We start from the raw sequence: 123,430 nt of genomic DNA, 5'->3' as shown, positions 1-123,430 counted from the left end.
AGGTTAGATTAATGTTTCACTTCCAGACTGAACCATGTTTGATACTTTGGAACCTCTAAAACATAATTAAATTTTAAACATATGTACATTATTTGAAATAACTAGGTTTGAAGTACACTTGGTTTGTTACAGTTGTACATCATAAATATGTGTAATATTTATAACCTTACTACTGTAAACAAAGATTTTTTTATTTTTTATTTTAACAGTTAGTTCAAATTATGTCAATTTATATGTAACTTAAACTAACTGTTTTCCAATGAATATGCCATTTTTCCTTCTCAGTATTTTTGGGGGCAGTTTCCTGTTTAGTGCTGGCCACACCCACATATATGATGTCACATCAATTACGTCATGTTATTTCTTTGAATTAGTTCCACTGCAAAGGCTTAGTAACATAAACTGATACTTTTATTAATAAGGCTAGGAAATAAATTCTGCTAATATTAAACTGTCCAAATTTACATGAATTCAGCCTGACATTCTACATATGTAGCAGTTACAATAGTTTATATAAAACAAATCTTATATATTTTTTAAGCACAGCACATTTTTATCATCTTTCCAGACTTCCATCAGTGTCAGTTTCTGATCAGTTTGAATCCCCAACAACGCTGCTGCACCTGATGCACTCATACCATCATTCACCTTTGATATTGCTTGTTCCTTGTTATATATATATATTTATAACACCAGCGTTACCATATGTTCCTTACATATGTTTTGAATGAGGAGTTGAACAGGTTTTCAAAACTTTTTTATTAGGTAAAACCTGTTAGTGACACCTAGTGGAAAATCAGTTAAACATTTCACCTTGAAATTTCTCCTGTTTATTTCACAATAACAGTTATTAAATAAAATTAATTTCCAAAGGAAAATATTCACAAAAATGTTTACAATAATGTAGCCAAATATAAATACTGAGATGAGCTAACTGATGTAATGGACCTAACAATTTAAGTATTTGTAATGCATATGCAGCAAAATACATACATTTTACATTCATATGTTGAAGTAAATATGATAATTTACACTGGAACAAAGTAACAGTCATCTGTGATGTTACAAGGTAGTGTGGTAAGCAATACTGTAACAACATGTTACAGCCTAATAATGGAACAGTGGATCAATAAGGACAAAATTGGATCATTTATCTGGTCTTTTTTTTTTTTTTTTTTTTTAACGGATCACAATAAATTTTGCCAGATAATTGTTAATATTCTTCAAGATTTTTTTTGTATTTGAACTTTTCCAGACATTGACATTTATTTATGTAACTGAGGCTGCTTAAATTACATATGTCTAATTTGAATACTTAATAAAAGAAAAATCAGGCCTGTTGTTAGAATTAAAATGTGCATTTCACTGTCAAGACAATCATGAAAAAGAGGTTTGAAGAACAATCATAAATCCAACAGTTATTATCATTTCAAGGTTGGTATGAGCATGTGAAATTTTAAGAATGCAGAAAGTTGACAGAGACTGACATGTGAAAGTTGTGCAGTGTCTCTTGCATGATGTTTCCCAGGTAGATGTTAAACAGAACTGGAGACAGGAGACAGCCTTAATGAACTGTTGAAGAATTGAAGTCAGTTGTTTAGGAGAACTGCACTGCATTCCTCATCACTGTCCCACTGTTTAAAGTCGATGAAGTTATGTGAGGGGTCATGTTAGTGTTGCAGATGTTTGTGCATCTTACCCTGAAGCTTACCATGATACAACTTAGTTCAATTTCTTACCTTGTAGTTTACAATGTTACACCTTGGTTTACCTTCTTACCCTGTAGTCTACCATGTTACACCTTAGTTTACCTTCTAACCCTGTAGTCTACCATGTTACACCATAGTTTACCATCTTACCTTGAAGCTTACCATGTTACAACTTAGTTTACATTCTTACCCTGTAGTTTACAATGTTACACCGTAGTTTACCTTCTTATCTTGTAGTTTACCATGTTACATCTCAGTTTACTTTCTTACCCTGTAGTCTACCATGTTACACCTTAGTTTACCTTCTAACCCTGTAGTCTACCATGTTACACCATAGTTTACCATCTTACCTTGAAGCTTACCATGTTACAACTTAATTTACATTCTTACCCTGTAGTTTACAATGTTACACCGTAGTTTACCTTCTTATCTTGTAGTTTACCATGTTACATCTCAGTTTACTTTCTTACCCTGTAGTCTACCATGTTACACCTTAGTTTACCTTCATACCCTGTAGTTTACAATATTAAACCTTAGTTTAACTTCTTACCTTGTAGTTTACCATGTTACACCTTAGCTCGACTTCTTACCTTGTAGTTTACCATGTTACAGCTTAGTTTACCATGTTACACCTTAGCTTAACTTCTTACCCTGTAGTTACCATATTACACCTTAGTTTACCATATTACACCTTAGTTTACCATGTTACACCTTAGTTTACCTTCTTACCCTGTAGTTTACTATATTACACCTTAGTTTACATTCATACCTTGTAGTTACCCGTGTTACATGTTAGTTTACCACCTTACCTTGTACTGTAATTTACCATGTTACACCTTAATTTACTCTTGCACTGTAGATTACCATGTTACACCTTAGTTTAACCTCTTGCACTGTAGATTACCATGTTACACCTTAGTGTATATACTTACCTTGTAGTTCACCATGTTACACCTTAGTGTAACCTCTTACCCTGTAGTTTACCATGTTACCCCATAGTTTATCATGTAAACTATAGTTGCCTTTGTCATCATTCTTATAATTTTTATCATGTTATCCTGTAATTTACCACGTTACAATTTTGTTTCTATTCTTACACTGTAGTTAGCCATGTTAAGCCTTGAATTTACCTTCTTACCCTGTCGTTTACCATGTTACATCTTAGTTTAGCATTTTACACTGTAGCTTCTACCACACCAGTTTATCTTTCTACCCTGTAGTTTATCTTCTTACTGTTTAGTTTACTTGAGTTTCTTTTAGGGATTTTTTTTCTACTTTTCATTGTGCAGTGTCTAGGTCTGACCTCTGAATGAATCCCTGAGAATAAATCCACCTACATTATTGTTAACACTATCTGTATTTTCGCTTCCCCCTGCAAGTATAGACTATAAGTATGAGTCTGGTACAAGCCTGAATAAAAACGATTTGCTTTTATATTCTATCACCTTGGTTCCACATTCAGACAAGCTCAGGTGAAGGTCCAAAATATAGAAGAAACAATGCTCTGTTCATCTCAGTCACGACTTCAAGAGATGCATCCTGAACAATATTCTCAGTTTATCACTGTCTCAGCTTGAATGATAATATAGCACTCTCCTACATACATTTTACATTTAAATAAAAGGAGAACGAGAATTTATGATCAATTATGACTCACCTTGCCTTTATCTTCTAACAGTGTCTTGCAGGTATTAGATTCAACATGAAGATCATACCATTCACATACTATATCCAAGGAGTTAAGATGATTTTATTTATTTTAATACATAAACATGAAAAAAGAGTTTAACTGAGAAACTGTTTTCTTGTTTGTAGGTCATTATTTTTATAAAGTATATAATGATTATCTTTATACAAGTGTGTTGTTGAAGTCTCTATTCTGATTGGTCAGAGGTGACGATTGATTTTCTATAACAGCAGCTCTGACAGTGGTGCAGATGCAAATCACTGGTTTATTTATCATTAATGCGCATTCTAATACATTTGTCATTTCTATAGTAAGAGCTTGTCCACAGGGAATTGTACATCAAAAGCTCCACATAAATAGATTTTTTTAAGTTGTTGATATGGTGAAGCTTATGGTGAAGCTGTCTAGAGGAGGATTCCTCTAGATATAGTTCTAGATTTGATTTAATGTCTGAATCTATTTAACAAGTCCATGAATCTAGTAAGATTTTCCCTCAAATTACAATGCTCTAGAAATGTCCTGAAACCCTTTTCACAAGGGGAAGAAAACTCATTTTATTTTGCCATGCATCAAAAACCTTGTTGGGCTCTGACTCAACTCTGACTTATTGGCATTTATACTTGCACTTGTTTCAGTCTTGCGCATTGGTGTCACTAAATAAGGACTTGGTCTCAGCCAAGAGTTTGGAACAATAATGCTTGTGTTGTCTTTTCTTTTCACATGGACAAAGTTGGAGAAGCAGTAATTCCTTCTTTTTAAAACAACCTAATAGTTGGTGCAATGCATTAATGCATCTAGTTGAATTGAAGGCTTGGCCTCTAAAATGATTTGATGGGTTTATGTCTCGATCTTAACTTGGTCTCACTTTTATATGGACTGGATCTTGATTCGGCCCCAACCCCCTTAAGACTTGGTATTGACTGCATGTTGGCTAGTCCTGGTTTTGACAGTTGAGTTCTTGACTCCACCCCTATTTAAAAATCTGCCAAAATATATAAAAAATATGAATGCGAATAGCTCACAGCTATATGTAAATCTACATGTCCTTCACCTCAGTAGATGCTTGTTAATGCATTTAAAGCTCTATAGCCAGTTTTCCTTACCTTTGGAGTGAGCAGCTAGAAGTCCTTCTTATATTTTACATATCACATTTCAAGATAATTAATGATCTGTCATGTTTTTTTTTAGCCGTATTGAGTATTGACAGTAAGAGTGAAGGTAAGTTTGGTTATTAATAGTTACAAAACTACTCTGCAATTTGACATCTGCAACTCTCAGCATATACAGTATGGCAAGGTGTCTATCCATAATAAAGTGTGCCAAAATATATATAGAATATTCCAGGCACTGTGTGTGGCAGTGAGTGGGAGCGTGTTAGTGCCACATAAGCCGTTATGGCGGGGCTGATAGCACGGCCTCATGTTCACACTAACCAGTTTACCAATTCCATTATGCTAAGCCCGTACACACTCGCTGCTGATGAATGATTAGGAAATGCGTAATCTCCCGTGGCACCATCGCTGCGCTACGACAGGGAAATTTCATTCATCCTGTCCAATTTTTCTCCTTATTTAAGAAAATAAATTACTCTCCCTCAGTAATCAGATCCATAGCAGGGCTGGTTCATGAGTTAAGCCAACTTCCATTAGGCTTTCATCTCCTGCTGTACTGCAAAAAAATAAACCCACATGTACACACCAAGATACTCCAGTGCTCATTTGCCAAAGCGCTCCATATTATCTTTACCCCAAAAGCCATAAGGATTTCTACAGTATTGCCGGGAGAAGATTTTACAGCTTCGTTTACACTCGAACTGTAGAAATATCATTATTAAATTATGAAACCACAGAACTGCAAATTAAAACGTAATTACCTGACATGAAGTTTGCGTCAATTGCCCATGAAATTTGCACATAATTTATCTGACTGTTAAAAAAATAATGTAATAAGCAAATGTTTGAGACTCGAAGCAGATCATACATTTTTTAAATGAATTTTGAACACTATGAGGAAAATATTAAAGTGATTACACAATTGAAGAATATTAGCAGCCTTTTTCTCTGTTGTGTCGTCATTATAGAAGTCCATAATCTTGGACGATATATCGGTATGATGATGTGCCACGATTAGAATGTCCATAAAACATATATTGTTATATTTGACCAGTAAAGAGGAGCATTCCTTAAAATATAAATCAACATTTACGTTTATATTTGAAGGCCATGAGTCAGGTTTTTATGAAATGTAAATGTAATTGTAATGTAATTGTCTTGAAATGATCTGAAACCTTTCTGAGGGTCAGATTAACAAACTATCTAGAAAAGAATTTAAGATGATCCCAAATAAAGAACTTATGCCAACATACAGTAAAAATCTAACTATACAAACAAAAAACAACAACAAAAAAATTATGGATCGTTAGCTAGTTACAAATAAAAGTCATGAACCATTTATAAAATTGATCTTTTCAAATGCAGGAAAAGCTTTTTTTTATCCTCTTCCACCTATAGCATACTTCATAATTACATAGCATAAATAAATGACACAGCAAGTGTAGTTATGCATTTTTAATTCAGGATAAAGCCTAGTTAGCTAGCTAGCAAGGTTTTTCTGAAATGTCATTACATCATTCTGAAAAATATCCTGGAACCAATTCCTTAAAGAAACAAAGCATCAAATTAATCTTATATTGGCACAAATCTTTTCACAGTTTTTTTATGTAGACAAAAAACATGAACCTCTTCAGAGTTAATAAGCTAGGTAGACCTAGCAAAATTAAATTTTAAGATGATTCCCAAGAAACATCTTATCACAGCAGTCATAAGATAATTACATAACAAATAAATTGCAAAAATCTTTCATAAATGTGGACTCTTTTTTAAGTCGACTCTTTTTATATAATTAGATTTTACTATCTTTCTTTAATTTGACAATTTTTATTCAAAATGGACTCTTTCTTTAGGTTGAGTCTTTATTTAAAATTGTCTCTTTACATTTAAAGTTGACCTGCTTTTTTTAAGGCATTTTTTTTGTTTCGTAACTTTGCCCTTCAGTGTCACTGTAGGTTTGCCTAAACATACTGTAAATACAAATTTTTTTAATATTGTCTCTTACCTTCTATATCTCATAATATAAAAAAAGACAATAAAAAGAAATCATTTAAGAAGCTAAGTATAATGTGATCAACTTTGAAGACACATTTTATATTCACTCTGTATATTTTTTAAGACACAATCAGCATAACTTGTAGCGTTTACTGGGTCAATTCTACATTTTTATTACATAAACTGTAGAATATAATAGATAAAATACTAGAATGTAAAATGTTTTAATCATATTTTAACCCCCATCCTTAAACTGATTTTAAGAATTCACAGGTTTTATCACAAGTTATTTTCACAGTAAATATTAATGTGCATTAAATATCCAACACAGATGGAGGCCTTCAGAGTGATCGGGTGATCTAAAAATGGATCTCACGTCCTTTAAATGGCAAATGAGTTTGTTTTGTGTTGAGAGAGAAAAAGAGAGAGAGAGAGAGAGAGAGAGAGCCAAGCTGGAGCTGCAGATCTATTAGTTTGCTCTCCATGCGTATCCAATTCCTCTTCAATCTGACGATGCATTTATAGGTATAATTGAAAATTAGCTGTACATGTTTTTTTTTTTTTTTTTGGTAGGCAGGCTAATTTATCACAGCCCATTGTTCCTCTGTGACACTTTCGCCCTGCATCTAACAAGGCTGTGGGAGCTTCAGGTCGAGCCAAAGCGCCTCGATTCTGTTCCTCTCATGCATTTTCTAAGCTTTGTTGCTAATTGTGGCCTCCAGTCTATTGAGCGATGAGTGGACTAAAAGAGCGCGCTGGCTCCACACCGGCCCGCTCGGCCTATTATCAAAGATACTCTTGATCTTTTCAAAAGCAGGAAATAGATTTTTTTTTATCCTCTTCTTACTACACGAGAGATGAGGGGGGAAAAACGTAATTTGCAATGCGTCCATTAGTTCTTCATTAAAGCAAGATTAAATTGCACCGCAAAATCACATCTGCCTTGCCATGATTAAAGGGTGGCATTTTTTAGAGGCCAAAACTAATTACTAGTCAAAATGAATGAGAGGTTAAAAAAAACAGACGTGTTTTTACATGAGATAGTATGGCTTGTAATTAGATTCGACCTAATTCCACTATTTCGTTTCCATTAATGAAACAAGACAGGTCTCAGCTTTCTCTTTCTTTCTCACTCTTGACTCACAGCTCCAAATATATCATTCTTATATAAAGTTTATATTAGTCATTTTTAGTTAACAAGAACTAAATTTAAAAAAAGTGATGATTAAGAGGATAAAATTAGCAGTTGTGTATCCATGTGCAGTCTTATATATTCTTATATAAAGTTTATATTAGTCATTTTTAGTTAACAAGAACTAAATTTAAAAAAAGTGATGATTAAGAGGATAAAATTAGCAGTTGTGTATCCATGTGCAGTCTTTTATGAACGTCAAAATTATTTCTGAAATTTCTCAAGTTTGTACGTCACATACTGTACATCTGTATTAAAGCATCTACCTTCTCACGCTAGATATCAGATATTAAAACTGTAATAAATTGCAATGTCTCAAATAAATTAATGTTTTCTCTGGCAACTAAAGGGGATATAAGGAATAAAATATGAAAGAGTGCTGTGATGCCATGCATCCATCCATCCATTTTCTGGACCACTTATCCTTCACAGGGTCACAGGGAGCCTGGAGCCTATCCCAGGGGACTCGGGGTACAAGGCAGGGGAACACCCTGGACGGGGTGCCAACCCATCTAAGGGCACAATCGCACACACACTCACACACACCTTCACACAACACAGACAATTTGGAGATACCAATCAGCCTACAATGCATGTCTTTGGACTGGGGGAGGAAACCAGAGTACCCGGAGGAAACCCCTGAAGCACAGAGAGAACTTGCAAACTCATTGCACACAGGGCAGAGGCGGGAAATGAACCCGTACAATCTTTTAATTTACTAAATACAAAACATCTTATGTTTTATCAGTTTAAAGTGTAATGTCTTGGAACATCAATATAACAAGTTCTTGTTCTCACTTATATTATAGCAGCTATAAACAGTCCTTCCTTCATCAGTCTCTCTCTTTTATCCCTCTTTAGTTTAATAAAATGTTTTGAAAAATTCAGCTTGTCATGTTACATTGAAATCACAGCTGTACCTCTGTACCTCTAAGGCACTGGAGACTCGTTCAGTAAATGTTAAATAAACCTCTCCTTACAGAAAACTTCACCATATCAATGATGATATATTTTTATTTGTTAAATAAGAGAGAAAAAAGTAGCTGGTGACTTGGAATGTAAGTGCGAACAGGTACAAACTTGTTTCACAGACATTCCACAACATTAAATGTAACTTTAAACGGATACAAAAAAAACGATTATTTGTTCTTTAATTCTTCATCACACCTCCTTGTTGTTGATTATTTTACTCTAACAGTAGCACACACAGTGGTTTATTCTTTATTTCCTTATATCCTTGTTTCTTACTATTTCAGCTTTCAGATAAAAAAAAAAATCTTTAAAAACATCCTGACTACAGGAAATCGTTGACTCTCAGGAAATATACATGCATGAAATTTTTTCACTTTTTTTCACTCTACCTTCTTTAGCAAAAATCCACACACTCACTAATTTTTAGCGCTGGAATCGTCCTGTTTGTGCTGAGCCGAGGTTTTTCACTTCACACACACACAGACACACACACACTCACACATACTTACACACACTCCCAGCTCATAAACGTCGCAGCCCGAGCTTATCCTAAGCATGTTAGTGTTTGTGATGGTGTGTGTGTGATAGCGCCGCAGCAGCCGCAGCCCAAATCAGCAGAATGAACCGTGATCGTGGAGTGAGTGTGTGTGTGTGTGTGTGTGTGTGTGTGTGTGTGTGTGTGTGTGTGTGTGTGTGTGTGAGTGTAAATGTGGACAACACATGCAGCAAATATGCAGCATGGAATTTATTATGATAACAAACCATTATAAATGCTCCTAATCTGCTTATGGCCAGGGTTCAAATTCATTTTGTATTTGTGCTTCATCGGGCAAATATTTTCTCTACAACATACTGTATGCTTAAAGCGGCAAAATGTAGACACTTCCTGTAAAGTTCATGTGCTTAGAATTTATTTAATTCTGCTAAATCTATCTCATTTATCTAATCTCAGACTGTATCTAATTCCATAACAAAGATTTCATCTAATTTAGAAAGAGAATGTCAGATAATGTCACAGCTCTGATTTGATCAGACATGAGCCAAAAACAAGTCATCATCATCACTGTCAAAGACCTCACGTTATAACACAATCTCAAGTGTTCTAGTACTTTTATACAATAGTTTACAATGTACGCAAAATGTTAAAGCAAATAAACATCATCAAATATCTACTTCTTAACATCAAACACTTCTTCCATTATGTTGTACTACCAACACTAAGTGTCTTGTTTGTCTTGTTGCTATGCAACAGATGAACAATGTTATTGTAGATGGGTGAAAAAAAAATTGTCAAGGCGGCTAATTGGGAAGCTTCATTAACAAGGTTAATATACAGTCCCCACCGAAACTATTGGCACGGCAAGGACAGTTAATTTGTTTTTGCTGTTGACTGAAGACAGTTGGGTTTGAGATGAAAAGATGAATATGAGAATAGAGTTTAGAATTTCAGCTTTTATATCCTGGTGTTTATATATAGATGTGCTAAATGACATAGAATATAGCAGTTTTATTTGTATAGAGCTTTTAACAATGTACATTGTCACAAAGCAGCTTTACAGAAATATATAAATAGGTGTTTCTTGTTTCCCAGGCTTGTCTTGTAAGATTGACCGTTTAAACAACAAATAGCTCTGAAAATCTACTCTTGGTTTTAGCCTTCAGTTTCACCTGTGAAGAATGCATTTGTTGTTAAAAAGGATAAGCCAGCATGAAGATCAGAGAGCTGTCTATGGGAGAAAGGCAAGTTGTTTTGAACCTGAGAAAAGAGGAAAACTCAATCAGAGGCATTGTGGAAACATTGGGCATAGCCAATACAACAATTTGGCATGTCCCAAAAAGGAAAGAAATTACTGGTGTACTGAGAAACAGACACTGAATGGGTCAGTCAAGGAAAACAACAGCAGCTGATAAACCCAAATACAACAGTCAGTGACATCACCAACGACTTCCACAGAGCAGGGGTGGGGGTGTCACCATATGAAGAAGACTTTGAAAACAGCAATATAAAGGCCATACCACAAGATGCAAACCACTTATCAGCAGTAAGAATCAGAAAGCCATAACAAACAACTACTGAAAGAGGCTGTGGGAAAAAGCCTGTAAAAGCATCACAAAAAAATATGCTAACAATTTGTTGATGTCACTGAGTTGCAGACTTGATGCAGTTATTGCAAGCAAGGGATGTGCAACCAAATATTAATTAAGTGTTAATCACTTTAATTTACTTGTTTCTATATTTTCGCTCACCTAAAAATTGGGTGGTCTATGTTTTATGTTGTTTAACACATCTAGATGTAAATACCAGGAAATAAAAGCTGAAATTCTGATCTATCATCTCATGTTCATCTTTTGAGCTCCAAATCCAAATGTTTTTGGTGTACAGCACAAACAAATGAATTGGCCTTGATGTTCCAATAGTTTCAGAGGGGACTGTAGGTATCACGTTTAGTACAGAAAGGATGACTGTGGAAAAAGTATTTAACTTTGTGCTTGGCTTTCAGGGTAACCTTCACACAGGATCCCTCATAGTCTAAGAGCAAAGTTTCACATTTATTTTTCTCACTGATTTACTGACAGTAACGAATGGAAAATGAAATGTATAAATAAATGTAAGAATAATTAAATATATGAAAGTAGTATTTATTATAACTTATTTTTGAGGGGACAGTTAAAACTTCTGCAGTCCAGAATTTGTCCCTTGATCCAGATGTTCGCTACAAACCAAAGATTTATAACATTCTTCAATATAACCATTTACTGCATTAGCTGGCTATCTCACTCACACTGATTTGTACATTCTTGTTAAAATATGGCATCCCTTCTTCCTTTCATCTTCATCTGATGAGCTTTCATGTTTTAAGCAAAACGTTATATTCCGGAAAAGTATAGTTTGCCATGTCCACTGACGGTGTTGCTAACTCTTCAGTAGTTTCGAACCAAGAAGTGGAATTTTACATGGCGAACACGGACGAGTGGAGTGATACACACAGTGAAACATCCTACTGTTTTTACTGGAAATACTGGCACTCTTGGAAAGCTGCTCAACCAATCAAATGAGTGGACTGGAACTAACTGTTGTATGAAACTACTATAACACTAACACTGTTCAACCAAGCAGAGTTTACTCTGTTCTATGAAGTAGTTTTTACCACAGTGCTATTGAATTCTGCATTCTGATTAATCTTATTGGTGCAGCAGCAAATCACAGGTTTATATTAATGTGCTCATTCTAATATACAGTGCCCTCCACTAATATTGGCACCCTTGGTAAATATGAACAAAGAAGGCTGTGAAAAATTGTCTTTATCGTTTAACCTTTTGATCTTTAAAAAAAAAAAATTATTCACAAAAACACTCTCATGGATATCAAACAACTGCAAACAAAACACAGGTCTATCAAATATATATATTTGTTAAATATATGTGTGCAACAATTATTGGCACTCTTTTAGTCAATACTTTGTGCTACCTCCCTTTGCCAAGATAACAGCTCTGTGTCTTCTCCTATAATGACTGATGAGGTTGAAGAATACATGGGAAGGGATCTGAGATCATTCCTCCATACAGAATCTCTTCAGATCCTTAAAATTTTGAGTCCATGCTGGTGAACTCTCCTCTTTAGGTCACCCCACAGGTTTTCTATGGGTTTCAAGTCAGGGGACTGGGATGGGCATGGCAGGACCTTGATGTTGTGGTCAGTAAACCATTTTTGTGTTGAGTTTGATATATGTATTGGATCATTGTCCTACTAGAAGATCCAACCACGGCCCATTTTAAGCTTTCTGGCAGAGGCAGACAGGTTTTCATTTAATATCTGTTAAGTCCATGATGCCATGTATCCTAACAAAATGTCCAGGTCCTCTGGCAGAAAAACAGCTCCAAAACATTAAAGAGCTTCCACCATTTTTACCCGTGGCCATGAGGTACTTTTCCATATGGCTACCTCTCTCTTTGCCAAAACCACCTCTGGTGTTCATTGCCAAAAAGCTCTATTTTGGTTTCAACTGACCATAGAACCTGAACCCATTTAAAGTTCCAGTAGTGTCTGGCAAACTGAAGACACTTGAGTTTGTTTTTGGATGAGAGTAGAGGCTTTTTTCTTGAAACTCTTCCAAACAACTTGTGGTGATGTAGGTGAATTCAGATTGTAGTTTTGGAGACTTTCTGACCCAAAAACAAAACTAACTTCTGCAATTCTCCAGCTGTGATCCTTGGAGATTTTTTGGCCACTCAAACCATCCTCTTCTCAGTGCGTTGAGACAATATAGACACACGTCCAATTCCAGGTTGATTCATAACATTCCCACTTCTTAATTATTGCCCTGATGGTGGAAATGGGCATTTTCAATGCTTGTGCTATTTTCTTATAGTCCATTTTGTGAAGCTCGACAACCTTTGCCACACAGCTATATTCCTTGGTCTTACCAACTGTTATGAATGATTATGGGAATTTGGCATATGTGTTACCTCATATTTATACCCCTGTGAAACAGGAAGTCATGGTTGAACAATTTCCTGTTCCTAGTCACCCAGGTGTACTAAAAAATGTGGAATATCAATGGAAATATACTTCAAATATATTTTTCTCATATGAATTCATAGGGGTGCCAATAATTGTTGCACACCTATATTTTTATAGTAACAATTCAATTACTTGTACAAAAGATGCTCCACATGAATGGATTTTTAAAAACCTATATATATATATATATATATATATATATATATATATATATATATATATATATATATATATATATATATATATATATATATATATATATATATATATATATATATATATATATGTGTGTGTGTGTGTGTGTGTGTGTAAAAGAAATAAAATGTATATATATGTATAGTGAGGGAGAGAGAGTTAATAACATTATTATTAATAGTAATATAAAAATAATAATTCATTTGAAGTAATTTTTAAAATAGTTTTCTTTATCATTTTATTCTATTGTATATGTTTCATTTTATTCTATATTTGTCTACATAGTATTTCTTTATGTTTATATTCGTACTTACAGTCTGATTACATCCTTTATTTTATCTTCTGCATTCTATTATATTACATTTTAGCAATTAAGTTTTACTACTTATACTGTAGTAGAATATTTATCTGTTTGTTTGTTTTTTGTGTAGATTTATCAGCATTGTTACTACAAGGAGTCTTGGCACAGTTATAAAGCTTTATGAATAAGGACAAGCTTTTTTGGAAATGATTTCAACATTATGTAAATTCTCCCCTCTCTATCAGGAATACTCATTCCTGTAAACACGAGTCATATCCTTGTACTAATATATAAAAGACACATTTTGCCTCTTGACTATTTTTTTCGGGGGGGGGGGGGGGGGGGGGGGTCAAAAAAAAGATGCCATTGCGAATGAGGAACTAATGAGTTAACTGAATTCATCTCATCAGATCTGGGAGAAATCCTAATGTCACTTATGTCAGCCTTTAATTCAAAGCAAATGAGTCTGGACTGTAATAAGGAGCTTCTCCGAATTAGGTTCCGTTTGCAGAAAATTGCAAAGGCCTGGTACTTTTATCTGCGAATTTCACTCCTGCATAAGCAAAAAAAAAGCCTTCATACATTATTTGGTTACATTCCATCACTATGAGGAATAACGCCGGGTAAATTCTATGCATGCTAATGATAAATAGAAATCCACCTACCAGCCTACAGATAAAATGAGTTTAATTTTCCTTGCGCCCGGCGCTGGGTTGGCCTTTCACAAATTACTTATGCACAGCTATTATTAAAATAGGAGGGAAAGCAAATTAGAAAGTCGTCATATCTCCAGACTGGATTTAGCCAAGGCAGGCCCGAGCCCACAGAGTCAGCATTTTCCCCTCCTCTCTCTCTCTCTCTCTCTCTCTCTCTCTTTCTCTCTCGTTCAGAATTTCTCCTCATTTCCACATCTCTTCGTAGTTCTATAACCGTGTTGTGTTTACTAAATTAACCTGAATCCTTTCTCCACTACAAGTGTAATGCAATTTACGGCCATGCATTCAGCACATGTTCAGATGCATTTGTTGCTGAATCGTGGTGACCTTTTGCTCCACGTTGCTTCGTCCTCCTGCCGCCGAGAGAACACAATGAGAAAATATGACATTGTGTATTTGTGATTACTGCTGTGAGAATGCCAAGCGATTGCAAAGTTCAGCCCTACTTTCTGAACATGTGAGGTGACGAAACGTTAATTGATGAAGAAATGGAAATATAAAATAAATATTATTAAACCTAAATAATAGATTGGATTAAATCGAACAAATCTCATTGCATTTGCTGGCTTGCGATCACAAAATCAGTAATAAACTCAGCAGAACTGTTCATAACAGTCGTAACTCCATTTTGAATCACCTTCTTTTTCAGCACACAGTTTTTGGTAGCACTCAGGAAGGGGGCGTGGTTTAAAGCCTGAAGCTTGAAATTGTACGTTAGAAGTGATTCAGTTAATGACAAAGTTTCAGTTTTATTTTCATATCACAGCACTGTTGAATTTTCAATTCTGATGATTGTTCAGAAGATGCTGATTAATTTTCTATTAGAGCAGCTTTGACAGTAGTGCAGCTGCAAATCACAGGTTTTATATATATATATATATATATATATATATATATATATATATATATATATATATATATATATATATATGTATATATATATATATATATTAATGTTCTCTTTCTAATACACCATCCTTACTATTGTAACAGCTCATTCACAGGGATTTGTACAGCAGACACTCCACATAACTGATTAAAAAATGTGTGTAAACATTGATATGGTAAAGTTTTTTTAATAAGGAGACATTTGTTTCACATTATAATGGAAGGAGTCTCCAGTGTCAGAGGTAGACATGTAACTTTTCATTTTCCAAACAGAGGAGTTTACGCTTATATAATAATACAGAATTATACAGAATTATTCTGCTATTTTATGAAATTATCCATGTTGTATCAATGGTGTAACAGAGAGAACCAATATTGCTCAAATGGAGGCCATTAGTTACATTGCCTGTTAGCTACATTAGCCCGCAGTACAAAATTTAAAAAAGGAAACTTCACACACTGAACATGTCTTGAGTATATTTGGGGTAAAGAGGACATTGTGGGGATGTTTTGTGCTTTTAATATTTCTGTACAATTATATTCTATGTACATTATATAATTATTCTCTATGACACAAAGGATTTAAAATTTATAAATTGTCTCCTAAAGATGGACTGTTTGTAGAGCAAAACTTTTCTGATTTATTATTTATGATCTTTAAACCAAGGATTTTAGGAACTTGTGTCTCACCGTGTGATTTTAAAGCTGCTGGCCCAATTTTCTTTTTCTTCAACATGAAGTTCTGCTCAGGAAATCCTTCAGTTTAATAACTCAGCTCCTTTTTTCCCCCTTCTTTGAATCATGAGCATCTCACCTCAGTCAGCGAGTTCGTCTGAGAATGAATTAATTCAAACTGAATTTCTTTTCTGAAAGGAGCTCAGCTTGGTTTTCCATCATAAAGTACTCAGAGAAATAATTTCTGCAGTAATAATAACTCAAGAGCTCCTGAAGGACATTCGAGGTCCTTCAGAGTGAAAACAGAAACAAAGAGGGATCGATGTTGAGATCGTGATGAAAGGATTCATAAAAAACATAACCCACCCCCCTCACCCCCAACCCACACACAAAGCCGAAAATACAACTACCTTTTTAATATATACACATTAGTAATATTACAAATTAGTAAGAATAATTCCTCCATCAGAGCAACATGTCTGTCTGCCATGTTATTGCTAGCTTTAATCAAACAGAATTATGTGAGGGATTTTTATTGCAGGAGCTGCACAGATATTCCAGGGTTCTCCAAATGAAATGCACTGCATGCGATGACCTGATAAAACTCTTCACATGGTCATACCTTGACATTTTCTACTATAGAGAATATATTGCTGATAACTGAAATATGTTTCCCTTTTAATTTTTTGTATCTCAATCAGAAGTAATGTTGTAGCATTTGAAAGTCTGGTTAAATTGAGAAAGGAAATAATAACATTTAAAAATTCCACTGAAAAGACGCCACAACTCTCTACAATTCTTTACATTTAGAAACAAATCTACTGATAAATCTACCACTCACGGCATCTAAACACGAGCCTCATCGTCATCTCTTCACGCCAATGATCTCTTTTCATGCTAACATCATGGTGAAATAATCACAGATTCATTCGCTCACTTCTGTCCTGTTGGATCAATTTAAACATCTGTACAAAGTGAGTGAGTGCTCCTCTCTGTTTTTATGATGTGATGGCACAGGAGCACGGCACACATTTTTGACTTATATTGGTTTGCTATGACTCCAAAAATCTGAGAAAATTGTCAGAAAATTACACAACGTTTTAAGCAACTTTAGTCAAACTGTCTGTTTTTGACTTTTTACTGTCTTTGTTAAACTGACTTCTTACACAGCATGAGCTTTACAGGCAAATGCCAGGGCAAGATCAGAAAATAAAAATAACTTAAATAAAAACATTTCAATGTCAATTAGCTAAAATATATTTGTAGGGATGTCAAAGTGTATAATTGGCAGAAAACCTAAATTTTGGTCAAAACCTGATGTTTTTGTGTCAATTTTAGTTGTTTTCCTGAATTTAGCTACAGGTTTTCACACACACACACACACACACACACACGCGCGCGCGCGCGCACACACACACTTCCGATTCTGCAATTCTGAAGTGGTCCTGGAGAGTGATGCTTTTACCTCATGACCTTGGAGGCCTGAACAATGAAACACTGAGCTGAAATAATATTTTAATTTGTGCAGCTCCACTGTCTGGACCAATGCCCACTCCTAAACACAATCACACTCACAGCTGGAACACTCTCTCTCTCTCTCTCTCTCTCTCTCTCTCTCTCTCTCTCGCTCCCTCTCTCCCTCTTTATGAGTCAATAGTTTTTAAACACGCTCTTATATTTATTGTTTGCTATAAATATAGTTTATGTATTAGTGTTTACTATAACACTAGTTTTTGGATTATTGTCCACTTTAATACTAGTTTGTGAATTATTGTTTACTACTATGCTAGTTTGTGGATTATTGTTTACTTTAATGTTAGTTTGTGGATTAATGTTTACTACAACACTAATTTGTGGATTATTGTTTACTTTAATGCTAGTTTGTGGATTAATGTTTACTACAACACTAGTTTGTGGATTACTGTTTACTTTAATGTTAGTTTGTGGATTATTGTTTACTCTAATACTAGTTTACAGTTTACTTTAATGCTAGTTTGTGGATTAGTGTTTACTACAAGGCTAGTTTGTGGATTACTGTTTACTTTAATGCTAGTTTGTGGATTTTTGTTTACTTTAATGCTAGTTTGTGGATTAGAGTTTACTATAACACTAGTTTCTGGATTATGCTTGTCATAATGCTAGTTTGTGGATATGTGTTTATTGTAGTGCTAATGTGTGGATTAGTGTCTATTATAATTCTCATTTGTGGATTACTGTTGACCATAACCCTAGTTTCTGGATTAGTCCTTGTCATAATGCTAGTTTATGGATTAGTGTTGGCTGTAGTGCTAGTTTGTGGATTTGTGTTTATTTTAATGCTAAATTTGTGAATTAGTATTCACTAGAACACCGTGCTGGTTAAAAAACAATAGAAACTGTCATAGAATTTTTAATGATTATAATGGGAATTGTAATGGTCCCTGTGGGTCCATATTGCTCGCATGTTATGTCTAGTAGATACCATTAAGGACCAATGATGGTAATGGTTTTAATGGTATTTGTATAGGCGGTTTGTAATGGTATTTGTGGTGGAAACCATTAGAATTCCTCCGATTTGTTTTGTTTTCCGCAGGGTACTAACTGTGGAGTAGTGTTTACTGTAATGTCTCTAATCTAATCTAATCTAATCTAATCTAATCTAAATAATATAATTTCACTAATTGTCTTCAAACCTAACACAGTTGTTTCTGTATGTGTCGCTATGTTGCACTGCCATCTATTGGGTAATGAAATAATTTCATTTCTTTTCAAGCCTTTTCACTCAGTGTTTGACTCATGGAAACAATAATAATAATAATAATAATAATAATTATTATTATTATTATTATTATTATTATTATTATTATTATTGTATAGACAAACTCTGTAGGTGAACTGTAAAAAAGCGAACAAAAAAACAACTAAATAAATAAACGATGAAAAAGGTTTTTACTGCTACTAAACAAAATAGCTGGTTAAGCATACATATTATTGCAGTTACATTTCGGTGACCAGAAGTTAGTGATGGGAATTTTCAGTGAGTCGCATTATTTGGCTCAAATCACCAGAAAGAGCCGATTCTTTAACCTCATACATGGCGCAAATATCGGCTAAGGTGTCTCTCTCAAATGAGAAGTTAAAAATCCTGTGACTGACTTCACATTCAGGTTCATATTTCGCTGGTCAGGAGATAATGATTGTTAATTCCATCTGGCCTTTTAACGGTAGATTCACACACTCCTCGTCGTCTGTTTGCTATTATTTTTCCGCGTGTTTCATTTTCATGGCCGGTAGATGGCGCACGAATACCAATTTATTCCAAATCTGTGCTGGATCTGCGTCGTTTATTTATACTATCATCTAAAATGTTTTTTTTTTTTTTTTTTTTTTTTATCATTCAGCCATCAGAGACACACAGTTCAGTTGCATACAGTTCAGAGCAGATTCATAATCTAAAGATTTTTAGAGGTTAAAGGCAAATTAGATCATATTTATCATATTTAACCAGAAATGGACATTTAATCTGATATCAGTTTGATTGTTCTTCCATAAATATCTTAACATTCATTATTTGACCATTTTTGCTATTTGTGATCATGAAGGATCATCTATGACACCCATTAGATTACATTTCTTGTTGGTTTAAATTGCATTTAATTTATCTAATGTTTTTAATTTTGTCCTAAGCGTGTACAAACTATTGTACTCTACTGTATATATGATTAACATCAGCAAGTAGTTATTTGATGGTGATAGAAATCACACATTTTTGGTGATAACCTTATGTGTGATGCAAATGTGAGAAATTTTGTTTAGTGCACAGAAGGCTGAACAAAATGTGCATGTTTACTGCAGGTTATCTAAATTTTATGCTGATGCTCCCAGGAAGAAAAAAGACTACTACATTTGGGGTAAAAGAGACACTTTGCATATTTAATATTTGGCTGAAATTTAGCTTTTATGTTGTGAAGTTAATAAATAACATGATATAGTGCAGCTCTTTGCTTTCTCAGCAATTATATTTATGTAAGATTGATCTAATTTATATTCAGAAAGAATCAGCAAGTCTGTGTTTAACCCCTGTGACCAGTAATACTGGATATTTTATTGTACTTTTTGATGTCATGTGTGCAGTTTCAGGGCATAACATTAAATACACCTTCGCATGTTGTTGTTTTTGTTGTTGTTATATACATGTTTTTTGATCGCATGTGACATGTATGTGATTTTTCTGTAAGGATTCTTCTTGCATAATATAATACACACTAAAATTTAGAGCAGAATTACACAATAGTGCACAATTATTGTAATATTATACTCTATAACGTAATGTTACTAGTAAGCTTTGAAGCTTTTTATAAAGATATGAAAATGTGTGATAGTATTTTGTTTGTTTGGGAATTAAAAATTCTGGTTCTAGAACCCCCCCCACACACGCACACACTCTGATTACATCACTTCCTCGATGTTGCTAAATTGTGTGTTGCCAGATTGATTGTGAATAAGTCCTATTTGTACTGGATCTTGGACAGAAAGAAACAGAATTTCCAATTTTATAGCTAGATCATATGTCTGTTGATCAGTTCAGTTCAAGTTGCTTTGTATAGCACTTTTAACAATGGACACAAAGCAGCTTTAGAGATTTATATAAAAATCTGGATATACATTTTTTATAATGTATAAAAAAATTTTCCCTCTCACTTCTGATCACTTAATCAGAATGCTGATTAATTTTCTATAATAGCAACTCTGCTGTTGCAAATCACAGGTGTATATTAATGTCCTTTTTCTAATACGTTATACTTTCTATAGTGACAGGGTCGTGTACTGCAGACGGTTTGCGTAAAATGATTTTAAAAAATTGTTGATGAACACAACATTAAATGTTATTATAATGGGATAAAACATATATACAGGCATGTTGTTCTTTAATAAATAATAATAATAATAATAAAACTCTCCTTGTTGGAATGTTGCTTTGGTACGAGGAATAAAACACTGTTATAAGAAACTAATCAACTTTGTAATGGTAACAGTAACTTCGCTTCATCAAACCAGTATGTTATAGTAAATAAAGCGCATATTGTCAAAGATTTCAATATATCAATCTGGCAACTATGAAAATTAACTTATTGGTGTGTTTTAAACAATCTGGCAACCAGTGTGTGTGTGTGTGTGTCTGAGCGGTTTGTTGTTTCAACATCATTCAGTCAGTGGGAGGAATAGCAGCTCCACTTTACCTCAGACATGAAGGAGTAATATAATTTATTTTAATTTTCATTTTTATTTTTAACGTTACACCATTTCTGTGTCCGCGCATGCCGTAATGTACAGAAGGAGAATCTTGTGCGGAAGGAAAACATACATGTTGCGGGAGTATTTCGGCGGAGAAAGGAAAGCCAAGCTGGCTAACTTTTGCTAGCTAGCAAGCTAATCCGTTAGCAGCGCATCTTATTGAGCTAGCTGAACTAAGCTAAGCTAAAATCCTGAGGATGCTGCGGTGGATACGGCAACAGCTGGTGAGTTACACTTTCTGGGTGTTTTTCTTTCTTTTTGGCAAAACAGTGGATTTATTTTATTTGATAGAGAATGCAACCTTTTTTATAAGAGTGAATCATTTCTGTTGGTCAGGTTTTAATTAGCATTAGCTGTCGAACTTAGCTTTCAGAAGAAAAGTGTATGGTTTTATGAGTGACAGAGCAGCTAGCTATATACCTTATTGAGTTTCTTTTTTGTATTTTAAAATATTACCGTGTTTATATATTTCTTTCTACAATGTTTTATTCATATAACTATGTAACTAACTGCATAGTCAAATAAATTCTAAATGTGTGTTTAGCCTTTCCTGTAGAGTTTCTCTCAGCAACAGTAAACAAACTTACCCAATGACGTCACACTTGATTAGTTAACACTGTATAGTCAAATAATGTTATCTTTTATATAAAGAATATATATATTTTTTCATATAAAGTCTAATACAACAGAGAAAGCATAAGTGTGAATAATAAAATTAAGTGTTTAGGCTCTGTTATACTGAGTATAGTTACAGAAACTTATTTAATAACGTCACACTGATATAATGTTGTTATTTTATATCAATAAATGAAAAGAAGAATAATTTCCTCTAATTTCATGAGAGATGTTATTTGTGCTTCAGGATTTTTAAAAAAAATAATACTGACAAGTTACTGGTCTCAGACACGGATTCACAGATCATCTGCACGATTAATCTAAATGATAATTATCTTTATTCACTAAGTTTTGTGCTGGTGTCTGTGTATAATTACACTCAGGTGTGTCAGGTGTGAGGACAGAACCTGGCAAAAACTCTGGGGGGGGGACGACCCTAAACATTATACACAACTCAGCTGTCAGACATCATCAAAAAAAGACTTTAATAAAATAAAAAATCTCAAGTTTCTCATTTGTGTTAGCGCACAGGTCTGTTCGAGAGAAACAGAAAGGGAAGCAGACAAACTGACTGCGAGCAGAGGATGTGAAGTAACATTTGTGTAGACCTACTTAATCTCTCATTGTACAGCGTTCAAAATGATTATATTTGTGTCGTATCACCCGGCACTGATCTGTAGTATTATAACAATTACAAATTTTGATCAGAGGCAGTTGGTTAGATGTAATTTTTTTGGATAATTAATGTTTTGATATTAATGTATTTTTGCAGACACGAAGTAAGGGAAAATAAAATCTTTGTGCAAAAGGAAATATTTATCAGGAACTCTTTGTGCGAAAGGAAATATTTATCAAGAACTCTTTGTGCGAAAGGAAATATTTATCAAGAACTCTTTGCGTGAAAGGAAACTTTTAGCAGGAGATCTTTGCGCGAAAGGAAACTTTTAGCAGGAGATCTTTGCGCGAAAGGAAACATTTAGCAGGAGATCTTTGCGTGAAAGGAAACATTTAGCAGGAGATCTGAAACATTTAACTGGAAATGCAAAGGAGACGGGGCTTACCACAACTTCAGTTTAGTCAGATCTAATCCTGTTCTTAGATTAGGTGTCACGCATTCATTTGTATTTATAACTAATTCGTCTGTAAACTAATTTGTCCTAATCATTAATTCTCTAAAAATTGCAATAGTTATTTTCACGTTGTTTATCTTTGAATATAAATGTTGGTTAAGAGTAAGAGCTGGGCAGTATGACATAAAGTATGTCACCATAAACTTCTGAAACCTGGAGATCGTGGACGTTATCTTTTTTGTAATTAAAAATGTTCAAACTGACAGCTGATTTGATGTTAAAAGATTTAAATTGTAAAATGTTAACCTTTTTTAAAAAAAAAAATTTCTCGTTGTGATTTTTAGAAAAAAAAACATGTTTTATGTTTACACACACACAGTCAAAATCTGTCAAAAGTTTAATCCAGTTTTTATTAAAATTTAAGCAGGTCAAGTGAATAGCCTGAAATGGTACAGAAATAAGCAGTAAACTACCAAAGGTAAAAAAAATAAAAAAAATTAGGATAACAAAACCTGAAAAAGAATTTAAATTTCACTTATACAAAAAGGCCTTTTTTAGGGAACAAGTGATGGTTTACAACTTGTTGGTTTACAGCTGTTCTGTTGCAATTTAAACTTATTTAAACTTTCAACAAGTTGTCACAGAGTTTGAAACCTTTATTGTGATCTCCATCATGCCTTAACCGGCCAAGCTAACAGCAATGAATTTACCTCAGCCTCTTAAAACTGCCCTAGTTTTAACTGTGGATGCACCGAAATTTCGGCTACCGATATATGTGTGGCGGCATACATTTTTGGCTCATGTTTTCGACCTTTTTCTTTTTTGGCCAAAAGAGAAAAAAGGCTGAAAATATATGTCGCCACGGCCAGCAGTGCTCGGCACTCAGATTTCACTTTCAATCTAGTAGGTGGTTATCATTGCATTGCAACATTACCAGATCTGCGATTTAAAGAACATTACTTTGACATGGAGAAAAAGCAGCGTGAATGGGAAATGATTCAGGTAGAGCTGGGGGTGATGAATGCATCTGCTGAAGGATTGACGCGCAGCACAGAGCAAAGTGTTCCAGAGAAACGGGTGATGATGTGCAAAGTCCCTCAGTTTCTGACATGTTTGATGAGATTCTACAGGAAAGTGCCTGATCCACAGCAGCGAGTGTGTTTAGCTGTTATATCTACAAAAGGTGGCTACTTTTGATGTCAAAAATTTATATAAAATTTTGTTAGACAAAATGATTCCATGATTTCTTTTTTTTCCAATTGTTGAGTACATTGAGACCTTAAACTGTGTAAATTTAAATAATGGAGATGTGTTTTTATATATATATATATATATATATATATATATATATATATATATATATATATATATATATATATATATATATATATATATATATATATATATATATTATTGATACCAAATAAATATACTAAATATATTGATACCAAAAATCTAGTAGTCGGTACCGATACCACCAAAAGTAAACGATACTCGATGCCAAAGTTGATACCACAGTGTGGTTAAAAAAAAACTAATCTTTTTTTTTTTTTTTTTTTTAAATAAAATTAAAAACTCCCGGAGGACATTCTCCTCTGGCTGATAATGGCAAAAAGAGAGAGAGAGGGATATTTTAGTTATCAAACACACTGTCTGACAATGACTAATAACAAGTGCTACGGTGCACTCCTAAACGCACACTCACACACCTTATACTCTGAATGCAAGCATTAGTTTAAATTCACTGATATGGTGGCAGACCAAAAAGATTTATTAAAAGCATGAACATTTGAATAATTATTAGTGACATTAGGCTACATTTAACTGACAGGACACGGGCTGAATGGCGATGCATGGTGGCCCATTAGGAAGTAGTTTATAACATTGCAATCCATTAGCGTTTTTAACAAATGACTGGCTATCGCAAACATTACATGGAGCATAACGTTAGCTGGTTTCACGGCCACAATGCCAGCTGCCTCAAACAAACATAATATAGGATAATATAAGTCTTTCAGGTGCTTCACCAAATTCCAGGTGTTTCCTCGCTTTGTTTGAAATGAACGATAGCATTGGTTGAACACCGGCAACCACTAAAATTGTTAAGCTAAGCTAATCTTCTGTAGTTTTTCCGGTGTGCTTGTAGGCGTTCTTCTTCTTCACCACTTGTGGACGACTAAAACACTTCCGCATATTTGCTTCCGCCTTCAGTTCCGGAACAATTGCAACCTTGGTACATTCATTAGAAACGGTACCAGCGGTACTGCAGAAAAACAAATAGTCATGTTTTAACAGTCTTGGTACCGACTTGGTACCAAAGTATTGGTTCTCGTGAAATCCGTAAAAAATATATATATACACGCACATAGTACTGTGCAAAATTCTTAAGCACATGCAAAGAAATGCTGTAGAGCAAAGATGCTTTCAAAATAATGATATTAAATGTTTCTACATTTAAAAAAATACCACAAAGAGCAGTACACAGTAGTAAATTAAACAAAGTCAGTATTTGGTGTGACAAAAAAGAATCTTGCAGAAGCAGACACGGATCTTCTGGAGACTTTGCAGTCGCACTCGCTTCTTATTTTTGCAGCAAAACCCAGCAGCCTTCATTGTGTTTTTTTGTCTGAAAAGTGGTTTCTTACATAATATGCTGCTTTCTTTACTGACATACAAACATTTTTCTGTAACATTTCATTTTGTTCTGGAAAACTAATGTTTGGGAATCTAAAATGTTTTTTGTACTGACTGGATAATGTAGAAGTCATAAACGAAAAATCTATAACAAAGTTTGTACTAAAAAAAATAGGGTGCCTAAGACTTTTGCACAGTACCCTCTGTGTGTGTGTGTGTGTGTAATAACTTGGAAAATGTATGTATAAAATAAATAAAATACATTTATCTAGCACAGTTTTTTTAATGAATCAGTACCATATTTCTGCAAGTGTGTGAGCGAACCTATATCATGAAGTATATTAGGAATTAGATAATGATTGGTGCAGATTTGACTAAAACTGGTCTGAAGTTGTACAGGTGTGCTGTGTAGCTCTTCTACAGATGTGCTGTGTAGACATGTTTATATCAAGATAATGACCTACATTATGAATAAATGCTATGTTCGCAGTGTTAGTGAAATAATATCCTACCAGATTAATCTTTAGATGATAATGTTGGTGATTCATTTCTTTCCGTCTGTGCCTTTTCACAGCAACAACACATGTTTTTATGCCCTGTTATTTTGGGGTTTATTTAAACCTCAAGCGTTTGATTTCTCATGTCTCCCTAAATGTTTCTTTCCTCCATAATTAACATCTCATCCTTTCCGTCTTTTCTGTCACAAGTCAGGCGTGAAACTGAGCTTCCTGTGGAGAATCTTGAACGTGAGCATGAACAGAAACAGATAGCGTTTTTGTGAGACTGTGGAGTGTTGGTGTTGATTACTTTTCTGTATCAGCAGCTCTGGCAGTAGTGTAGCTGCGAATCCCAGGCTTATATTAATGCACTCGTTCTCTGAGTGCTCATTCACTCGTTCAACATGGTGAAGTTTTATGTAAGGAGAAATGTGTTTGTTTAAAGGGAACCCCGACTATGAAGACTTGTATGGTTTATTAGATTAATGCTGACATCTGCTATGCAAATCTGCGATACAAAAACACTCTAGATGTTATCCACAGTGACGTCACAGACCCGACTAATCCACAGTCAAATTCGTTATCGATTATTATCGATTTTATTGGTTAGTTGTTGCAGCCCTAGTTAAATTTAAGTATGAATGGGTAAAAAAAAAAGTATGACGTTTCATTATTTAATAAAATAAGTATTTTAGTCACTACTCATTATTGTACAATCTCTATTCTATGATCTGGGAAATTTTTTTCACTCAAATGTATAGCATGTATATCACAGTAACTAAGTAGAATGATTTGTACAGTGTCTTTTGCCTCTTTAGTGTTGTATAGTGTGCACATAGCCAAGGTTAGCTTGTTTTCCCTCATGGTTTGAAGCAGATTTATTGCCGTTGGCAGGTAGTTAGTTAAGTGCTCATTGAGCCTGTAGGTAGAGACAATCTCACCTGACAGGTTTTCTGGTGTCAGCGTGTTGATGCACCAGGTGTGTTTGTGTGTAACCTGCATCAGGTGCTCAGGTTATGCCGGATGTCACCATTACACAGGAAGCACCAAATTCAGGGGGAAAATATGTCCGTCCCAGTGAAGTAGGCATGGCCTGTGTGCCTGTCAGTATGAATGTAGGCATGGCCTGTGTGCCTGTCAGCCCCAGTGCAGGAGGCGTGGCCTCTGGGCGTGCCTGTCAGCCCCAGTGCAGGAGGTGTGGCCTCTGGGCGTGCCTGTCAGCTCCAGTGTAGGAGGCGTGGCCACTGGGCGTGCCTGTCAGCCCCAGTGCAGGAGGTGTGGCCTCTGTCAGTGTCAGTAAAGGATCATGTATAAGGGATTTTCCTGCCCTGAGAAGGAGTGTGTGTGTGTGTGTGTGTGTGTGTGTGTGTGTGTGTGTGTGTGTGTGTTACATTGCCAGTAGCATGAATTATTACTAATGCTTAACAACATGCAGTGGTACTGTATTTCAATCCTCATTCATTCTCATTAAAATATGCTATTGGTTAAAAAAAGGTTCAAATAGTGTCTGATTTAATTGCTATCAATTTAGAAACATATAGATGTGTTTTAGGATCTATTTTTTAAAATTTAAACTTGATTTAGTGCAAAAGAAAATCTGATGTACCATTCTGCCTCTTCACTCAGTTTCATAGTAATGCTGGTATTGCAGTATTAAACAATACATTGCTCTTTACTCTTTGTGAGTGCAGCAGTTGTTTGCCACTTTAACACCAAAAGATTTTACTTCTCTTCAGAGAAAAATGCATCTTGAAAGGAGTCTACTTATCCATACATTACAGTACATTTGCTTATAAGGAAATGGAAGACTGTGTTTCTTTAGAAAATCTGTTTGTTTTTGTCAGTTTTTCATGCCTGGAGTGTTCTTCTCAGAGACATGAGCTCAGTGGGAAAAGAAGTTCTGTTCATGTGATAGATTTAATTAAGCACGCTTGTCTCATTAATGTATTGATTTATTACAGCTTGTGTTTCATTATCTCTTTAATGTCTCACTCCAGTGCTTTGTTTAAAAGCTGGTTATTGAAGCTGAAATTATTTTTACACACCATTTCAGGTTTGCAGGAGCGCTGTAGTGGTATAGATTTACAGTACTGCTCAGAGGTTTGGACCGTTCTACTTATAGAAAGGTTTTCTTAAAATTTTTTTTCACTGCAGATACAAAGTTCCTGGAATAGCAGAATAACAAACATGCAATAATGATTCAGTGTTTCACACAGGATTTTGTGAGACTATGATGGGTGGACCTTTGATGCTCTAATGGGGTCCAGGGGGCATACTTCCCCAATAAGAAAAGTTTGTACATTTTAAAGTTAAATGCATGGTACATTTTGAGAGCAAAATGAAAAGGCTATAGATCTATGAAGTACTTTGTGCACTTGTGAACAATTTTGTGGTCTAGTAGTAATTTATTTATCATTAACACATTGTTATAAAAGTCACACCCACAAAGCATGGTAAACGAGATGGAGTTTAACGTGGTTCACAAATGGTCAAAACACATCAATTATACATTTTAGCCAAAGAAATGAAGCAAAAGGGTTACCGGTGTTGAACTGGTTTACTGGTGTTGAACTGTTTTTTTACACATGGTGTTGATCAACTCTCCCTACATCCCTATTTGCAAACTTTGCACTCTGAATTTGGACATTTAATTGTCCTGGGCTTTGAGTAGAAAAGTTCTAATGCCCTTTTGCAGTTGATTTCTTCTGGGCAGGCAGCCAGGTACTGAAAATGAAGGTAACTGCAATTAGCCAAATGAATGAATGAAAATGAAAGGTGCATATTGAGCACACTGTTTGTACTTTTCTATTAGTTTAGGATACTGTGCAGTTTATCATATAAGTTAACATTACATGATGAGCCAACTTGCTTCTCAGATCCTGAAAAGTTACATTGTCAGAGCCACTGATTATAACGTTAACGTTAGATAATTAGCTAAGATTAGCTAGCTAGATATAACGCTGCATACGTTATATATTGTTTTTCAAAAGGTGCCGGATAGGTCAATCGACATAAGCGAGGAGTTCGACCGTTAACGTCGTTAGCTAACATTAATGTTCCCTAACTTAGCTAACGTTAGATTAACGTTAATTATTAATGATAACTTCTGCGGTCAGCTTATCTGTTATTAGTAGTGGTCTGACTGACTTGACTGGTCTGACTGGAGTGGGGGACGCTTTGCCGAAGCAACGGCGCAAAACAGATCTTTTATATTATTGTGAGAAATTTAAACATTTCAGTTCATTATGAAACTGTAGCATGCCGCCAGAGTCTAGGTAATTAATGGGAAACACTGATGTTTAGTACAACTGTATTAAAAGTGTTAAACTGTAGACTGCAGGACCAGTTTCTGCTATGTTGTTTTGTCTACATACAGCGTCATGGCTTAAGTCATGCGGTCAAATGGTCATATGATTATGCTGATTTATTTGCCAACTGGGGAGGAAGGAAAACACAGAGGAGCCTTTAAATGATTGAATAACTCGAGATTTACATGCAAATCTTGCAAATTTCATCCCATTCAAAAAGAGCTGAAGTATGAAATTGTCCTTGTTATGCGTATAATCTTGTACACTGTTGCAAGTTACCATTTAAAAATCTCAGAGCTTGCAATTTTCAAAATTACTGCAGATTTTTCGTAGATTTGGGCCAAGATGCATCATGTGACATCACAACAAGCCATGTGATGGCACCAAAATGTGCATTCAGCCAAATCCCCCTTCGATTCATGTGCATCAAACATGAGTACAGCTAAAAGATCTCATATAACAAACATCACTGTGAAAGATAATGTAAAACAATTTCATGCAATTGCAATTTTTCCAATTCAAGCAGTTTTCTGCAAAAAAAGCACAAAAAACTCTGCACATTGTATCACAAATGTTGAAAAAAGCAACAGCAAAATCAAGCATTTTTGGCTGCAACAATCACAAAAAAAACCTCATAAAAATCATGTGTGGGCTGTTTGTTGTTTTACAAGATAGCAACCGTTCCTGCAGTGTGGTGGGAGCACAGAACAGTTCTCATCATGTGTTTTCTTCAGGAGAGGTCTGACACTTAGTTCCCTAAATGGTTATGTAACCTGGGGGAATTTGCTTTATCACAGTTAAGACATCAAAGTTATGAAATAACAAGTGACCTAATATTGTAGGTGAACCTGATAAAATGGTCAAAGAGGGTAGATAAAGTAGTAGAACGCAGTACTAGAAAACTATAAACATTACAAGAAGGCTGCAGGACTATAATTATTAAAACATATGTTAGATTTCTTTGGCACAGGCACAAATATGCATTTCATAAATCTTGTATGTGTGCTTGAGAAAGAGAGACATTTAGTTAAAGACATCAGTAACTGCCTTTGGCATGTGTTCTAAGCATACTTTAAAACACACACGCACGCACACACGCACGGTGGAATGTGATCCGGTCCGGTGGCTTTGTAAAAATTCACTTGCTTGAGTGTGCAGTGAAATGAAGAGGTTCAGTAGATCTCTTGAGAGATGCTAAAGTTTCCTTTTCTAATAGTAGTGCAATCACGTTACGTTGTGTCAGTAGAAACGAATTTCCCTCCAGTTCAATCTGAAATCACACTTGACCCTTGTCGAAATCATTGTGATATAATGACCTCTTTTTTTCACTAGCGATGGTAACAATACTGATTTTTCTTTCCTGATAACAAAACTTTGAGCCTCAGCTGATGTCTATACCATTCGAGATTGTTTCCTATTAAAAATGACTGAGATTAATACATTTAAAATTTTTATTTTTTTTTACCCAAATCACTTCACAGTTCAACTCTTTCACATCACGTAGGGTAATAAATATAATAAATTTAATAATGTATAAATATAATGAAAGCAATCCTAACAAACAAAAAGTCAAGCCTCTTTATATGTAAACATTTCCAGTTCCAAAAATTTAATTTATTTTCCAAACTCAATTCCAGTTTCTTTGCCATGTGTTACAGGGTCCAAAATGTGATTTGTTTTATCTAATATCTGATCTACCTTTGGGGGGGCGAGGAAGTATCAGCCCAATACTGATACTGGGTACTAGCAACTCACATACAGCGTACAGATACATACTAGGGGTGTAACGATACACTCGGCTCACAATTCGATACCGGTTTCATGATATTTTGAACTAAATTTTAAAAATGAAACTGAAATTCAAATTAACCGATTTATTTCCAAAACAATTAACAAATTTCAATAACTTTTTGTAGATATAACTTACAGAATTCACAATATTTCAAGATTTAATTAAACCTTCTGTATGTAAACAATTGACTAGGTGTGTCACGGAACAATAAAGCTGAATTTTAACATGAAATTAGGATAGCTGTAACCTAAGAGAGAACTTCTTAAAGCAGTAAGAATGCAAAAATAAAAACAAAACATTAAAATAGTGTTCTGTTCAAGCAAGTTCAACTCAACACAAACAGCTTTTGGGTTTGTTTAGGTTACTTACAAGTAAAAAAAAAAAAGGCCCAGCATATCAACATTTTCAGGCAGAAGCAGGGATCTTTGTGCGAAATGCAGATGGAGGGCAGGAAGTGATTATTTTTATTTATTTATTTATTTTTAACCTTGGAAGCACTATCACAAACTCAAAATGCTTATGTTTTTGCATCGTTTATGGTTGCTCAAATCGGTCAAACCAAGAAACCACAATGAGCTTATATCGAGTACAAATGTTGTTCATAAGGGGAGGGAATGCAAGAAATCGACTGAAAAATGCAGGAAAAAATGTCCCGTAAACCGGCGTCTGCGGCTCCTGTGTACAGTGACCACATTGTCAAAGGGAAGTTAATGCAACTTACATATGCTGTGTTTATGTTTATGTAACATATGTAGCTGTTTCCGTACTTTTGTAAAGTTAAAGTAATTGTTTGGTGATGATCCATGCCTTTAGTGGTGTTTCAGCGGACCTTTGAGAGTGTTTAACCTAATAACGTAAAGTAAGCAACCGTAACATCAAGAGGCGCAGCAGCGTTGAATGTCTGTTGCTAGGTTAATCTACAGGACAAAAAGAAATGTCACTCACCCAGGTGAAAACCGAACAATAATCAGTGTGGCGCACCTCGGTACCGAGGTCATTGACCCAACCACTAACAAAAAAGTTGCATGCCTCCATACTTTTGCATACTTTCATTTGTTTTCTGGAGTTGAAGGATGTCTGGGGAACAAGGTAGTTGCTTATATCTACAACTTGAAGGCAGGCAAGTACTTCAGTTCAGTAGAAAAATCGCTCCTCTTCGTACTGTAAGGATCACATCCAACATATGCTATGATTTTCTGTTTATATCTTTCTCTTGTAATAGTGTCTAAACCGGTACAGTACGGATTTTCCTCCATCTCGTCCATTCTGCTTTTCACTTCTTGCCCTCCATCTGAATTTCACGCATCGTCAGAATCACATGACTACAAACAACTTATAGGATAAAACAGACATCATATCGTAAAAAAGGCTCTACGATACATAACGTACCATTTTTATATTGCGATATATCGTACCACGATATATTGTTACACCACTAATACATACAGTGATTGCGTGTGTGTGTGTGTGTGTGTGTGTGTGTGTGTGTTCGCACTGCTTAAAACCATTCTTGTATCACTTTAAATATCTGCTGGAGACCTGCATTGTTCATTTGTTATTCATTATTTATCATATATACTTATTTTATTCAGAGTTCACTGTACATAAAGTGAATGTTTACATTCCTTTTGGCTGTGTGTGTGTGTGTGTGTGTGTGTGTTATTTGGAATTGGTCACATAACACATTAGACCCAGACCAGCTTCAGTAACTAATGACTTGCGGATTTGCAAAGAAATGAATCAATAAATAAGCTCTGTAGTTTTTTTCTAATGTCATTATAACAGTGATCTATACAATTTTCAGAATTAAGTACTGAAGAAGCGGAGTTACTGTTACCTCCCCAAAGTTGGTTATTTTCCTATAACAGCACAGAGTTTTATTCATCTTATGCCACAGTAATTTGCAAACTATTGGATTTTTTTATTTGTTAAAAAATGTCATAACCCATGTTTTATTCATGTATTGCGTGTAATGTTTGGAACATCCTCAAAACAAGTTAGTTCCTGTTCTCACATGTTACAGCAGCTATAAACAGTCGTTCCTTCATCAGCCTCTCTACTCTCTCATGAACATAAGACAAAAAAAAAAAACAACACCGCTTACAATGTTCTCAAGAAACCACAAAGCACTGACGCTGGAGACTCCTTCCATACAGGATAAGTAAATTTCTTCTTACAGATAAATGATTGAACACATTTTTAACCCGTTTATGTGGAGCGTCCAAGTTCCTGTACAAGTTCCTGTGAATGAGCTGTTACTATGGAAACCATAACTTATTAGAACCAGCACATTAATTACAGAATGTTTTTATAATAACAATAATAATATACTTTCTGAACAGCTTTAAACACTCGAACAGGCTGGGAATTTTCTCTTTGCTGTTTTTTTTTTTTTTTTCTAAATGGAAATGAAGGGCATGGCATGCAAAATGAATGTAAAGTGTGCTTACACACACCAAGATTTACTTTAAAGTGAAATGTACTGGTTTTTCTGTTCATTTTTATAATAAGTGGCATTACACAATAACTTGGACATGCACACACTATCCCATTCCACCATTACGGAAACCTTTCTTTGGAGAACAGTCTGTAATTAATGGTGGGAGGAATGTGCTGTGTCAGTGATGCCTAACTCTTTCTGTACAGATGATAAATTTCTAACGCATTTGTTGCATTAAATTTCTTTAAAAATGAAACTCATTTTGCATTCATGGATTAATCTCGTAAGTTATTTCCTGTGTGCATTGTTTTTTTAAAAAGGCAGCAAGACTTCTGACTGACTCACATACTGGCTGCCCTTGGAGAGTGTATACAAGGGTGTGCGTGTGCGTGTGTGTGTGTGTGTGTGTGTGTGCGCGTGCATGCGCAAACACAAAGGCTCCGCAAGGGCAGCTGTTGAAAGCATGTGTTGTCACACAGGTTGGATGACGTGGCTTCCTCACTCACTAATTTCCATGGAACAGAAACAGCAGTAGTAATTCTGTGCTTTCACGTGCGGTCTTTTCACTGCCACCTCAGCCCTGAATATTTGAAAGTGGAAGTCTTTCTTGAACAAGAATTAGAAACATCACAGAGAACGAAAGCAAAAAGGAGCCAAATATTTCACTGTTATTGAAAGCAAACAAAATCCCTTCAAATTGTTCCAAAGTGAAAATGATATTTTAAACAGTGCTTAACCAGTTCGATTATCTTTTTATGCCTAAACCTAAGCATTTTCCCAACAGGCCTAACTTCCAGCCCAGACTTTGTCCTTTCCTGTCTGCCTACAGGATGATATTATATTGGATAGCTGCTATAGCCAGGGTTTTGAAGATCTTTTGATAGAAAAACATTTTCTAGATTCTGCAAGCAAAGTAGTGGGACACTATGAAAACATATTTAAAATAAATACACATTTTGGTTTCTATTTATACACTAGGCTTCCTATAAGTAGAGCTGGCTATCATACTTAAAAAATGTAATTAACAGCTCTTTCATTTTGTTCTGACCGGTTTCCAACGAGCAGAGTGGGGTGGGGCGTGGCATGCTAGAGCAGGAACATAAGAAATATTGGTTTTGTTCGCAACAAACCTAAATTAAAAAAAAAATTGTTTCTAATCCCTGATCTTAAATATCATGTAGTCATAAGGAAAGCTCATTGTCATGTCATAAAAGATATCAGCTGGTTGAAGGAGCTGTTCTTTCTCAGCCTGTTTTGAGCGTAAATGGCTGTTACGCTTGAGTTTATGAACTAATAAAAGGTTTACACTTGCACTAAGTTAAAGTTTTGAACATAGCCTTGAGTCAGGTTCTGTTCTTGTCAGGTTCTTGTTCTGGTTTGAAATGTTCATGGTAGGATAACCTGGTCTAAAAATAACACGATATTAATGAATCACAATACCGTTGAAAAAAGCACACGGCAGTGGTGAAAATGAAAGAAATTAATTATTATGAATTGTTCGTACAAAAGTCTCCATCTTCTCATAAAGATATTTTTGAGAACCTTTTTCCCTCAAAATGTCTTACAATGTCAGTATTAATCCCTTTGTCTTTATAAGTTGAAAGTGAAAGCATCTTCTTGTGGGTGTGGCCTATCAAAAAAAAATTAGTTCCATTGGAAAAACCATAGTAGCTATCCATACCTTCTAAAGCTAATGTGTCAAACACAAAATACCACACTATTCATTGTGAAAATCGGTTGTTTACAGATTTACAAGTTAGGTATGTAACAGTACTAGCTTCGCACACTCACCAGATCTCCGCTGCTTCTTTCCAAACTTTAGAGACTACACAGAACTAATAAGACCGACACATTTCTACAGGTCCTATTTAGTTGTGTGCAGTCTCATGTAGTCCTGTGTTGTTGTACGTACGATGTACGTGTTGTACATGGCCCTGGAGGAACGTTGTTTCATTTCACTGTGTACTGTGCCAGCTGTTAATAAGCCTATTGACTAAGTCAATGGTCAAGTGGCTTTATTGTCATTTCAACTCATTTCAGACCTGTGAAAATGTAAGCATAAAACAAGGTTGTTATGATTTCACAATTCCTTGCTACAGTATACCATTACAGCACCACTTTTGGATTTAAAATTTTCAGTCTGACCTTTTGTTCTGTGCTCATTTGTGTTCTTTTTATCTTCCTGAAAAAAATAGAGAGGCAAAAGCAAAGCAGAAACATTTCTTCCATTCTTAGCTGCTTTATGGAAATGGCTCGTGTTGTCATGGCGATAGATCGGGCCATGATTCGATTAGTGTCCCTCTTTGGATTTAATTATTCAGACAGATGTGCGGTAGTTAAGTTGGAGAGAAATCTAAACTGCACCCTAATCCAGTTACTTGTGTAGAGAGAGGTCACATCCTTACAGAAAACCTTCTTCAGGAATGTGATTTCTGCCTGCTGTGCATGGTGTCTGACATCCCTCATCCCTTCCTGAGGGACTGTAAATAAAAAGGCAGTAGTGGAATCCAGTAGTAAGTGATTTAAGTGTGCAGTGCTGCGAGCAGGACCTTTCCGTAATGAATTGTTCGGCTGCTCTGCGTCTAAATTAATAATGCACTTTTCAGGCCAGCACTCGGGCACGTTTCCTCCTCAAGGCCATTTTTATTTTACGAGTTGAAGTAATGTGCTGTCACTTCTGCTCCAGGAGGTCTGTAAGTTCTACAGGCATCAGATCTCAGAAATACATTGGCGTCTAATATTTAAATAATTTCTTTACATTCGACTTTTCCCTTTCAGTTTTCTCAGAATTCCTGTCACCATCTTTAATACTGCTTCACAAATTTATCTCAATCTAGGCACTAAAATTTGCAATGACTGATCAAATATATGGAGTATCACTTGGGCAGATGTGTTGGAGGTAGGGATGTCACGAGAACTGATACTTCAGTACCAAGTCGGTACCAACATTCTTAAAACGTGACGGTACTTGTTTTTCTGCAGTAGCATAGGTATCGATGGTAATATGGAGGTACCGAGGTTGCAGTTCTTCCGGACCTGATGGGGGCAGCAAATACATGCAAGTGTTCTAGTCGGTCCACAAGTGGTGAAGAAGAAGAAGAACGCCTACAAGCACACGGGAAACACTACAGAAGATTAGCTTAGCTTGACAAGTTTAGCTCCACCCCGACTCATTGAGAGGAAGAGAGAGGAAAGCTAGTATTGGTTTCCAGTGTGCAACAGATGCTATCGTTCATTTCAAACAAAGCGAGGAAACACCTGGAATTTGGCAAAGCACCTGAAACACAGGCCCTATCTTATGTTTGTTTGAGGCAGCTGCATTGTGGCCGTGAAACCAGCTAACGTTATGCTCCATGTAATGTTTGCGATAGCCAGTCATTTGTTAATGACGCAAATGCATTGCAATGTTATAAACTACTTCCTAATGGGCCACCATGCATCGCCATTCAGCCCGTGTCCTGTCAGCTAAATGTAGCCTAATGTCACTAATAATTATTCAAATGTTCATGCTTTTAATAAATCTTTTTGGTCTGCCACCATATCAGTGAATTTAAACTAATGCTTGCATTCAGAGTATAAGGTGTGTGTGTGCGTGTGTGCGTTTAGGAGTGCACCTTAGCACTTGTTATTAGTCATTGTCAGACAGTGTTTGACAACTAAAATATCCCTCTCTCTCTCTGTCTCGCTCGGCCAGTATCAGCCAGAGGAGTATGTCCTCCAGGAGTTTTTAATTTTATTAAAAATGTTTTTTCTTTTTCTTTCTTTTTTTAAACCACATCGTGGTATCGTCTTTGGTATCGTGTACTTTTGGTGGTATTGGTACCGACTACTAGATTTTGGTATCGTGACATACCTAGTTGGAGGAAAATGACGCACAGTGATCTGGTGTAATGTCTCCTGGTGCAAAGCAGAGTTACTGTTATCACTCAAAAGTTTCAATTATTTTCCTGTAACAAAATACTCTGAAGTGTTTTATTGCTCTTATACCACAGGGATTTGCCAACTGTAAAAAATTTTCGTGACATGTCATGCTTTTTATCCTTTTATAGTTACATTTGTTATGGGTATGTTTTTGCTTACATTATAGCAGCTATTAACAGTCATTCCCTCCATTTGTTTAAAGACTAAGCAGACTTTAAAGAGGATTTCTAATATTTTTCATTGAATTAAATTGTAGTAACTTGTTACTGGCATAATACTAGATTCATGTTACATCACCTAGTGCTATAATTTCCAGAAATTATGGCTTCAAGAAATTTAAACATTTTAATTAATTGCCTAATTGTTCTTGATTTGGTCTTCCTTCCTGTGATTGTTCAAGTCAGTCACATACATACATACATACATACATACATACATACATACATACATACCAATAGATTGATAGAAAATGAAAGTCCACTAGGAAGAAAGAAAGCTTAATTCTTGGAATGATTACCAATCATTACACAGAGACAGTGTCTGACATTCTGACATATTTGTGTTCCTCTCTTGCAGGGTTTTGACCCACCGCATCAAAGTGACACCAGAACCGTTTACATCGCAAACCGCTTCCCTCAGCACGGACATTACATTCCACAGAGGTTTGCGGATAACAGAATCATCTCCTCCAAGGTAAGTCTGGACTGAGAGAGTCTCCTAATTACATAACCACTACTCCAGCACAACAAAACCTATAGTCTACATCCTAAAATTATGGGATATGTTTCAAAAATGGTGTTGTGTACACACTGCAGTAATAACAGTTAAGCCTTATTCACAGTGTGGGTTTATTAAGGTAGCGTCTGTAATAAACCACTTTTCTCCGCGTTAATAGTTTTTCCCTGTAAAAATTATAAAATTATTACTTTTATTTATTGAAAACTGTAATTCTGATATTATAACATGCGCGCACAGTCCACTTTATTTGGAACATCTGTAGGCTTGCACATTCATGAATCTGAGGTTATCATGGGCACAGGCTCACCCTAACCCATGATAGGCTCAGATTTCCTGTTCTTGGATGACAGGAGTGGAGCCCATTATGATCTTTTGCTGTTCACCCACCTCAGGGTTGTTTTATGTATGCTGAGATGCTTTTCTGCTCATCACGGTTGTAAAGAGTGATTATATGAGTTACTATATCCCTTTTTGGGAGCACAAACAAATCTGGCCATTTTCCTCTGACCAGGAGTATCAGCCTGCAGAGCTTCTGCTCTCTGAATGTTTTTTGTTTATTGCACCATTCTGTGCAAAAAGAGACAATTGAACCATGCAAACAGGCCTGCTATCTATGAAACCACTTTAGTGGTGTTCATAAAATAATCTTAAAATTCATGATTTTGAAAATAAATTGTAAAAAAAATATTAGATAAAAATAACAACAGAAATAATGTTAATTCTGACGTTAAAAGACTTAAGTTACAATATTTTAAATATTCACCCACACACACATGTGCGCAGGTGCATCTCAAAAACAGCTTACGGCTTACAGCTCATGGAAATCAAAAATCCAATCTCAAAATATTTAAAAAAAAAAATTTTTTTAAGTATTCTTTCTTCTTTTCTCTGCCTGATGGGGCAGGAAATCACTCACACAGCTTTATTGTTTCCTCTGCAGTACACCATATGGAACTTCATTCCCAAAAATCTGTTTGAACAGTTCAGAAGGATAGCCAATTTTTATTTCCTCATCATCTTCCTTGTCCAGGTAAGACCCAGCGCTTCTCAGTATTCTGTGTGCGTGAGAGTGCGTGAGAGTGCGTGAGAGTGCGTGAGCGTGCGTGAGCGTGCGTGAGCGTGCGTGAGCGTGCGTGAGAGTGCGTGAGCGTGCGTGAGTGTGCGTGAGCGTGCGTGAGAGTGCGTGAGAGTGCGTGAGAGTGCGTGAGAGTGCGTGAGAGTGCGTGAGAGTGCGTGAGAGTGAAGTGCTTTACCATACATGAGGAAGTGAGGAATTTAGCAGGTGTCTGCAGCAGGCTTCTGAATGTCCTTTATTATCACAACCCTCTGTCATGAATCATGGATTCCTCTGCTTTCCTTTGTACTGCTCATAATAAGTTTTATTTGAACTCGATGTGACTGATTACATTTATTTATTTACCTGATGTATGTTTATCTCATTCCATTTGAAGAATATTATTTTTGTAATCTTTATTTGATCATTCCAGTGCCCTTGAGCCAGCATGGTCTTTATCAAATCTTAGAGTAAAGGTCATGAGAGCCAGATTGTCCTGGAGATACGACTGAAATCTGAGCGAAATCATAATTGCAGTAGTGGGAATAGATAGATAGATAGATCGATAGATAGATAGATAGATACTGTAAATGAATAAACAAGGCTATGGATTGTTAATATTGTGCTTATTAAACAGATAGCATTATGGAGGTTAATTACACTGTTATAATAGAAAAACTATAATAGTATTAAAAATAATATATGCAGGTATTAGTCATAAATATATGTAGGCGATATAGTTATACAGCAGTACCCAGATTACCCCTGGATTATATACAGATAATATACAGATGTATATTCGAGGAATAAAAGAGAGGCTGGTGAGGGAGCGACTGTTTATAGCTGCTGTCACATACGTGAGAACAGGAACTAACTTGTTTAAATGTAACTATAAATGGATAAAAAGTATGATGGATCCTTCATTAATAGATAAAAAAAAAAAAATTGTAATGGTTAGCAGGTTGATGTGGTATAAGAAGAATGAAACACAGGCTCATGCTGTTATAGGAAAATATTCAGCTTCACGGTGGTAACAGTAATCTTCATCTACCTCATCCCAGCCCCCATTCATTTACCATAACAGCATATACCAAAGGGTCTGTGAATTAGACATGAGACTGTCTTTATGGTACAAACATATTTTTAAGGGTTTTTGTGTCCGTTGAGAGTTGTTTACAACTGAAATTTATTGTTGTTGTATTTAGTGATCGATTTTGCTTTGCTAACTGAAACGTGTTAATGGAGATTGCAATCCAACAGCAGTTGATGTCTCTCTTATGACACTATACTTCTTTCCACAGTTAATGATAGACACACCAACTTCCCCAGTGACAAGCGGACTTCCCTTGTTTTTTGTCATTACTGTAACTGCCATTAAACAGGTGAGTTTTCTGTGTTTGGAGTTGTGAAACTGGCGTAAGGCGTGGTGGTTGTTGTCTTCGGAGTTAAACCCCTAAAGTAAGAGAGCAATAGTGGTAAATTCTGGATTTCTTTCTCCTACATTGCCCTCCAAATGTATTGGAACAGCAAAGCCAATACTTTTGTTTTTGCAATACACTGAAAACATTTAGGTTTGAGATCAAAAGATGAATGAGACAGTAGATCTGAATTTCAGCTTTCATTTCCAGATATTTAGATATAAATGTGTTAGACAACTTAGAACATGGCACCTTTTGTTTGAACCCACCCATTTTTTTCAAGGTATCAGACAAACTGGTACAACAGACCACGCAATTTCTGGGTGAGCAAAAGTATTGGTACAGATAATCTTAAAGTAAATTAAAGTCAATAAAACATAATATTTGGTTTCATATCCCTTGCTTGCAATAACTGCATCAAGCTGGTGACCCACTGACATCACCAAACTGTTGCATTCTTCTTTTGCTTGTACTGCAGCTTCTTTCAGTTTTTTTTATTTTTTTATTTTACTGGTTTCTTCCTTCATTCTCCTCTTCAGGATGTGAAATGCTGCTCATTAGGGTTAAGGTCTGGTGATTGACTTGGCCAGTCTAAAACCTTCCACTTTTTCCCCTGATGAAGTTCTTTGTTGTGTTGCCAGTGTGTTTTGGGTCATTGTCTTGCTCCCAATTAGATGGGGGTGAATTTCTCTGTAAAATCATCAAGAAAATCCGACCCTACATCACCAAACAGGCTACACAGATTCTAGTCCAGGCTCTTGTTATCTCTAACCTGGACTACTGCAACTCACTGCTTTCAGGCCTCCCAGCCAGCTCCATCAAACCCCTTGAGATGATTCAGAATGCTGCAGTGCGCCTCGTCTTCAACCAGTCCAAGAGAACCCATGTCACACCCCTCTTCATCTCCCTCCACTGGCTTCCTGTAGCTGCCTGCATCAAGTTCAAGGCCTTGATGCTCACCTACAAGACCTTGTCAGGAACAGCACCCTCCTACCTCAACTCTCTCCTGAAGGCCTACCTTCCCTCTCGCACTCTGCGATCGATTAGCGACCAACGTTTAGCAGTTCCAACTCAGCGTGGCGCAAGGTCCCTTTCCAAAACCTTCACACTAACTGTTCCTCAGTGGTGGAATGCACTTCCAATCTCAATCCGGACCGCAGAATCTCTCACCATCTTCAAAAAACAACTAAAGACCCACCTCTTCTATGAACACCTAACAAACTCATAATAAAAATAATTTTAAAAAAAAAATTGCACTTACATCTCTACTCTGCACTTTGCTTCTTCTGGAATTCAATTAATAGATCTCGTATGGTAGCACTTCTTGTATTGTTCTCTGCTTGATATCGCTTTGCTTGTATCTTTCTCATTTGTAAGTCGCTTTGGATAAAAGCGTCTGCTAAGTGAATAAATGTAATGTAATGTAAATTGGCAGACCGAATGTTTATGTAGACTTTTGAATTCATTCTGCTGCTACCATTATGAGTTACATCATCAATAAAGATTAGTGAGCCTGTTCCACACAAGCCTAAGCCATGACACTACCTCCAGTATGCTTGATGGATGAGCTTGTATGTTTGGATCATGAGCAGATCCCTTTTTTTCCTCTATGCTTTGGCCTTTCCATCACTTAGAGGTTAATCTTGGCTCCAGAAGTTTTGTGGCTCATCTCTGTATTTCTTTGCAAATTCCAATCTGGCTTTCTGATTCTTACTGCTGACGAGGGGTTTGCTTCTTGTGGTACGGCCTCTATATTTCTGCTCTCAAAGTCTTCTTTGAGCAGTGGATTGTGACAACAACACTGACTGTTGTTTTTGGGTTTTTCTTCACAGCTCTCACAATATTTCTATCATCAGCTGTTGTTTTCCATGGCCGACCTGTTCAATATCTGGTTGTTAGTACACCAGTGGTTTCTTTCTTTTTCACGACATTCCAAATTGTTGTTATTGGTAATGCTCAATGCTTGTGCAGTGGCTCTGATTGATTTTCTCAAATTCAAAATTTCAAAATGGCTTGCTTTTCTCCCATAGACAGCTCTCTTGGAAAAAAAAACCCACCTTACTCTGGCTCTTACACCTCTACTCTGTGCACTTTGCTTCTTTTAGAACTCAATTAAAGATCTTGTATAGTTGCACTACTTGTATTGATCTCTGCTTGATGTATCTCTTTGCTTGTATTTCCTCATTTGTAAGTCGCTTTGGATAAAAGCATCTGCTAAATGAATAAATGTGAATGTAAAGGCCACGCCTCCTTCACCGACACTGACGGCATAAAGGCCACGCCTCCTTCACCGACACTGATGGTCATAAAGGCCACGCCTCCTTCACCGACACTGACGGGCATAAAGGCCACGCCTCCTTCACCGACACTGACGGGCATAAAGGCCACGCCTCCTTCACCGACACTGACGGGCATAAAGGCCACGCCTCCTTCACCGACACTGACGGGCATAAAGGCCACGCCTCCTTCACCGACACTGACGGGCATAAAGGCCACGTCTCCTTTCACTGACACTGCCCGGCATAAAGGCCACGTCTCCTTCACCGACACCGACAGGCATAAAGGCCATGTCTCCTTCACCGACAGTGACAGGCATAAAGGCCATGTCTCCTTCACTGATACTGACAGGCATAAAGGCCATGTCTCCTTCACTTATGTGTCTTTGGTATCTGTCTGTATAACAGTGTTTAGACAAGCACACTGATTCACAGATTATTCTGATATTATTTAAAGAGGAATCGTGTACTTTTCCTTTTTCTCTCTCTCTCTCTCTCTCTCTCTCTCTCACACACACACACACACACACACACACACACACACACACACACACACACACACACACACTCACTCTCTCACACTCTCTCTCTTTCTCTCTGCAGGGCTACGAGGACTGGCTGAGACACAAAGCCGATAATGAAGTAAACGGTGCTCCGGTATTTGTGGTGCGCAGTGGCAGTTTGGTGCAGACTCGCTCCAAGAATATACGAGTGAGATACATTTGTAAATCCATCAAATCCACTCCCGTTCCATTTCTGTAAAATCATTACACTGTAACAAGAACAAAAGTAAGCAAGTCTTTCTGTCGCATTACCATTTTTATATAGATTATTTTTGTAGTATGTTTGGAAATCTCTCTATGTAAAGGCATAAATCATGCACAACTAGTCAGCATCCTGAAGTTGTGATTGTCCTGCCCCTGAAGTACCTTTAGGTCCTGTTAGTACTGATTTTGAGCAGACAGTACAACCATGCAATTACATACCATGCAGTCATTTTTCTGGTGTTAAAAAGTATGTTGTACCTGCAGCAGTGAATAATTTTCAGTAAAAAGGAGCTATACAGATTACTGCCATTGTTCTGGCTTCTCTGAATGTCTTTTCTCTCCATGTCCAGGTCGGAGACATAGTGCGAGTAGCGAAAGACGAGACGTTTCCGGCTGATCTGGTGCTGTTGTCTTCAGAACGAGCAGAGGGGACGTGTCACATCACAACGACTAGTTTAGATGGAGAGACAAATCTGAAGGTCTGTGGCTTAGTTAGTGTCTAACTAAGAAACTCATACCAAAATTGCTCTTTATTACTATAGGTCTGTTTTGCCTGGTTTATGGCCTGGATCAGTGTGTCACTGTACAAGAGCAGCAAATACACATACGTCCGTTTGTGCTCAAGACCTCAAAATGTTTTAGTTCAGCTGATATTGAAAATATTACATTTTTTAGAAATAGTTGTATGTTGGTATTGCTTAGTTCTAATCGAATGCTTGAATCCATGCTTGTCATTTAAATATTTCTTTAAGAGTTGAATCTACAGTTTGTAAGACAGGATGACGCCGTGTACTAAATATGATAAATTGGATTCCGCTTAAGCTTGTATGATTTTCAGCTCAATTTTGCTGTCGTACACAAAAATCACATAAGAGTCCATTCGTCCTGAGTTGAGCTTTCTGGTCTTAGAACACACAGTGTGACAACGTGCTCATGTTATTGGCATCCACTTTATTGTCATCGTGACCAAAGAAAGCCCCTACAAAGTTCTGCTAGTTTGAGAATTGTTTAATTACAATCTACAATGATTTTCATTATTTTACAAGATGATGCCAAAATCATGGGACGGCTCCATATATGGTAGTGATAATGGAGAAACATAATCAAAACATGCAAATGGACAAATAAAACTCTCCTTATTACCTCAATCTTAGAACTTTTGTGTTTATGCATGCCTGCTTTCATAAGTATAGTCATTTTCTTTAATTGCAGAATTCAGACTATATTCTAGTGAGATATGTGTGACAAGTATTAATCATTAAAAACTGCTGGAAAATCAGATATTTCTGCTTCAACACATCTGATTTTGTGATCACTCCATGATCAGGTTTAAATGGGTGCAATAAATCAGCAAATTTTATAAACCTGCCCTATATTGAGTTATCTGCATGTAGTTAAGTGTTAAACAGGAGGTAATCTGTCCTGAATGTAATCTGTGCACTGTAGGGAAGCAGTACTGTAGGAACTGTAGCTTTCCATCTGCTGTGCTCTCCTTTGCAACACGCTAATGAACCGTTAAGTCATTACTGCTGCTCAGCTCATTTCCCCTCTGTGTTCAGATTCACTATGCAGTGCCGGAGACGGCTGTGTCCCAATCCGTGTCCCAACTCGAGGCCCTGCAGGCTGTGGTGGAGTGCCAGCAGCCTGAGCCTGATTTATACAGGTGCTAGAATCAAGGCTCGCCTTTCAGTCCTGCCTTTCAGTACTCATTTTATGTTTATTCAATTGTCTGACCATGTTTATTACACAATTTGTCCCGGTTTTCACATTACAATAAACTGTTCTGTAAAATACAATCACTAGCTGCGTTTACATGGACAACAATAATCCACTCTTAACCCGATTAAGACCATAATTTGATTAAGAAACTACCATGTAAACAGCAATTTTTACTTACCTTAATCTAATTAAGGCCATACTCGAATTAAGCTCTAATCGAATTAAGACAGGTGGAGTTCTCCTGTTTTAGTCGCATTATGGATGTGTATTACAGACATGTAAGCACCTTAATCACATAATGAACGTTGTGTGAGAGTTTTCACCGCATTTTGTGACAGGACACGATCACACACGGCCGTATAAGAGAGTTCGGCTGCGTCCCAAACCGCATACTTTCCTACTGTAGGCCTGTAGTGGGGAAAAATACACGTATCTCGGCTACTATATAGACAGTAAGTACACGGTTTGAGACGCAGCCCATGGCTTCAAGCAGTTGTCTATTAGCACGTATAGCATGACAAATAATTAAGTGCACTTAAAGCGTTCGAAAATAAATAAATAAATGAAAACACCCAAAACTGTATACGGTCCCATAACGAAGACGAACTGTATGTTGATACGTGAAATTCTGGAGGGACGTCGGACAGCGTGGTGCGGTGACGTAATGACGTGGGCTGTTAATCTATTTATGTTCGAAAACATGTCAAATGGGTACATGACTGGAGTATTCTAAAAGCTACTCATGTAAACACCTTAATCACATTATTATCTTAATCAGAGTAAGGTCAATAATTAGATTACTGCTGTCCATGTAAACGTAGTCACTCTGTAATGTCAGAATGAAAACAACATTTTTGGATTATGACATGTCCCAGAATTATGAAAATAAAAGACATAAATAGTAAGCCTGTTCTAAATAATAAAATGTTGTAATAATGATTACGGTTGTAATTAAAATTATGGCTGTGCAATAATGGCTAGAATAAGAACCACTGTTGTTTGGTTCAGTATTAAAAATATTTTTATAACGCATTATTATTATTATTATTATTATTATTGCAATTTTGTAAACATAAAAATAAACAAAAGCAAGCTATTCTTTCTTTTCAAGTTATGCTTCATGGTCCTATATTCCTTTAAATGTACAAAAAATATACAGAATAAGATTACAGTTGTGTTAATTGTGCTAAAATGTATAAATACAAGTCATAAGTTGACCTTAAATAAGTATGTAAATAAATAAATAAAAACAAGATGCAGCTGTAGTAGAATAAGGACAAAGATAAATATGAATAAAAAAGTCTTTTAAAAATATACCCTAACCCTTTGCTGTAAAACATTTTTTTTTTTCAGTGTAAAGTGATAAAGAAATAAATAAAACAAACAGACAAATAGATGCAGCTATAGCAATAGAAAATAGCACGTTTTGGTTCCTGCGTCTGCTCTGTGTGTGTGGAGTTTACATGTTCTCCCAGTGCTTCGGGGGTTTCAGGGCTACTCCAAAAATTTGCTTTGTAGGCTGATTGGCATTTCCAAATTATCCGTTGTGTCTGAAGGGGTGTGTGAATGTGTTTGTAATTGTGCCCTGTTATGGACTGGGCCCCCCCATCCAGGGTGTCCCCCCGCTTTGTGCCCCGAGTTCCCTGGGATAGGCTCCCCGCGACCCTGTGTAGGATAAAATGTACAGAAAATGCATGGACATAGCTGTGATAGACAGTAGGATAGTAGGTGTAATAGGACAAATAGATAATAAAGATAAATGTAAATAAAAAATAAGAATATATTTTGAACATAACCTTTATTTTAAAGTATATATTTAAAAGTAATAAATATTTGTGAGATTTTATTGATATTATTTATTAATCCTGAAGGTCAACTTAATTAATTATTAACTTTATATGTTATTATATAAAGAAAATAAGTAATTTTGTGCAGATGTTATGAGATGGTTAGTGTTGTTTGGTGTGATTTTCTTGCCCTGGGCATTTATATTCTTTGTGTGTTACGTTACAGATTTGTTGGGAGAATCACAGTAACACAATACGGGGAAGAGATTGTCAGGTAGGTTTGTAAGTCATAAAACTTTGATTTGTTGTGCCTCAATATCATACTGAGGACAAAACCTTAAACACAACAGATAATAACTGAGTTATCTGTTGTGCTCAGACCTCTAGGACCAGAAAACCTCCTACTTCGAGGAGCACGACTGAAAAACACCAAAGAGATCTACGGTAGATTTTCTACATTTCCTTTTTCTGCACTTAAGCAATTGTGTGTGTTCTGAGTTATGAGCATGTTATGAGTTTCCTTCAAAGTATCAGTTAAGTGTGTGTATCTGTGTAATTATCATTTTATTTTCACTCAGGTGTGGCCGTGTACACAGGCATGGAGTCCAAGATGGCTCTGAATTACAAGTGCAAGTCCCAGAAACGCTCAGCAGTGGAGAAGTATGAAGCTCTTTCTCTCTCCCCCTCTCTCTCCCCCTCTCTCTGTCGCACTCCCTTTCTCTCTCTCTATCTTCCTCTATCTTCCTGTTCTATTTTTCTCTGTGTCACTTCCTCTGTTTACCCAAAATTGAAATACTTGCTCATTTCCCTCACCTTTATTTAAATTCACAATGGCGCCATATCAATTGTGTAAATCTCTCCCAGGTCGATGAACACGTTTCTCATCATCTATCTGGTTATCCTGCTTTTCGAGGCTGTCCTCAGTACCATTTTGAAATACGCCTGGCAAGCGGAGGAGAAATGGGACGAGCCGTTCTACAATCAGAAGACGGAGACGGAACGCAACAGCAGCAAGGCAAGATTGTGGGGATTTTTTTGTTTGGCGGGGGGGGGGGGGGGGGGGGGGGGGGGGGGGGTTTAACCACTCGACCAATCAATTCGAAAGGGTGCTTGTGTGAGAACAGCAAATGTAGAGGGCAAAGTGCTGGTGAATAAAGTGCTGGAAAAATTACAGCTTGTAAGCTGTAGTACAGCTGTCAGTGTTGAATTATGGAAAACTAATCATAAATGGACCTTAAAGAAAGAAAGAAGCTACAGCTGTAATAGAATTGAGGTAAATAGATAATAAGGATAAATAGAAATAACATTAAGATAAAAATATACTATTACAATAAAACATTTATTTCAAGTGATAGATTTATTTAAATAATAAATGAAATAATAAGTTGCAGATATAATAGATTTTGCATAAATATAAATAGATAAAGATCAAATAAAATATAATTTTAACATAAAGATTTCAGTAAGTAAATACATAGTGAGATAAATAAATAAATATCGTCAATAGTTAGTTAGCCGATACTAGCCAGGACTGGTAGGAGCGTTGCTATGGTTACAGTGCATACAGGTTCTTTCTTTTTTTCTATATCAGCACTTAAAATGGTCAGGTCAGCGCTTTTATTGGAGAAAAAAGTGTGTGGAAACACCCTAAGGATTTTATTTTAGCCTATTAAACCATTAATTACATTTTTAGACTTTTTTTCTCACAGATTTTGCAGTTCATCTCCGATTTCTTGGCCTTCCTGGTTCTGTACAACTTCATAATCCCCATTTCGCTGTACGTCACTGTGGAGATGCAGAAGTTTCTGGGTTCCTTCTTCATCGGCTGGGACCTCGACCTCTACCATGAGGAGAGTGACCAGAAAGCCCAGGTCAACACCTCTGACCTCAACGAGGAGCTGGGGCAGGTGTGTGGGTGTGTGTGGGTGTGCGCGCTTGTGTGTGAAATCTCGTCATGGGTTTGTTACCAGAGTGAAAATATGACATACGTTTCTATTTTCTCTATTTTTCCACTCCTGAATAGAATATTTTAAAAGTCAGGAGAGTAAAATATTTTTGCTCTTGCTTTGCCTTAGGTGGAGTACGTTTTTACTGACAAGACAGGAACGTTGACCGAAAATGAGATGCAGTTTCGTGAATGCTCCATCAACGGTGTCAAATACCAAGAGATCAACAGCAGACTGGTCCCTGAGGGAATGACGGAGGACGTCCTAGACGCAGGCTCTGTTTCTCACCTGGTGATAAAAAATATAAATGCACAGAGAACATGGTGTGAAATGATGGTGTCTGATGTTTGAGCATTTTATCACATTTCTTGTCTTTTCTCACAAACACCAGCTCAAACATTTCTTGTATAGAGCTGTGATTGGACAGTGATTTTGCATTTCAGTGTAGCATGACCACAACACACTGATGAAAGTGAAATGCAAAGGAAAAATGCATTCTGACACAAAGTAACTGTTTAATTCTTTTTTTTTAAAAAAAGCCAAACAGTTATAAACCTTGTCGATAGTGTTTCACTGAAGAGATAAAGCAAAGATTAATGCACTGATGGGTTCGTTTTCATTGTGAACTGCTTTTTCTGCATGTCACTCAAACAGATCGCCTTTCACTCTGGCGGAGTTGGGAAAGAAAGAATGAAAAAAGAAAAAGAAAATTTGGGAAAGAAAGGAAGAAATAAAAGGAAAAAGGAAGTGAATGACGAAGAAAAAAGGAGAGAAGGACCGATTGAAAGACAGAAATAAAAAAAAGAAGAAAGGAAAAGTTGGGAACAAAAGAAAGAAAAGTTGGGAAAGACAGAAAGAAAGTGAAAAAAGAAAGAAATCCTGAACTGAAACTTGAAGGAAAGAAAGAAAAAGTGGAAGAAAGAAAGGAATAAAGAAAGACAGAGTTACCAGCTAGCACAATGTGCTAAATAAATACCTGAGTTAGTGTGCTATTTTGACTATATAATTTTGGACATTTGGATGGAAATGTGTGTGTGTGTGTGTGTGTGTGTGTGTGTGTGTGTGTGTGTGTGTGTGTGTGTGTGTGTGTGTGTTTCAGAGCAGGGAAGAGGAGCTGTTCCTGAAAGCAGTCTCTCTGTGCCACACAGTTCAGATCAGTTATGATCAGGCAGACGGCGTGTCCGATCCATTCTCACACGCGAACGGATTCACGTGTCAGATGGAGTACTACGCCTCGTCTCCTGATGAGAAAGCCCTGGTGGAAGCCACCAAGAGGTAAAAATTAGCTTGCTCTCTCTGTGTGTGTGTGTGTGTGTGTGTGTGTGTGTGTGTGTGTGTGTGTGTGTGTGTGTGTGTGTGTGTCAGAGGAGCTTAAACACACGACGTTCAGAGTGTCACTGTGCTACCGTGTCTCAGGTTTGACGTGTTCTAGCCGTGAGACATCGCTTCATCACGCCAAGGAAATCTGTAAATGAAAACATGTTCATTTTGAAATAGCTGTTAGTAATGCATCACAGTGACAGGAGCATGTGTTGGATAAAGAGAGAAAGAATTAAAGCGATAGAGAGAGAGAGAGAGAGAGAGAGAGATCTGTGTGACTAAGGTCTGTTACTTGACTGTAAACAGTAACAGTTACTCAGACATTGAAATACTGTTATTCTTTTTTTCTTTACTGATGAATTCTGTTCATTGGTGTTGTTTTGATTCTGCAGGATGGGCATCGCCTTCGCAGGAAGTAATGGAGAAAACATGGAGATCAAAACATTCGGCAAATCAGAAAAGTGAGACTTAAAATTGTCTAGACGCTAGTAATGTATGGAATAAAACACTGTGTTGTGCTGTTATACAAAAATAATCCAATTACAGTTACCACCACAAAATTGGTTATTTCTCTTTAACAGCACGTCTCGAGGTTTGTCTTTCTCTTATACCACAGCAGTTTGACCACATTTAAAGAACTATAAATAATATATATAATAATTAGTTATATATATATATATATATATATATATATATATATATATATATATATATATATATATATATATATATATATATATATATATATATAATAACTTTACTTTAAATAAACTTCCATGTCAGATAAATGTGTCCTCATAGAAAAATTATCGACGATTATGTGGCGTGTCCTTTTGAATGAGCTGCTACTATAGAAAAGTTGACATATTGGAACGCGCAGATTAATATAAACCTGCTATTTACAGCTGCTCTACTGTCAGAGCTGCTTTTAGAGAAAAGTGATCAACACCTTCTGACCAATCAGAATCCAGAATTTAGCAGCTCTGTGGTATAAAATTAAACTGTGCACTTAATTGAGTGTTTTATGCTCGTAACAGTTCAGGGTTTTTTTTTCTCTCCATAGGTATAAACTTCTTCATGTGTTAGAGTTTGACCCAAACCGAAGGCGCATGAGTGTGATATTACAGACTCCATCAGGTGTGTGAGCAGAATTCTTTGAATTTACACCATATAGATGTCACATTACACAAGACAACAAAAAAAATGATTTCAGTATACAAGAATAGACGAGATATACAATATAGACATAAATATGGGTGGGTAGTGTACATACTAAGTGCAGTGTGTGCAAGGTAGAGTGCAAAAAGATGGTTGCGCACATACTTAAAGTTGTCGGTTCGTTGTAAATTAGGTATGACGTTATAAAGCGATAAATTTAAATGAATTATTCCTGAATTGGAAATGTTTATAGAGAAGTTAGGAATTAAAATAAAGCTTGGAAGGAAGTAGCTGTGATCACCTGTGCCTCTGATGAGTGTGTGTAGCTAGTATGGTTTTCTTGCACTGATAATCTGCAAGCGAAGCTGAGCACGTATCTCATAAATCAAACAAACATTTTTAACACTTATCAGTGTTATTTATTTTTGTATTTTAGAGTATGTTTTAAACAAAAGTAAATCAACAACAATAGCACTTGCTACACAACAGACAAACTGTAAGCGTCTTGTCGCTCGCTAGTGTAAACACAGGAAAGTCATTATATTACTGTAATTATTCCATGAATTATGAATTATGAAGAAGAATTATGAATGTTCTTCTGTTATTGATAAAGGTTATTACTTTACTGTTGCATGTTACGGTTGCAACAGCACATATCATGGATTAATGTCTCGCGAGCCGCATGTTACTCTTTGACAGAAATCATGGGGCTTGCCAGGTGTCTCACTCTTTACCCATATATGGTCATTAAAAACTTGGACACATCACTAGAAATCAGTTTCCTGCAGAAAATGCAAAGTCGGTTGCAATTCCTTTGGTGTACAGCCCACCGATGTTACTGAAAAGTCAGTTTACAATAATATATTTCAAGTTGTTCCAGCTAGTGCACGTATGCAGTGCTGTGTGCAAGTGTCACGACACCAGTCAACGGCAAGCCACCTGCGTTTCTATTTCTCGTGCTCAGATTCATGCAGCTACCAAGCTAGTTTGGGGAGATAGCGAAAAGAAAGAATTCAGAGGAGCATCGAAAATTTCAAAGTGACTGGACTGAAACATCTGCTTCTATTGAAAGCTCTGGTGCTCTGCTGTGTCTGATTCACACAGAATGTGTTGGCATGAAGGAACATGGGGGGGGGGGGGGGGGGGTACACGGATATATCCCAGCACGCTGGAAGAGTCTACAGACACTCACACTTACACTCTCTCACACACAAGGTTTTATGCTGCTCAGGTGGAAACTCAACTTCAAAGTGAAAGGCCTGCACAATTAATTCCATATTGTAACGTTAGCTAATGTTTGTTTGTTTTTTGAGTTGTCTAGCAACCTAAATGTAAGTTATTGTTATTGAAATTTTATCTAATAAATTTGTTGTTGTTTTAGAATAGTAAAATAATAGTTTTTGCAATGGCTCTTTCGGGAACAAAAAAAATGAGTTAACCAAAAAGGAAAAATGGCTCTTTAATGAAAAAAGGTTCCTGACCCCTGTTTTAACAGATATATATTTAAACATCATCTTAAACATGTAAATAGCTATGCATCTGAAATGCTGATCTGTAATTAACAGTATGTCTATGAAGAGTTTAGGTCTGGTGAAATAAACCCAGAGGTTAAACCCAGAGTCAGCTGACAACATGCTCTGTTTGATGTGCTAGGGGAGAAAGTGTTGTTCACTAAAGGAGCCGAGTCCTCTATTCTTCCCTACACCAAGAGTGGAGAGATCGAGAAGACCAGAGTACACGTGGACGAATTCGCTCTGGTAAGAGACTTCGAATTACAGGACAAATATGTTGTGCTGTTGTTGGGAAATAATCATTAAAGGTGTGGTGCGATGAAGCAGAGTTACTGTTCCTACCCTGAAGTTGATTGTTTTCCCATTACAGCACATTTTTAGTGTTGCCACAGCAATTTGTTTATGATTACAATTTTTAGTTTATTATTGAATGGCATATCCTACATTATATCTGTTTACAGTTACATTTTAATCTTGTAGAACATCTGCGAAACAGGTTAGTTCCTGTTCTCACTTGCATTATAGAAGCTATAAACAGTTGTTCCCACACCAACCTCTCTTCTTGAAGTTAATGAGCCAAAAAAAAACACGCAGCTTTACAAGAAACAACAATGTGTAAACTCCTGTCCTAAAGAAATCATCTTACAGAAAGCTTCACCATATAATACATTTTTAAAAATCTGTTTGTGGCGTGTTCGCCAAGCCCCTGTGTATGAACTGTTACTATAGAAATGCTAACGTATTAGAATGAGCACATTAATATAAAGCAGCTGCACTACTGTCAGAGCTACTCTTACAGCAGGTACATTAACAGAAAAGAAATATGAGATTGCAGGAATATTAAAGTTGATGGGAGAGAAACATGCCATGCTCTTTCAGATTTGCCCAAAATAAGCTTCCTTAGAACACAGTTTTTGTACGTATGTTAAAGATTGGGACACATCGTGTAACTGATTACGTGTGATCGGAGAAAAACAGCTTTCTGTGCCGCTGAAGAAATTCGTGCTAAGCTTGCAATAACATAAATAAATCTAATCATGAGATAATGTAATTTAGAGAGTGGAACAGTGCACCAAGCATTCCCTTGGGAAAAACAACACCATGTGAGGAGTCATCAGTGTCTTGGCAGTAACAGCAATGCTCGTTAGAGCCTCTCCTTACACACACATGTGACATGTAGGCTGTGGGTGATGTGGGACTTTAGCAGTTAAATTGGGTGTGGCTCTTTTACACACATGTATTGAGGATTTTACACTTATTAGTAACCAGTAGCAACACAGTAAAAAATAAAGATTTCAGTGATACTGAGACAAGTGAGTTTGATTCAACATGCTTTTAAAGAGAGAGAGAGAGAGAGAGAGAGAGAGAGAGAGAGAGAGAGAGAAATGCTGGTGAGGGACCAATTGTTTATAGCTGCTGTAACATAAGTGACATTCCACAACATTAAACTGAACGGATGTATTGGTTTTATTTTAATAAATAAAAAATTGTAATTGTTGACAAGTTGCTCTGTTATAAGAGGAATAAAACACTTTTTGAAAATAATCTTTGGGTGGTAACAGTAATTTCTGCTGTATCATCACTTTCCTCACATTTTTGTGGGTATTTTCAGTGATGGGGAATAATTAAGTCATTTTTTTTAATCCATCAGTACTGCTTTGCTTGTTTTGTTTTTTGTGGGGGGGGGGGGGGGGGTTGGGGGGGGGGGGGTGTAGCCAAACCTCAGCCGATTCAGTTCTTTGTATTGTGAAAACACCAACAATTGCCAACCCCTGTAAAGTACTACTGGATATTTGATTAATCTGAAATGTTGTGGTTATTTTCCTGTGTTGTTTACAGAAGGGTTTGAGGACACTGGTGGTGGCCTACAGGCTCTTCAGTGCGGAGGAGTATAAGGAAGTGGATAAGCGGATACAAGAGGCTCGAACGGCTCTACAGCAGAGAGAAGAAAGGCTCATTGATGCCTTTAACTTCATCGAGAAAGACCTGAAGTTGCTCGGAGCCACTGGAGTGGAAGACAAGTGAGTCACACACATTCACAAGCCCACTGGAGTGTGTTCAAGGATTAAACTATAATCACAAGACATTATAATATCCTACAGCTCACCATAGACTCATACATACAGCATAGAAGGTACAGCACAGATTTTCCACTGCTATGGTTGGTAATTAAAAAGAAAAAAGTTTTATACCTCTGAACAGAGTGTATGGTTCATCCAGGACCTGGGCTGAGAATCACTGATTATGAATCAGTTTGCTGCAGGTTGTGCCTCTCTTCAGATAATCTGTCATTTCACATTTTCTGTCAATTAGCAGACATTGTATTCTTTATTTTATTATACCAAATTTGTACTGGAGTAACTGCATCTAGCTAGCATTTTTTATATTTAAATAAATTTTAATCTGGTTACCACATTTTGTCCTCTCTCCCTGTCTTTTTTTTATTTTCCTATTTTCCTCATTGTTTCTCACTTTCTTTTCCTCGATTGATGGCTTACTATCACACTCACTTTTCCACACTTCACTTCTAACCTATTGCCCTTTCTCACTCTGTTGCTTATTCATTTTCTTTTTTATCCATCCTTCTCTTTCTTGACCCCCCACTCTCTCTCTCTCTCTCTCTCTCTCTCTCTTTCTCTCTCGCTCTGTGTGTGTGTGCTGAACATGTGACCCCTCATCCTTCTCTGCAGTGGCCCTTAAATATAGTAAACCCAAGTCACAGATTATATTCATGTGCACAGTGTGGTGTGACTGCTTCGTGTTTTCAACCTCGATCCCTTGAGACTCTGTTCAGTCATTGAGCTCTCTCTCTGTAATCGCACTGATTGGCACGTCATTTTGATTTAAACTGCATGAAGTTATGCACTGTTCTGCAACGCTTATTTATTTTTCGCTCACTGCGTACGTCCTGAAAATCACTCTTTATATTTTCACTTGTTCTTTCAAATCTTCGCATTTATGCAGGCATGTTTGTACCTTAAATTCTTCAAACTCCAAAACAAGAAAAGTTGAGGAGTTGCAGTCATCTTTTATATTTAGGAATTTGGAACAATAAAATAATTGAAAGATTACAGTAACTGGTGTTTATTTTTGTTTGTTTTTTTTATATTCTGTACAAAATACAGACCAATGTACAATATACTGGAACTAACAGACACTGAGACTTTCAATATGACTGACAAAGTGGCTATGTCTCCTTCCTTATGATTGACACACAGAGACCACGCCTCCTTCATTATGAATGACAATGCAACCACGCCTCCTTCACCATGACTGACAGTGGCCACGCCTTCTTCCCTATGTCTCACACACACAGTGGCCACACCTTCTTCACCAAGTTTCACACACACAGTGGCCACACCTTCTTCACTAAGTTTCACACACAGTGGCCACACCTTCTTCACTAAGTTTCACACACAGTGGCCACACCTTCTTCCCTATGTCTCACACACACAGTGGCCACACCTTCTTCCCTATGTCTCACACACACAGTGGCCACACCTTCTTCACTATGTCTCACACACACAGTGGCTACACCTTCTTCACTATGTCTCACACACATAGTGGCTACACCTTCTTCACTATGCCTAACAGACACTGCAGCCACGCCTCCTTTGCTTTGCCTAACAGACACAGCAGCCACACCTCCTTTGCTATGCCTAAATCTGCGGTCACACTAGGCTTTAGCACTCCATTGACTTCCATTCAAACGCATCCGAAAACGGCAGACCAGAAACGCAAGCTCACGCGTAGACTTTTCGTGTTACGCTATGTGATGAAAGTTAAAATTTGGTGAACTCTGACCTTAGTAATCGTATTATGTGAAGACATATGACCAATAGATGATTGCGACGTCACTGCTTGACCTTTTTAGTAAAAAAAAAAAAAAAAAAGACATTAAAAAATTGATTGACAGACACGAAATCCACACCAATTTCATTAGACTTAGACAAATTGACCACACTATGACTGACAGACAAGAGCGGTCACACCTCCTTTGTCATGATTTATGGTCCATGAATCTGATCGCACGAGGGGCTTTCCAGTTGTGTGTTTGCTACATAAAATTTCAATTCAAGTAATAGTTCACTACATTGAAACAATTACTACAGTAGAGTACATATTGACTGTTGAAGGTGAAAAGGAAAAAGGGAAGCCAGTTTCACCAGATCAACCTTTAACAGGAATATAGAAACCAGTGTAGGCCCAACAAGCAGAAAGCTAGCCAGCTAATTGACGGGCTGTCACTGTTGCATGGAACAACATAATGCTTTCTCCATCTGTGGTTTCTTCAAGATCTATTTCCATTAGGAGAGCAAAAATAAACAAAAGTATTTGGTCATAATGTGTCCAAAATGTCACTTATTCTACATTCATGTTCTTGTTTATAAATCTGTTGTATAAAAGCAATATCTCACACTCAATCCTGTTGATGTACAGCTGTCTTGCTCATGTATTATTGCGTAATTATACAACATGTTGAAAGACTTGTTGTAATTTATCCAGTTGTATAATAAGCAGTGTTTTATTCTTGTGTAGATGTATTTCCACAGCAACACACTCATGTCACCTCGATCATTAACTTATGAGTTGCACTGGAGCAAAGAAACACTAATTGGCCTTCAGAGATTGTAATTTGACCTTTGAGTGTGTGGTAAATTGCAGTTAAATCTACTATAATCTACACTCTAGGGCTATAAAAGAGTTTATTTCTTAATCATGTTTGCAATATTGTCCTTACTTAACTCCTGCACTGTCAATACTTATGTATTCTGTAAGGTTGAAATACATCAATGATCGCTTTGGATCATAGAAATTGAAATTTATTTATTTTAGTAGAGTTTTCGCATACAGATTTAAAATGCGCTTGGAACTTTCAGACTTATTTTTAGCACAGTGGCTTAGCCAGAAATTTATTTCATGGGGGGGATGAGGAAACATAAGAATATTAGGTATAGAATATTATAATAAAGAATATTTCTATTTTTATTACATATTGTAAGTTTATTTCTATTTATTTCTTTACCAGTTCTAATTATAGTTATTTGTATTGTCATGAGATATTGGCATAAATATTTCCTTAGAGATAAATAAAGTTTTATGTTGCCTATTATCTTATCTCAGAACAGTTAACAGATGATGTTTAAAAGGATGCAAACACTGGTACAACCTACATACTTGTTGTGGTCATGACCCACTGCAACAAGCACTTACAATAAAGGTCAAACCAATCCATTTGTATTACAATGGGGTGTGTGTAGTAGACATGGAATTTTTAGTACATTGCAAGGACACTCCCATTTATGTGAATTATACAGAGATCACTTATCTCATGTGATTCAGTCCTCTGAAAGCGTTACCGAACACACACGTCTGGAAAACTAATCCCACCATACACTGCACAATCCTGAATTGTATGATACCATTCGATTTTTGTGACACTGTGTGTGTGTTCTCGTGCAGGCTGCAGGAGAAGGTCCAGGAGACGATTGAGGCTCTGCGATTGGCTGGAATTAAAGTGTGGGTGCTAACGGGAGATAAACATGAGACAGCGGTCAGCGTGAGTCTCTCCTGTGGCCACTTTCACCGTACAATGAACATCCTGGAACTTGTGCAGCAGAAATCTGATCACGAGTGTGCAGAGCAGCTCCGCAGACTCGCACGCAGGTAAACAAACACACACACACACTTCCCCATTTCTCTTTATGCCCTTTGAATTTATTTCCTATTCATATTTTTGGTTAGTTGTACATGGTGTAGTCCTCCTGCAGAACCACAACTACAACACTCCTAATTCCAAAAAAGGCATTAAAAGTGAATTTGGGAAGGAAACTTGGGTAGATTTAGGTAGATTTAAGATTGATTCATTACTATCAAGCTACAATAATATTCTTGTGACCATTATTTCATTCAGAACTCAATTATAATCTGTATTGACATTTATCTTAAACATATTTGGTTTATATAAATAAAAAAAAAATTACATGAATCTAGACATTGGTCAAGGGACACAGAAGGAGATAATACTGTTTAATTGACAAATGAATCTTTCTGCCCCACAGATGTTTATTTAAAGTGCCTCTGAAATCAAAATTGGTGTTTCAGAGGGTTTTTTTTTTTTGTACCTGTCCCTTAGTGTTGTAGACACCAATGTAATATATCTAGGAAAAATACATTTGGAGATATTATCATTTAAAAATAAAATTTAGTTTACATTAGTTTACAAAATTGTAAACAATTACAATTTTATAATGACTCCTCCTGTACTAGTGGCTGTACTATTCTGTTGATGTACTTGTCTTCATCCAATTAAATGCTCTTTAGCATGTACATGTCCAATCCGTGCATCATTTGTTCTTTTCATATTCAATTAAGAACCAAGATGACATGCAATGGCCATGCCTTCTTTATTGGAACTGACAGATGCAAAAGCCACGCCTCCTTCACAGGACATTTATATGCAAAAGCCACGCCTCCTTTATTGGCTCAGACACACAGGCTAAACCACCTTTTACAGCTCATATTTTTTCCACTTCTCCCTTTTTTTCATAAATATGTCCCTCTGTCTCAGTCTGGATCAGCTTTACATCTAATAATCAATAATAAATTATTTGATTCCTGTACCACTGTTACAGACTCCTGTTTTAAGACTTGACTGGGTGTGTAGAATATAGAGTGGTGAATCATCCAGAGTTTGTGTTGATTAAACAGGATTGAGCTTAAACAGGATTGTGTGTGTGTGTGTGTGTGTGTGTGTGTGTGTGTGTGTGTGTGTGTGTGTAGGATCAAAGAGGACCATGTGATCCAGCACGGGTTGGTGGTGGATGGTGCAAGTCTGTCTCTGGCTCTGCGTGAACATGAGAAGCTCTTCATGGAAGTGTGTAAGAACTGCTCTGCTGTGATCTGCTGCAGGATGGCACCACTGCAGAAAGCCAAGGCAAGTCACACCCTGCTCTCTCTCTGTGTGTCTGTGTGTGTCTGTGTGTGTCTGTGTGTGTCTGTGTGTGTCTGTATGTGTCTGTGTGTGTCTGTGTGTGTCTGTGTGTCTGTGTGTGTGTGTGTGTGTGTGTGTGTGTGTCTGTGTGTCTGTGTGTGTGTGTCTCTGTGTGTGTGTGTGTGTCTGTCTGTGTGTGTGTGTGTGTCTGTCTGTTTGTGTGTGTGTGTCTGTCTGTTTGTGTGTGTGTCTGTCTGTCTGTGTGTGTGTCTGTCTGTGTGTGTGTGTGTCTGTCTGTGTGTTTGCAGCTGTCGTTATGCATGTGTTTGTGTTTGCAGCTCTGCTTGTGCATGTGTTGCAGGTGTGTGTGTGTGTGTTCAAACAAAAATGTATTTCCATACGTCACACACTAAATAGCAATGGTTTGTCTGTTCAGCCTCTCTATAAATAAAGGCTAATTTCACCAGCATTAATTTTAGGTTTTTGTTATGTTGGTGCAAATCTAACAGTAATATAGGAAATTATCGTAATTGCATGTACTAGCATGATTATCATCAATGCAGTAACAAATTAGCTAACTACTGTAATTTATGGAGTAGCGTGATTACTATGTTTAAGCGATATTGGCCGAGCAAGAGTGCACTTATACAGAATATCGCATCGGCATGGCTGTGATTTGGCCGGAGCTAGTAACAGCTGTGACGATTTTCAGTATAACTGCACAACTGCAAGTGTGATATTGCTGTTATACAACAGAGCTATAAACAAGAAGTTAATATCAAGTAATTGACATTTCAGACACAGTTTGGCAGAATCTTCTGTATATTTTGCTCCACTAGAGGATATAGATCCCAGAGAATCCACACTCACTTTATAGTACATCAGCTAGCTGATTAGCTAGCTCAAATTAATTTGTACATTCCCGTTACAGGTTGAAGTTGGCGTTCCTTCTTCCTATTCGTTTTCAACTGACGTGCTTCCACATTTTAAGTCAAAAGTTATATTCCTGAAAAGTATCATTTGCCATGTCCACTGATAATGTCGCTAACTTTACTGTAGTAATGGTTACGAACCCGGTAGTGGAATTTTACACTGCAAAAACAGACGAGTGGAGCAATACAACGTGAAATATCCCAGTGCGGTTATAAGAAATATAAGCAGTTTCTGGAGTAGCACAACTACTACCATAACTCTACTCCAAAAACACTAATAAATTACGAAAGTACCATAATTGCTGGAGTAGCATAGCACAATAGATGTCACATCTAATCAGACAGGTTTGCTTTTGTACTTTAAATTCTAATTTCTCAGTCGAGTAACTTTTTTATTTTTTCAGGTATTTTTACTTTTGTCTGTTTTGGTCTTACAGCTTTAGCAATGTCCTGTATTCAGCTTTTTTGTTCTGTTCTACTGTTGTTGCTCTTGGTACTTTGATTTATTGCACTAGTGCACTGAGTGTAATAAAAATGCAATATTAAAAAAGTCCTTTATTATTTTTATGATTATTAATAGCCCAGTGCTGCCATTCCGGGTTTTTTAAAGCTTGTTTTAATACGGTGGTGTTTGGCAGGTGGTTCGCTTGCTGAAGACGTCCCCAGAGAAACCCATAACATTAGCCATTGGAGATGGAGCCAATGATGTCAGTATGATCCAGGAGGCCCATGTAGGAATAGGTAAATGTCTATGTACATGCAGAAGGGAATTATTGAATCAGAAGGGGGCTTAAACTTGCAATAATCACATGTATTTTTTAATTTCTTACTGGTACAAATAATCTGGACAAATCTATAGAATATGTATGAAAAAAAATTAATGATGATGATAATAAGTCAGTCAGTCTGACACTCCCCACCCAGTGCTCCTTCACTCTGCCTATCTCAGTCTGTAATTGACAAGCAACCAGCACAGCCAGATAATTCTCCTGTGAGCAAAAAAAAAGTTGTGCTGTGCTTGAAAAAAAATCATAAGACACCCAGTAAAACCAGAATAAACTCTGACAATGCTTGTCCAAGATTGAGTAATGTATTACTGGTGAAGTGGATGCAGCTGAGTGCAGAATTAACGTTCCTCCTGGACAGGTATGTAAATGCAATCTGTATAACACAAATTGTTTGAATGGCCAGTTTCACATAAATAATCAGATGTGGGTTTTTTTTGTTGTTGTTTTTTTTTTTTTTGCTACAAAGAAAAAAGACTCCTGACCTTCCTTGTAAATCATTATGAGACAGATTGCTTGTCTATAGTCTTAACTTGGCTTTCATGTTAAAACTAGAATGAATTTCCTGGTTACACGATTGCACTTTTTAACTGCACAGTACACGTTATAGAAGGGAATTATGTATGAGTGCAGTATCCAATGCCACCCAGATGAGGATGGGTTCCTGTCCAGGTTTCTTCCTAATGTCATCTCCGGGAGTTTTTCCTTGCCACTATCGCCTCTGGCTTGCTAATTTGGGATAAATTTACACATTTAATATATCTGGAATTTATATATTTTTGTAAAGCTGCTTTGTGACAATGTCCAGTGCTATACAAATAAAATTTAAGCGAATTGAATTTCAGGCAGCTGAATGGCATATGTTAACTAGCTTTGCTAATGATGCTAACATGCTAACCAAAGCTTAGAGCTCATAAGAATTTATTACAAAGGAAAAAAAAAGACAGCAACTTTAGTCATGAATGTCCTCGTAAATCATTATGAGCCCAATTGCACGTTCGTAGTGTTATAACGTTCAAGCAGTACTCCTGTTTACATCTATGAACTGCTTCAGCTGAAAATGTGTGCTTAAGGAAACTCATTAAACTCATTAAATAAGAATCTTTTTGCATGGTGACTCTATCCTTTAGATTACATAATATAAAATGTTCATTTGCAAACATCTAGAATGTAGAAAAGTAGACAAATGTGCATTCATTGTTTTGGAAGGCAGCCTTAATATAGCTTTACTGCTCTAATTAAATTCAATGATCCCCAGGTATCATGGGGAAAGAGGGAAGACAAGCTGTCCGAAACAGTGACTATGCAATCGCTAGGTTTAAATTCCTCGCCAAGTTACTGCTCGTCCATGGACACTTCTACTACATTCGAATAGCAACCCTTGTGCAGTACTTTTTCTACAAGGTACGTTCACAATGTTTTGAGTGTTTACTCCTGGATTTATATTATCGTCACAGAGGAGTGTTGCTTAAATTGTGCTTTTTTTGTGTGTGTTGTTTGTGTTTTATTTTGTAGAATGTGTGCTTTATCACACCGCAGTTTTTATACCAGTTCTTCTGTCTGTTTTCACAACAAGTAAGTCTCTTTTCCATGTTTTGTTATCTATTTGTGTGTGTGTGCTAAACGTCTTTAATAGTATGGGGTTTTTTGTTTGTTTGGTTGTTTTTTGTTGTTTTTTTAATGTCTTTTGATTCTTGTCCTCTGTGCACTTTAACAAGGTGACCGGTCAGAGACAAAACAGGGGCTAATGTATAATTTATAAATGTTGCTTTCTAAAGTTACTCAGGTTGAATAAACAACAGAAAAAGTCACAGAGGCACCAATACTTGTGCTCTTATCTAAATATGTGAATTAGAAACACCCTTAACCTTTCACACACATACCGTGTATGTGTTGCATGTACAGTATGTTCATATTGTGGAAGAAATAAGTACTCATATTTGATGCTGCATTTCCATGTTTCTATGTATAGTTAATATTAAGCATTAACAATCAGACTATTGTTAAATAAATCCTATAAATACAAAGCATATTATAACTGCTTTAATTCACCAATCCCCTAGATATACTTGTTTTTTTCTGAATCAGCTAGAAAAATGTCAAACTTTTTTTTTGTTTGTTTAAGCCTGGGTCTTATGGGTGGTCAGAGCGCCTAATTAATTGCATGGTTGCATCACTGGAGTATAATAAATTTGCGTAAAATGTTAATAACAATGCCACTAATAATGCAGTATATTCTGAGCAAAATGTCACTTCTCACTAATTTAATCCCTTTTTTCAGATCCGAAAAATATATCTTTGTATATAAAGTCGTTTTACAGCTGTTTTTAATATTAAAACTTAAGTTAACATCAAAGTGCTATGCTAATTTATTATGCTAATTTAAAAATTATGACTGAAATGTTTCCTATAGGCCAGATAATGTAATATATGTTAACATTGTTTTTTTTTGGATTCTAAATGGTTCCATCAGCCTAGTAAAGACTGCATAAAAATTTCGATAGCCATATTAAGCCAAGTGTGTTGTTTTGTTTAGTTTTTTCCTTAACAGGGCACATTTCCTACTCATCTGTGTTTTTCACAGACGCTGTATGACAGTGTGTATCTCACGCTGTACAACATCTGCTTCACCTCCCTCCCCATCCTGGTGTACAGTCTCTTTGAACAGCTGGTTCATCCTCACATTCTACAGAGCAAGCCAGCACTTTACAGGTATATAACACACCTCACTCACATCCTGCTCTCATCAACGCTAAAAATACAAAAAAAAATTTGCAACTAATAAAATAATATTCTTCGTATATTTAGATTTGTTTAAATGCAAAGGCCATGCCCCTTTAATGAACCGATAAAAGCCACACCCCTTTATTGGAACTGATGGGTGTGGAGGCCATGCCCCCTTGGTTGGAACTGATAGATGCAAAGGCCACACCCCTTTTATTTGAACTGATAGACGCAAAGGCTACGCCGCCTTTATTGGAATTGATCTAATAATAATAATACTTGTGGTATTAGTAACATAAATGTATAAATATGTGCACCTTTCTTAAAAGTACACATTTATAAACTCATAACGTAATTTTGTAACCTCTGATTTGTTAACAGAGATATCAGTAAGAACTCACTGCTGTCCTTCAAAACCTTTTTGTATTGGACGATCCTGGGCTTCTGCCACGCCTTTGTCTTCTTCTTTGGCTGCTACATCCTGATGGGAGAGGACACAAGTCTAATGGGAAATGGACAGGTCTGCTTCTACACACACACACACACACACACACACTTCCTATTTTTCTTGTTCTGTTTCTTCTTTCTTTCTCTTCTATGTGTGAGACAGAGAAAGAGAGAGAGAGAGCAGTGTTTTGTAGGATTGTATTGTTAGGATTCCTGATTTGCTGGCTAATCAACTCAGCATGTTATATTCAGAATTCATTTACATATAAATTACCCAGATGTGTAGTATTACATATAAATACAGATAGAGCCTCTAGCGTTGTGTACTAAATGCTTGTCTTCTAATTGGAATTAAATGAATTGTCCTTTGAGGACCACACCAAGTGCTAGACAACATAGAATCAATACTCGCAAAGCTTCTTAAGAGTCCTTGTTTTATTTTCTAATGCTGTTTTTTAGAAACTATTGCAATTTACACATTGTGTTTTATTAGTAAAATGGCAAGCTGCTTATTTTTATCTTATTAACTTCAAGAAAGAGAGAAAAAGAGAGGTTGCTATAGCATTCATGAGAACAGGAACTAACTTTTTTTGGATGAAAAAAATTGCTGGCAAATTGCTGTGGTATAAGAGGTAAAATAAAATTCTGTAGAAGTGTTATCGGTAACCCCACTTCACACCACCACATCATTGATTATTTCACTGTAACACCACACACAGTGGTTAATTCCTTACTTATGGCTCAGAAATCCCCTCTTTCAGCATGTTTACTTATGCATATTATTTGCTAGGCTAACCATATGGCTCAGACTGGAACTGCAAATCAAGAGTTTTCTCTTCCTTATTGATTTCATGAGTATTTTGAGGAGTTTGAGAATATTTGTCAAGATTAAAGCTAGTAAAAATTTACAAAACCCCAGCTCCCCGAAGTCATTCCTTTGGTTCTAAAAATATCACATTTTCGGGTGAATTTTGGCTTGGTTCTTTTTTTTTGTTTGTTTGTTTCCTCCCTGTTTTCTTTCACACACCCCCACCCACCTCTTCATTTCTCATCTTTCTCTCTTTGTTTTCTCTCTCTTCACGCTCTGCATGTTTTCAGATTTTGCGAGCTAACAGGCAGCTGGTAAGAGTTGATTGGATTACAGTTGTTGCATGTCTCCCTGTATAATGAGCGTTTGTCACCAGCATTATGATGTCATGCCACCTTTCGATTTTACACACACACACAAAACTCAGTTTTGGAAAAATTCCCTCACCCATGCTTTGCATGACTGGAGGGAAAATTAGCTTCCGATGTTCTCTGGATTTCCTCCTCATTTCAGATTTCAGTCTAATACTCAAGCACTGTTCTTTTATTTTTAATGAAAGCCTGAAGATATTTAGCAGCCGCTTGTTTCCTCAAACATTTGGCATCTGCTAGACTAATCATCAGCTTTTGATATGCTTTTAAATGATATCTAAAACCATGTTTCATTTAAACTTTATAAGCATGCCTTCTTCTTTTGTAGATGTTTGGAAACTGGACTTTCGGTACATTGGTGTTCACCGTCATGGTCATTACAGTAACCTTAAAGGTAAGTGATGTATGTCAGTCGGGGGGGGGGGGGGGAACAGCTCTGAAGAAGACGCTGTTTTAATTGGCTTCTCTTCTGTTATGACAGTTGGCGCTGGAGACACACTTCTGGACATGGATGAACCATTTTGTCACGTGGGGCTCCATCGCTTTCTACTTCATATTCTCCTTGTTTTATGGGGGAATTATATGGTACCTCAGCACTTTATTCTCATACAACACAAAAATCCAAAAAACAGTACACAGTTTCCAGACTTGAAATGAAATGAACATTTAATCAGAACTCAAATAAAATTTGCCTGACAAGGCATCAGGAAATGCAATTAACAAGAATAAGATTAAACAACCCCTAAACCTTAATTTGCTTATATCTGTGATTGGCCATTATCACAGTCCTGCGGCAACAAAATTACATTACCTACTTAACTTTTGTTAGCTGCTTTAACAGGATTATGACTGTGTTAACTGCTGTACCCAGATTACAGTGACCTTTTTAACTGCTGTAGCAGAATTATGACCTCATGAACTGTTGTGGAGGGATTATGACCTCATAACCTGCTCAAACATGATTACCATGACCTTGTTAGACATAGCAGCTTTATGACCTGTCATAGTGGGATATCCATGACCTAGTTAACTCTAGTAGTAATATGTAAGCAGGATTATGACCTTGTTAACTGCTGGAGCTGTAGTGGCACTATGACCCCTTAAAAAGTTGTAGTGGGATTATGACCCCTTAAAAAGTTGTAGTGGGATTATGGCCTTGTTTACTCTTGTAATGGGATCACCATGACCTCTTTAATTTCTCTAGCAAGATTAGCTTGACTGCTGTAGTTTACTGCTGTAGTTGTTAGCTTGAATGAGGTCCTGTTAGCTGATGTTAATTTGCTATTGTTAGCTACTTTAACATCTCCTTTGGGAAGATGTGAGCTTGTTTTTGTACAAGGACATAATACCTTATCTCCCTTTCCCTTCAGGCCATTTCTCCACACGCAGGACATGTATTTCGTCTTTGTCCAGCTGTTGTCCAGCGGCTCAGCCTGGTTCGCCATCATCGTCATCGTCATCACCTGCCTGTTCCCCGATGTCATCAAGAAAGTGTTTTACAGACACCTACATCCCACCAGCACACAGAAGTCTCAGGTCAGAATATGTTTCCTCCATCTAAACACACTAACGGTTGTAACGATCAGCAAAAGCCGGACTGAACATGGTGTTTTGCATGAATTAATTTCAAGACGTGTGCAATGAATTTAGCTGTCTTGAACACCGCATAAGCTGATACTAATAGACCGGAAGCATGTCACTCAGCACAACTCAGCATGGCTTGTCAGCAGCAAACACTCATGACCTCATTCACTGTAACATGCTCACAGAACTGCATTGAGACTAAATGATCTTGATGTATACAAACCACATCCTGTGGAAACTTTATAGCTTTACATTCTGATATTTACCTTTAAGAAGAAAAGGTTAAAAATCAGATTGCATTGTGGTGAGTGTGTGATGTTTTTCTCTTTAACGATAATGTCACCTTCCTCCTCTTTCTGAGAAGCTGAAGAGACAAAGACCTGTGGAATAACTGGTCGACCCACACGGAGTTCCTCTTTATTGTAAAATGTAAAAGTGTTTAAAGCCTCACTCAGGATAGGTACACTGATGCACCATGACATACGGTATTTACCAGTGCTCCATGCACCAAAGACTTCCAAAAAGTGTAAATAAATAAACTGTATAAGTACTTTGGCCCCACTTGATCCTTTCCACATTTTGTAGAACTAAAAGGGACTTGTTTGGGACAATATGTCAATATGTTTGAGAATTATTTACAAATAATTCTTGTGATCAACTCCTGCTCAGAAGATCAGAAGTCGCATAATTAGTTGAATGGAGTTGACCCACGTCCAACTAAAGTGTCATGTGATCTCTATATAAATACACCTGTTCCTAGAAGAACCCAGAATTTGTCAGAGAAGCTAAAGGCTGATTTATATTTATTCGTTAACCTGTCTGGCATAGGGAGGGGGATCATGGTTAAACATGGCATGCAGAGACTTGCTAGTGCGCAATCCCTCCAGCGTACACGTTACACGCTGTACGTCTCTTCGGTGCTGTGCATTAGATGACCGCCGATTGGTTGGCCGGGAGGTATGTCTGATTGCATACACGGAAACGATTTGATGAGATGTGATATTTCTTCCATGGGTTTGATTAAATTCATTAATTAAAACACCTTGCAACAGAAATGGCTAAAAATGCTCTGTAAAAATTGTAGGTTTAAGCATATTCTATTCATATTCACTCAGTTTGTTTAGTTTCTCAGACTGGCATCTTTAATGAAACATATCAAAACTCTTGCACTCTCTTGAACTCAAGCAAGTTTTTCATGTGTTTCATGTTTGCTTCACACACGGCAACATGATCACATTATTGTACGATGGATTTATTTCTGGAATACTACAATCATGATATTGTGTTCATGTCGACTGTAGTTCATTATAATTAAGCAATATTGCAAGAGTAAGAGCGTGGTTATACTGAATATTGGCACGACTGTGATTCTCCACAAATAACTGATATTTAGCACACGATATGGCCAAATGTTCCGTTTATTTTTGTTCCGCTAGTGGAAATAGATCCAGGAGAAGCTACACTCTCTCTGTAGCACATTGATTAGCTGGCTAGCTTGCTCACATTAATTTGTACATCCCTGTTAAAGGTGCATCCTTTGAAATTGGTGTCCCTTCTTCCTTTTCACCTTAATCTGATGAGCTTTCATGTTTTAAGTCGAGTTATATTCCTGAAAAGTATAGTTTGCTATGATGTCCACAGATGATGTCGCTAACTCTACAGTACTAAGTGGAATTTAAGTGGCGAACACAGACGAGTGGCGTTATATAGACAGTGTAATGTCCCAGTGCTGTTGTAGGATATATACGCACTCTTGGAACGCTGCTCAACCAATCAAATCAGTTTACTGGAACGAACTGTTTTATAATTGTCATTTGAATCCTGCAGGATTGCACACTTTACTTTCTCTTTCTTCTAATGGACTCTCAATAAACACACAGTGGAGGTGGTGTAAACCGAGCAAATTAAAATATCAAAAATCGAAATAAAATCTAAAGCATCAGTGATTGAAAGTATTGTGATCAATTTAAACACTAGTTTAATTGAAGTGCTTTGATCTAAGATCTGCTCATGCTGCTCAATATAGACAAGTTGAAACACTTCAGAAATGCTTTCTGTGAGAATTCACTTGTTTTATGATTAATCTCACAAGGTTCCCCATCACTGCAGCATTATGTCCATCTTATCTCCTATTTATTATTCCTACAGTGAAACACAGAACTTGCATTGTTTCTCGGCCCTTCCAGACAGCAATTCAGTAAATCCAGGTGTGTTTCATGCAACAGCGCCTCCTAGAGGATACACTCTGGTTATGTGCAAGTATAAATATGTGACCCTGTGTGAGCATGCGTGCACAATGTTCTGAGAGGCGCACACACACACAGCCTTAAACAGCCTCATGAAGCTGATGTTTTTCTAATCTTCAGAATTCTCCAGTTTGGTGAGTCTGTGCCAACCCACGTCAAGGTTCATACAAATATATGATTATACAAATATATGATTTGTATTTCTGAGGCGCTTTTCTGCTCACCATGGTTATAAAGAGTGGTTATTTGAATTACTTCCATTCAGTTCAAACCAGTCTGGCCAATCTCCTCTGTCCTCTCTCATCAACAAGGCATTTCCACTCATAGATTGTTCTAGACTGTTCTTTTCAGTTCACTCATAGACTGTTCTTTTCAGTTCCTGTGCAAATTATAGAGACTGCTGTGTGTGTAAATCCAAGGAGGTTTCTGAAATATTCAAACCACTTCCAACAACCACGCCATGGTCAGAGTCACTGAGATGACATTTTCTCCATTCTGATGTTTGATGTGAACATTAACATAAGCTCTTGACCTGTATCTATATGTTTTAATTCATTGTGCTGCTGCCACATTATTGGCTGATTGGATAATCACATGAACGTACAGGGTCGTAAAGTCATATTAAACTTTTAAATATCAGTCTCCCAAAAAGGTCACATGATCACACTTGTAATCTCTCTTACTGATGCAAGTTCACTTCCATAACTCTGAAAGAGGCCATAGATCAGTGTTACAGCGAGTCCCAGTGAGAGAGAGACTGATTTATCAGTCTTTTCTGTGTGTTATGGTGAGACTGTGTGGTGTTGCCTTTGAGGTCTATAGGTTTTTTTGTTTGTTTGTTTGTTTTTTCTGGTACAGCGTGTTTCAGTCTTATTCTGTGTTCACACAGCTATGATTTGTTTTTCTCTGTATGTAGGTTGCTAGTTGGCATTTCTGATTTGAGGTCATTGTTTGTTGCCATTGTTTCTCCAGTAAGAGCTAACTACAGAAACTGTCATGCACATTTTGTGTGTGGATGTGTGTCATATGTTAATTAAGCAAAACTTAAACCAGGTTGACCCTTCTAAAGGCAAATTAAAATAATTGTGTGCTTAATTATTGTATTAAATTGTAATTCATACATGCACCCAGTAATTCGGTTTATTAGAGGCTAATCAGACCCAGGATTTTTCTCCAAAACAGATGTTTATATATATATATATATATATATATATATATATATATATATATATATATATATATATATATATATATATATATATATATATATATAAATTATTGTTTTATTTATTTTCCCTCCCAAAATATCAGAAATGGATAAAGCTCATAAGTTAAATTTTCCTTCATCTTGTGTTGGAAGGAGTATCTGATAGGAACAAAAAAAAAATACTTTTAAATTGAGCAATGTGATGTTATAATATCAATATTGTGATGAAAGGTTTCAATACACTTCTGAGATATTGTGATATCTGAATAATTTTTAAGCATTTTTATTAGAATAAATTTCATTGCAATCTGTATGGAAGCAGCTTTAAAATGTTGTGCATAATTTTTACATTTATTTCAGAAGCAAAAATGTTTATAATGTCTTTGAGAATCATTTGATATTTTTGTCATATCGCCCACTCCTGATACTTAACACTTTACATGATTGGCTAGAATTGTTCCTCACATCTCACTTGCTGCCAATTTCATTCCAGTAAAGGTTCAATTCAATTAACAATAAACTTTGCAGAAATCCAGACGTGGATTTTTATATCTATTGAACATCCCCAACATCCTCTCACGTTATCAAGACATTTCTTAGATTCTTATTTGCATAAATGTAAAGTTTGCACAGTCACTTTGCCTCCTTTCTCTATACTAATGACTGCCTGCCAGTGTGAATGCAGGGTTAAAATGTCCAACTGTGAGTGTGTGTATGTTGCTCTATGTTTGTGTCCTTGTCCTCTTATTACTGATCCTGTGTGTGTGTTTTCACCCCCTTCTCTCGCTCTGTAGATGTACTCCAACCGAGTCGCTATAGGTGATGACTTCATCGCTCTGCAGCCACTCTCCAGAGCCAAGAATCAGCTGGGCAAGATTAGGTAGAGTAGGCTGAGCCATTTAACCCTTCAGTGTCGTGCTGCATGCTGTAGTCACACCCAACTAAACAGCATTCAGAGGAGGGCGAGAGAGAGAGAGAGAGAGAGAGAGAGAGAGAGAGCGAGCGAAGCTGTGTTCCAATACTGTTTTAACACACTTTCCCTTCGGGTTGAGCGCTTCCTGCCATCTTGGAAGCTGTAGGAAACGAGTTATGACTTAAAGATATAATTATACAAATGCTAAAAATCTGTACATCATTGGTTCTCAAAATGGGGTTTGTGATATCTATTTATTTATTTGTTTGTTATTTTGCTACAGTGGATGAAATCACAACCTATCATAGATAATACGATTTATCATATTTATGTTTATAACTTGTATTTATAATTGAGTTCTGAATTGCATGGGTTTAAATCTAAATCTTTATCACTCAAGAACAAGTTGGGCCTAATGTGATCTTTGGAATTAAAAATAATAATAATAATAATAATAATAATAATAATTGTGTGTCCAATAAATAGGCAGAATATCTGGCACACACTTGAATAATAGTTAAATAGAAAAATAAACCTGTGCTGAGAGGGCCAGTGGAATCTATTAAGCGGTCGCTGGCTCTAAAAAGGTTTGAGAACCACTGTGGTACATGACAGTGTTACTTTATTCTGCCATCTGGTTTGAGTTTTAAACAGATTAAGTCTGTACATTTCCGAGGAGATTGCTTCACAGAGCAGTGCATCCCAACACACACTCATCCCGTTGTACTGCATGGTGACCACTCTTGTGATATTATTTGAAATAGCACATCAACTATGAGGACAAAGCTAACAAGGGTGTGTTAATCAGTATTGGACATCAGACAAGGAAAAAGAAAAGTGAGCGAGCTGATAACTGCAGTCACACAGTTCACCCTGCATGTCTGCCCGAGTCAACCTGCATGTCCTTATATGCACATTTCCATCCTTATTTTTAATTTAAATGAAACATTTTACCGCAAAAGCTCTCAACTTGCAACAAATGAGGACTGACCTGATGGTTAAAAATAATATTACGGTTGTAATTAGAGGTGGCACGATACCACTTTTTATATCACAAAAAAAAAAGGAAATACTGAAACATTATCAACCAATATTGATGCTTATCCTGTTATTTATTTATTTTTAATGACAAAGATTTTTTTTTTCTTTTTTAAACTAAGGCACTTAAAAATGACAGGAAAAAATACATAGCTTATGCAAAACTGCACTTTTATTTTTATTTTAAATGATTTTTTTATTAATTATATATATATATATATATATATATATATATATATATATATATATATATATATATATATATAAAAAATAAATACAGGAAATATATAGATGAGGATGATAATGATCATCAAATGAGTCCTGACAAAAAGTACAATCGAGGCTCTTTATAGTAATTATTTCCATTTCCAAAAACAATTTTTTGTTGTTGACCTTGGGCCATGTAGCCGACTTTATCCTGCGTTGCACTCTGATATTTTAGGCTAGATTTGTTACAGAATCACATCATTTTTTTCGCCAATATCTGATTTTTCCATCATATCCTTTATGCCTGTATCACATATATATCATCTCTAGTTGTTACACAGTAGGTGTGGTTTCAAGCACAATCTGATTTTAGCATAAACATCAAACTAAAGCAGCTTATTTGAATTAAATACGTCTGGATTTAATTTTATTCAGGTGATTCAGTGCATGTTACACCGCTAACCTGCTAAACTGCTATGCCATATGTGCATGTGCACAATTCTCATTTGTTTTCATTTGATGGCACTCATTTTTCCTTTACCTCAGGCTGATGTGAGCACTATAATCTAGGTCTTAAATTTTTTTTTAACCCAGCATGCATGCACCAGAAAGAGCAATGCTCAAACTTTTTATAACTAACACACCTGAAACTGGCACGGCCTCAAACTCCTTTTTATCGTAGGCTGCATGGGCCAAAAAAAAGGGAATAATCCCTTTTTTTTCTTTTTTTTTTTTTTTTTTTTTTTTTAATATAATTTATTGCTATGAGCAGAGAACATGATCTCCAGTCCAGCTGACATGAGATTTTTCTTTTTTTTTAATCATTAATCTAAATGTTTTTTGTTTTTTTTGTAGTAAATAAGTTTACTACGGAACGATAAGTCACTCTGGCCTGGAAGTTCTCACTAAATTCTATCTGCAGGCATTTTATACATATTTATCATCTTTATACAGCCTAAAGAATGTTTACAATTATAAAATGTATATTTTACGTCCGTGGGGCGCTACAGCACCATGTTAACATCTGAAAGTGCAGCTAGTATATCATCACCAGTCACAGCAATTTTCATTCATCAAGTCAGACACATGACTTCTGGACTAGCATGCCAGTAATAACCGTAATAAATGAGCATGATTATGCTTGTATAATTGCAATTATGCTAATACATTGCTAAATCACAGGCCAAAAAAGTGGCATATATTCCAGAAAATACGGTAACAGAATCTCATTTCAGCACTGTCTCTGCAGTGGACCAATGGCCATTTTCTTGCTCACTCCTCTTTTTTTTTTATAACGCTTTTTTCCCCTCCGTTCTCCTGTTTTTGTCGGTTTGGGAGCCTTAACCAGCTGTTTTGTCCTTCCAGATGGAAGAGGATAAAGTTTCAGTCGGCTCAGAATATGACTCTGCTGAAAGCAGGGACAGAGGGGAGGACAATTGGCAACTGCTAGCTGCTTCTTCTTCCTCTATCCATCACACAGTTCCCCCCTTTCCCTAGGTAGTACTGCCCAGCCTAGACCTGTGTGTGTGTGTGTGTGTGCGTGCGCAATCGATCACAGGTCATGGGGAAGGTTCATGTTTCGGTTCTGCTCCATCATTGTGTGTACTCTGTACTGTGTCATCCATCCGTCAGAGCCTGTGTGTTCTGATCCTCACACTCGTGCCTTCAAGATGTGCATGCTTTTAAATCATTCAATCATTACCTATATTTTTGCAGTATATTTTCAGAAAAAAATAGTTTACGGTACTTTTTTTTTTGTTTTTTTGTAAAATCGAGATATCATAACTGGTACTATAATGGGAAAGCATGTAATGATTTTTTTAAAAATATACTTGTTCAGGTATTTTTATATGATTATAAATGATTTATATGTGGCTGTATGAAGGTGTTTTATGTTACTGTGTCTATCTTCATTACCAATAAATGTGTACTGTCAAGCAGTGTTTAGCTTCAGTAATCAAATTCATTGTTTACAATTACATTGTGAACAACTGATTTGCTAATATCCTTTGTGTTCTGATATGAAATATGTGCATTGATAATCACCTCTCACCAACAAGCACAAGCTACACCACATTATTACACCACAGTGCTGTTGATGGTATTGATTAATTTTCTATAACTGCAGCTCTGACTGTAGTTTCAGTTTATATTCATGTGCTCGTTCTAATATGTTATCGTTTCTAGAGTAACATTTCATTCTCAGCAATATACAATGTACAGTGGATGCTCTACATAAACAGATTTTTAAAAGTTTACAGATTTCTCTGTAAGGAGAGATGTGTATATATTTAAAAATTTCTGGAAGGAGTCTCTACACTTACTGCTTTGTAACAGTCAGAGGTAAAGCTGTAACTTAGTTTATAGACATCTTCGGGACAGAGGAGGTTACACTGAGGTTTCTTGCTGACATGACAAGCTGTGGTGTTTTTTGTCTTATTATCTTCAAGAAAGTGAAAAATAGAGAGGCTGGTGAGGGAGCAACTGTTTATATCTGCTATAACATAAGTGAGAACTTGTTCCCTGACATTCGACAATATTAAATGTAACTATAAACAGATAAGTTTGAAATGTCATTAATTAATAAATTACAAATATTACAGTTGTATAAATTGACTGTTGTATAGTCGGAATAAACCACTCCAGGACATGCTACTGTAGGAAATTAATCAACATCAGAGTGGTAACAGTAACTCCACTTCATCACACCACGTTGTCGTTGGTTGTTTTACTAGAACAGCATGACATGGTGTTTTATTCCTTAGAGCTCTTGTGTGGTGAACCTAATCAAGAACAAAATGCCAAGCTCCTTTGCCCACAATGCAGATGATAATTATATTGCAACATAATATATAACCAAATATGAGCCTTTGTGTGTGTGAGATTGTAGCATTGTCTCTGCTTCATATCAAACAGGAAGCTCATTTGATTAACGACTCTGCAGGTTTAATTTCAGCTCATTAAAGATGTTGAGTGTCTCAGTACAGATGCTCCATTTGTCATTAAGCAGCTGCTGTTTCACTTTAACAAGTTTTACAGGTAGCCAAAGCAATTACATGTGAATTCTTATAATAAAATAGTAATGATAATACACACCATCAACACAAACTAACTAGTCTATACAGTCTATAGAATTGTATTATGTATAATCTACAATGGGCACATTGGCAGTGTGCTTTCTCAGGCTGTAACATACTTTAATACAGTTTCACTCAATCTACACTCACATTACAAGGTTCTCTTCACAGTTGCTTGCTCAGATCAGATCTGTCTGGCTTGATGGTTCATTTATACAACTCCAAGTGATGCATCTCTGTGAATAATGTGAACACACCTGTCCTCTGAAATGCACATAGATTTCTTAGGCAAATTTTTAAACACTTGGATTTATTATGTTCCTTTATATTTTGCTTGAATCAGTTCCCTAAATATTGTGTAAATCACCAATTTCCTCATCCTTCCACTGTTTACAATATAATAAATATAGCTGCAAGCAGCAATTATCGGGGTTCAAGCCGTTTAGGGCCCTTAAAGACGTTAAAAGTTATTACTTAATATTGTGCAATCCTATAAGCACCTAAATCAAAGAAAAACCAAAATAATTTAAAGAAATATCCTCCTTCAATAAGCTCATCTAATAGCTGCTGAACATTGATTGACAGATGGTGGCCATGTTTTTCAAGATTCACAATTGTCCTCATATACACTGGTTGGACCTTGGACAAGGACAATTACTGCAAGATTTATTTATCATGTGTCTTGGACCAATGGTTCCACATTTAGTGCCAATTTAATGTTTTTTTGTTGTTGTTGTTATAGCATGTTATAGCATTTTTCCTGTTTTTTTTTTTTTTTTTTAGATTTTTAGATCTGTCCTCAGATTGAGCCTATATATAAGTAGCCCAAGTTTGGTGAAAATATCCATTCTGTTCCATTCCGTTATAGAGTTATAGCCGTTTTAGTAAAAGAGGGAACACCCACTTCAAATGTTTTGATGTGCTCTTGCAATGGTAGATTAAGAGTTCAACTTTTTTTTCGATAATTATTTATCTGAATAGTCCAAAAAATTGTCCTGCACTAGTTTTGTTTCAGTTGAGTAAAAAATCTAGGACTACTTTGCAAAACCCTGTTTTTAAAATAATCTCAAATATTTCATGAACAATTTGATTGACAGCACTGCTCCTAGAGGCAAAATTGTTCAGAATGAGATCTATCAGATGATACAAAGAACATGTGTATATCTGAAACATTGGGTAATATACTCATTTACACACCATTTATACAACCACTGTATTATAGTTTTTTTTTTGTTGGTTTTTTTTTTTGTTTTTTTTTACTGTAATAGCGCAACCAAGTGGCCAAACTCCATAATTTTTGTGACTTGACTTTAGACTGAGCCTTTACATAAGTGTACCAAGTTTGGTGAAAAGATTTATTTCCTTTTTAAGAGTTATTATTATGTAACTATTGTGGCCATGTCCACTACCTTGACTTTTGGCATGGCATTGAAGCGTAAAATTGAAAGTCCAACTTTTCTTGATAAATATTTATAAATAGACTCCAGAGAATCATGTAGTACTTGTTTCGTTGAAACTGAGTGAAAATCATATGGCTAGTTTGCAGAAGTAGGCTTTTAATATTATCAGAAATATTTACCGAAGGGTTTGACAGACACCACTGGTTCTTGAAGAAAAGTTGTTTAAAATTAGATGTCCTATTATTTTATATATATTATTTGTGCTTTTTCAAAACACTGCGTTATATACAACCGTTAACGACAACATAAATCGTGATCGTGCCACTTAGTTGCCAGTTTTTTTTAAAAAACCTGGCACAAACCTCTTAGACCAAGAGTCAAATAAGTACACCAAGTTTCAGTCTGATCGGTCATTGTTAACCTTGTCTAATAGCTGCTAAATTCTGATTGGCCAATGGTGTCCATGTTTTTCAACATACGTGAATGTCCTCACAGACTATGATGGTACCAGAGACAAAGACACTGCAAATTTTGAAGTCAGTCAGATCAACGGTTCCATAGTTACCGCTAATTAAATTTTTTTTTTTTTTTTTTGTTATTATAGTGCCATTATATGTGACAAAACCGTGCCCTTTTTTGTGCAACCAAAGATTGACCTCATACATAAGCATGCCAGGTTCGGTGAAGATCTCATTTCATTCACGAGTTATAGCCATTTACGTAAAAAAAAAAAAAAAAAAAAAAAAGTGGCCACGCCTACTTCCTGTGTTTTCACATACCATAGCTATCTCGAGTCGAAAGTTAAAACTTTTTTTTGATAATTATTGATAGAGACTCCATAGAATCGTTTGGCACTGGTTTGGTCCCGATCGGACGAAAACCTCAGGACAAGTTCACAAAAGTAGGTTTTTCGGAAAATCCAAGACTGCAGAAACATTTTAATGATAGAAATGAAATGAACTCAAAGATGTATGTTTTGTTCGTCTGGTCCCAAGGATTCCATAGATATAAGACACTCTGTGACAAACGCTTCAAAAGTTATGGCAATTTTTCTATAAATGCTCACTATAGCACCTCTACAACACTGTAGTACTCTGGGGTACTACCGTCCCTCAAAGTTTCAGCTCTCTACGACTTACGGTTTGGTCTCCACAATCATTTTTAGGGCAGAATAATAATAATCATTTAAAAAATTCTTACAATTACAGTAGGGTTTCAGCTCTTCAGGCTTGAACCGCTAATAACAATGGTAATAGTAATATGTAGTATCAGTTTCTTCCTTTTTTTTTTTTTTTTTTTTTTTTTTTAATAAACGTTATTACAGGGTGTTTGCAGATTCTAAAAACATTTACATTTTGCAAAATTTCAAAGCATTAAACTTGAGGATATCGTAGTTCTGTTCCAGTAACATACTGAAACATTACACACTAATCTCTCTGTTATACATACATACACACACACACACACACACACACACACACACACACACACACACAAGTCATTTCACAATCTCTCAGATGCCGTAAGTTCCTCCACACATCAGTAAGGTGAAGTCATGATGTGTAGGTTAAACAGAATGGAGCACATCATCACTCACTCTCCACAGATCTCTGCACGTCTAATTTATTACTTTAAGATTTTTATTGATCTCCTTCAATCATAGTCTGCAATGGCACAAGGGGATTTTTTAGCAGTGTATAGGAATGTAAAGGCTTGTTCAGAAAGAACCACACTAGTATTTATCTTCATGGATGCATGACATATACATCTTTACTTTCATATTCAAATTTCCTGATGTGCTTTTATTAGATCTGTGGTGGAGGTTAATGATGACACGCTAAACACTATGGCTGTGTTTCAATAGCAAACTACTGTGCTATTCCAGATGATGATGAATATACATATTACATCCTTATGTTGCTCATTTATCAAACAAATAAAGGAGCGTTTGACCTTTTTTTTTTTTTTTTTTGGCGGTGCAGAACAGAAAGGGGTGGGGCATGTAGCAGAGGCAGAACAAGTTAAACTTCAGCTAGAACAGAACCACAGTCCATCACTGGTTAGTGGTTGGATAAGAGATGAATCGATACTGATACTGGTATTGAATATCGGTCCAATATGGTGCTCATTTACTCGTACTGCTCCGATACAAAGATCCATGATCATGGACGTAATCCTAGTGTACACTGTCGCCCTAATGAACAGACGACACACATGACCGCTATCTCGACGCAGTCTGTAATTAAATATGTCAATCAAGCATAGACTGCAAACTGTGCTCTGTGAAAGTATCAACAGGATTAACCACAGCATTTTTCGATCTTTTAAGAGCGCAAGGATTAGGACGGCCGTCCTGAGCGTGCAGAACAGTGTCGGCGAGCGTGCTCATTTATTTATCCTCATTTATTATTAAACACACATCATCATCATCATCACAGCTTCAATATAAAACTTAGCATGAGGAGTTCACTGCTAGCAGCACAAGACAGCAACCAACATAAATATATATATATATATATATATATATACACACATATATATTTTTATTCTAATCTATTGTTTGCAATATCTTCTTTGAGATCCTGTAGAAAACGAAAGGTATCTGTATACATGTGTATTATTATAAAACCAGGAAAACTTTACAGTGTTTAAACAAATCTTTTACACGCAGAATGAGTAGATAATCTCATACTTGGCGTCTTTAATGGATTGCAGTAGCTGACGCTGCGTTTTCAGTTTGCAGCTTTTTTTTTTTTCTTTTTTTGCAAAACTGAGATGTGGCATGTCTCTGAGGGATTTGTTTAAATGGAAGATGTGTGAGGCGTTGTTTGCTTAGTCATCAGGATGAGGCCGTGAAGATTTAGCCAAGGAGGAGATTGTAAACAGATCGACTGATCGACTTCCCTTTGCATTTGCGCAGTGCAGTTTAGTGTGATCTGTACGAGAGGAATCAGGAGTCTTTAGTAGTTTATCAGAACAATGGGGAAACTAGGGGTGTAAAACGCTTCCGCAAGATACGATACGATTTCGATTCTTACGGCAATGATTTGAGATTCGACGACACCAAATGAATGAATCTGCTACAATACGATACGTTCCGATTCAATTCAGTACCCTCAGATCGATATCGATATGTGACCAACTTTGTTAAATACTGCTACCAAATCTCTTTTTTGTTCTGATGGCAGAGTTGAGATGTTTCTGGGGCAAAATCTGTTCAGAAGCTATTAAATGATTTGCACATCAGTTTAAATATATGAATTTTTTTTTACACACCATTTGTTCTTTTTCTGTAATCAATGACAATCAATGAATTCATTTCATATTCCTTTTAACTTCCATCTTTCACCCAAATCAACCAAGACATGTTATGGAGCTGAAGCTTATAGCTACCAGTTTAGCATCCCCCCCCCCCCCCCCCCCCCAACATCACCCCATCTGTCTGAGTCAGTAAATAAATGTTGACCATATTACCCAAAATTCCTTTCTCTTTGTAATTCCAAGTTTAAGCCACACCCTTTACCTGAACCTGACACTGTGTGCTGAGATAGAAAGTGATGACGTCATCTCTTTTTTAAATAACAGTGCACCAGAAAACGCGATTCTGTCTGAGACGCTGAAGCTGACTCATAAGATGCAGGTTTTAGTGCACAATGCTAAACTGGTGGATATAAGCTTCCGCTACTTGTTAGCAACTTTGTAGCTCAAAGATTGATTGTAGTGAACGTGATCCACAGAGGATACGTGCACACAGGAATGCTGCTGATCTGTGGTTGAATTTGTCCTGGTCACATGCAGGTGAAGGATGTCCTCTTCCTCTGACCAGAGCTCCATCCATCACTCTTATAGATCAACTGTGGGCTTTATATATAATTTCTACACACACCACGTCCCTCATCCATCCTCTGTGTGTGTGTGTGTGTGTGTGTGTGTGTGTGTGTGTACACGTGTGCATTTGTGTGTTCATCACAATTCAGAACAAAAACTAACTTTGTACATTCATTAATCAGTGTGTTGTGTTTACAATGCAGTGAGATGATTATTTCTGAGATAATAATGTTTTTATCCCTCATGTTTATTTTTCTTGTCCAATTTCTCCTGTTCTGTTCTGTCTTCTCTCTTTTTTCTCTGTATTCTCTTTTTCCTTTTTTTTTCCCACATCTTTTGTCTGTTTCAATCTTTCTTTCCTGCTCTGTCCCTTTGTCCATCTGTTTCACTGCTCTCCTTTCCCCTTTGTACCTCCCCATCTATCTGTCTGTCTATCTCTCTTTTTCTATCTTATGTTTCACTTTTCTACAATCACTTTTCTCAATTCTCCTTTCAATTTCCTTTTCTCAATTCTCCTCAAAATCTCTCCTCCTTTTCTCCTCTTTTCCATCTCTTTCTCCTCAAAATCTCACCTGTTTTTCTCTACATTTTTCCATTTATCTCTCCTGAATCTGTCTTCTCTCTCTCTCTCTCTCTCTCTCTCTCTCTCTCTCTCTGCAGTGTAACGAGGCGTACCAAGGCATTGCCTGTATGGACTCGGTGTCTTGTTTCCCAGAAGGCCGTGGTATCTGTGGCTTTCTGGAGCGACTGAAGCGAGCCAACAGGTGCCAGTTCTCTCTCTCAAACACTCCTGAGGAATATTAGAGCGGAACCATTAGCATTCGCTGCTGCTGAAGCGAAAGGGTGGTCGGGGTTTTTTTTGTTGTTTTGTGGGGGGGGGGGGTTTTTGGGGGGGGGGGGGGGGGGGGGGGTTTATGAGGAGAGAGCTGAGTGGGTGGAGCCAGCTGAGCTAACATGCCTTTACCTGTAGTTTCAGAAAATCTCGGGCTATAATGCACTTATGAGTCTGTCCTTTTCTCTCTGTCTATTCTTTAACACTGGCATTTTCTTCAGTCTGTCCTTTTCTTTAAAATCCTTTTCTTAAAGACTCTGTCGTCTTAGAAACGTCACTCTGGACATTAGACCATTTAATTCATCTATTATTCTCAGTGAATGTTAGACCATATTTAACTGTTTGGAAATGTCGCCTCCTAGTTGAGTGTTTGTGTGTGTTTTGGCAGTTTTTGGACAGCGTGCTTTCATACTGCACTCTCCTTCCCAAATTTATGTCCTCATCTGTCTTTGATCCGCACTTTGGGAAGTGTCCATGTGCACAAAAGCTGAGACGAGCACTCAGTTCTGTTAAAGGGACAGGGTGGTGTGAAAAAGTGACGATTTCGATTTTTCACCAAACTGCCCCTTAACGCTCAAACACTGCCACTGGGGTGAAACTTAAAACAATGGGTCAACACAGCAACATAGCTAGGAAATTATTTTCGAGGGGAATGAGGAAATATGCTAAATTATAGTATAATTATACGTGTGATGCATGCGACGCAAGAGATATAGGAAATGAAATGCTTTTATGACAGTTCCGCTGAAAATAATTTAAATAACATACTAGTAATATGATGGAAATTGCATCTTGCCTTATGAAACAGGAAAAATTACATGATTCTGATCGCTTAATCCTGTTTCTCCAGATTAACACAATTAAACAAAATAAGTTTGTTTGACACTGGACATTATTATAGCACAGTTACAGTGTAGAACAGTGTTGTTTAACATAGGCTTGTACGATATATTACAGTATAATCTCTGCAGGATATTACACTGCCACCATGTGCAGTCATGTTTACTCCTAATATATTGTATTACCAGACTTGCTGTTTTACGCAAGCTGCGCAGGAGCTCCGCAGTTTCACATCAGAGTACGCTAGCTATCACTAAAAAACACGCCAATAAAATGGAAGACGAGCCAATTTGACATTCATCTGAAATGATCGGAACGATCCGATATGTACCGACACCACCTGGAAGCCCCGCCCCTTTTCGCATGATCTCTATTGGACTCGCATTGTGAAAATAGAGAATTATTATTATTATGAAATAAAATCCGATTAGCATGTTTGATGTTCGATGAGCTTACATTAGACATGCGTATATTTAACATCAGTTAACTATATTTAGTAGGTATGCCGTTGAATCAGCTCGTCAAAAATGGCACAAAATTTTTTATGTTAAAAGATGAAATTCATCTTACAATATTGTGCCAAATCTAACACTACAAAAAATATTATCAGTGATTTATAATTAACGAGCCTGTGGCAGGCTCGGACGCACTGTGCCACCGACGCATTCAGACACTTTGAGCAGCAGATCAAGAGTGAAAATGTGGAGGTTAGATAACTGATTTGTAAAAGGATTACATTTACAATGTGACTGTTAGGTCTCTCTTTTTCTTTTCTTTCATTTTTTTTTTTTTTTTTTTACTGTTTGCTGCATGTTACTACAGAAACACCTAAAAATCCACCATCCTGCTGATATTAACCTGTCGGTTTTGAATGATTAAATCATTCATCTTTTCAGTTTTTTTTAAATGATAATTTGCAAGTAGGGAAAAATCAGTATTGCACAAACCTATGTATATAATCAGCATGTGTCACTCGCGAATAAACATTTGAAACCGTCATAAAACATTTTAGCGGGTTAAAATCAAACCCAATACCCAACACCCCGCTCATACGTGGTACAACTCTGGGACCATGCCACAAACCAGATGAGACACTGGAACTATAGATCTGTTTGTTATGAAAGGATTCTTTTCTTCTTTTTGTCTACATTTTACTTTAAACTCAAAGCCTTACAGAAGATGACAGAATCCACTGGAGCTGCGTGTGTGTCCTTCATGTTGGATTAGAGCGTGGGCGAGAATGTGTGTGTGTGTGTGCCCGCACGCTATATGACTAATCCCCGAATGTATCTTTACACACTTTTGCCTGCTTTGCTGCTTCTTTTTTTTCCACTGCCAAACAAACAGCCATACACTAGAAGTGCTGATAATCAGGTGTTCCCTGTGTAAAGGAATAAAACACTGTGTTTGCTAATAAAATAAGCGCGTTATAGCAGCTATAGCACAAGCTCTAAAAGCAGTTGTCTTTACATAATCAAAGTCTGCCAGAATATAATATTGATCATTATAATATTTACCTGTAGCATGTATGTCAGTGTGTGATGTTAGGAAGTGGGGTTCAGCATCGGGACACACACGTGTGTGTGTGTGTGTGTGTGTGTGTGTGTGTGTATATATATATATATATATATATATAATATATATATAAAATTTTCCTCCTTTGTAAGTCGCTTTGTATGAAAGCGTCTGCTAAATGAATAAATGTAAATGTAATTACGCTCGTTGTAATACATTATATTTTCTATAGTAACAGCTCATTCACTCATTGATACAGTGAAGTTTTCTATAAGGAGAGGTTTATTTAACATTTATGGAAGGAGTCTCCAGAGTGAGTGCTGTGTAAGTCAGAGTTAAAGCTGTAACTTTAAGTTTTCTAACAGGACAGACGAGTTTACACTTTGCAGTTTCTCAGTAACATGACAAGCTGCATTTTTTTAATTTTTTTTTTATTTATTTTTTGTCTTATTAACTAAAAAAGAAAAAAAGAGGTTGGTGAGCGAACAACTGTTTATAGCTGTTATAACAAGTGAGAACAGGAAGTTGTTCAATAAATAATGGCTATATAACTATAAATAAAATACTATAACTGGTAATTCCTATAACTGATTATCAGCACATGTCTAGTTTCATTGAAAGATTTTAAACGTCTGCCTTTATTTCATAGTGACCCGATATACAAAGCTTTTCTGTCTTTCCATGTCCTGTCCTTTCACCCATGCTGCACTAACATGCCATCTTTTTTCATCGCTCATTCATCCGTGTCTACACGACACTGTAGGGAAAGACTTCCGATGGAAATTGGGTAGAATGACATGATCCATTCGTGATGTGATAACCATCAAGCCCGGTACGGCACAGTTTCCATTAACACAGTCATGTTCAGGATGAGGCTAAATGTTCAGGACACTAGAGCACCACTTTGAGGATTTAATACTGTGTTTGAAGCACTGTAATAATTAATAGTGCATTTTCTTCTGATTTCCAGCCCTTTAAACAGTAATCCACCAAAATCCAGCGGACATTTTGCACTTTTTTAACCTCTTGACCAATCAGGTTGCAGCTCAGGGTGCAAGTGAGAAAAACGTTAGTTGTTAGTGAGCAAATATTTAATTGCCGATATTCCAAAATGATGCTGCAACTAAAGACAAACACACTTAGCAAGTCAAGATGTATTGAATACAGAATACGAGATCTAATATTTGCCATTATGAGATTATTATATAACAAGTATAAAAATATTTCTACAGTTTCAAGCTTAAAATTGTCTTATTCTATTGGCAGATCATTTTGTGTCTTTCTAGAAACAAACACTTGAAATAAATTAATGATCTGGCATGAGAATAATAAAATAAATACTAAAAGCTTGAAATGAGTGAAAATATCTAGAAATGTGCTTAACAATCTTATATTTATATATAATATTTATACGATATCCTAGCAAGCTAGGTTAGTCAGTAATGATTACAGTATGAGCTTCACGGGAGTCGATTTTATTCATATCAGAACAAAAAAGCTTCTTGGGTTTGAAATGTTTTTAGGTTTTGAATCAAACTGGAGTATAATGTTATTAATTGAGAAAGCCCCAGAAAAGTTGCCCATTTGTTCTTCTTTTCTAGCTCAGAGTTTAAGATGTAAATAATGATCCTTCATCGAGTGCTTTAGTGGGGAAAAAAGAGTCAGCCAATATTAATCCCATACCGTGACTCAGGATCAGACTCAGATCGGTGTCTCTCTGTTTAACAATATTTGCCATTAAATAACCATTTAACATTTCCTGTCATGATGCCATCACAGTGCTACTCACAGCTCCATCCCTTTTTTATTTTTTATTGATGCTTATAGATCGTGGAGTGACTCAGATCCGTTCTCCTCCAACGACCACAGCGTTTTGACTCTCTCTCCTGTGGAAGCCTCTCACTGCTAGTTTATAAAGAAGTCGTCATCGTCATCATAATGAGGGAAAACATTTTGACCACAGAAGAATTGTGAAATCTTTTTTTTGTTGTTTTTTTCGAATTGTATGCACCTCAATCAGAACAGACTGTCCTTCCTGAGGAAACATGTCTGAAGCCATAAAAGTCTCTGTATTACTCCTGTCCTGTCATGTAGCATTAGCTCCAGAGCTCTAGTCCTGATTCTGACATCACCTCCTGAAGGAAGCCGACTCATCAGCTTCAGCTCCATCCATCCTTCACCTTATTTATGCACTTATGCTTTAAGTTCTTCCATGATCCTCAATTAATTACTGTGCACACACTGTGTTCTTATTATTTTTCTTCTTTTTGTGTGTGCGTGTGTGTTGTGTGTATCTTCTGAGTGAGCCTGTAGAGTGTGTGCTCCTCAGATTTCAGAGGCCTTGGGTTACTATGGCAACCGTTTTTTAAAGTCACTTTAGAAATGTGCTTTATATCAGAAGGTCAGGAATAGTTCAGCCAAAAATAAAATAATTTCTTTACTCCAAATGTCGCAGTTAAAACATTTTAATGCACAAAGTTTGCTGCATATTTTTTTTGTTGCACTGGAGCTATAAGGCTAATGTATAATGTAGATCTACCATTTTAGCATTGTGCATCAAATAATTATTTTTATTGGGGACACATTGATACAGCCACTGGTATAAGGTGTCAGTCTAATAACATGCTCAAAAAAAAAAAACAACTGTTACCAACATCTCATACTATGTGATATGTGCTTTGTTTATGATGTTGCACTAATTAAACATAAAAGTTGGAGAGAAAAAAATAAAAATTTGAACCATTTAATCTGAATCACAACTCTGCCTTTAAACTTTAGGCAATGCCCCTTTAGGAATCTAACGCCAAACTGTGTTGAGAGAGAATACAAGTCAGGATTTTGCGCTACAACTATATTTAGCTCGTTGATGATAACCGTGCCAGAAACTCGTATCTATTAGCGTTCGTTATTTATATAGTTTAATTGTAGCTCCAGCACAAAACTAGACAAGCAAACGTGTCTTGGCTGGTTACGTCCTGGTTGATTTTGGCTGAGTTTTTTCCTTTAATTTGGGATTTTCTCAGTGAAAGCACCAACTGAAGACTTTCAGTCCTGTTCTACATATTTATAAGGGTAATAAATTGATAAATCCTAATATATTAATACAGAGGAATTATTGAGAGGTCACATCTGACATGAGACTGGATGTAAAACTGTAGTTTGCTTTTGTTTGTTTGTTTAATTTTATGTGGGATGACTGGAGAGACTGTAGACATAGACGAGGAATCGTAATAATTTTTCTCTCAGTTACGTAGTTCTTGTTTAGTTCACCACTTTTTATGTCAGGGAACATGCCAGGCATCATCAACAGCCGACTCGATTCATGTTAATATATCCACACTCGGCTGCCAGGTTATTAGTGACTGTGTTCTAGCTAATAAACTGATAGCTCAGTGCGTGTGTGTTCCTCAGAGACAGTAGCAATAAGAATCTCTGGACCGAGGACCGTCCACTCCAGCTGTGAGTCCAGAGCTTCATTTCCATGGTTTTGCATTTAAAGTAAAAAATGTTGAAGTATGTTACTGTAATTGTCCTCTCCTGACAGTGAAAGTGTTCAATTGTTGTTTATGGACATTCTATTTACAGAAAATAAAGCTGTTTTTAAAGAATATTGATCAGTCTGTTTGAATAACCAATCTTCACGACTGACCAGGTACCAAATAACAAATCTTTACGACTGTCCCCCTTCTGAACGACGAGTTGTTACGACTGACTGCACGACATGACATTTTCCAAATGACAGATACTAAGTTACAATAAAATATTTGAATTTTTTTATTATTTAAAAAAAAAAAAGGAAAGGAAAAAAGAAATGCCTACTATGTAACCCTCGTACTGGTGGGGGGGTCTGCCATGTATTTCAGGATTTTTGTTTGTTGGTTGATTTTTTGGGCATAGCAGTAAAAGATAATTGTACACCAGGAGGGGAAATGCTACAACACCAAAAAATCCCATGTGAGAAACACCAAAAGAACAAAACTCAAATTTACAAACATAGGGTTTATGCAGAAAAGGTAGGAAAACTGTGGGAGGATGTTTTTTTGTTTTCACACAAATGTCAGAAACCTTCTGCCAGCAGTTAACCATTAGTGTTGAACTTTGGGTTAAATTATTAGAACCTCAGGATTTGTGCGAACAGTAACTAATAACATTAACAATAAGAGTTCCTGTCATTATGCCACTTTACAGCGCTGAAGAGCTCAAGTTAGTATCCGCTGCCTGTACATGTGAAGTCTATCGGAGAAACACTCGCGCTCTGTTCAGGATTGTGCTTCTTCCTCCTGTTCCTCCTCCATTTCCACCAGAGCTGCGTGACGACTGGCCTGTGAACCTTCTTTAAACAGGACCCTCTTAATGACACCCGCTTTAGGAGCTCTGATCGTGTGCTGCAAATGTACAGGATGGTACGATAAATCAAACAAACAAACCAAAAACCAGTGTGGTTTTAAGTGACTAAAGGAAACGTCTTCTGTTTACCTCCATCTTCATTGCGATCATCACCATGAGAGGATCTCCCTTCTGCACAGCATCTCCGACCTTCACAAGGACCTGCAGGTACAGTTACACACTTTAAAACCACATCTCCCGTATCATTGTAAACACCAATTTCAATATATTGTGGAGTAATTTAACTGGACTCTTACATAACATAGGGGAGGATTCAGTGCTGATATAAGAAAATGATCAACGAGAAGGTGGCGTGATGAAGTGGAGTTACTGCTACTACTCTTTAAGTTGATTATTTTTCCTCTAACAGCATGTGTTTTAAAGAGCGAGCCACACTTTTTATCCATATATAGTTACATTTAATGTGTAATGTCAGTGGAAACAAGCTAGTTCCTAGTCCTACTCATTCCCTCACCAGCCTCTTTTTTTTCCCCTCTAATTAAGTTCCCTCTAGTTAATTCGACAAAAAAAAAAAAGTGTATTGTAACTGAGAAACTGGAAACTCCTGTGTGCTGAAGAAGTCTGAAAATTAGATACAGCTTTACCTCAGACTGTTACAAAGTGCAGATAAGAGACTCCTTCCATAAATGTTAATGATTACATGCATTTTTTTTTTAATCAGTTTATGTGGAGCATCCACGGTACAAATCACTGTGAACAAGCTGCTACTATAGAAACAATAACACATTAGAAAGAGCACATAAATTTGCAGCTGCACTAATGTCTGAGCTGCTGTTATAGAAAAGTTAAATAAACACCTTCTGACCAATCAGAATCCAGAACTCAACAGTGCTGTGGTATATTTTACTTTAGCGACACACAAATTACTCACGACTAAAGGTAACCACTATGGTATGACAGATATATTTTTAGACATACCCATCTTTATACAATTTAAACTCCTTTAATATTTTTCTAACCTGAGCTTCCTTTGACATATCTAATATAAGTGCTACTGTGTGTGTAAAAACATAAAAACATATTTTGCACAAGATGACACAAGAAGGAGAAACAGGACATAAGGCTTAAATACATACCTTCTCAATAGTTCCAGTCATGGGTGCCACAGCACCATCTTGTGCCCCAGAGGAACTCACACCAGCCAAGAACTTCGGTAAAGGCACTTTCACCTCCACGCTGCCCTCCTACAGAACCAGGAACAGACAGGAATAACGCTGTAATCCACGGTACATGCATGTTTTTCACCTGGTATTTTTTATGCATGGTGCTGCTGCCACGTGATTGGATAATTGCATCAATGAGCAGGGGTACAGGGGTTCTTATTAAAAGTGGCAGAACCTAAGCTGCTAGAGTTGCCTTTATTAAAAATCTACTTTTCTTTAGAAAACAAACCTCACCATGGAGAAGAGATGAACCGTGTTGTCCAGTATGACCAGTTTGGGTCGAGACAGAACTCCATTTACGCAGCTGTGCAGGTATGTGGCTCCGCCTACTTTCTGCAGCTCACCTGACACCTGGAACACCTGGCCTCCAGCCTAACAAACACGTTCATTTATCAGCACACACTGATCTAGTTTGAGGAAAGAGCAGTCAATTTTATAATATAGAATATGTGTATAAGCTACTGGTACTGGAACCCTCCTTACAGAAATCATCACCATATTGACTATTACACAGGTTATTCTTCGTTAAATGAAAACTGTTACTATAGAAACGATTATGTATTAGAATGAGCATATGAATTTGGGACCTGGGATTTGCATCTGCACTACTGTCAGTTTCTAATTAAGGAGCTTGGTAGCACTGTGGTATAAAAACATTGGTGTGTGTGTGTACCTCCATTCTGTAGGTCCCATCTGGATTGTAGGTCACAGCTACTGTAACTTCTGCAAAAGACATCACACACACAGTCACTTGGAGCACTGATCTGATCTGGTGGGAAAAAAATCTTTCTATGTGATCGATAGTCCATTAGAGATCATGTATAATGCAGAGGATGAAGCTATTTCAGGAGGCTATTCCGTTTCCTGCTCAGCACATGTGAAGGAATTGAGTGTGTTTCATCAGCATGGGGCTAATCCATCATCTTTGCATGATTAGAGGAAGTGGGATTTTCTCCAACTGGGCCAAAGGGGGAAAAAACTGCAAAAAAGTGCATTTTCAAAAGAGTTTTCACAAATCACTTGTCTAAGGTAGAAACTGGAGTGTGTGTGTGTGTGTGTGTGGGTGGGTGTGCGTGTGGGGTGGGGAGGGAAAGCTGCCATTCGTCCGTTTAAGTTAAAGGAAAAAATATCCACCACATACATATTTATCTTAATAACTCACACATGACCTTCATATAGCTCCACCACGGATACACTGGATTTGTGATGTTGAACATCCCAGCAAAAGGAAAAGTGATTGAGATAGAAAGTTTTTGTAGCTAACAGTGAAACTGACCTGCGTGGGTTACATTTTTTCTCCAGTTAATCTCCACTGTAACAATAAAAATGTCCCCCTGTGACACCAAAGCAACTCACAACCGCTAACTTCTCACAGGAATAAAACTATAGTACCAACTGTACGATGTAGAAATGTTTACATGTGTGTGTGCACGCGCGCACAGGTTTAACACTCACTGTTTTCCCCCAGCTGTAGCGTCAGGTTCCTGCAGTAGAGCACGTTGAGCCGACTCCCGTTACCCGAGCCAAAAGGAGAGAACACATCTGTAACAGGAACACGTTATTAATCCGACATGCACTAGCACCTCATCCATAGAGTCAGGTTGTTTAAACTCCAACGTATATATCTACTGTTCAACAAATATTCATCTTCAAACTCCTCACTAAGTTCTGTTGTAATATCTCTGAACAAATCAGTGACCTCTTTTGAGTTAACTTTTTTTAATAAATGTTGCTGTGTGTGTGTGTTCTGACCATGTGACTGATGCAGAAACTCCAGTGTGTGTTCTCTCTCCTGCAGCAGAAGTCCGAGAGCGGCCTGACACACGATGTCTCCTCCCGGTGCAGTCGGTTTGGGAAACAGCTGATCATAGTGCTGCTGGATGAAGCTGGTGTGAACGTTTCCTGCTTCAAACTCCGCATGACCCGAAAGACTTAACAGGAAGTCGATGTTGGTGTTGAGACCCACAATCTGAGGACAGAGAGCGTTAAAATCCTGAGACAAAAAAAAAATAAGATAGGAGAAGGGAAATGCGAGTACAAAAGCACAGTATGCAGAGATATAGTACTTTTCTCTTTGTTTTACCTTCCAGCCCCTCACCTCCTAACCAAAACCAGCAGTCTCACAAATACGTTTTAAAAATGACAGTAATCAGAGATTAAAGTGTTTTAAATTAAAAATAAAAGAAAGAAAGAATGAATAAGTACAGGAGAAAATTTATTATAATAATAATAATAATAATAATAATAATAATATTAAACTCTTTAAATAAAGACTACAAATTATTTAATGCTAAAAGGCAAAAATAAGAAGAATCTGTACAACATTTTTACAATTTTAAAGTATCTGTACAAAGCTTTAACCTCTAATCAGCTTTATTAGAGTTTGCCATTTTTTAAAAATAAAAATACAGACAATTCTCACACTGTCTCTGAAAATTGTACTGTGACTTAATTTTCATAATCAATATTACATCATATTCCTCTGCACTAGTGTTACATTTTGGGAAGTCAGTTTATTAAATAATTAAGAATATAATAATATTATATTCAGACTTATTTATTCACTTCATCATTTAAATCCTGCCTGTGTTTAAGAAGCAGTTTTTATTTTAACATCATTTATTTTGGTAATGTGTTGATTTAAAATAGCTGTAATTAAATACATTTTTAAACATGTAATATCAAGCAAAATAATTGTGTTGTGTTAGCCGTTTCAGTCAGTTCTTATTGAATATGCAGTGATCATCCTGACCCAACACTGTTTTGTCATTTGTGCATATGCATTTAACCAGCACCCCTGAAACAAAAAAAAAAACCCTGAAAAGGATATATAATAGTCTTCTGAAAGTTCAGGTGTTTATGCTTTAAGTGTTTGTAAGTTTTTGAGGTTTAGTACAGCGCTGCAGTGAGTCATGTTGTCCGCTAGAGTCTTACATTGTACTGCCGTAAACAGTAACGCAGTTTCTTCAGAGCAGCTGAGCGATCCTCTCCCCAAACCACCAGCTTAGCGATCATCGGGTCATAATGAACTGAAACCTCGTCTCCTGACACACACGCAAAACAAATCAAGAAAATCAGATATAACCCAGTACAGAGGGAACCTAATGTTGTTGAGAGTTCACAATGATACAGCTGTGGAAATAAAACTTTTACAAAATAATGTCATAACTGTACAAAACTATTTTGGTAATAATTCATGTGCACTGTAAGAAATGTGATCATGGAGAAAGCAGATCATTTCTAAATACATGAAATAAGCCCACTAAAGAAAGAAAAGCACAATCTACAGTTTCTAATAGCTTCAGTGTGGTGCACTTCCTCACCAGCCTCTCTTTTTCTTCCTCTTGAAGTTAATAAAAACTTTTTTTTTTTTTTATAAACACAGCTTGTCATGGTAGAAACCGTAAAAAAAGTATAAACTCCTCTGTCCTGAAGAGGTCAGAAAAGTTAAAGCTACAGCTTTACCTCTGAGCGCTGAAACGCTTTTCATAAATGTTAAATAAAAGGCCTCTTTACAGAAAATGTAACAGTATCAATGACTTATTAAATCCATATAAGTGGATCATTTGGTGGAGCTGTTACTATAGAAATGTGTTACAATGAGCAAATTAATTATATATAAACCTGTCATTTACAGCTGCAATCCTGTCAGAGCTGCTGTTACAGAAAATAAGTCAACGCCTTCTGACCAATCAGAATCTAGAATTGAACAGTGCTGTGGTTTATTTTATTGTCACTGGAGAAAATTCAAATAAAAGATTCTGAAATGAAACCTGGCATTTTTCATCTGACATTAAAATGCATGTGTTGCCTTATGGGTAACCAATGAACCTTATATAAAAACTAAAAAAACGACTAAAACCTTTTTTATTTTATTTTAAATGTGTGGCACTTCCACATTTCTCTATAACAGACTGAATGTAAGCACAAGACACAGCAAGCTTGTTTTTATGGCTGCACTCAAACACAGCCAAGGGTGCCAATACTTTAATCTTTAGGGGAAATTGAAGAGGAGCATAGTTTAACACGGCCAAGGGTGCCAATAGTTCAAGCTTTAGTGAAAATGTTTGTGTGCACACCTTACAAGGTGATGTTAAATCACACACAGGCAGTCAGGTATTTTCTGTCACTGAATCTTAAATATTTTCACACAGGCCCAGTTGGTATTGTATAACTTATTTTGCTTCAATAAATAACATTATCATTTAAAAACTGGATTTTGTGTTTACTCCGGTTGCTTTATTTTAGATTTTGTTTTCATTTCTGAAACAATTTAGTATGATATACACAAAAACAGAAGAAATCTTTTTCACAGCACTGTAGCTAGTGCAGTAATAAGAAAAATCATGCTGACCTTGCCGTACTCCGGTCTCGATGCGTGTTTGGGTCTCCTCCTGTGGTGTGGAAAGGTGCAGCAGCGGTCCGGCTCCGGGCAGGAAGTCGTTATTGGGGTCTTCAGCATAGATTCGAGCCTCAAACGAGTGACCTTGCAACACGATCTCATCCTGAGAGAGAGGAAGCTTCTCTCCAGCGGCCACCTGACGCACAAACCGTCCACTTAACATTAAACAAATCATCACGCTATGTTAAACAGGGCATTCACAAGTATAAAACACCCATCTTTTTGATTATTTTCATAATTCCCAGAGGAACAGTCATAGCAGCATTTGTAATTGTGCAGCATTAGCAACTATGCTGATGTTTGATCACATGACCAGCCTCACCCTGAGCTGCCACTCCACCAGGTCTGTACCAGTGATCATCTCAGACACGGGATGCTCCACCTGCAATCGAGTGTTCATCTCCATGAAGTAGAAATTGTGCTGAGAGTCCATGATGAACTCCACAGTGCCTGTGGAGCACAGGCATGGGCACACACAGGCGCATGCACAGGTTGGTTGTTATATTTACGTACCAGCCACAATTCTACCATCACATATTCAAAAAAATAAAAATAAAAATCAGAGGCTGGTTAAAAGTGGGAAAACATCTCTGCATTTAGAGGAAGATTACAGACACTGAAGAATTTGTACATCTTATTTTATCAACTGATTTGATGAATTATACACAATCTGATCAAGGACACAAAGGTTTAAATGTCACTTTCCTAAATGAAATGTAAATAAATGCAGCATTGGTGCTTGTGCTTTATTTGTGCCTCCAGTGTTTTACCTGCTCCCACATAGTTTACTGCTTTAGCTGCCCGGACTGCGGCTTCTCCCAGTTTACGCCTCACTTCTGGACTAATCCCAGGCTGCAGACACACATGGGCACACACACAAATTTTTAGTCACATAAGCACTTTTATCACATTCTAGTAGTAAATCTTATATTTTGTGGGAATGAAGAAAAACAATCGACTAGAAGGCGGTGCCTTATGGACAGAAACGCCTCCTGGAAAATGACACTTTGAGGACCACCTCTGATCAAATCCCCTCCCCCTCCCTAAGTGTGGCTTAGGGCTGTGATAGGACAGATGTGTGGCATAACTGCAACACAGTGACGAAAAGGAAATGCAATGCAATGCACAATCCAAAGTCAGCATTTAATTCATGAAAATTATTTTTCACTGAAGTGACATCAAGTGACATAAGAATAATGCAATGGTGTTTTTGCTTTTGACCAAATCTTCTCCATACATTATCTGTTCATGCAAAATGAATGTGCATTCCGTTACATCCCTAATGTAAATAAGGGCATCCTTATTTACCCCAGGTGCTTCTTCTATGATCTTCTGGTGTCTCCTCTGCACACTGCAGTCTCTCTCAAACAGATACACAGCATTACCATGTTGATCCCCAAACACCTGCACCTCCACATGCCTAAACAACAACAACAACAACAACAACTGTCTTCACACATATACCAAGGCAGAAGCTGCTGCACCATCTGGAGTGCAAAAATAATCTTCCAGTTTTTAAATAGTCAAAATAGAAGAGCAAAATTTATGTATGGTGTTGGACCAGTTACCTGGGGTTGTCCACAAACTTCTCCACCAGCATGACGTCATCGTTGAATGACTTGAGAGCTTCTCTTCTGGCAGATTCTAGCTGCTCATGAAATTCTGCTTCCGAGCGAGCAATACGCATTCCCTGCACAACAAACACAAACCAAACAGACTAAACATGATGAGGACTAATCTTGTTTAATCCAGAGTTTAGCACCAACCCTAATCACAGATCTTCCTTGTGTTTCAACACAGTTACTCTGTTTCCCCTCAGACTTCTCTTAGCTGTCCCATTATTTTAGTTATTAGCTCGAGCAATCGGATCAGCAGCTCAGCTATTACTTGCTAATGTTAGATAAAAACTACCAACATTTTCTCTAGTAAACAAAATAGTAATGCGTAAATGTTTTCATGTCTCAATAACAGCAAATTTTCTGTGCGCTTCACTAAACCGCTCACCTTCCCGCCTCCACCTCGTACGGCTTTGATCATAACAGGATAACCAATCCTGGCAGCTTCAGCTTGAAGCTTCTCATCTGATTGGTCCTCTCCATGGTAACCCTCAATGATGGGAACGCCCGCAGCGGACATTATGTATTTGGATGTGCTGATAGAGAACAAGGCAAAAGGAAGCGGTTTAATTACTCTGGGTTTATAAAGCATATAAAAAATAACAATAATGAAGGAGTGAAAAGTCACCTCTTGATGCCCATATCACGAATCGCTGATGATGGAGGCCCGATGAAGATGATGCCTTCTTGTTTGCACAGTTCAGCAAACTCTGTGTTCTCAGACAGGAAGCCATATCCGGGGTGTACAGCCTTTACAACAACAAATACAAAAAGTTAAAATGACAAACATTTCATGATATACACAATGTATGCGAACATAAAAAAATGTTCACTGTGAGAAATTATTTGTCATCACAATTTGGTTCATAAGAATTTATTATTTATATAGTATCTCAATGGACATTGGGGTATAAGTGAGTGATTTTGGTGGAAGCTAACTGGATCCCATCCCATCAGTTTTCCCTCCAAATCCAGGCCCCCAAAATGCAATTTTATGTGGCGCTTTCTGAACTGATGAGCAACATGACTTACAGATGAGAAGAGGTGCTGCTGATGGATTTTTTTAGGACACCACTGAACTTCCAACATTTATATAAAAAAAAAAAAAAAAAAAAAACACAACTGCATGACGTCAAGCACTTTTTTAACTCCTCACCAATAAGGACACAAGTTGGGGGGCTCTTTAACTGCAGTTGCATACAGTCAAGTCACACAAGCAGCTTAAACTCTCTTGAGTTTCTGCCTCTAAAGCTACAGTGAAGGCAAACAACCTCCTCATCACCAGAGTTAGACAATAAAGCAAGCTAGGCTAGGTAGGAGAGTTGTTATGGTTACAGTGTGCATATCACTTGAGCTGCAGTTTTTTCATATCAGCACAAAAAGTACTCTGGCCAGCGTTTTTTTCTGTGAAGAAAAGTGTGAAAGTAGCTTCAAGCTGCTCTTGAAGCACTAAAGATATACCATGTCTAAGAGTGATCATTTCACGAAACTAGCTTTAAACAATAATCCAGAAGATTCCGTTACATAATAACTGAATCCACCACTGTCTAATGTTGTTCTATTTTTTAAAATCGTACCAATTCTTTAATCTTGATTCTTTGAATCAAGCGATTCGTACCGATTCTTTTTTTATCCAAGTGACTCAAACTGATTATTAACCAAATCATTCATACTGATTCCTTTTAAACCAAGTCAACTCATATTGATTCTTTATTAACTAAGGGACTCATACTGAAACCTACTGGAAAAGAGCTTTGTACTCATGTGGAAGAACTGATTGTAACTGGGAATGAATAAATGAATGAATGAACAAAGGATTGAATGAACGGTTGTACCTGTGCAGAGGATTTCTTGGCAATTTCTAGAACTTTCTCCATGCATAAATAACTCTGTTGTGATGGTGCTGCTCCAATATGGTACGCTTCATCTGCCTGCAATTTAAATATTACAATGACATTTCTAATCAGCAGTATATATTTCATTTACAGATGGCATTGCATGGCATTTTAAACAAAGTCAGATAAACAGAAATAGACAACAGAGATCTTTCCCACTGTAACATGCTTTTGCAATAAACCAAATGTTAAGAAAGTGCTAACATATAGACACTTGTGAAGAGGAAGTCCTAACGTGTGATTTTCTCACCATGGCCACATGCATGGAGTGCCTGTCAGCATCACTATAAACAGCCACAGAACGAACACCCATCTTTTTTGCTGTGCGCATCACTCTGCATGCTATTTCTCCTCGGTTTGCGATGAGGACTTTCTCTATCCTCCCTGCAGACACAAAATTATGATCAGATTTTCAGAACATACCAACATGTTCACCTTTTTGGTTCCCTGTAATTCATAACTCACAAACTTCCATTAACATCAATCAATTCATGATTCTTTGTCAAGTAACAGCGTTGAAGCGTTTCATAATGTGAGTTCAACTCAGCTAAAATGATGATATAAAATGGCATAAAATGATTAGACATGCAACATTCCTTTTGTATTTTCAGTACAATCAAAATATCACTATCACTTCTGAATATCTATACTGATATATTTCATTCGATTGATCTATTAACCATGCGAATCATTTTGATTTATTAACCAAGCAGCTCAAACGGATTTGTTATTAACCAAGCGACCCGTATTGATTTGTTGAATGTTGCTGAGTCATGAAAAACCATTTGAGTCCTATGTTTCCATGCCAGGTCACAGTCATGTCAATTAACAGAAGCACTTGAGATAGGAATACTAGTCAATTTATCACATATTAATTTTCTCTTGAAACTTTCAGCGCTGATGCATAAAAAGTCATAATCACACATTGCAAACATTTTCTTATAAATACGTAAGGAACACAGATTAAAGAGCATCCATCAAATTGGAGTGTTGTTAGGAGTCAATTAGAAGAAAAAAGTAAGATAAAATAGCGCGCATGGGGGTGGCGTCTGTGAATTTTATTATTATTTAAATGTTACAGTGATACTGCGCACTGTAATGTGCTGTCAGCATGATTAAAATTGTCATTTAGTTATCATCATTATAACTTTTATTTGACTGGTTACACAAATTAAATGGTTTGATCGAACACTCAGTACCATATGAATAAAAGGAGATGTCTTGATAATATTTGAAAAGGTTAATTATGTTTTTTCAAAAAACTTTTTTTTGACCTGCCACCCCAGTTTGTGTGTGTGTAAGTTGGATACATATGTGTTTTAATTTTAATTTAGTTTCATAAATCTAAACTGTGCTGCAATCATAAGGGGGTTAGCTGGTTTATCTATCTATTTATTTATTTATTTATTTATTTATACACTGCAGGAAATTCCTGACTGCAGAAAATCTTGAAGGGATGTGTGAGCATCCTGGGGAAGACCTGGATCATATCCCACTTACCCACAGAGGCGTGTCTGACTGCTCCTCTGCTCCATATCAGCTTCCTACAGAAAAGAGAAACGTAAAGGTCAAGCTTTCATGTCTCACAGAATGAGCCATATTTTGTCAACAACCAACCCGAGTTTACATTCAAGGACACTTGCGTCGTAGTCAGTTAAAGAAGATTCACATATTTAGACCATTAAATGAAGGTCAATCAGACAACTTGAGGCCAGTTTTCACCTAAACTGTATTTCTGCTCCTACCCTTAACCTTGTCCGAGACGTGACGTCACTGTGGTCCGTTTGGTTGCAGATCATCAGATTATTTAAACTGAGCATCTCTTAGTCTCGTAATATCTGAACATATATAGGCAGGTATACCTGAGATTAGTAAAAGCAAATAAAGTTGATTTTTTTAATGCTAATGTCATTTTTGTTTGACAGTTACCTACCTAGCTAAGCTAAACTGTTCTCTCTGGTTAGCATTTTACGCCTTACAAAGTGAGTAACCAAGCAATACGTGATACGTAGCATAAAATATGCAACATATATTAAAATTAAATATGCGAAGTTAAAATAACTTACTGTAGCTGTGCTCTCAGAGTCTGGTTGACTCGTACTTGCAGGACAGCAGCAGCCATTTTCACAACGAGTGAACGAACACCGACTAGCTAGGCTAATTTATAGTTGCTAACCAAACTGTTAAATATTCCAAACAAAACAATTATTTGCTTTGTAATAAATTACTGTGTATTAGATAATAAATAACTATATTATACGACATATTATTTAAATATTTACCTTTAGCAAGTGTGTTAAAAAGCGTATAAATGAATATAGCTAATGCTAGCAAAATGCTAGCTAGCTAGCTAGCTAGCTAGGAGTACAGATTGACCCGGACGGCGACCCGTAATTTCGTTAACCAATCATAGTGGAGGATGATGAAGACGTGTTGGTATTATATCCGTGTATAAATGCACACCGTAGGGTATAATATGCTCCCTACACCCTAGGGAGTGCACTACATGTCTAATGAGTAACAATTTGGAATTCATTCTATAATGTTGTTAAAAATTTTATGGCGGGTTTTAATGTTTTATTTTCGTTTTGTCTTTCTTTTTGTCTTTTTTTCTATAAACCTGTAAATTTTTATTGGACTATATCATTTATGCGGATGTGCTGAAGTTGTTGAAGTAATCATTTAAAAAATAATAATAATAAAAAATGAAAGGCAACATTCCACATTCAATTCCTCTACATTTTAATGCTAGTAATAAAACAACCTAGAATTTATACATAAAAGTAAAATTAACCACAAATGAGGCCTACATTAATACACATTTATCATTCATATACAGCCAACAGTCAAAGCATACAGACCCATATTTTGAATGGTGGAAACATGTCAACTTTTTTTAATAAAATTTTTAGCATATGATGGTAGGTAAACCTTTTGTTACAACATTCTGAAGGCGTCATCATGGAGTATTCAGCGCCTAGAATAAAACAGGATGGTTTTTGATAGCTTTGGGGTGTAAAACAGTGTTGTTTCCTGAGGTTTTGATGTCGATCACAATCAGAGTTGTTCGTAGCCTTGAGAACGGCGTTCACGCATGAGCACATACACCAGAACGGAAATGAGGATGATTCCTGCAACTACAGCACCCACCACAATGGGTATGATCCTCTTGGTGTAGTCGGCCATGCACTCCGTCTCTGCAAAAATAAGAAGAATTGTAATAAACTTACTCCTACTGCATCTATTACACCTATTTGGGCTGAGCAATGCATTATATCACAAGCTCTATATCGAGATCAGTACCCGTCATGCATCCCTTGTGCTTACTCAGTCTCCGTTTAGATTTTCCTCCAAACACATTTTGAGAAAAACAGGATGATTCATCTCATTTATGTTCATGACACCCACGACTGTATTTCACATGCACCTTCTCAATCGCTGCTAATGATGCGTTACAGATATGTGTGAAAAATGTCATCCCAGAAAGAGATCTAAACTAGAGGATGTGTCACTGTATAGTCACTTAACGCAACTGTCACTGATGCGCTGCATGAATTTGCAGTCTGGGCTAGAAAGAAATCAGCCCCGAGTTTTTCACTTCTTTTTATTATGACTGCTGGTGGTGCTGTTGATCTCGCTTCCATAACAGTAAAAATCCACTTTAAAACATTTGTGAACAGCAAATAATCTGATGTAGATTCCAAAAATTAAACCGATGTCATTTTATCTTTAAAAAAACACAGGGACTTAGCCCTGTTATGACATTTATACCAGCCATCCCTGTATATATAAAAGTACTTAATAAAAGATTGATAAATGAATGAGCAAAACAGCAAAACAGTGAATATGCACAATGTGTAAAAAATGTTAGCACCTTCTCCAAAAGTGCCCTTGGGCAGGTCAAACGCTTGAATCTTCAGAGGGATTAGTTTAATCATCAGATTTTCGGCCAGTTTTAATGTAGTCTGCGATTGGCACTTGAAGCTCTTCACCTTGGTGGTCTCAAAGAGCTTTTCATGGTCCAAAATACCAGGGTAGCTTTTACCTGTGGGAGGAGAGGAAAAGCAGCTGTGGAATGTTGTGACTCAGTGTGTCTTTATATTTTATTCAGTCATTACCTATATAAATAATTTAACAGAAAATGGAGCCCCCCAAAAAAGCTCTACAAACATCTAGCATTTTAAATAAATGTTGTTGGGGGTTTTTTTTGCTCTCAGATCAAAATGAGTGGAACATCATCTCTCTAATAGGAACATAAAATACATAAACATAAAAATAGGATTTTTTTATTTATTTTTTTTTTTTGCATTGAACGCTATCTGTTAAAATGTAATAAATAAATAAATAAATAAATAATAAAAACTTTATGTACTTTTGCATTGTTTACAGGAAGGATCAGGCTCCAACAGTGCTCTCAGCGTCTGAACATATGACTTATCACCGTCCTGCAGGTGATGGGAAAAACATGATGTGTGATTAGAAATAAAAATAATAAATTGCATTGGAAGAAGCACACAAGTACCCATTTTAAGTTTTCGTTTAATCAGATTTGGAACAGTAAAATAATTTTTACATCACAACACTTAATGCATGTTGCTCTATTTGTGTTTAATATATATTTGTTAAGAGACAGTGGCCTTTGTACAATATTTAAGCAATACACTTGGGGACATGCTTATTATTGATGTAGGACAATAATAAACAATGAAGTGCTGTGATGCAACCTGACAAAAAGCGGTTCAGAAGTGTTTTATTCCTCTTATACCACAGCAATTTTTGAATAGTTAAAATGTCTGTGAGACAAGTTCGTTTGTGTTCTCACTTACAGTATGCTACCTGTAGCTATAAACACAAGTTCCCTTATCAGCCCTTTTTTCTCTCTTTTGAAGTTAATACAAAAAAATGCAGCTTGAAAACTCTCCTGTGTCAGAAAACTTCAAAGCCTCAAAGCGCTGATTTAGCGTCTGCTTCTATAAATGTTAAATAAGCATTTCTTAACAGAAATATTTTTTTTATAACAATTCATTGGGAATATCCTACTTCTGACTGGAAAAATGCCATGCCACTCAGTATCAGCTATCAAAGTTTGGTTAAATTCAAGGGAGCTTACACTGTAAATGGTAGATGTAAATGGTAGAATGGTATTCTGGACATTTATGCACGGAGTCTCTGGTGTCAGTGCTTTGTAACAGTCAGTAACTTAGTTTTCAGATGTCTTCAGGACAGAGGAGTTTAGGAGTTTTGACGAGCTACAAAAGGTTTTTTGTCTTATTAACTATAACCAGATAAAAAGTATAACATTTAATTCTTTAATACAAAGTTAGTATTGTCATGTGGTATACGAGGAATAAAATATAGACCTCTAATATAAACATGATTAAAGAAGTACTGTAGTGGACTGCTCATGATCCGTTGCTTGAACTTCCCCTGGAAATTCACAAATTTACTCATTATATGTTACTTGAAGTTCTGCTTAAATAATAATCAACAGGACTTAAATTCAGTCACAGCACATACCTTGATGAATGTAAATTCCAGATTCCCTCCATCAAATTCGAGCGAGAGAACAATTTTTTTGTTTGCGCAGAATCCCGTCGCTTTTGTGGAGTTGGGGTCCATGTTGAAATACAATGTCTTCTATAGAATTAAGAAAAAAAAAGATTAATTTTAATCTAATGCATGTTTCAGACTATTATCATGTATTAAAGTACAGGTTAAATGTTACCTGTTACACTTATGACAATCACATGCTATAATTCTACACACATGTACAGTGAGCTTTAAACACACATGACACAAAGCCAAAAGTCTTATTCATTTCAATAAAATTCTCCTTTAGGCAAAACTGGCAATTTTGTTGTCATTATATTTTTTTGTTTGGATGTAGCCATATGTTTTACTGGTCAGAGTCACTGTGCTTTAAAGTACTCGTTTGTTTATATTTTGAGAAATAAAGTCAATTAATTTCATTAGAAAATATGGTAGGAGGGTGGAAACAAAAATACTAGCTGCACGAATGGGTGAGATTGGTCTAAATTCCTTCATGAGCAGGCAAGTCTGGTGAGAATTCCTTCATTAGCAGGTGGGATTGGCCAAAAGCTCTTCATGTGTGGGTGGGATTGTTCAGAATTCAAAAGCAAACAGGGCTGGTCACAATTCCTTCAGGAACAGAAAGGATTGGTCAGAATTTTCTTATGAGCAGGTGGGATTGACAGAATTCCTTCAAAAGCAAACAGGATTGGACTTCCTATTAGAAGCAGGTGATGTTTTTCAGAATTTATGCAGAAGCAGGCAGAATTCCTTCAAGAGCAGGCAGGATTGAGATTAAAAATACCCCAATGCACTCCTCTGCCCATTACAATGACCAAATGTGTTTCTTTCTTTGGAGTGTTTGGTTTCCAAAGTGTTTGGTATGTATATATTGTAACCTGCTAACGAATTCTTTCTGTTCAAATGTGAAATAGAAGCTGTATATACAGTAACATGGTTTAGTAGTGTTGTGTTCACTCTCAGAAATAAAGGTACCATAATGTACTTTTGCTTGTCACTCAGGTAGTACCATCAAGGGTGCATCTTTTTTACCTTTAGTATGTATATTGTACATTGTAAGGTACCTTCATGTATCTTAAAGTATTCTGAAATGTACACATGTACCCATGAAAGATACAAAAGATGTCCCCTTGATGGTACCAGGCAACAATGAACAGTGCAGCTATTTTTAAAAAAAAGCTGATGTGTGTGGCATGTGTGATGTTTTTCACAGAGTGTCACCAACTGTTTCTTCACCTCAATGTGCAGATAAAGAGAAGAAGAAAAAACGCTGAGACTTTGCTGGTTCTACCTTGTCCTCTTTTACCACAAACTCCATGCCGAACCTGGCCATCACACACACTCGGCCGTCTTTCTTCAGCATGTATGTCTCTATCAGAGGCGTGCTCTCTTTGGGCTGGAGGGTTGGTTTCTTGGACATGTTGTGCTGAGACTTTGTATCCTGGTTCAGAAACACCTCAGAGCTCAAAGAGTCATTAACTTCAGATGACACACTGTTTCCTGTAGACAAGGAACCACAAACTGAAAACACAGATCGAGATGGCTTTCGCTTTTCAGTTCTCTCAGCACAAGAGGGGTTTATACACCAAATAATGTGGAGAAGTTTGTTTTATTGGTGGCAGTAACATAAAGAGTAAAATATGTAACTCAACTAGTTCACAACCAAGTTCATCAGGGTTCATATCTTTTACAGATTTTGTGTTTTGTTTTGTTTTTGAATTTATTTGATACATGATGTTTGAATAATGCACAGTGAGACAAAATGAATGGTCAGAATTCCAGTAGGTCAGAATTTAAACCACCGCACTGTTGAATTCTCACTGCTAATCAGAAGGTGTTTATTGTATGTGGTTTACATTAATGCACTCGTTCTAATATATTATAATTTCTATATTTCAAATGACAACATTAAAGGAGTTGCAGGAATAGCTGACAAGTACTGATTACTCTATGCATGTGAATGCATCCTCTGTATCCTTCACATGTCTGGGCTATGGAGTAGGGTGGCTAGACAGAAGGCCATTCTCACAAAAACATCTAAGCCCAACAAAATCACCCTAAACCATGCGGCAAAATGTGTTATGGTCCGATAAAACCCATACCAAAAAGTATGTTTGGCGCAAAAAAAAGCACATCAAGAAAAAACACCATACCCACAGTGAAGCATGGTAGTGGTAGCATCATGCCTTAGGGCTTGAACTGGGGCTTTGATCAAGGTGGAGGGAATCATAAACAGCTACAAATACCAGGTGATTTTTATTTTAGGCGATTATTTTAGTGAAAAAAAACTGTCAGGTGTCTGCTAGTAAGCTGAAGATGAAAAGGAATTTCAGATTTCAGGGACCAAAAGCATACATCTAAAGCAGATAAGCATGGGTTAACCAAAACATCAATGTTTTTGAATGGCCTAGCCACAGCCCAGACCTGAATCCAACTACTGTAAAAATCTGTGTTGTGACCTGAATCAGTCTGTGTACAGGAGATGCCTCACAATTTGATGGCTCTAGAATGTTTTTGCAAAAAAAAAAAAAAAAGCGTGAGAAAGCATTGCCAAGTCAAGATGTGCCATGCTGATAGACTCATACCCCAAAAGACTGAGTGGTGTAATAAAATCAAAAAGGTGCTTCGACAAAGTATTCGTTTAGGGGTCTGCACAATTATGCAACTTTCTTATTGTAATTTTTTTCCCCCCCCTAAAAAGTTTTTCACTGTGTTTGTATTCCTTGCAATTGTACATTAAAGGTGGGAAAAGATCTGACATAGGTTATCTTCATGTCATTTTTTACTTCCTAAAACCCTGCTATTTTAGCAAGAGTGTGTAGACTTTTTATATCCAATTTGTTAAATGCAGTCATGCGATATACCTCAAAAATATTTTTGACATATAATATAATTATAATGATATTTAACAGAAACAATAAGAGTTAAAGAAGAGGTGTAATGGCTGTTGTGTTTGTGTTTATCATCCGTTGAAGAGGTATTATCCACGAACATGTTATGCATGTGTAATTTGGCCCATCAGGCACTGATATTTCTCATAACAATGTATTTTTGATAGACGCTACACCTAAAAATAATTGACTTTAATTACATTGTCAATATACAGTATATAGCCTACACCGACTACATGTCAATATTTTAAAGGCTCAAAAATATTTCATAAATAAGTAAATTAGCAACAACCAACATCTAATCTATATTACTCTAATCTATATTATTGACATGTTGAACATTTACTAGAATATTCCTGTGGTGTGCAGTGATGGAGCCTCACTCCTGGACAAGTGTTCACACTCCTTAAGGATAACCTTCCTTTATATTGAGCTGCTGATGTAGAAAAAATAATCCACACACACCTGATTCAGCTCATCATTAAATCTCAAAGAGGACTTTTTTTTTTGTTAAAGGTAGAATTCAAACAAATTTAAGAGTTGTACACTATCTGTGATGTCTATTATTCATTTTAGTAGTGTTGCTTCCAAACCTTTTAATGTTTTGTTTCAAGACCACTTTAAAATTGAGAAAAAACCGAGACTCACCCACAAACAGCAGAGCAGCGAGGATGAAAAAGCGCATGGCAATGCGTTGTGCATTAGTCATCTTGAGAAATGAAACTGCTCTGCTTGTGATATTTGTGGGTATTCTGCTTAAAAGTGCTGCTACTCTTATGGGGACATTCTTCGTGGGGAGGGCCATCATGTCCACAGCAGTAGGAGGTCTCTTCCTGTACAGATCAGTCTGAGGTGTTTCTGTTTCTGTGCATACAATTGAGTAATCTGATTTGCCATTGTTGTGTAAAAGCTGTCTTCCCTCGGATCATGCAAACTCAGATCTTAATTTATTACTGAATGATCATGTATCATCTGTAGTTCTGATTAACACAGACAGAGTGACAGATAAACAGATAGATAGATAGATAGATAGATAGATAGATAGATAGATAGATAGATAGAAAAAAACAGAAAAAGTCAGATCGAGAGACTGTCAAACAGACGGACAGAGAGAGAGACAGATGACAATGACTGTTGCTATAACAATAGCATGAACAGGAACTTATATCATGGACACTAAATGGACCTATAAATACCTAAAACGTATGATGTGTAGTTTTTTAATTAATTGTAATCATTGCTGTGGTAGAAGAGGAATAAAACAGTGTGTTTTATTACTTACCTATATGTGTTTGTTCAGTCATTATCATCTTTTGCTCTGCTCCTCTTATTGCTTGATTCTGTTGTTCTTTTTTGTTGTTTATTGTGTTGTTGTCACTGTTTGATAAGATATTGTACCTGACCAAAAAAACCCCAAGCCTCTATGAACATGTTCTTGACCTGACTGATTTGAAAAAGTGCTCAAAGTGAAAGCTGCTTATTAAGTTATTATGTTCCCCATTGGCTGTAAGAAAAAGAGGGAAAAAAAGAACTGAGAATGACAAGAGACGACAGGAAGAATACAGAAAATACCAAACAAAATGTAAACAAAGATAATCACCAAACCTTCTTGTTATTCTGATTTTTAATGTTTTGCTTGTTACACACTGCATAACTCAGTGCTATCAACTTGTCTAGTCACATTCCCTGTAAGTCAGTCTTACTTAACAACTCAGTACATGCTGACTTTGTGTTGTGTGTGACTCAAGGGGGTGATATTACACTCAACCCTGCCGGGGTCACACAGCACATTCAGCACTGTCACTGTGCTAATGACAAATGACTAAAAGCTTACACACAATACACGCTGCTGTTACATCACCTCATCTTCAGATAATCTAACATTCACTTAACCCAATATTCCCCAACATTCAGACAGATGGACAGAGAGATAGAAAGACCCAGGGACAAACATACAATCTCTAACTAAAGAGTTTTCATCATTACCATGCATTCAGGGTTTGATTTCATTTTCACAGTGTAGAATCTCTCATCTTACTTCAGTCACTGCATTTGGTCTGACCTGATTACTCCCATATCCTGACAGACAGACAGGCAGTTTGTCTGCCTGTTTGTCTGTCTGTCTGTATCTATCAGACAGACAGATACTGTATATTGACAGACAAGCAGACAGACAAACAGAGACAGACAGAAAGACAGATAGATCAGACAGACACACAGATAAATAGTTACAAAATCATTTTCTCTTTGTAATAATCAGACCCTAATACTGTCTCTAACACATTCTCATGCAATGAAGCCTGATTTCTGTTTAATGCTAATATTTACTCCGGATGTGCAAAAGTTTTTTTTTCTTTATAAAAGACCATCTGAGAAGCAGCGCAGCAGAGGTGATAGAGCTCAGGGGAAATCTGTGGTCAAAGGTAAAGGAGGTCAAAGTGTATTGTCCTTAATTACACACTGCTGGAGTTTGTCTATGCGATTAGCTCAGCTGTGCATTCTGAAAACACTGTTTACTCTTCCAAAGTCTTCAGGAAGACAGAGCTGAACCATTGCTGCTGCTATGTCTCACAGCCAACTTTTCACACCCACCGAGCAGCAAAATGAGCTGTTAAAAAAAGATGGGTGAAAAAAAGAAGTTTGTTAAGAAGTAAATTCCAGTTTACAGCAACGTACTGTATATGTGATCATCTTTTACAAAAGAAAACATAAAATTGGAACATTTTGGAACAATTGGACATTGGGAGAAGGAAGAGTACACTACACACATACAGTCCCCTCTGAAACTATTGGAACGGCAAGACCAATTCATTTGTATTTGCTGTAGGCTGAAGACATTTGGGTTTGAGATCAAAAAATGAATATGAGAAGACATTATCCAGGATTAAGTAATCCATCTTATTTTTGTGTCGGTTTTGCAAAGCAACATTGGATTGGATCACTCTGGTCCAGATACAAACCTTTCAGTATGACCAAATCTGGATTACTAGTGCTCTAAATCAGACTACATATCACAATGTAGGCTACTAGTTATGTAAAGGACAACAGGTAGATTTAGCCAGCATGGGGTCACATTAAGTGTTTTTATTTGAAGAGACAGAAAACAACACAAATAATAATAGAAACATCCCCTTCCCACAAACAAACAAATCTGTATTATTCACAAATATATTGGGGATATTTTCAACACGTGTTGTAACTCATAAGAAGTCTAAATATCCAATAGTTAACAAAATAAGAACATGCAGAGTTTTTCATGTGTGGAGAGCAATAAGTGATGCAATTGTCATTCAATAAACATTCTTTGGAACCGATTCTTTTAAATCAGTTGAACCGGTTCACAAGTCTGAATCAAACTGTGGCGTCTACTCAATGTTAGTCTTATTGGTTTAAGGTTACTAGTTTAATTGTAACAATCTGAGGGAGGAAAATGCTCAGTTCTGTGCACTGAGCCCTGGATAGTAAAATTCAAATGAGCCAAACTGAGCTTATTGACACACTCAGTGAACAAGGCATCATCCTTGTAGGCTTTATTTGACTAAAGGAACCAAACAACAACAAAAAAATGCAGTAACCGATGAGCAACTGAGCTGAGTAAAAAGATCCATTGTGATGTTTGTTGATGAAGTCTCTGAGTTGTATTGAGTCTGATCAGCTCAGCGAATTGATTTGTGTCAAGAACTGATCCCATAAACCACTGCAACTTTGATTCATTAACATGAATCAGAGTTGGAAAGTTTGTTGTACTTGATAAAGATACACAGAAAAAAATAGTAACAATGGTACAAAATTGTAAGTAAGCTTTGCACACCATATGAACTTTAACATGATTTCTGTGATGCAATTTGGAGGTTCATTCATATTCCCCCAGGGGAAAATAAATCAACCGAACCTTAAATCCTGAGGCGGTGAGCCTTTCAGGACAGAGTAGTAATCCTATAAATGAGTCTACAGTAGGAAAGAAAAGTATTGACACCCTATACTTACTGTTCCAACATCCAGCAACAATGATTACAGATGACACTGGATCCTAAACTACAGTACATTAGGAACTGAACGCGGTTTACAAATTTTTCTTTACTACAGGAGACATTCACAAAAATACAGACATTTCACAATGGAAAATATATCTTAGTTTGCAGTTATAGACGTTGATTCTTTCTAGAAATTTTGTCCATATTACTATGATTGGTTCTTTGATGTTTGAGCTTTGCTGAAAAAAATACTGCAGTGTGTTTAGACTTGCAGAATGTTGACATTCTCTCAATGCTGAACTCTGAACTATGACTAAAAGTTTAGCCCATAAACATCGGGGGTGGGGGTCGGGGGGTCATATGAAGTGGACACACAATGTGCATGAGTCATGATTTAAATTTAAATCTGCACTGTGCAGAAAGAAATGGTAAAACAGGGAGAGACATAACTACAGTTGGAGTAATGCTAGTACACATCACACTGACACAGTGCCATCACAATTAAGGCCGTGGCTTTGTGTTTTGCTTGGACTTTTTGACAATAACATTAGGCTAATATTTTTTATCCAGATTAGCATATGCATCAGCTAATGAGATCACCTATCAGTTATCAATCAATAACCACTCGGCACCACAGCAGGAAATATTACTCCATAAATGAAAAGTGTCAATTTGTCTGTATTGTCAGTTTTCACCACCATAAAATAGATTCTGTGGAGGAAAATGGACATGTGGACAGTAAAAAAGAATAGCAAGCAATGTTCCAGGATACAGGACTATCTGTTTTCTCTTTTTTAAAAAAAACTGTTTACATTTTAATTTCATTTTAATTTCATTTTAATAGTCCATGTTGACGAGAGGTGGTAGGAAAACAAAAATGTAATAAATCAATAAATCAATCCTCAACGGTTCTGAGTAAAACCCTTTAGGAAGCCAAGAATGTTCACTATCTCAAAAAACTCATGAGCAACCATTTTTTGTGTAGTGGGATAGGAATAAAACTCTAGGAGGCATGCTGCTATAGGAAAATAATCAACAACAGGGTGGTGTGATGAAGCGGATTTACTGTTACCACACCTAAATTCATTATTTTCCTATAACATCATATTCTATTCCTGTTCTATTCCACTTATACCACCGCAATTTACTAACAATGACATTTTTTAAATTTAATAATGAACACACAATACTCTTAATAACGTGAAGTCTAAAACTCCTCTATCAGGAAAATGCCAGAAAACTTTACAACTTTACCTCTGACTGTTAAAAAGCACTGACACTGGAGACTCCTTCCAAAATAAATAAATGTCCAATAAATGTCTCCCTACAGAAAAATTCACCATATCAACAATTAAGCACTTTTTTAAATGAGTTTATGACGAGGATTCGCCGTACATGTCCCTGTGAATGAGCTGTTACTATAGAAACGATAATGTATTAGAACGTGTGCATTAATATAAACCTGGGATTTTCAGCTGCACTACTGTCATGAGCTGCTGTTATAGGAAAACTATTCAACAACTTCTGTCCAATCAGATTCACAATATCAAGAATGCTGTAGTATAAATCATATTAAAGGGGCATTTTTGTAATGTTTATTAGCCTGCAAGGTGAAATGGAATTTCAATTAAAAAAAATATGGACAAGCGTACAGCTTACAGCTTTCATTTTAATACAATATGGGGAAATTGGGCGTAAGACTAATTTCAGGGCCAGAAAAATGTTAACAATATCTTTAAATCATCAATGAGGCCAAACCCATTGTATGGCACTATTGCAAATCACAGTGTACCTACTGTAATGTGTCTTTGGAATGATAGGATTATTATGGGTCTTTTAAACATTACAATCTGAACCTTTAAATGCTTTAGTCGAGTTGCGCACTTTGACGTGTGTGTGTGTGTGTGTGTGTGTGTGTGTGTGTGTGTGTGTGTGTGTGTGTGTGTGTGTGTGAGAGAGAGAGAGCACTCTGAACCCAAATGGAAGTATTGATTTCAGAGAGCTGTGTGGGCAGAGGGAAAGGCTCGCAAGTGAGTAAACATTTGCACTACATGCACAGCAAATGAGTGTGTAACATCAGATCATCAGTGCAGTGACCGTGTGGGGGATATTTAGGTAACTGAGTCTCTTTAGCTACAGGGAAGGCAGGAAAAGGCATGAGCAAGACCTCGGAATAATGCAAGGACACAGAATTTGGGTGATTTTGGCCTTAACATGGCTTTTCTGCTCCGGCTCACATTCGAGTGAGCAGACCAGGCTTCAGTGTGATGATCCAAATGTGCAAGATGCCGTGGTTTTGGTTCTTGTAGCGCACAATAAAGAGTTAACTGAGGGAAACCAGCTGGCTCTGTATCAGATCCTTGAGGCTGCAAAGGTACGCTGTTAAGTAATAACATCTTAGTTTCTTGTGTGTTTAGTGGATTTTCCTCACTCCAAGCAATATTTCATCATGGTTTCTTTTAAATAGACCCAGAATGAATCAGGGGAAGTTCTCTCAGTACATTTTACAGCGAGGGAATCTGACTGTGCAGCAGGAGAAGAAAAATCCTGGCAGGAATGTGACTATCTGCAAGATTCCTCAAAGGTACAAACAGTAACTTTTATTTTAGTTAGAAAATGACTTCTAATATGGCGTCATCTGATTATTTTTACTCTCATCCCCTCATTTTTAGCTGCTCAGACATTGTCGTGCAAAACTCCTGCTGAAAGAAACAAATGAGATCTTTGCACAACACTGTTCAGGTGAGTCAATAGATTAACCCTCATCACTTTATCTTTAGACAGTGATGCCACTAGGGGGCACTGCAGAAAATCCCTTTTCCCACACTGTTCTCAGTAATTTAAGTCAGATTTCTATATTCATGTGAAAATTCTGCTGAAAATGTTATTAATTTAAAACATGTTTTAGTGATATCATCTCTCTGGTAATTAAATTATCTATAATATCACATCTTCATAGAGAGATATATTTGTCAGTCAAATGAGATTAACAAATTGAAACAAGTTTAGGTTATTTTGATCGGTTGAATTCAGCAACCAGTGAAGTCAAGAACAGGCAGCACTTAATGTACCTTAAGTTAAAGTTAAAAATATAAAGTCTGATTTGGTACTGTTCTTAGTACTGATGTGAATTCTGTCTCTTTTCAGTGAATCTTTTAATCATTTGGCTCAGAGCTGATTCATCATTCACGCTAATGAACAGTCCAGATGTTGAAAAGAGCTTTACTTTTTTAGAATTGAAATTACACTGTTGCAAGAGTTAAAAAAAAAAAAAAAAAAAAAAAAAAAAACAACGGAAAACCTACATAAATCAGCTCTCAAGATTCATCTTAATGAAGTGAACCAAAGAGCCGACTCACATATATGAGTCATTTTTTATTTATTAAATTGCACTGTTAAAAAAGGGTTGTTTAAAAAAAAATTTGCTAATATAAATAAGGCTTATCGTAAGAGAGTTGGCGGATAGTTGGATCTCTTGCATGGTTCACTACATGGACAGTTACTTCCTGTCCTCACTTACATTATAGCAGCTATAAACACTCATTCCATCACCTGACTCTCTTTTTTCTTTCTTTCTTGAAGTTAATTTTTTAAAAATGTAGCTGAAAAACTAATTCCTCTGTCCTGAAGATGTTGGAAAAGTTACAGCTTTACCTATGACTGCTACAAAGAGCTGACACTGGAGACTCCTTCCATAAATGTTAAATAAAGTTTCTTTATAGAAAATCATATCAACAATTATATATGTTTCAAAATGTAGCATGTCAACAGTACTCACCCTTGTTACTATAGAAACAATAACTATTAGAAAAGCACATTTTAAAAAATTAACAATGGGGTGGTGTTATTATGCAGCGTTACTATTATCACCCCAAAGTAATTTGTGATTTGCTGCTGCACTACTGTCAAAGCTGCTGTTATAGACATTTAATCATCTTCTAACCAATCAAAATCCCAAATTCAGTAGTAATGTGGCATAAAGATTTATACAGAAGGTGTTTTGTTGTGTTTTCTCCTCAGTGGAGCCCCCTCTCGTTGCAGAGCCGCGTCCCCCCTGTCTAGGCTGCCCTGAGAGTATCAATGTGTACAGTGAGGACATTAAGGAGCCTCTGAGTTACTCCATCTCCAAAGCCAACATACAGAATGAGCACACACACCATTTCCTCTTCAGCTCTATTGCCTGGGCCACGAGACAGGCAAGTTTCTTTGAGCATGCACCGCAGATAGTCGGTGTACTTGAATACACTATGTTTGTATTTATCCGAATATAGGCCTACATTGTTTAGGAGTAGTATTGTTGTTGTTGTTGTTGTTGTTGTTGTAATAGTAATAAGGAAATAGTCAAATTAAATAATGGTAATCTGAAGAAGAAGAAGAAGAAGAAGGAGGAGGAGGAGGAGGAGGAGAAATTATTATAACTAAATTGAATTTACTATGAATAATTTAAAAATAAAACTAATAATAGGCTATATTATTACTATTAAAAACAAATAGCAGCCTATAGTAACTATATAATAGTAATATAAACTATATTAATAATTAATTAAAGTATAATAATAATAATAATAATTATTATTATTATTATTATTATTATTATTAGCAGTAGTAGTAGTAGTAGTAGTAGTAATAGTATTATTAACGGTGATTAATATTAAATTAGAGTTTAATATATCATTTATAAATAAAATTATTGAAAAGTGTTAATGTTATGAACATAATTAATATTGTTTTTTTTATTTAATATAAATTGCTGTTTAAAACAAAAACAAACCAAAAACAGACAGCTTTTCATTTAAAAACTTATTTTTTTCTAAGGTGAATAACACAGAAATCAGTGGAAATTCTTTACAATGATGGAACTGCAAACGTGTGTGTGCCTGCGTTTGTGTGTGCGCGTGCGTGCGTTTGTGTGTGCGTGCGCGTGCATGTGCGTGCATGTGTGCCTGCGTGTGTGTGTTTCCATGCATAGGTGATAGCTGGATTCAGATATCGGCTCCGGTTTGACCTGCAGAAAAGTAACTGCACTAAAGAAAGCTTTAAGGACATTACTGAGGAGTGTCACCCAGACCATACAGAGCCGGTGAGAGTCAGAACAAGAACCTTCTCTGTGCCAGCAGTATCTGTTTAAAAAAAAAAAAAAAAAAATCGCGCCTCCAGTCTCAATTCTAAATTCAGTGCTTTGCATTTCAATTATGAATCACATTTTCCAAACTTTACTAAAACATTTATAAATTATGAGCTTCACTGTCAAAGCGTAGAATCAACAACATTAGGATTTTGCCTCAGCAGTGAAACTTGTGAAGGGGTGTAAGAGAGAGAGAGAGAGAGACGTTTCAACCGATGACTGTATATGGGTGGATGCCATAATAGGGGTTTAAAAATGAATCCAAAATTCCGAGGCCCTCTAGTGGCTAGCCGGAGTACAATTTTAACCCCACCCATTCTTAAGCAAATGAAAAAAACAAACCAAATTTTTAGTTTAAGTTACATTTCCACAAATCATTTTTGGGAATAATGTACTGTCATTTTTACAAGTTCAGTTGACCTTGATACCTCCCCCGTTATTCTTTCTTAGGATAAATGTGTTTTATGGGAATGATTTGAAGATAAATAAAGAGCGTGGTTGATGAGGTGATTGACAGTTTGGGGTTGGACTAGAAATGACAGTTGAGTCACGCGAACACACTTTCAAACATGGACCTGAAGCTCTAAATGAGATTACAGCCCAGCAAACCTAATATCTTTAAAACTTACATAGTTTTGACAGTTGTATAGCTGTATAGTACAGCCATGTTCTGCTCTTCGGTTAAATGTTGTAACAGGCCCTCAGTAGGGAGTTCTTTGCAGTTTTTGCGTTATGTTAAGCTCATTGTACTGATATAACAAGCAAACTAATATACGTGAACGAAGTGATGGCATAAACCAAGGCAGCTAACTCTAAATAAATTTTATAAGAACTTAGTATGACCTTAGCAAACACTCGCAGTAGTTTGTTAAGGTTAGCCAGTCACTCCTTTTTAAACAAACTCCACTGACAACAAGCAGAGCATAAAAGAGTGCATTTCTTTCTTGAGATGAGTAACCTACTGCAGGTGTCAGAGCTAGATGCCTTATACAGTATTAGCTACTAATGCTTATATTTCTTTGATTACGGTACATCAGCCAGTGTCAGCTAAAATTAATATACTCATGCAAATTATATGACTACAGTTTAGCATTTTACATATTAATTAATAACGCTGTACTTACCACTTTGAGATAGTGTTCGATGTACCATCTTAAGCTACACTTCATGTAATATCTGACAGCATGTATGCTCCCAGCATGAATAAGTAGTGGTGTTTATCACCAATATGAGAGTCATGATAGTGACCAAAATTCAACCAAAATTAGGCAAATTAGAATAAAATTCGACCAAATGTTGCCCACTCATATATACAGTCATTGGTTTCCAACTAAAAACTGTCATGGAAATCAGAGTGTCATGGACTGTCATGGAAATTCAAAGTAAAAACACATTGAAAGTGTGAGAACGCACATGCAATATTTATATTACAAATCCCAAAACTTATAATGGATTTGCTGATTACCCTCCACCAAAAACTGGTGTGATGTGAAGTGAACACACTTAAACACAATAACACTCAGAAAACTTATATAAACTTATATAAATAATGCACTTTTCATACTGTACATTAAAATGCAACTCAAACTGCTTACCTAAAAAGGCACATACAAAACAGCACAAGGGAAGAAGCAGAAAATAGAGAAATTAACAATGGAATAGAAGTTCTAACAATGAATTATAAATAACAATTCTAAATTTGAAATAAAATTAACATAAATGTCGAATGATACAACAAATAGCAAACTAGAGAAAAGCCAAAGGTAAAAGACAATCTGACATAAGAGAAGGTACCCATTTACCCTGAATGTCTAAATCATCACATACTCACATCAGAGACAATGTTTCACTCAATAGCACCATTTGTACATGACCAGTTTATAATAAAATAGCAAAATACCATGGATTTACTCTATGCTTGCTAGTAACTTGGATTTTTTAAAAATAAAACATTTATCATTTTATTGATATTTTCAGTAAAACTGTTTTAATATTTAGGCATTCATCAACTGCAACTCGACTGTGGATGTGGCCCCATGGAGACATGAGCTCCCTGACAGTAGCGTGAACTGTGAACCTGGACGTTTAAAAACGGTGAGATTATAAGAGCTGCTTTTGTAGTCTAATTATTAGTGTCAGTGTTTTGTTTTAATTGTTAGTTGTTGTTTTTTACGCAAACTGCTTACACATTATTATTTTGTACTGATGTACATTCCTCAATAGCCAAGCCACCTTGCAGTTCACTTTCATTATAAATTTAATACACTTCACCGAGAGACAGAGAGAGAGACAGAGAGAGAGACAGAGAGAGAGACAGAGAGAGAGACAGAGAGAGAGACAGAGAGAGAGACAGAGAGAGAGACAGAGAGAGAGACAGAGAGAGAGAGCACACATCCTGAGCACACATATCATGATTAACTCTCAGGCCAAATTTTTTGGGGAAAAAATAAGAAAAATAAAATGAATTTGGAAATCACTGATAAGGAAAAACATTAAAGGATGACCTTTACAGTATCTCAATCTACACTTTTTTTTCTTTTCTTTTCTTTTTTTAGATATTTGTACAAGCAATCATTTGATCATCTTTGAAACAGTGCCTATTAATAAAGTTGATATACTTGAACAAAACCAATAAGAAAATTAGTTTTTCAATCATTTATGCAACAGAAATAACAATAGAGGCAATAGGTGTTTTGCTTAATTGTCCATCAGGCTTGCTGGAATTTTTGACCACTATTCTAAGCAATATTCTTTCAGTTGCAAGATGTTTGAGGGTTTTCTTGCATGTACTGTCCGTTTCAAATCCCCCCGCAATATTTCAATGGGATTCAAATCCGGGCTTTGACTAGGCCATTCCATAAGGCCCCATTTTAATCAGGGAGCCAATTTAATCAGTTACAAATTAAAAATACCTTGGTATAGTGCTTGACCACAAGCTTAAATGGGACATGTGGACCGATTATCTAAGTAAGAAGACACAACAGAGAATGTATTTGGTAAAGAAATTACTCTCCATTAATGTCCACAATAGAATGCTTTTGATGTTTTATGGAGCTTTCATTGAAAGTGTTATGATATTCTGTATTATTTGTTGGTATGGTAATGCTACCACGGTACAGAAGAAACCAGTAAGGAAAGTGGTAACAATGGCAAGTAAATTGTTAGGGATTGTGTTACCCAGTATAGAAAGTATTTATAAAGAGAGTGTGTTAAATACGACAAATAATATTGAGAGTGACAAGAGGCATCCTTTGGCCTCTGCTTTTGAATTGTTGCCATCTGGCCGATGGTATTGTGTTCCCGGTTGTATGAAAAACAGGTCCAAATGATCTTTTGTCCCTCAAGCAATCAAATTTTAAAATTCTTCTTTTAATAGTTGTTAATGAATTCGTCATTATTTCTCATTATGTTATTTTATTTTATGTTTTATTTTTAATATTTTGTATGTTGTTTATGTATGCCAATCGTGATTTCTTATGTCTGTGTGATTATGATGCAAACCCATTTTCCCTACAGGGAATAAACTAACTAACTAACTAACTAACTTAATGTTAAATCGTTTTTATATGATGGCCTCATTTCCTGTTTCTCAAAATGTTGATTTCAGGGCTTTGTAACACGCAGACGTCCTCCTGGCTGGAGTCCACTGAGGAACATTCATGACTTTGCGGCCAAACCTACAAAAGACAAATCATCTGAAGAATCTCATGAGGGAAAAACACTGTGTGTCACTCCTACAAAAAGTCAAAACCCAAATACAGATTCTAAGCCCTCACACCCAACAGCTGTGGTGCTCACACCCAATGCCACTTCCTTTATCTGTCCTAGCAAACCATGGAAAGTTTTTGATGTCAAAATTGCTGTTCCTCCTCGTCCTCCTCCTCCTCCTCCTCGTCCTGACCCTGTGCAGGTGGGCTTCGCTGATAAAGATCTGATCGATATCGTTAATGAGTAATCAAGTCAAATCACATAAAATTTTATTTGTCACATACATAACCATACATAGTATGACACACAGTGACGTCCACAGGATCTACATTCAAATCCCTCTTTTATCGAATTTTGAATCTAGAGTCTTGTTGACATTTCTATACAAAATATTGCAGTAATGTAGAGTGAATTGTTATACTAAATAAAGAGGAAAACACACAACTTTACTGGACTTGTTTATATATTAAATTATAAAAAAAATAACAGACTTTAGGACTGTTAGGACACTTTTTGAGTTGTTTTTGCTAAAGAGTTGTTAAAAAATCTCGGGGGGTGGGGGGTCAGATGATTCTGCAAGTCATCTTGACAGTCCTGTAATAACTCATAGTCAGAGCTGTTAGGTTTGAGGTTTTTAGACTTATACATCATAAGCATAAGCTGCCTCTTTTTTGTAAGTCAGTGATTTGGCTCAGCTCACCAATAAGAGTTGACTCTTTCTGCTCTGCAACGACTGATTGCCATTTTTTCTAAACCAGACAAAATTTTCGATATTTTGGCCAGTGTGTAGCCAAAGAGGAGCAACTACACCTGAAATTATTTTATGAAAACTTAAATAACCTTACTGTGCATTGTGGTTTTGAAAAAAATGCTAACAATAAATGTGCATTAACAAATACAGTAAGCATCCCTACTTTAAAGTTACTGTTCTGCTGTGTCCATGCTTCATGAAGATTTATATATACATTTTTTTCAACGGCACATACAAGTGAGTCAGCTCATAATGTTCACCTAAAAGATCCAGTTCAAAGAGCCAAATAGTTTGCAAATTACACATTCACTTCAGTATTCTGTACTCTTCAGTATTCTTTACAATTTAGTATTCTGTACACTTAAATATTCTATACACTTTACTGTTCTGTACAATTTAGCATTCTCTACACTTCAGTATTCAAGACACATTGGTATTCTGTACACTTTAGTATTTCAGACACTTCAGTATGCTGAATACTTCAGCATTCTGTACACATCAGCATTCTATACACTCCATTATGCCAGACACTTTATTCCTATTCTGTACACTTTAGTATTCTGTACACATCAGTATTCAACATACAGTACATCGGTAATGTGTACACTTCAGTATTCCAAATATTTTATTATTCTGTACACTTCAGTATTCCAAATACCTCAGTATTGCAAACACTTCAGTATTCAGTACACTTGAGTTTTTCACTGCTTATTTCACCTGCTCCATAAGATTGAGGTGTTGGTGATTTTGCAGGCCAATCAGTGTTCCGGAAATCAGTGGTATAGAAACAAATAAATTAGAAATGGAAAGTAGGTAACAGTCTATAGATTTTTCTGTAGAGTGATACTGATAAGTGTGAAGAACACACTTGTGTTCTTTATCAGCCATTACAGATGTGTGTGGGTCATTGTTTTTTTAAATGAAGGTCTGCATGCAAAAACAATAAATCAGTTTACCTTTCTGATATTCTTTGAGATGCTGAAGTGAGATATCCAGCTTTTGTTCTTCGGCTTTCGCAAAATTTCAGCATCATTTCCAGGATTTAAAGCGGACATGTTTGTAGAGTTCACATCAACGTGCTTGAAAAGCTCCTTGGTCAGAGCAGTGGGCAAAACATTTTCAGTTCAGTCTTTTGAATCATACAGGGTTATGTGGAATGACCTCAATGCACCGAAATCTCCACAAACTCAGAAAAAGTTCCTCTTTCTTTCTCTCACTCTGATCCCCATGCCACACACTGATAACTCTCATTATGAGGTGAGACCTCCAGAGGAAGAACATGTGGAGGAATGCTAGCCAGCAGTCTCAAAGTCAATAAAGTGGTTAGGCGGGCACTATCCTTGACTGAATCTAACGGCAGCTGAGAAAGTACACCAGTTGTCCCTCTCACTCACATTTCTGAGACTGTCTGAGTCTCATGGATAGTACAGACATGATGATAAATCTTTATCTAATTAATGACTACTAAAAATATATGCCATACACTAAACAAGATCGTGTTAAATCTTTGCAAGTTTATTATGCTCACATCCAGTATGTGACGCTTTATTTTTTACCCTCCAGCATGTGCTGTGAATGGTGTACTGCGTAAACCTTTACAATAGGGGGCGCTATATATATATATATATATATATATATATATATATATATATATATATATATATATATATATATATATATAACATGTACCACCAACACACAACCCACATTACTATCAACCAAATGGACACTTTAAGCACAAAGTATAGTTTGAAGAATAGGAAAACACACTGAAATTGTTAAAGAGTTATGTGGCTAAATCGCAAATGTTGTTCTATTGAGGCTATAGTGCAAGTAGGTTCTACAATGCAAATTTTTTTAGTATATATAATAAGTATATTAAGTCATCAGAAAGCATTTTGGGATTAGGCCTGTGTTGAAAATACAAAAAAAAAAAAAAAAAAAAAAAAAAACATTCTACATGAAAAGTTTTATCATTAACATTACCGTGGTAAGATAAAAAGCAATATGAAACAATAACAACAACAATCTGGCTGAAGAAAGCACAGTTTTCACAGGTATGTGTATAGCAGTGTTGATTGGGTTTTTAAACACTCTGTTAAACACATCACTTCTGTAGGCGTTCAGTTAGAGACTAAAGCTTATCTTTTTTCAATGCACAATATGTGTTAATCGTCTGCATGCCCTTATCAGTGTTCTGAACACAGCACGAGGGTTAACTGCAGGTTTTTGGTTAGTGGGGTGTGTCTCAAAGCAGTAGTCATATCTATGTGTTTTAAACCCCCAGCACTTAATGTACACAAGCCACTTGTACTTGCACCACACACGCTATCACATCTGTGTCACTGCTATACTGAGAATAAATCACCATCCCACCTATATCTGCTCTGTGGTGGCCTATGGTGCTCCATTTCCTTTTTCAGCGCTGTGTAGTGCTGACTTACAGTCTGGGGCGGCAGAATGGTACAGGAGATTGCGTTCCCACCTCAGAGATCCAGGATCACCAATTTGATCCTTTACTGTCTGTGTGTTTTTTTCCACATGATCTCTCATGTCAGTGTGGGTTTCCTTCAGGTTCTCCAGCTTCCTACCAAAAACATGCCGCTAAATGGACCGGACACACAAAATCACGCCTGTTTGTGAATTTGTGCATGTGCATGGTGTCCTGACATGGAGCAGCATCCTACGCAGTCTGTATTCCAGCCTGAGGCCCAGTGTTCCCAGGATGGGCTCTGGATCCACTGCCACCCTGACCAGGATTAAGTGCTTATTAAAGATGAATGAACCAATAATGTATTCCACTGCCCATGCTACTCTTATCACTGACCAGGATAAAGCAATTACTGGAGAGGAACAAATGAATAAATATTTTTAAAAAACTACTCCAACAATGACCAAAACATTGTGTTACAGTATATTTTGACAGATTTGTCTACTCTTGCTAAGGATGAAGCTAGTTCACCAGTCAACAGGCCAAACAGCTAGCTATTTTGGCTTTATTGTATATACAGAGGCCATTTTATTAGTTTCATGAGTATATATAAAGACCATTAA

At 36.5% G+C, this 123,430-nt stretch overlaps 4 protein-coding genes across 12 annotated transcripts; 2 read left to right on the top strand and 2 right to left on the bottom strand.

Moving 5' to 3' along the window:
- Window positions 1–21,125: 21,125 nt before the first annotated feature.
- atp11b (ATPase phospholipid transporting 11B (putative)) lies at window positions 21,126–88,502 on the top strand. Of its 5 annotated transcripts, XM_053683192.1 has the most exons (32): window positions 21,126–21,459; window positions 38,089–38,205; window positions 39,191–39,280; window positions 40,606–40,686; window positions 43,602–43,709; window positions 44,116–44,244; window positions 45,325–45,428; window positions 47,498–47,545; window positions 47,651–47,715; window positions 47,850–47,931; window positions 48,136–48,286; window positions 48,981–49,178; window positions 49,347–49,508; window positions 50,317–50,492; window positions 50,930–50,998; window positions 51,601–51,674; window positions 53,349–53,452; window positions 55,046–55,227; window positions 58,670–58,873; window positions 59,990–60,143; window positions 61,711–61,813; window positions 63,116–63,261; window positions 63,373–63,432; window positions 64,442–64,569; window positions 64,963–65,101; window positions 66,127–66,150; window positions 66,536–66,601; window positions 66,689–66,792; window positions 67,578–67,743; window positions 72,039–72,124; window positions 82,368–82,471; window positions 86,722–86,755. In XM_053683192.1, the coding sequence occupies exons 1-31, from the start codon at window positions 21,433–21,435 to the stop codon at window positions 82,456–82,458; spliced, it is 3,438 nt and encodes a 1,145-aa protein (XP_053539167.1). In that variant the 5' UTR covers window positions 21,126–21,432; the 3' UTR covers window positions 82,459–82,471; window positions 86,722–86,755. The 5 variants fall into 5 exon arrangements, with proteins under 5 accessions (XP_053539167.1, XP_053539168.1, XP_053539166.1 ...); XM_053683193.1 differs by lacking the exons at window positions 82,368–82,471; window positions 86,722–86,755 and adding an exon at window positions 74,768–75,344; XM_053683191.1 differs by lacking the exon at window positions 72,039–72,124 and having other exon boundaries at window positions 21,127–21,459; window positions 86,722–88,502.
- Window positions 88,503–88,927: 425 nt separating this feature from the next.
- Window positions 88,928–100,773, bottom strand: mccc1 (methylcrotonyl-CoA carboxylase subunit). Of its 2 annotated transcripts, XM_053683196.1 has the most exons (20): window positions 100,660–100,771; window positions 100,444–100,557; window positions 99,878–99,921; window positions 98,628–98,761; window positions 98,318–98,413; window positions 97,111–97,232; window positions 96,871–97,018; window positions 96,435–96,556; window positions 96,175–96,286; window positions 95,637–95,718; window positions 95,189–95,316; window positions 94,819–95,002; window positions 93,399–93,508; window positions 92,217–92,433; window positions 91,920–92,006; window positions 91,138–91,187; window positions 90,699–90,836; window positions 90,378–90,485; window positions 89,371–89,442; window positions 88,928–89,279 (listed from the first exon to the last, which is right to left on the bottom strand). In XM_053683196.1, exons 2-20 carry the CDS (start codon window positions 100,497–100,499, stop codon window positions 89,154–89,156), a joined length of 2,136 nt encoding a protein of 711 aa, XP_053539171.1. In that variant the 5' UTR covers window positions 100,500–100,557; window positions 100,660–100,771; the 3' UTR covers window positions 88,928–89,153. The 2 variants fall into 2 exon arrangements, with proteins under 2 accessions (XP_053539171.1, XP_017333420.1); XM_017477931.3 differs by having other exon boundaries at window positions 100,444–100,773.
- A 329-nt stretch (window positions 100,774–101,102) lies between these two features.
- On the bottom strand, window positions 101,103–108,951 carry LOC108270915 (lysosome-associated membrane glycoprotein 3). Of its 4 annotated transcripts, none has more exons than XM_017477932.3 (8): window positions 108,805–108,951; window positions 108,101–108,322; window positions 107,467–107,682; window positions 105,219–105,448; window positions 103,895–104,014; window positions 102,750–102,822; window positions 102,252–102,422; window positions 101,103–101,574 (listed from the first exon to the last, which is right to left on the bottom strand). In XM_017477932.3, the coding sequence occupies exons 2-8, from the start codon at window positions 108,126–108,128 to the stop codon at window positions 101,435–101,437; spliced, it is 978 nt and encodes a 325-aa protein (XP_017333421.1). In that variant the 5' UTR covers window positions 108,129–108,322; window positions 108,805–108,951; the 3' UTR covers window positions 101,103–101,434. The 4 variants fall into 4 exon arrangements, with proteins under 4 accessions (XP_017333421.1, XP_017333422.1, XP_017333423.1 ...); XM_017477933.3 differs by having other exon boundaries at window positions 105,219–105,427; window positions 108,805–108,950; XM_017477934.3 differs by having other exon boundaries at window positions 107,467–107,651; window positions 108,805–108,950.
- Window positions 108,952–112,838: 3,887 nt separating this feature from the next.
- kng1 (kininogen 1) lies at window positions 112,839–120,074 on the top strand. The gene is made up of 7 exons (XM_017478958.3): window positions 112,839–113,166; window positions 113,260–113,376; window positions 113,465–113,534; window positions 114,813–114,988; window positions 115,762–115,872; window positions 117,916–118,011; window positions 119,525–120,074. The coding sequence occupies exons 1-7, from the start codon at window positions 112,969–112,971 to the stop codon at window positions 119,870–119,872; spliced, it is 1,116 nt and encodes a 371-aa protein (XP_017334447.1). The 5' UTR covers window positions 112,839–112,968; the 3' UTR covers window positions 119,873–120,074.
- Window positions 120,075–123,430: the final 3,356 nt, after the last annotated feature.

This window comes from Ictalurus punctatus, chromosome 10, assembly GCF_001660625.3.
Source record: "Ictalurus punctatus breed USDA103 chromosome 10, Coco_2.0, whole genome shotgun sequence".
NCBI lineage: Eukaryota > Metazoa > Chordata > Actinopteri > Siluriformes > Ictaluridae > Ictalurus > Ictalurus punctatus.
This window is presented reverse-complemented; position numbering and strand designations above follow the sequence as displayed.

Bases quoted from the DNA above. Each gene is read 5' to 3' on its own strand.
- atp11b (XM_053683191.1), top strand. From the start codon at position 21,433: ATGCTGCGGTGGATACGGCAACAGCTG. The intron at 58,874-59,989 runs GTAAACAAACAC...GTGTGTGTGTAG, and splicing joins CTCCGCAGACTCGCACGCAG to GATCAAAGAGGACCATGTGA. The intron at 82,472-86,721 runs GTGCCAGTTCTC...TGATGCTTATAG, and splicing joins CGACTGAAGCGAGCCAACAG to ATCGTGGAGTGACTCAGATC.
- mccc1 (XM_017477931.3), bottom strand. From the start codon at position 100,499: ATGGCTGCTGCTGTCCTGCAAGTACGAGTCAACCAGACTCTGAGAGCA. The intron at 91,188-91,919 runs GTGAGTGTTAAA...TGTCTTTTGCAG, and splicing joins GCTACAGCTGGGGGAAAACA to AAGTTACAGTAGCTGTGACC. The intron at 89,280-89,370 runs GTAAACAGAAGA...GTACATTTGCAG, and splicing joins TGATCGCAATGAAGATGGAG to CACACGATCAGAGCTCCTAA.
- LOC108270915 (XM_017477932.3), bottom strand. From the start codon at position 108,128: ATGATAATGACTGAACAAACACATATAG. The intron at 102,823-103,894 runs GTATGTGCTGTG...CATCACCTGCAG, and splicing joins TGGAATTTACATTCATCAAG to GACGGTGATAAGTCATATGT. The intron at 102,423-102,749 runs GTACATAAAGTT...CTCCTCCCACAG, and splicing joins TTCCTGTAAACAATGCAAAA to GTAAAAGCTACCCTGGTATT.
- kng1 (XM_017478958.3), top strand. From the start codon at position 112,969: ATGCAAGGACACAGAATTTGGGTGATTTTGGCCTTAACATGGCTTTTC. The intron at 113,377-113,464 runs GTACAAACAGTA...CCTCATTTTTAG, and splicing joins ATCTGCAAGATTCCTCAAAG to CTGCTCAGACATTGTCGTGC. The intron at 115,873-117,915 runs GTGAGAGTCAGA...TTTAATATTTAG, and splicing joins ACCCAGACCATACAGAGCCG to GCATTCATCAACTGCAACTC.